The following is a 108,788-nucleotide window of genomic DNA, read 5'->3' as shown; positions in this document are numbered from 1 at the left end:
TCCTCCGCACCCGCCTCGGCGCTCCCGGGTCGCGGCCCCGCCCCGGCCACCCCTCTCGTCCACCCCCTCATCTCCCCCCGCGTGCCTTGGGCAGCGCTGGCAGCCGCCGCCTGCCCGCCGTCTGTCCGTCCGTCCGTCAGCGGGCATGGAGTGAGCGAGGCGTCGGGGGCTTTCCCGCCTGAGAGCTGAGGTGAGCGCCGCGGACGGGGGCACCTGGCTCTCGTCGGGACGGGGCTGGGCAGCGCGCTGAGGAGCGGCCCCGTCCCGGGACAGCGGGAGGTGTCCCGGATTGCCGGCTGGCTCCGTCCCCCGCCCGCGCCGCCGTGAGGGCGCAGGTGGCGGAATCCCCCGAACCGCGGCGGGAGCGGGGCCGGGGCCAGCCCCCGGCACCCCCGAACGAGGCACGGGCTGCGCTCCCCCGGAGCGGGGTCGGCTCTGGGTCCCGGCGGGGAGGAGGGCACGGTGAGAGCGGCCGACAGCGAGGCGGTACCGGGAAAGCGGCAGCAGCAGCCGGGGCTCCCAGCGCCATCCCGCCGCTGCCGGGGCGCTCCCGGGCACGGACAGGAGTTCCTTCCGCAGCGCTTTCCGCTCCCCCGAGTGTTTTCTTTATGAGACAGAGGAAATTCCCAGAGGGGACAAAATGCTGCCCCACCGCATAAATGGAAAGCAGCGAGAAATGTTTCTCCCCAGGGTTTCCTGTTAATATGATAAAAAGCTTTTGCGAACGGAATTGTGATTTGTTAAGTGTCGGCAATGCGTAATGTTTGTCACATTTATGTTATTGACAGACGTGCTGCATGCTCAAGGTAACCTTTCACCAAATAGAATGCTGTATAGAGAAGGTGCAAACTTCGAAAGCATGCTGGCCACAGCAGCCTTATCTTGTCTGTAGTGTTCATGGATGCTAATACAGGAAATCCCATGTTACAGGTTTTATTTGCACTAAAAGTTATACAGCAAAAGCAACTATATAATAGATGTATATAAATTTAGGAGTATTAATGAAATACAAAGCTAAAGGCTTTTGTGAGCAGAAAGCTAGGCGCAGAGCTTTGTAAAACAGCTTCTCTGACAGGCACAAGAGTAAAGCTGAATCTCTGCTCAGTAGACCATACTCAACCTCTTATGAAAACTGCTCTGAAAGCTGGTTAGCAGAAGCGACTTCTCCAAAAAGTTTGGTAGTGCCAGTAAGAACATGCTTCAGGATGAGGTGAGCATTATCTTCAGTACCAAAGATCTTGTACATAGGACTATGGTAAAACAACTTGACTCTAAAATATCCAAAAGCTGTGAGAGCATGCTGGTATAGACAGCAAGGTATGGAGAGAAAAGGAAAGAATTCCCCTGGTTTCAGGCCAGATTGATGGTGACCATGTAGAAGAAATAGTATCCACTGCTGGAATTTAACATGAGAAGTTCTGGCATTAGAAAGAAGGTAGTAGACACTTTTTTGTAAATAAGTGAAAACAAAAGGTGCATAAGCTATCTATGAGACAATGAGGTCAGTGCAAGTGAGACTACAGTGGAAGAGAGTGATTAGTCCTCTGAAATGAAGACAATTTCAATGCAAAATGGCATGGCTCTCACTGTAAAGACTACTCAAAAAAACTGTTGAATACTATGCCAATGAGTTATTGGAAGAAACAGACAAAAGCAGGCAGACCACCATTAGGGGCAATGAAGGAACTCATGCAGAATACTGAGTGAATGAAACACTTCTATAATAAAGAGATACTGAGTCAATTTTCAAATGATGAAAACCCTGTGTGGAAATTAAAAAAAAAAAGTCAGCAAGTTCAAAGCAAAAATGTGATAGTGCTAACAAGGGAGATGTATCAATAAGGCAAAATATTTAAAAAGAATCCACTTGCAGAACCACCTCCTTCACTGACCTTAAGCAGCTGGCTGCTAAGTGGCTCAGCTGAATGAGAGTTTTGTGTGTTTATAGTTAAGAAACAGCAAGTAATGTTGCACTCTGAGATTGTCACATAGAAGCATACATGCCTTTATGAGAGTCTCTAGGACAGATCCATGACTCCAAAGGAGCACTGAGCTGCTACACAGGTAAGATCAGCCACTGATGTTCTCCCTGCTGCTCAGCATTGCCATCATGGGCACTGTCCATCCACAGAAAGCCTGTGGAACCTTGATGCCCAGTGTTGCTGATACTGCTGTAATCCATGTTATTATCCAAGAGCTACAAACTCAGACAATCTTGTATGTCTAAACAGCTGTCCAGTTTAGCATCAGTTGTGCCAAAATGTATACCTGCAGGTGCCTGTAGAGCTACTTTACAAAAATCCAACAAAAGCACGAGTACATGAACACAGGAGATCAACCTTAATTCTAGAAAGCAATTGAAAGATGCATCTAATTAAAGTTTGTCTTTTTCTACAGTAACTGATACTTAATTACTTTAACTTTGGTTTTGTCTCCTTGGTTGTCTATGGTACAGAAAGGATAATACTATTTTCAGGAATATTTTTGTGGGAAACATTAAAGTTGTACAAATTTAGTATAAAATGCAAAGTTTTATAGAACACTGTAAATGAAAATACAGGACTTATTGGAAAGAATGGAGAGAGTACTGAATATGTCCATCACAAATGAGGCAGAAGTCCTATGGAAAACAGCATATATATTCACAGACTTCAAATGACTGTCCTCATTATATGCATAGAAGGACATTAAAACTGAGCACAAACCCCGATTTTTTATTTCACAGCTTCTGAATCCTTGACTCTGTAACTTGTGTGGTAGTGTTGCACATGATGTTGCTTCCTTTGGATGTGATGAAAAGACAGTTAGGACTGCTCTAATTCTTTTTACCTCAATAACTGTAGCTGTGTGTCTGCCTCAAACTATGGCTCATGTCCCCTGTTCTTTAACAGAGTTACTGAGAATGAAGTTGTCTTATTTCTTGATTACTGTCTAGAAAGGAAACATCTAGATTATGTTATACTGCCAGCTTTTCCCCTTCTGCTTTCTGAGGTGAGGTTTGGTGATGTCATGTGAAATCTATTCCTTTGGTGGCAGTGAGTGTGCTATCCTGGGGATATTTTATTGAGGTAACTGTTGTGATTGCTTCAAAAACAAAAAATGAGATCAATTTGACACATCAATCTAAACAAAACCTTGTATTCTTTCTGTTATTGTATTAGCTACTGAACAATTCAACTTGTTCGGAAAATTATGGGGTTTAGATAGCCATGACAAAATAACAAGCAGAGGGTTGCAAGTCTTCCACTCATGCATTAAGTATTACTTCAAACTGTGTCAATGGGTTGGATCAAAATGGATTTTAATTTGAAAATAAAAGTTTCACTGCTAATACAAAGCAAATGTACCAAATATAATTTTCTTTTTCATTTTCTTCTTAATTTTCAGAAGCTATTTGGATAATTAAATAATGAGATGGATAGTGAGCAAAAGGAACACATTTCTGCAAATTCTCAACACTTTATGACTTGGATTTTCCATTTGAGGCAATCAGTCCTAACAATATTTTATTGCCTCATAATTTTGCTTATATTGTTTATATTACTAATGTAAAAAATCAGTGAGGTAGGAATGCGGTCGGAATATTATTTTTTCTATGAGGGATGTTGTTATTTTTTTCTTTTCTTACAGATGGGGAACTGGGGCACAGCAAGACTGTAAGAATTTGACAGATGAATGGAGTACCATACAATACATATAAAGAGTGATCTTGCAGCTTGGACTGGCTGCCTTTAGGCTATTTATTCATCAGTCAGGGCACAGCAGCTTCCAAAGACTCCCCTTAGTACTGAGGGATTTGGATATGCTGATACACACAGAAGTCAATATTATTTATAGATTAATTCTGGTTAGAAAGGTGCCTCACTATCAAATAACAGAAAGCAAAACAGTAATGTTTCAGGAACTGTACCCTCACGTGTTTAACAAACACATGGCTGCTGCCTGAACAGCTATCAGAGAGCAGCCAGTTTGCTGCACTTCACATCCTTACTCCCTGCTCAGGAACTGAGTGTCTTTGCCTACTCAGGAAACTTCTCCAAAGGAAGCAAACCCCTGTCAATTCACTCTAGTCAGGGTTCAGTTTGTTTGTGCTCAAAATTGTTTCCCACATTTGGAACACTAGAGTGCTAAAAAGCAGAAGCCTCTGATAATCTGTGCTAACCTGGGAGAAGCCCAGCCCTTAAACCCTCAGTTTGAAATAACCCTCAGTGTGACTCATTTGCCAGACATGCCTTATTACAAAGGATTGCAGCTTCTTTTTTATTTGGGGCATAAGGGAGTTTGCACGTGACCTGGCCCTGTCTCTGGATTTGTGAAGCTCAAGTTTCCAAAAAGGTTGGAACAGCAAATAAAACTGTTGGACCTAAGTCAGAGGTCAGGGATGCACTATGTATGCAAATTATGTATTATGTATGCAATTTATGTATGCAAAATTTGACTGTGTGGGACTGTGGAGGCCACTTTGCAGTCCTGCACACTGAACTTCCAGCTTCCTACATCCTAGCAAAAGCTGTAGAAAAAACAGTCTAAAAAAAAAAAGGCTAAAAAATTCTAGGCAATGTCCAATTTTTGTCATCTGTCCATGCATATGGGTAGAATTCTTAGCTGAAATGCATATGTTTTATTCTGCATTTAGAGTGCTCTTCCTTTGCTCAGATGCTAGCACAGACTGGTCCAGCCCAGTTTGCAAAAGATGCTGCTGCTCAGTTTGGTCTTAAAACTATAACAAGTGCTTTCTTGAGGTTTTTTTTAAATTTCATTAGGTTTTTTACTATACATGGGTATTGCATCTTTTGTATTAGTGCCTTTAACTGAAATGGTGGCTATGAAAACTTTCTAAGAAATAATGATGCAAGATTCTCTTTGGTCATTATTTTAAACACAGAATGAGGACTATCTTTACTAGGCTGAAATCTTGTACCGCTTTTTATGTGAATCTGCAGTTTCATCATAGTCCCCTTGAAATAACTGGATTGCTGATAAAATAAAATGTGGCCTGAATAGGAAGAATATAATGTAGTGCCAACACAAAGCTGTGCAGTGTAGCACATACAAATGGTTAAGACTTATTTTTGGTTTTCCAGTAATTATTCATGCATACATTGGATGTATATTTTAATAGAAACAGGTTCAGAGGGGAAAACAACACCAGTATGGAACAGCATTTATAGACCATCCACAAACAGAAGGAAAGAGAAGACCTGCCATTTAAAGAAAAAGAAGTGCTGCATATACAAATCCTCAATCAGCAGGAATGGCATTAACAAAGGGTTCATTTGAACGGATTAAGTGGCTTATCACAGCTGCCTGGTGAGTTTTACAGATCACTACATTTTTTAACCAGATTCACTGAGATATATTCTTAGCTATTAATTTAACAGTAATAAGAAATACCTAGATATTTGCAAAGTTGAAGTAATTTTGAAATAGGCTTCACTGTAACCTGTAGACTAGTACACAGCAGTCTGTATGCTATGGCTGTACCTAATTTATCTTTTCATATAACTAGTAGACACCTTAGTTCTTAGTAAAAATAATATTAGCATTAATAATAATTTTAAAGAATGCTTACTTTCTGTATTGCTGCAGAAATTTTGGGCTAACTTTTTATTTTAGTATTTTTTTTGTAAACTTTACAAGCCATCACTAGCAATGGTTGGCATGGAGCTGGGCTTCCCTAGCAGCTGCTCTAGAATCATGTTGTAATTCTGAATGTGGCTTTCCTCTCTACTTTCTCTTGCCCTCTTTCTCTGACCAAAAGAAAACAGCACCAACTAAGTGATTTCAGGGTAGATGCAGATCATTCCCATCTCTACTCAGTCTTCACCTCATGGTGTCCATGGAGAAACCTATCTAGAGTGGGTCCCCTCTGGCCCTTCGTAATAGTGGAATTTGAAATAGGTTACAAGGGAGAGTTATAATCACTTTCACATAGTCTTGTCCATGCCTGTTTGTCCTCAGTCTCACAAGTCCAGAAAAACAAATATTCACAGCATGGGAGGCCATTTCTTGATGGTGTGCACGCCTTATAAGAACACTATATAGTCACCCCAAACAGGATTAAATCATGTGTACACTTGATCACTTCTCACTTTCTACAGGCTAAATTTTTGTAAAGGTTTGAAGTTGTGAGGGTAGTTTTAATTCAGTTTTCTTCTTTTAAATCAGGTGGCTGCTGATTGTTTTATCAACTCAAGGAATTGATGGGGTAAGTGACATTGATAGTTACTTTAGGCAGGTGAGGGATAGAACGATAGAGTTTAAACAAGTAGCACCACATGCACCAAAATGACCAATAGTTCTGTGGGAAAACTGTAATATTCCTTTCTGTATTTCTGCAGTTCTGTCTCTCCTTTCTGCTACTCAGCTTATCTAATTTGCAATCTTATGCTCTGGATTTTCCTAGATTCTAATTCTGGCTACTTGGGGTGTATTTGGAAAGCTGGATGTAGACTCGGTGAACAAAGGAGGGTTTTCTATCTCTTTCCTCATGAAGTCTCTTTAATGGTTCTGCATTATGGCACATGTCAATTCTAGCTTTCCATTCTGCTCTCTATGTTAACCTAGATCTTAAACTGGCTTCTGTGAACAGCCCCATCTCTCTGAAGCCAAATTTTCCCATATAATGTAGTTTCAATATCTACTTTGTTATCCTGTCTGTACTGGCCTTCACATTACCCTTATTTTTGCAATGCCCTTGCCTTCTTTCAAGCCCATCCTCTTTGTATTCTTTCAAATATTTACAAGCTCTTTTTTTGTAGAGTTTATTTTTTTATCCCCAAACTCATCCCTTTTCATTTGAGCTGTTGAAGATGGAAATATTTTTTAAAAATAACTGTTCAACCAGAAGAAAGGATAATAGTTCTGTTATTGGAAGCTTGTATTCTATTGACATTCCAGGAGAGGCAAGATTCTAACAACTATTTGAGAGACTAGTGCAGAGTAGATTAGTAATTTCATGGGAAATGCAGTGTGTGATAGACAAGTAGTGTGTGAGAGAGACCATCATAACATCTTGTTCTGAGGTTTGGGAATTCCAGATATTCTAAAAATGGTCTAGATAGAAAGAACAGAATTTTTCCTCCTTATCTAATATTTGTCAGAGTTTTCTCCTTGAAACATTGAAGTATGAGCCTATAGTGTTCTGTTGGGTATTAAAACCAGTAACAAAACAATCTTGACCTTGATAATAATGAAAACCCACACTGGAGAAATATTTGTTTTATCACCATTTACTTGTTTATCTACATTATTCTTAAATATTTTACCTCCTTGTTAAAATTCTTTTTAAAATATCTTTGATAATTTACACAGTTTTACTCAAAAATGCTATTTAGGAGACATTCCAATTTAGTTTATAAGTGCATATGAAGTATGTTTATTATTACACTTTGAGAAATAGAAAAGAACAGTGAAATGATGTTCATTTACCACACACAAAATCTACTGAACTTACATTTTGTTGTGTTTTCATTTCCCCTTGAATAATTTTTCTCATTGCAATTTGATGAAAAAGCAGTCATTTCTTTGCTATTAAAATAACAGAATTTTTTAATACAGGAAGTAAATTAATAGTAGGCAATGCATAATTACACCATGCATATACTTAATTTCATTTAATAGACAAGAATTAAATTCAAGGTTTTATCTCTGAGTAAATGTCTTGCTCCTTCACCTTGTTTTGTCTTTTATCATTTCATTGTAGTTGAACAATCTCCTAAAATAATGTGATGGATTACAAATTGTACATTATTGCAAATTAAATTCTGGTACTGCTAAAATCTATTTCAGATGCAGCTGGTTTCCCAAGTTATAGTTGACTGTAATATTTAGTTAAGTAACATAACTTGTAGTTAAAGTTCTTCCACCTTCTACAACAAGTAATAAGCTTTTACTTATTGCTTCTACCTCGCCAGCAGGTTTATGTTGATGAGAGATCTTTTGCCTTGAAAATCACCTAATTAGCTAACATGTCCAGCTGACAATATTTGATGATGTAATTGTTGTCTGTTGTACATTGACAAATCCACAACCTTTTCATTTTTAGGGAGGATATGCATATATTGATCCATGTGGGGGACAGGATTGTTCAGTTTGTCGGTGCTTTCCAGAAAAAGGATCAAGGGTAAGTTGTGAATAGAGATAATTATATTTACTCTTGCAAATTTTGTGTTCATTTTGTGCACAAATTTTTCTGTTCATTTTGTGCACATTGCTGTTCCTGAAAATCAACATGGTTGATAAATCAATAAATCAATATTCAGACATAAACACATCTGACAAACTGTATAATTCTGTCACTGGTATCAAGAACAGCTGTCACTGAAGAAACCTAAGATTGTAAAGACTTCTGTTTCTAATTGGATTTGTACTAATCATGGTACCTTTCTTGTATTAAGGATTCTTTGAAATCAGTCTAGGAATTAGACAGATGCAATTCCTAATACAAGTGAAGTATAGAAATCTATTCTTGTCTTCTACTAAGAGGCTGGTTGAAAGAGAATGTCCATGCCATTCTCTAGTTTTATGAGAACTTAGTTATTTCTTATTTGGGTTGGGTGACTCCAAAAGTGTTTGCAGACTTTTTATCTTACTCACTTAAGATACCAACTTTAAAAAAACCTTGAATTTTGTCTTATGAATAATTATAAAACAGCTCTAAGGCATTTTCACATTACATGCTAAAATAAGTAACTGTATATGTTGCTAATTGCTAATTGAAATATGTCCAGTGATGATTAGTTTATCTTGGCTTTTCTTTCTCAGAATACCTCTCTAGCCAATAATTTAAACATTGTGTGAGGAAAAAAACTTACATTTATACAAAATGTGTGTGTGTGTATATATATATATACACACACACATGTACTGATTGGTGGTCAACTAAAAAATTGTCAGTGATGAAAAATCTTTCTACCAAAGTACTATGTGTATGTTTAAGTTTAGGAAGGTTGAATATGGTGTATCAATTTTGGAAGAGCCCCATGCCCCATTTCTTTGTGTACAACCTGAGTTGCCAGAACAGCAAGACACACCTTTTTCTTCCTGTGCTTCTGCAGTTAGCTGCACGCTTTGCTGTGTCATGATCACTGCCCTGGTGTCCTTGGATCCTATCCTAATCCTCCAGGATTATGTCTCTGTGAAAGTCACCCATGCTGTAGGATTTTCATAATAGAGGCCTAGGATGCGTATATCTCTGTAACACTGTGCTAACAAAAGGGCATCCCAGGAAAAGTATTTTGACTGGTACCTCTGCAGTGTCTCTCAGTGCTACTGAACAGATTGTTTTGGATACCAAAAACCTGATCTGAAGTGCCATTTAAAGACAACTAACTCTCAAACGAGGGGGAATTTCCCTGATTTGGGTTTGCACTCAGTTGCCTGGAAGTTCTGAATTACATGCTCATAATCAGTCAATAAATAATAAAGATCTCCTGTAGTTGTTCTAGCTCTTTCCTAGGCTGTCCTCATCACATGTAAACTTGACCATGATTCATACATTGGCAGCTAGTTTTCTAAACAATTCCAAGGAACTAGACTTAAGTGCCAAATAGAAGTGTAATAAACATTTCAAAATTAATTCAATGTTGTTATGCAACTGTAAGTCTGAGAATTGTACCATTTTCTGAAAAAGCTCTGAAATAAGCATGTACATGTACCCTGATGGACAATGGATAAAGTATCTCCAATGTAATATTAATCTATATTTCATGCAGTCATTTATATTAATCAATATACTAGAAACAGAACTACTCTGAGACCCTACATGAAACGTGGCTTTACTAAAGGCTGCCTCACATAGATTACTGCCCATATTTTCTATCCTAATGTATGGTAATTAATAATTTCTCTAGGATTATTTAATATTTTCCTTCATACTGCAATACTTCTGGTTTTTAAACTTTGCTGTATGCTGCTTTTACACTCTGACACACTAACTTTGCTCTCCAATCTTTTGTGGAGACTACCCATTACAAAACAAAAGATTAGTTTATCTTATCGTTAGCTTTCTAGAATGCAAAACATCTGCTTTTCTGTTTGAATCCTACTCTGGGGCTGGTTCCTCAGAGTTTTGCATCTTCCTCAGTCCTGTCTTGAAATTGTACAAAATAAATGGTCATTAAAAGCCTCTGGCATGGTAAAGTACACAAGCCTAAATATTCAGAACTTTTGTTAGTAAGTCTTCTATTTGCCCATTTGTGTTACCAACTTATTTCAAAAGTTCCATACCTTCTCAGTGATTTACTCACGTGCAGCTCCTCACAGCACTGAATCCTTCTTCACAGCACAACCAACAAACTCCAACTCTCTGCTCACCCACTCTTTTGTGGCACTGGTCTTCTTATTGGACACAGCTGTGGCCTATTAAGGGCAGGCCTGTTCCTAATCTTTGGTAATTAGTACAGCTGCAACTCCTCAGGTGTGAGACTGCCTTCTGCACTATTTTCTTGCATTCTATCCCTCCACACATTTGAAAATATTTTAAATTTCAACATCAAAAGCCTTCTTTATTGTAAGTGGAAAGATAATGATAATTAAGGTTTAGCTAGAAAACAGCAGATCATGGGAATAAGAAAATAAAACTGCCATGGCCACATTTGAATGTATTGATAGTGGGCAAGTTGACAGAAAAGTAAAAGGAAATAGCTGAACTTTCATTTAAATAAAGCCATTATAGCTATGTATCAGTTGCTCTATTGGGTTTTAGAAGAGCTTGTGTACCTGTCATTTTTAATTCTCTCAACCATAACTTTGTGCAAGAAATAGATTTGTACTCCTATTCATCAGAAAGAAATCACTGAAAAAACATTTTAATCATTACTGCTGGTTGTATGTCATTACAATTGTTCACATCACAATGAAATTTTTACTTCTGTTCACTTGGGACTGCAGTCTTGTTGGAGTTAGTCTCTCAAGATACTGTTTATCTTTTAATCTTATGTCACAACTCAAAAGGACAACTCTCTCTTCCATAGTATCCATTAAAATGTGCTGCTAAGTCTCTTTGTCCACACTGTGTGCTATTATACCTGGACATTTCAGATCTGTAGAATGGCTAAATGAGGCAAAACATCATTAGTGAAAATATATATGGCAGTAAGTGTTCTACCTGACTTCTTTTTCCCCTCTTCCTTTTTGGTAAAAGGAATCACATGAAGTCTGTGATTTCAATTTTCATTAAAGACATAGTAAAACCTTTCCACCATTTCATCATCTTTTTTTACATTGGAAAGTTGTTTCCTGGAAAACTCCTGCAGTGTTGTATCACCAACTTCCAAAAATGCTGGCTGCTCTAAGAGAATTTAGATAGCTAAAACAAAGCTTGCAGTTAGCACTGACCGATTGTAAACCTGTCCTGTGCTGACCCCTGTGCTGATCAAACCAGAGTTTGATCCTATTCAATTCCCTTGGCTTTGTTTTTAGTTAAGTAGATTTGGGAAGCAAGCATCTATTCATGAGCCAACCTGATCTGGCGTCATGTGAAATGCCTGGATCAAAGTGAATAATAGATATAACTCAGCAGGACCAATGCTCGTTCTTTTGCAGATGAAGCAAGAGGTTGATTTTTTATCCTAGTGTAGGGGAGAATGCAGCAAACAGAAATCTAAGAGGAGGGTTTTATACTTTCTGACACTTAAGATGTAAGGAGTAAGCATTCACAAGAGATGCTGAGTCACTTGGGTGTCACAGGTAAGCCAGGAAGTCAGCTGGTATCAGTCACTGCAGGGCAAGAATGCACTGCCTTGGGGTAAGAATGAGCAAAGTTACCTGGGAGTAAGTCAATATTCTGGCACTGCTTCTCTTGTAACATCTCAGTAGATTTTGTGAGTTGCCAAAATTGCTTAGTGGGTTCCATGGGTTATTGAAGTTCAATTTACAGCACAGTGTAAACATATTTAAAATGCACTAACTCAGAAAATGGTGCAAATTCTGTCTCTTTTGGGAAGTAAGAGACATTTATTAAAACACACTTTTTTTGCATGTCGGTATGCAGTGGCAGTCTGTCATTCACATGGAATATCCAGCAGTTGTATTTGAATTTTCAAGTTGCACACTCAGGAAATAAATATGTAAAATCCTTCTGCTTGGTCTCAAATGCACTATCAGAGATAGTCACTAGCATCTGAGGAAATCTAGATTTCTCCCATTATTTGCCTCCTACTTGTTGATCATTATTTCCCAGTACATTAGCTGTAAGTTTTAAAGCAGTTTTAAAGCAGAAGATTCCTGAGACCAGTTACATGTTTCACTTACGTTCACTGAAAACATACTATGTTTTTCTATAAAACAGATCAAGAGAAATGAGACCCCTAAATCTATATCTGAAGCAGACCACACCTTTTTTTTTTAATAACAGGGCCGAGGAATAGGCAGTTCTCTGCCTACAGAAGTTAGGATTGAACTGGTAGGGAAGGGATCCTGCTTACCAGAATGTGGAATAGGAACAGAACCACTCCAGTCTGTAAGGAGAATCACACCAATCACTGCAAGATCTCTTTGAGGTTGTTCATCATACAGGATGCCCAGCTACAGCATCTGTAAATTAGCATTTTTCATATTAGACATTTTTCAAATTTTCAGAAGTTTTGACCTTGTTAATTATACCTCCTTTTGTTCTTGAGCATCTTTCTTTTCTTAATACTTTTGGTTCCTCTACCCTACCATACTGAAAATGGTATTTTTTTTCTCAGTTGCTGTAGATTGCCAAGCTTTTCTACATCAAGCAAGATAAAACTCTACAAACCGATTCTTTTTTACAGATTTGAATCAACCAAAAATTGTCAACAGTGACTTCAATAAAATACTACAGAGCAAAACTCAATTTTATTAGCTAAGCTGATGTTAATTATTTGTGTCTATTTCTATAATATCTATGCTCTATTTGTAGCTCTCTATTTGTACCTTTCAGCCATTAGTAGTTGAGAGTTTCAGTGCTAAATTATGATTTGCTGAGTTTGTTTAACACAATAGTGACACCCACTGGCTTACTGGATAGTTTTTCTTTTCATAGTCCGACAGGTTGAAAACACAAACCTAGAGTATACATTGTGAATGATGTTTTCAGCATTTCACTGTGATTTCTCATGCTTCTGTGAAGTATCACTGTAAATACTAAACTATTTACTAAAATACTAAATCACCAGGGATTTTGTTCTTATAGCATATTATATCATTGAAAAATATAATAAAGTTGCCAAATATGATAAGTTGCCAAATTTTCCAATAACTTAGAGCACGGTTCAGATCTTCTTTACAAGAAAGAGTACTTACAAGGGCCTGTAGTAACAGAACAAGGGGTAGTGGCTTCAAGCTGAAAGACAATTTAGATTAGATATGAGGAAGAAATTCTGCACTGTGAGGGTGGTGAGACCCTGACACAGGCTGCCCAGGGAAATTGTGGATGCCTCATCCTTGGAAGTGTTCAAGGCCAGGTTTTGAATGACCTGGTCTAGTGGAAGGTCATCCCAACCATAACAGGGGGTTTGGAACTACTTGATCTTTAAGATCCCTTCTATCCCAAACCATTCTATGATATTCTATGATTCTCAAGATCTAAGTATTATTATTGCATTTACTTGGCTAAAAATCTGTGAAAAAAATTTATCTAATTTAATCTATTAAGGACAATAGACTGTATTTAATGCCAAATTGTGTGATTTCTCAGATTCATCTCATCTTAATCAGATTTATATTTAGAAGAGGGTTTGTTCTGGGTTTTTTTGAGCCTTGACTTACAGTGAAAATTAGTTTGGTTCTAGTCTTACACAGTGAGCTGTAGAATCTTCCCAGAATGGACACCCCCCCAAACCCTGGAAGCTGTGGCTTTGCTGTGTAATTGACCAGCTCTTCCAAAAGGGGAGAGGACATGGCTGGAGCTTAGAGGAGCAGCAGATGCCCCCACCTCACTAAGCAAATTACAAAATAAAATATTTCTCCAAAAGCCTTTGTGAGCACTCCTCTCTTGCCCACAGACTGCTTTCCTTTCCTTCTTGCTCTGTCCTGCTCCTGTGAAATGAAAATGACTGGTTACAAGCCAGAGTCCAATGCACAGTGGAAAGGGCTGCTGTATTATTTGCCTACAATCTATGTGGAATTGCTGGGCATTTTCACTTTTGCTCTTATGAACAGAAGGTAAGTGCATTTCACAAATCACTGGTACATCTCCATAGCCTGTAACACAGGGTACTGTCCTCACTGAAGGTGATAACTGGGCTTCTTTTGACTTTTTTGATAATGAGAAGCAAGACAATTCACTTGAGTAGCATGACTTTTTTTATTTCCAATTAAGACTCCTTTAAAACATTGTGCTTGAGACAGCTAAGTGCTCAATGCATTCTCAAAATCAGATGCTCTTCAGTCTCATGCATAAAAAAAAAAAAAATTCCAGTTAACCTTGGCCACTGCCTTTTCCAAGCAGCATTAAATGTGTTGTTGCGTGATTCTGAAGTACTTGCAGTCTTAGTCTTAGGAGGCATAGTTAATTAAAAAAAATATAGCTTTGTTTTGCTTAAAGTCAATTTCTTACTGCAGGTCAAGCCCAGGATATTCTAAAATAACAGACCATAGTCTTGGCATGGTAGCTCCTGACCTAGACAATTAACAAGGCACTGAAAACCTAGAGGAATTTATTGGCATCAGATGGCAGAGCAGGCATAATATTCTGTTCATTTTATCTGAGCTAATTTGTCATTTCCACATGAGCATGACTACCTTCATCCTCTTTATTTTTACAGCTGTCCTGAGACTGTAATGCTGTGGTAGTCACATTGGATGGGCACAAATAATAGATGTGATAATAGATGTTATGGCATGGTATCGGTTTGGTCTTAACAAAGCTCCAGTCATTATCAGTCTTTGAGCTGAAAGAAAGAGAGAGAATCCATCAGCTTCACATGGCATGCTAAAGTTGTATCAGCTGCCAAACCCATTGTGAATTCTGAATTCAGTGACTCTGTTCTATGACTTCACTACCTTCACTGAAGACCATGAAGTCAATTAAATTCACAGTGTAGCTGCAAATTAAGACATTTTACCAACCTAAAGGACTACATGCCCTAGAAGTGTTTATTTTTTAATTATAATAACTACCATAGAATGCCTACAGTGTCTCAGCTTTTTTTTGAGTGCAATAAAAATCATGTTTCTTAACTGTCCAAAGGATACAACATATTTTGAAAATTTTCTCTTTCAACTCTTGAATTCAGAGCATATACACTATTAATTAAAAATACTGAAGTTGGTGCAGAAATCTGTTATCAACAAAATGCACAAAAAGACAAATGCAAAAATTAGTGCAAAACATCTTATGCTTTTCTTTTCCTGTTGATGAATGCTGCATTTTGCAAGGTAATAGTTTAGAGAAATAAAAAGCCATGCCGCTTCCAGTAAAGTTAATGGTTTGAAGACTTGTATTTTATTATATTATTTGTCTGATTCATTTCCCTTGTACTCAAAACGATGCTTTAATTAAAATGGTTGTCCAATAATTTTTTTCAATCAAGTATTTAAAGGGCATAATAGCTACCTTAGAAGTACTTCAATTAATTAATTCATTCTAACATAGAATGAGCAGGGCTCTGTGAGTAGACAGGCTGCAACTGCTCATGCAAGCAAACACTCAACACCCAGAATCCCAACAGTCCATTCACTGTTAACAAGGATGCAGAATCATCAACAAGGATGCAGAATCATCGGCTTTTAATACCAGTAGCACTTAATTTGCACAATATTTTACACTGCTGAAATTCTGGTATCACAAAATTGTAACTGTTAGAGAAGACAACATGCTAAGTCTGCCCTGGAATTTTTGGCAGTGCCTTCTCTGGAAGCAGGATCAAGGCTGAAGTGAGAGGAGCAAGTAAAGATAAATGGAACATGACTCATATGAGGATTCTTTTTTTCAGGTGGTCCTTATTTCTAAGTGTAGGACTTCTTTTCCAGCCTCTGGACTAAGTTCCTGTTCATAGTTTAAGGGCCACTGGTCATCCAGCCCTATTTCCACTGGGGAAGGAACCTATAATATGTTCTTGTTCAAACATGTATTAAATTAACTTCTCTGTTGTTTTGTTGATTTGATTGAAAGATGCATACCATATATTTTTTCACTTCTTTTCACTGTCAAATCACACTGATTTTAAAGACAATGAGAAAATAAATAAAAAGTAAAAGAAGCTTAAGTCCCTGGCTGCAATTCACAAGATTTTGTCCAGCTAGATTCAGCCTGCTGAAATGTTTACACTGAGAAGAACGCATTCAGTTATTTTGCTTCCTGAAGCTACATATCTTCTTACAATCGTCTTTCATTTCCATCTTTTTTTCTTCCTTCAATCCATTCATAAAAGTAAAGATATAGTCTGTTATTTCTGTGAATTCTGAAATATCTTTTACTGCCCTCAAGTGGTCCTAATGCCATATGGTTTTCTCAGGAATGTGTGGAGTTCCCTTTTCCTCTCTTTTAAAATACAGGATTATAATTAATTATAATCATAAATTCTATACTATAATAAATTATTGATTGATTATACATACTGTGTAACTAATAGAATTAATTATAGTCCTAATAATTTAGTATAATTAGTGGATGAAGTCTTGAAAGCAAAACAGTCTTCAGTTTGGAAACAGAACAAGTTATAGGTAAACAAGGATAATGATATAAAATGAAAAAGATATGTAAGCAAAATAAAGACCTGCAAATACATAGATTTTTGTACGGTGGAAGTGTAGACAGCTCACATGTGAAGCCTGATTAGAAAGCTTGCTTCATTCAGCACTTTGAATCTATGATTGCATAGTTGAACAGCACAGAACAAAAACTGCAACACATCTGAAACAACTGCACACCAGTGTTATAGACTGAAAAGTCCAGTTGGCATGGGGAGCAATTTTGCTTTAGGAGAATGTATATTATCTTGGAAAAGTTAATAGAAATCTATGGAGATTGCATGGTAGTGAAGGTACAAATGCTCAATTTAGAGCCATTTATAGATAAATTACATTCTTCAACCTCCCAAACCATTTTAACACAATCTATTAAAATGGATACTTTCTGTAAATATGTTAGCTATTATATAGCTATATGTAAACTAATTTTTTTTTCCTCCAGGAACTTCACAAGTTTAATATGAGGCACTAAGATATGAGAGTGATTATGAAAAATGTGAGCTAGAAAAACTTAATTGGCATATCATGACTCGAAAGAGGGAACTTGCGAGATTGTTCTAATTGTGTACAAAGTCCCTTTGCTTAAAAGGACTCCTCATTTTTGTGGTGGGAAATCACAATGCTCATTGAAATCCTAGGCTTGCAAAAGGTGATACTTAAATTGCTGGAGCCAGGAAGACTTGGAGGTTATCCCAAGCATCTCAGAGAGGTGGTCTTGGAGACCTGATGAAGGTGAAAAGAAATGATCACCTTCAGCAAGTTGTTAAATTTGAAGGTCTTACAGCAGCTTATTCATGAGACAGTTTTGCAGGCTGTCCAGCAGCTGTTTTGAATCATGAATATTTGTACATTGTAAGCCTTGTTTTATGCACAGGGTCATCTCTGAATTGCTGTGAGGTTTGCAACAGTATTCATTCACTTCTTTGGACTCTTTTCAGGGTCAGCCTGGTGAGCTGGGAGCTCAAGGTCCGATTGGGTCCTTGGGATCTACAGGACCAGCTGGTCTGCCAGGGGAGAAAGGACAGAGAGGTGAGAATGGGAAGCCTGGGCCAGCTGGAGAAAAAGGTGATAAGGTAGGAAACACCACAGACAGCTCTTTTAGGTATATACAGTGTGTAATGTTAAATGCTGATAAGTGAAACAGAAACTGAATGACCAAAAAGCATTTGCCAAACTACACTCTTGCTCACACAAAATTCTCACAGAAGTTAATTACAGATAATTAATTCTTGAAAAAATAAAAAATATTTCAGGAGTTTTTGTTTTTTTTTTTTGCTGTAGATTGCAGAATTGTCAGAAGATGTAAAATATGGTGGACATACTCTGATTGTCACATACCACATCATCCTCCTTAATCTCAAAGAATGTGTAGAAATGTGGAGCTGGAGGGAGCAGTATGGTGCTTTTAAAAATGCTGCACTAAACAGAATTTTATTACCACTTAGAGAGTATAAATTGCAGTTCAGATTAATATCTTTCATATCTGTACAATCCCTGGCCCTTGGTATTCATATTAGTTTTAATAGTCTAATTTAGCTGATCTCAGAGTGAAATCACTAATGTTAGTATCTAGCACACCTGAAATGTAAATGCTGTAACAAAAATGTAAATGCTGTAACAAAAATTTTATCAAAACAGGAGTAGGATTGTGAAATTATGTACAGAAATATTTTATAAGTTACAGGTAACTTCCTGTTCTGTCATTTTATAATCTTTGGAGGATGAATAGCTATTGAGTATTAGGTGTTTGTACCACCTGTAACATGGGTAACTGTTGGCACTACTCTTCTGCTAGGTCCGTAGAAGTTTTTTTCAGATACTTAATTTCTGAAAATTATGGCTTTTGATTCATATTTTAAACAAGACTGGTTTTTTGTTTCTTGCTATATAGTAGCACATATTCTTGTTTTTCATTCTTTTTAAGTGATGACCATCATCGACTTTGTTTTTTCATATCACCTGTTTTTAGGGCCCAACCGGAGTCCCAGGATTTCCAGGTTTAGATGGTGTTCCTGTACGTATCAAACAAATATTTCTTTATAAAAATTACAGATCCCATAAATTCATAGCAAGTCCTCTAACATTTCTCTCAGAGAGTTACATGTTTTGAAAAAACATAAAATAATTAGGTTAACTTCAGCTGTGTTTCCTATTGATAACAAGCACCACCAAATCCCAAAGAGGAAAGTACAGAATTTTCATGCAGGAGTGGGGCAGTGAAGGCAGAGACTACCACTAGGCTTAAAAGCAGAGTATTTCTTCTCTCAGGTTCTATAATACATTGTATTGTAGTTTGCTTGGTTCATTCTTAACATCTCTGAGAATATCTCAAACAATGCACTGTTTTTTGTTCAAACATTCTGATTTTTGCTTGTAGTCCTTTTGCAGGAAGAAACTCAACCACTGAGTCCAGTAATTTTAACCTGAATAGGGACTGAATAAGCAAAGTGGGTCCTAAATATGTCTTTATAAGCATGTGATAATGTATTTTTATTAATGTCTTTTTCAACGTGAAAATTGGTGAAATAGTATCTTAGATAATGCATTTTTCAAAATACTCTGCTAGAACTGAATTCCTGTGATGCTACCAGTTTCATGTGGATCAAACAAAGTTAAAATGTTGAATTTTGAAAGTAAAAACAGAACCAAAATCTGAGTGGGTGTTGTGGCATCTGTTTGTCAGCTGTCCACATTTGACAGTGGGACTGTTGCCAAAATGTCTGGGTAGTGCAGAGGTCACAAGCTCAAAATTTGGCACAAAAAGAGGAAGTGTTCCCAAGAAATGTATATTTTTTTTGCAAAGAATATTCATTTGAAAACAGTGTCCACAAATTAGACTGAAGCATTTACAGACAAGAAGAAGATAGAATTGACAAAAGTGTTTCAGGTAAATGACCAGGATACTCTCATAATGATTTTTCAGATTTCTCCTCCAAAGAAAAATTTTGCGTCAAAATTAATATTTTGTCATTACAAAAATCTTTAATTCTGTGCAATTTTTTTTTTTCTCCAACAGGAAGATAATTCCAAGAAAATCTCATTGTTTTATTGCCCAAGTCCTAATTTTTAGTAGAACTAATCCTTATCTGGACACTGGTTAGCTATTACTAGGTTAGAAAAACTACAATCTCTGTAATTTCTGTGTGCTTGGGTCAAGCTATGTCCTCTTTTTACTTGTTTTATCCTAACAATTAAAAAGCATGAGGCTGCTTGAAATTATTATTTTTTTCTTTTTTGTTTTTTTTTGGGGGGGTGTTTTTTGTGGGTTTTTTCAGCTTTATAGCTGTAGTGGGTCTAGTGCTGGCCAAATTGCCAGTGCACCCAGTAGAATTATTTACTCATTTTCTGCTGTGAGATATGGATTAGGAGGAGGGCAAAACAGCTCAAAACTTTTAAGGGTATAAAGAGAAGTTTATTAACAGAATTAAAAGAAAAATAAACAAAAGACTTAGCTCATTTGTTCTACCCTACAAAAAATCTATTCAGAATAGAAGACATTTCTAATGCAAAAGAATATGAAACCAGCACCACTGTGAGAGGTCATCAGCGGTCATCTCATTCACATCTGAGATATATTTGTTTCTGAACTGTTCTGTTAATTTAAAAAGTAATTTCCCATTAGTCATGGTGTATTTCTCATCAATATTAAACTGTCTTTCAGGGCCTCCCAGGAAGGGAAGGACCCCGAGGAAAGCATGGTTTGGACGGCTGCAATGGCTCGAGGGGAGACCCAGGATTCCCAGGAGAAAATGGTTATATGGGACCAAGAGGTCCTTATGTATGTGAAAGGCATTCCCACTGTGCACCTGCATTTCCCCTCCAAGCTAACAGCTCTTCAAATCACTCTTACACTGTGGCATCAGCTTTACAGCGCTGCACAGGGAATTCCCAGGAATTCTTACTCAGGTTAATGGGAGTAAGGCACTGCCTTAACAGATGAAGCTTGAAAGTGAAATAAGCTTCTGTATCCTTGAAGTACATATGGCTGCCTTGAGAGTTAAATTCTGTCTTGTTTGCCCAGAATTGCCACTCCAGCTGAAAAGGAGTAGTTTGAAACCACCTTACCATTCATTAGTACTTGAAATTTCTTAAAAGCATTACTGGTTGGGACATACATGAGATGACTTAGAAATAAGTGGAAGGTTCAACAAGGTTAAGTCCTAATTTCACTCTAAGATTTGATACCACTTTTTTACACATATGTGCTCTGTGCACTCCTAGTCTTGCCTAGATATGTATCTATATTTGCAGAGATTGTTCCACAGTTAAAATGTTTGAAATTAGTACTTTAATATTTGTTTACTTTTTTTGGTAAAATGGAAGGCACTTTAAAATTGTTTAAGTAGCTGTGTTAAGTACTCAACTACTTAAGATAAAAAGATTCTTGTCATTAAGGGAAATAAATTACTGTAGCTCCAAAGAAATTTTGCTGAACAGGTCTAGTCACCAGTCTTTGATTTATTGCAAAAACAAGTTTTAGTTCTGTATGAATAAGAGCTGATTAGTTGATCTAACAGCTTCCCTGAAATTTTTTAAGTAACACAATAAAAACAACTGCACTTTACATGAAGAATCAAATGTGTTTAGTGAGAGCTAAATAAAATGCTGAATTCAGCCATTTGAAAAATGCGGAGAGGGTGCAAGAGTGTAATGATGTTATCAAAGATAATAACAATTAGAATAAAATACAGTTTCATGCTATGAAAGACACAACATTATAAACTTAGTAATAACCTCATTTGTAATACCTCTGCAAGTAACTTGTTACTTCTGCTAAAACTCTAATTTCACCTGTATTTTCTTACGTACTATGGTCTTCAAAATAGAGTTTTACTTTTTGTAATTAGACAAGTGGCATAAAAGAAAAATGGAACATGGGACAGCATAAAATCCTACCAATTTTGGGAGCATGCTCTTTGGAAGGCCTAGAAAAGTATTTGCAACCTACAAGAACAGGAGACATAATAGGCATGTAGCCTTGGATTGCATACTAAAATTGCAGGGCAAATTCATTTGGCTACCCAGAAAAACAACACACAGTAACCATATTGCTTGTGTGCAAGAATGCTCTTCCAACCTCTCTATGCAGATTGCCTATTTTTAAATTTATTTCTTGCACCAGGTGCTAACTTGACTGTACATTACAGCCAACATTTTAATCTAATTCTTATTTATCACACTGTCCTGTACCATTGTATTTAACGCCATATACCTATACATTGGCTTCACTTCATTGACCTTGTTGGAAAATAAAGTAATTTCTATCTGTAAGGCCTTGCCTAAGTCACACAGAAGATAACAAACTGAATCTAACAAAAATGTTTTATTATACAAGAGACCACATATAACTAAAGATAAAAACAACTTTTGATTTGTTTAATGTGTTCCCTAGCAGCTGTTGTTTACACCTGCAATCTGTATCCAATCTACTGTAGCTATATCCAGCTGTAGACAGCTGTAATTCTTCCTTTTATTGTACCATTCCAGGGAGAAATACCTTCCCTGTTTCATTCTGACTGCAGGATTTGGACAGACAGTTTATGATGATATGAACACTGTACCAGTACAGTTTTAAAGTGGTTGACAGTGTCCCATTTTATTGAACTCAGTATTCAAGTGGTTAACTTAGTTAAATTATATCCACTGTATTTGGATTTCAAATGGAAAAACTTCAGAAATAACAATTCAACATTCAGAATCTTGAATACTATGCATCTAATACAGTCCATACTTTTATTTTTTTGTCTATGTGCAGTATCACTTCAAATTCTTCTGAATCACACAATGAACTTTCATGGAAGGCAGAGTGCTAGTACTTAAAACCACTGCCTCCCTGAAAGAAAAAGAAGGCATATTGATACTAAGGGCAAGATTTGTGAAGATTGTAGAATATTGAAGGACTCAAAGGCTAAGGAGCACCTAAACAGAGGAGGAGTCCAGAAGCTGTGGGAACCTGGTTTGCTCAACTGTACAGAAGGTTTTGTTAGATAAAATGATCAGTCATGATCCTAGTGGATTACCTTGTGATACAGGGGCACCAGAAAGTCACAGCCTGAGAAGTTATCATACATTCTCCATGGAAATGTAGGATATCAGTAAGTGGATCATGTTTTAAAAGACTCTTTTTCTTTAAAGGGAATTCCTGGGCAAAAAGGAGAAAAAGGAAATTCAGTGTATATTTTACATTTTGGAAAAGGACTTCCGGTAAGTATTTGATTGTGAAAAAAATCATCTATTTCTAGGGAAATATGTATGGTTAATGTAATCGTTCCATTACTCCTCACTAGTTATAAAACTTAGTGGGAAAAAAAATTAAAAACACATATACAACTCTTAACAGCTACTTTATGGTCTTAATATCTGTAAAGTTAGAAAATACCTACAAGAAAGCTTGAATTGATTCATTTGCTAAATGATTGTCATTACAGGGAGAGAGAGGTGATCCTGGACCCCCTGGCCTGCCTGTAAGTACAGTCAGTGGGTTCTATAACTGCTTTTTGTCTTGAAGACCTTCAATTTTTTCTCCTTAGTATGGTAAGAAATATTGGGGTTTCTCTCTGTCTGCCTTAAATAGCAAAATTCCAGAATAAAGTCTGAGAAACATCAAGTCTGTATAGTCTGTTCCCATGGCTAGTTCATGTTGGCTGAAAGGGAGTAGAAACAGACCATCCTCACCTGCATTAGCTGTGTGTGGAGCAGCTGTTGCCCTGGTATTTGCAGAATATTTTCTCCTGTGAAATTCAAGATGTGAAATCTTCTTCTACAATATCTGATGGGTCTTCCAAGAATAAGTAGCACTCTATGATATTCCAGCCATAAGAACATGAAAGAAGAGGAGAGAGTGTAATTTGGTTGCTGAATCACATTCTTGATGGCTTTGGGTTCCTCTTGTTATACCCTTCAAAAAGGCATTCACTGATGAATTGTATCAAGTCCCTGCACCGTAGCACAATTGCTGACAAAGTGAGCTCTCAATGCATTAATAACACAAAACTGTGCCCTGTCCAGTATTACCCAGAAGCTGGTGATGGGCTGCTCTAGTCACAGGGAGATTTCAGGCATGGTGTCAGCTTTAGGCTGTGGGTAGAATCCAGTGGCCAGTAGGCTGAGTCCAAGGTAGTTTAGAGGGGCTGGGTGTGTGTGGGAAAGGGCAAGTTCTTTCTGTGTTCACAAAAAGACCTTTTTCAATCTTTTCCAGGGACCTAGGGGCTCAAGAGGTACAACGGGCCCAACTGGATACCCAGGCCATCCAGGCTTTCCTGTAAGATCCCTACAGTTATACAGCCCTGCCTTAGGATATGCATTCATTCTTGTCTACCCATTTTAGAACTTGCCTTAATGTGAATCAAAGCCTAAAAGTAATTTTTGAGGCAGGTAATAAGATAGATTTTTGCTTTACCTTATGAGTTTGGAAGTTGAGGAATATGCTGTTCCTTCCCATGTCTGCGTGAACATATTTCATCCTGGCAGTCTGTGGTTATGGAGAAATGCTCCTAGTGCTCTCTGCTTAACCCCTTTTCCCAAGACCACCTGTGGGAGACAGGAAAGGGGGAAACCAGAGGTCAGCCAAAGCAAGTGAAGTAAATTGCACTTTGAATAGGTACACCCCAAGAGAAAATTATGCCTCTAGGTCCTAGGAGCAAGAGGAAATAATTTTCAAAACCTGTGTCTAAATCAGACATATTGACTTGTCTTCATTCTCTTTTAAAGGGTGTTCCAGGTTACCCTGGTTTGCCAGGTGAACAGGTAGGAAATAACTTCTGAAGCTGTTAGTGAAATAATAATTTATACAAGTATTTGAAATGTTCCTTTTGTTTATTTGTTAACAAGTTTTTTAAAAGAGTTACTTGATTAAACTCTAATGTTAATATTTTCTGATCATGCTGAAACTGTGTACATTCTTTATCAATTAGGGAAATCCAGGGATTGGAGTGGATGGACAAAAGGGGGAGCCGGTGAGAAAACAAATGATATTAAATATATTCTTGCTATAGAGTTAGAAGAATACTAGAGTCTTGTTGAGTTCTCTGGAACCTATTCATTTGTGGCTTTGTGTCCTGCTAATCATTTTAGAACAGAAGAAGTTACTGAATCAATTAATTCTGAGCAGAAGGAATTCCTTCAGTGAGCTGCATTCAGGAATCAAGCACATTCTGAAGATTTTGAAAAGCAACCCTCAGTGTTAGTTAGCATTTCCATACATTCTGAACAGACACTGCCTAGGTTATCACAACAGTATTTGTGATTACTTAGTGACAGGGGCTGGACCAGATCAGTCCCTGAATCTCATCTCTTGCTAAGTGCAGAACAGATGTCAAGGAAAGGGTGCAAGAAGCACATAATAATAGTTCTTTGCCAGTCTCCTCCTATATTAGCATATTCAGGATATATAGAACCAATGTGGAATATTTGATATTTCTTCTATGAATTGGTCCAATCAGTTCTTAGAATTTGTGCAAGTGTCTAACATACACAACTTTCCACAACAAATCAATAATTTCATTTCACATTCACAAAGTCTTGTGCTCAAAGGCTTTGGTCTAGAACATGAGAGACTGTATGTACACATAAGAGATTTGACAGTCCTGTAACTACTATCTGACAGCAGATTTGGAGCAGGAGCCAGGCATTCTCATTTATTTCCTTAGCTGTAACATCATTTTTAATGAGTCAGGAGAATAGGAGATTAGATTGTCAACCTTACTCATCTGGGCAGATGGTAAAGAGGCTTACAGATCTCAGTGCAAACCTTTATCTGCAGGTAATTAATACATTTTCAGTGAGTACAGAAATATGTAGTGCTATGGTACAACAGGAAAACAAGCTCAGTGTCACTGAAATGCTGCATGGAACATCTCTGCTGTTGCTTTGGCTTCCACAGGGCGACATTGGACTGCCTGGGCCACCTGGGTCACCACTGTTAGTTGGACCTCCTGGAGCTCAGCTGTTCAAAGGACAAAAGGTGTTAATTTGTCATCATATTTAACAGTGCTCAACTTTGCAAGTACAATCCTGTGATGTAATTTTTGCAAGGATGGCATAAGATATACCTGTCTTTCTGTAAGAAACCACCAGCTGCAGCAGAATCCTGTGTTCAGCACCCTCCCTACAAGCTTTCAGGAGAGAACACCCCACGTGTACTTTAGCTCACGTTCTGGAGGGAAGACTGTCTTGATGCAGAAAGGAGATACTGCCCTTGCTTTAGTGTCCTTCAGTTTTTGTCATTAGCAAATCATGTTTCAGGCATCTTGGCAAATTTGGTTACCTTGCTATTGAATCCCTTTGTGGCTCTTCACTAATACTTTACTTATTTAATACAATATAAATTTTGCATATCACCAGCAACTGTATTCCAATCTACAGTTTTAAATTAACCCTAATCCTTCTAGGGTGCTCTTTTTAATATAGAAATTAAGTGTGATTTTGTTGTCAATTTTTATTGCAAGTTTTATCACAGAATAATGGAATTATTCGGGTTGGAAGAGTCCTTAAAGATCAGCTAATCCCAACCCCCTGCCACGGGCACCTTCCACTAGACCAGATTGCTCAAAAGCCTCATCCAAACTGGCCTTGAACATTTCCAAGAATGGGGCATCCGCAACTTTCCTGAACAACTTGTACTTCTTCAAGATCACACCTACCATAGCTACAGCTGAGTGATTTGGAACATTAGATTATTTGTAACCCATGTTTTCTTTAAACAAAAACTGTGTTACAGTGCCCTATATTGCTACAGAGTCCTCTGCACCCTCAAGTCTGATTTCCTCAAATACACAAATGAAAAGGTGAAGTTGGCATTGCCAGCTCCTTGCAGCCTCAACTTAGGGAACCAGTAGAACATGTTGGACCTTGGGCTTTGATCAAGCAAACAGCTGCTATACAGGTGTATGAAGAGAGGGAAAGGACCAAAAGAACCTCCATAAACTCCCCACGTTCCTGGGAAGTGGGACATTTGCTGCTCTACAACAACACAATCATGGCTATGTAAGCAGCCATTCAGACTGGGGCTGTGCTCAAAAGTGTAGATTTATGCTTATGAGTACTTGCATCAAACCAAGAGCAGCAAATTAAAAAAAGAACTACTGTCATGCACATTTGTAGGAACAAAGCCCTGACCTGTAGATCCTTGGAACTGAAAAGATACATAAATCTCCCTCCACAGTCCTTATGCTGGTTTGACAGCATTAACAGAAATAAAGATAAGTACATAAATGTTTTTCTTCCGTCTAGGACACATAAAGAAATACACCCAGTGCTTAAAAACATACTGTTTAACACTTCTAATTCAGAGTAGGACTTTAAAAAAGTTAAGCAGCACATAGGCATATCCTGCATATTAATATACACAAAAACTTTCCTTTTCTATGTAGGGCCAAAAAGGATTACCTGGGGTAACAGGATACAGAGGGCCACGTGGACCCAAAGTAAGTAATGGGACTTTTTTTTTCATGGTGCTGGCAAAGTCCTTGTGTGGTTATTATGTTAAACTTCTAAAGCACAGCATTTTTTGCTGTGAAATTTAATCACTGCCTAAATCAGTGTGAAAGCAAAAATATTTAAAACCCTTTGGAAAATCTTTCTGAGTCTGTTTTATACATACCTATTGAGTGTTGCCTGGTAGCAAAAAATCTGTGTTGTTGCCAGTTGTTCTGTTGACATAATGGATTAGAACTGTGGAGAAAATACAAGTACAGATTATTTTTCCTCAAGAAGAGAAACAGAGCTGATCTGAATGTGTTCTTAGTGGGGAATGATGTATATTCACCACAGAAGGTTGAAGGAAGACTTTAACTTAACGTTGTGGAGAACCCCAAGGGTAGAGAAGGCAGAGTCACCTGTTTGGAGAGAGGGTTGCTTTTTACTGTCTATTCTACATTGTCTTTTCTTTCTGTCAACATGATCAATTTAAACATTGAAGTGCCAGAAGGGGAAAATCCATAGACAGGAAGCTGTCAGATCTCAGAAAAAAAGAGGAAATTGGAGACAAAAGAATGACTCTAGTTTATGTTTAAAACTTATTCAGCTTTGTAGCAGAAGAGAAGAAATGAGAAGCATAAACATCACATTTCTGAGTTGTAAGTCTGGCACTTTTTCAGAAGCTCATTTTCCATCAATAAAGGACCACTGTTACTTGGCACTGGAAAAGAGAACAAAGCTAATCTTTTTCTTTACTATTTACATTGAAAAAGATGGGCTTTATATGCATGCTCCAGTACTAGTTGTCTATGTAGATGATAATACATGCACTTGTTAGTCATAAGCAGGAGCAGAGAAATCAACTGAAGCAGCTCAACAATGCCCAAAACTTTAGGAAAAATATATAAAAATTCAACAGCTGAAATAATATGAAGCTTAGAGAAGAGACCTGAGCAGGTTCCTCAAATAACTGGAGCTACTTAGGCACTGCTGGTGATGCTGTGTGAAGTCAGCCCCAGTGACTGAGCCTCACAAGTGAAACAAGATCCATCTATGTAATGTATACATCATTTAGTAAACATGCACAAAAATTAAAATGTATGGCACACTTCACTGATCTTGGTTAAAATAACTATTTTGACTGCTCTAGGGCATACTTGGGAGAGGAGAAAAAGGTGAAAAAGGCCTTCCTGGATTCCCTGGATTGCGGGTAAGAAAGTTGCACAATAAATTATATCATAAATTCACTATAATTAGGCAGTTCAAGTTTGCAATTTCAAGAAAGACTTTAAGGATTTTTTAAACTAATCTGTCATGCTTCCTGTATAGAATATTTAGGAGACTTGCCCTGGGATTTACCCTGTCTCAGACTTAAACATAAGCTCATACAGACTTTCCTTGGAAAGAAAGTAAATCTGTAGGGTTATCCTCTAAATATTTGGACCAGCACAAAGCTGCTCTGGAACAGTACAGTACTAACACAGTAATTTTAATGTTCTCCATACGTGTCGATGGCAGTTTTTCACTGCAACTTTACTTGTGCTGGATTTGCCTAACACTGCTGAAGTGCAGCAGCATTCCACTACTGTGCTTGATGCAATACGGTAAAAAAATTAAGTGAAAACTTGACTGGTTTGCTTTGGTCTATAGTTCTAATTCTTGTCCATTTCTCACAGAAACTATTTGTAAAAGCTTTTCAAAGGTTTTGGAAGCTATCCCAAGTAATATTTAGCAATGTAACATTAACTATCAGCAGTTCTGAATAGGTTTAATTTTAAATAAGTTTTTACTGTTGTAGCTTACAGTCTACTTGCTTTTATCAGGGTCATCCTGGTTCTTATGGACCTGCAGGTTCTCCTGGAATGAAGGTATGAAGGCAGAAAGTATAAGCAGTTCCCTGAACAGTGGGATCAATGAGATTTTGTTTTCTGTGGATTTGTGCAGATTTGGAATTTCCACATACTTCACAGATCAGATTGCATTCCTTCTTTTCTGTTCTACTACCTGTTGCCACAGAAGCTGCATGAACTCTGTGTCTTTGAATTTCTACCACTCTGAAATATGGCTGAAATTTCCTAATGGAATCTGAAGTTGCAAGGAGGAGGAAAAGTCAGTGGGACACACATACAGCATAATAGAAAAGTTATGCAGCATGTTAACTTAGTTTTCTATGGTGACATGGTTTGTGTAATTTTGTGGTGCATGCATGTTTTGTTCATGTTTCTGGCTTGAGAAATTCCAGTGATGCTAAGTCTGCTAAATTTTACTTATGAACTTACAAGATCTTACTGGAATAAAGAACAATAGATGTATGTATATAGATCTGTATCTTGCTCAACTCTAGTTAAGATAGTGATCATGCTGTTCTAAATCACATTACTGTATAAATATTTGCCTCTAGAGTTATGTTCCAGGTGACTGTTTTATCTGCAAAAATACTTTTCACTTTGTTTTTCACTCCTGCCTACCTAAAGACTTTGAGTACTGGCTGGATGAGTATATTAGAAAATCATAAAAAGAGAAGAGAGCTCATGTGCAGCTGCTTTCTATGCAATAGTTTAAGAGAATCATTCAGCAAGCAGCAAACCAATTTCAGCTGTATTAAGCAGACAGTCTATCAGAGACTGCTGGTATGTATTCCAGCTAATTCTGTGCCCCAGCTTCACTGAATCTGCTGAGCACTGTCTGAATAACCTGGCAATACAGGCTGTGAATTTTCCAACACAGGAGAGTCGGTGAAACACCACCTCCTGTACAAACCCAGTGAATTCTCTGGACACAATTATAACATGACAGTACTGTATAACTGGGTTTACTGGGTTTTACTCAATTAATTATGTCTTAACAGATTAATCAAATTGTGTTTATGTATTCCTTTCCAGGGTGAAACAGGATTTGCTGGTTTTCCTGGACAACCTGGCTATCCAGGCATTCAGGTAAAAAACGAGACATATTCACACCCCAATCCCCCTCTGTGCCAGTATTTCCTCCCAAATATACCCACGTATCAGGACATTTTCCTTTATACAGTCATAGTTTCTGTAAATGCTTACTGTTTTCATGATAGTTATAGTTATTCATCACCATGGTAGTAAACAGCAATGTAAGAAAACATTCCTAGCTGGTACAGGTGAGAGTGGAAATTCTATTTTTCATACCATAGGAATTGTTGATCCCAATAGTTATCTGTAAGTATATCAGGATAGCTACCTAATCCATGAATTGTAGTACTCTGCAAGGTATTCACAGCTGAGCTGCATTTCCCAGGGAGGTATGGGAGGTAAAGGAAGCTGCTATTTAGTTAATAGCATGATCCTATAAACGAGGATGAGAACTGGCCCCAAATGAGGTGGCAAGATTACATTCAGATGGACCTGTTTGCATGATGTACCAAAATCTCTTGGCATGTTTTCAGTCTGTTCACTTAAGTAATTGTTCCAAGATGTTTACCAGAATGGTAAGGAAATGGACTCCTTCACACCAGCTGTGTTTAAACATTTCCTACTTTGGCTCACTTAGATGACACTAACTTTTATTTTACAATACCTGCTGCTTTCCACTAGGGATTAGAAGTGTAGGTGTCACAGCCCAGGGCTAAGCAGTGAAACAGAAAAATATTTAAAGTGTGGAAGAGATGCTTAAAACAATGTCAGAAGATCCAGGTGTCAGTCTAGTGGTATTTCAGGACAGAAGTTTATGAATTTTCTTCTGCAGGCTGCAGAACAAATGAAATTCTGATTACTGAATCATGTTGTAATTCTGAGTAACACCAAAGACCTGAATGAAAGGAACTATTATATTTCCTAAAGCACACTCAGAAGAAAAAAGCAGTTCTGGATGCTACCCTAGAGGGAGCAAGGCAGCAGTGAGTCTAGACAGGGAGGAAGGCCTAAGGAGTCCTGGGATAGGGTCCAAGTGGTCTACAGTGTATGACCAAGAGGAGAAGAGAAATGCTGCAATGCAGAAGGTGGGTGACAGAATCATCAGTTGAGACACCAAGGTTGAAAAAGCTCATCAAAGTTATTATTGCAGTACAGAGGACAAAAACATTATTGCAGAAATAGTGATGCTAATGAACTTGGCTTAAATATTCTGGAATACAAAAGTCAGGGAATGTTTATTTTCTTCTGAAATAATTTTTTTGAAAACTGCATAAAAGCCAGTAGATTTTCTTCAAGAGATTTTCACAAAAATCACCTCTGTTATAAACTAAAGATGAAGACTGGAACATGCTCTACATAATCTGTGGTGACACAAAGAAGTAAACTGTGGCTGGTGCAAACTTGTCATAAGTAGTATACAGCTAAAAACACAGTAGAAACCACACAAATATAAAGCAACAGACAGCTTTTCAAAGCATGTTTACAAATGAGAAATGACAAAGACATAGAGTAAATAAGTAAAAGTACAATAAAAACATCTGGCTTAGTCACAGACTTACTTTCAAAGTTAGGAGAATGCTAGACCAGCTTCTTCAGCCCAGATTTTAATTATGTGGTCATACCCTGGGAGAAAAAATTTCCCACAGGTGTTACTTTTCATCTCCTTTGGCTGTTATCAACTTCACAACACAGTGATATAATTTAGATACTAATTAAACTGAAACATTGTATATCAGATTTAAGCAGAAAATTCATTGCAGTCCAATACTCCCAAAATCTAGAATCAAATCCTAAGTGTTTTGTTGTTAAAAAGTTTTCACCCTGATATACATATTGTTTTAATTCAGGGCCTCATTAACAGACTTGAGACAAGTCATTTTATAGACAGAATAGTGCATTCCTCAGACTCCATTGATTAGCCCACAGCCTGAGTCGCCATCAGTTAACACTACAAACAGTAAACAAAAACATGATTAATTGTTGGTAGGTTATGCCAGGGAAATGGTTGAAGTCCTGTAGTAATGAATCAGAAAGATGAAATTACAATTGCTAGTGCTCAGAGCAAAAGAAATCAAATCAATTATAGACACAACTTAATAAAAAAAGGGTAACTACTACAGATATGCAAAATCCTGAGTGATTGCACAGATGCTGTAGTTTTGATTGGAAAACCATTGGAGAAATCTGATTATTCCTGAAAGGAGCAGACCTATCCAGACTGCATCAACTGTTCAGCTGCCCTCACCAGCTGTTGCTTATGATCCACTAAAATTCACATGCACCAAAGGAACAAGAATATGATTATAACTTCTCCTGGGAATAGCCTGTCCTTGTGTAGATTTTTCTGAAACAAAGATATTCATAGAAAATCTAAGAAGCATTCAGATTTAAGGTGAATGTAACTCAGAAAAATACCCCAGTTGCACTGAAAGTACATTTCTTGTTTAAAAAATGCTAACTGTTGCTAAAAGCAGAGTGGACTTCAATGAATTGTTGCCATAGCTTTTGATGCCTAAGCCTGGATGCTGGCAACACAATTTTTTTTTTTAATAAAGTGTCAGCAAGTTGAGTTTCCTGAAGTTTTTGTGGGAAGAGAAAACAATATCAATCAACAAAATAATCTAAAGAGATCTATGCCATTGTGTAGGAGTGTACCAATGGTGAAAACACAGCCAATAGTCAGCTGCCAGCCAAAGAGGGTCATTAGCCCTAACAGCCTATAACCAGATTTTCAGAGACCACAACCAGAATTTATTACTTGAGATACCAAAACCAGACATGTTTGACATTGGCTCATTACTCTTCAGTTCTTTCTTGTGTTCTGGTTGTGTCATTTTAAAATCAGCATGAAAATGATATAAGACTTGGGCCAAATACATCCATTATACAAATCTTTATTTGTCATCATTAATTAATTTTGAAGCTCAAAATCCTTTCTAAATTTATCAGAGGAGGAAAATACTAGTTTTTCTTTCCTGCTACACAGAAGGCTCTTCTGTGTCATTAGGAAAGACAAACTTATGTTCCTGTTTAAAAGAACCAAAGATGACACAAGGATATTTTTTCATTCTGCAAGATACAGTCAAAGGAAACAGGCCAGAGATCAAGAGGGCAGCAGTCAGTGACAGAACTACTGCAGAGATAGCATTAAAAAAAAAAAAAAAAAAAAAAGGCTAAGAGGCATAGAGGCCTTGTTTTCACTTGTGTAAGAATGGGTATCCAGTTGTCCTTGACTGTGTCCTAAAAGGCCCTGGAGTCCAGTCTGGGAATGCAGCCTCACTCCACAGTTCCCACATTGACATTCTTGTTTTCTTAGTTCCCATTTGCTGAAAAAGGAGAGCTGATTTCTAATCTACAAAGCAAAAGGTTTAATACAATTTGCCACACAAAAGACTTCCCTAAAGTCCACTTCACTTGCAATTCTGAGTAGCAAAATCCAAGTTAATCTAGAAAACCTCAAAGCAGAAGTGATTTTCCTCACCATTAGTAAACACTTTCATGTTTCCCTAATGCAGATGTTTTAAACTTTTTGTAAGAGCTTTGAGTATCTCTTACCATTGATAATAGCTGTTAGACAGTGAAACTTTCTTTATGCTTACCTGTCATAGAAGTAATATCCTAATCATGATATAGAATTTCTGTAATTTTTAATTACAGATTGGTTGTTAAATCAAAATTTTTCAATTAAATGGATACTGATTTACTGTAGTTGAGTCATATTTACAATAAATGAATGAAATCAAATAGAGCAGTCACATTTTCTGAAGAGTCAGATATGTGTGATGGCTATATTACTGTTCAGCCACTGGTATCCTGAAAGATAATGATTATTTCAAATTTTTTTGCTTGGTTTTAAATGCTGCAGTGTCAAAATCAAGTTTCCTGCGCCTTGTGTGTCACATCCTTACCTCTCCACTGTTGAAATATTCCATATATTTGTATATTAAAAAAAATTATTGTTGGACTCTTACAGGGGGATCCAGGAGAAAAAGGGCCCCCAGGTCCTCCTGGAGCTGTTGGAACTCCACCGCTTCCTATAAAAGGTTATATCTATTTTTGACTAGTCTTTGTGCTGTATAAAGGGCAGGACCTGTTTTGCTAAGGTGTGTGAAAGGGGTTACTAGGGGTGCAGGGGACAGAACCCTAAAATACTGCCAGTGGCCACAGGCCACCCCCCTGCTTGTGGGTTCAGCCACCTTTTGTGTTTGTTTGTCTTGCTGATCTTCCTGGAACTACATTAAACATACATATGTCACATTAAATGTCAGCTTGTGAGAAAGATCTTTGTGCATACAGTCACAACTAGATCTGAAGGATTCTCTTGTTCTTGGACCTAAGCATAGCTACAAAAAAAATCCATGAAAAATAAGCCCGTGCTGGTTAATGGACAGCAGATAAGAACACCTGCCTTCCCATTTAGGATTCCTGTTTTCAGTATTGCCACAACACACAGATTTTAGACTACACTCAAGCTTCCTATTTGCAGGGGGAAAATCCTGGGACTAGTACTCCCAACAGAATACCTGTCAATTTATTACAGGCTGGGTTTTAATGTCCCAGCTCCCTTTATACCCATATTACTCATCTAATGGGTGAAAAAATGTGTGGAAATTCTTATTTCATAGCAGGAAGCAGTGGGGAACAGACAGGTCTGCTGCCTGCAAGGTTGTACTTTTGCATCTAATACTTGAAGAGTTTGTCTTGTGAGAATATTTCAACAGAGAGCTCATCATAAATTGTATTGCTAGTACAGCACTAGAAATTTCTTGTGATCACAGAAGTAAGTTACTACAAAACCCCCGTTCAGCAGAACCTCCCCATTAGATAGGGGTCTTATCCTAAAATAAATTAAATTTTTTCCACAGACTACCATGGTTTCCAGCCCATACAACAAACAACCCCATGCTTAATATTTCAAGTAACATTCAGTTATGTACATGGTGTGTGAGTGGATACAATCTTCAGAGAAAGAGGCCTTTAGAACAATAGAGAACAGAACTACTGCCAATATTTTATTTTTCCAATTTAATGAAGCTGTGTGCATCTGATTCAGATTTTCTTTATCACTATGCAATTGCAAGTTTAAATTTTATTATTTGTAGCAATTTTGAAAATATACTTTTAAAAATCTGAATAATTTCAACTGAGGTGATCCTGCAATTATGTCCCTGTGTGTACTGCCAAAGCACATAACACAAAATCCATATTTATTTTAAATGCTACATGTGTTTATTTTAGCTGAACATTTCTCTCAGCATTTTGTAATACATAGCACAAAGATACTTCTACAAAGCGATAAAGAGTTAAAAATGTGCTTGTGAAATGGGCTGGAATCCATAGAAAACTTACCAAATCCTCCCACCTTAAAATTAAATTGTTACACATTTTAAAATGTTTCATAAGTTATTTTACTCTTGTGTAGTTTCCAAATTAAAATTTTGGTTTCAGCTTAATTTAGATTTAACCTGTCAATTCCAAGGTGTTCAACTCACATGTTTCTGTAATTCTCTGTAGGTCCACGAGGAGATCCTGGATTTCCAGGTCCTGTTGGTGAAATGGGGTCAGTTGGACCAATTGGTCCTTCAGGCCTTCTAGGAAGACCAGGATATGATGGAACAAGTAAGAGAAGTAGAGGATAAATGTGAACTGTACACCAGAAGGAAAGAAAGCAGCTGAAAGAAAACTGCTCTTTGGTCTTTCTTGATGCATCGAAGACTGTTCAGTAAAAATATTAACTCAGCCCTTAATAGCCAGAAAAAGAAACAAAATTATCAAAATTAACAAAAGTAGAACATTAGGAATGACTAGAAAAGGAACAGAAGACAAAGGAGAATACTACGATGGTAAATCCACGGTATAACTGTGTCTGGAGTGCTGTGCTTAAAATGTCTGCTCTCCATCCCAAAAAGATATAAAGGGATGTGCTGAGGATGGCTTTGCTCTGTATGAGGAGCTGGAGTCACTGGGATGTCTGCAAAAGAGATAATGGAGGGAAGGAGGAAAAGAAGCATTTGAAGGTCTACAGCAGGAACCTCTTTTCTTGTGGATCGTGAAAAACCTAAGGATTTGGATTCAAGCATTAGTTATATAGAAGCTATTCTTCAGGGCAGTCCTGAATGGTCTGGAGTTTCCTCCTTGATATCTCACATTCATGTTGTGTGGGTGTTTACCTTTCTTTTTTTTCAGGTCTTCCTGGCCTGCCAGGAGTAAGTGGGGCACCAGGACCTCAAGGCTTTCAAGGGGACCCTGGTTTGCCTGGAACAGGTGAATCAATCCCAGGAAGACCAGGATTTCCTGGACCACCCGGCCTACCAGGGCAGCCAGGAAGACAAGGCTTACCTGGACTACCCAGTAGGTTCAACAGCAATTCATATAACAAGAATAGAATTCTGCAGATTAATAGATCCATTGCTTTTGTTGGTACTACAAATACAGAGAAGTGAAAAGTGCATTTTCACAGCTATTTCAAAGTTTTCATGGGATGTTGAAACTATATTTGTCCTATTAGCTTTTGATCAGTGAGATTTCAAGATTTTCATAGTTTTCTGGGTGATTTAAACCCACAAAAGTAACACACATATTAAAATTAAACTTCAAAAGCGCTTTGGTCCAATAGACTATTTTTTAACTGTTCAAGTTAAAATACTGAGGAGGAAACCCAAATCTGCATCCTTTAGAAAAGAAAAAAGTAAAGTTTTAAGTAGAAAAAATAACAGTAGCAATGAGAAGCAATGTGTCAACATGAATTCTAGCCATACAGTCTGTTGCAGTATAATCTATAAGCAACAACCTGTAAAGCATTTAATAAATCTCTAACTTCTTATGTGAGAATAACAAGAGAAGGGAGAGGAGGACATATGACCTAAGCTGGGGAAACAGTAAACCTGACTTATACTGGCTGGAAATTTTGTTTTTTCAAAGGTGTAATCTGTACTGACAGAGGGATCCCTGGAGAACCTGGACCAAAAGGTCAGATTGGCCTTCCAGGAAGAAAAGGGGCAAAGGGAGAGAAGGGTAAGTTGGCCTGGGTAACAATTTGAGTATGAAACCTTTGCCAGGAGTGTCAAATCTAAATGTGCAAGAAGTTCATGGCAACTTGGAGGTTGAGGCCCATCAAAGTACAGAGTTACTGTTGGCATTGGGGCTTCTGAGTCAGCTGAGTCCTGTTAGTGCAGTTACTCAGCACTGTAAAGGGAGACTGATAATCCTCTCCAGGTGAGATAACATGAGATAAAATGGTCTAAATGTGCTGCACTACTCACACAGAAAAGAAAAAGCTCAGCATTATTTTTTGTGTAGTAATTTTTCAGCTGTTTTAATGTAATTTTGACACTTTCATGTAGGAAGTCAAGGCCTCTGCTCATGTGGTGCTGGTCCTCCTGGTGCCCGTGGTGTGCAAGGACCTGCAGGTACTCCAGGAAGGAAAGGACAAATGGGATCCCCTGGAAGACACGGAGAAAAGGGCGACCCAGGCTTATCTGGTGCAGTGGGATCACCAGGGCTTCCTGTGAGTGCTTCTCATGAGCTTCAGTAAACAACATCAACCTCTCAACTCAGCAGGCATTTAAGCAGAATGGTGGAGAAAGTGCCCTGAAAAATTATCTGGAACTTTTATCTACTTTAGCTTATTACACTCTAGTGAAAAAAGCCTTTACTTTTGGAGTAGACTTACTTTCTTTAATGTGCTTCATATAGTTTATCTTAGTCCCCAGAGTGAGCAGTAATTCAAAATATCACTTAATCCAACTGATTTAGGAATACCGTATATGATAATTTATTGGTCTTGCTGTGATTTTGATCTACTACTTCTGGTCTGACATATGGAATGTATATCCAGGATGCTGCCTGCCAAAATAATGCCAAATAGAAGGTTTTTTTAATACACTTTCTTGTGTGTGAGAGGTTTTTCTTTGAAAATATAGGTAGATATGCCCTGATTTATAACCGTTGCATTATGGTTGGGTTTTTGGGTTGTTTTGAGGGGCAAGTTTAGAGGGTTTTGTGCCTTTTTTTGTTTTTCTTGGTTGGTTTTTGTTTTATGAGATTTGGGTTTGTTTTAATAGCAGAACTGTTTGGTCACATAAGGAATTGATTAAAAGTTTCCAGAACATGTTCTTTCAAAAGAAAAAAAAGCAAACAAATCCATTGTGAGTCTGAGAGAAGGAGGTGGAAGGGCTCTCATTGAAGTTCCAATTGTTTCATTGGAAGATTTACATTTGCTCTCTTTTTTTTTTTTTTCTTAAAACCCTATTACCTGAGTGGTGTATGTGAGATTCTGCTGCTTTTGTTCCTTTTGAGAGTATATTTTAGCCCTTGTGGCTCTGAAGTAAGGCTTGAAGCCTTGTCCTGAATTTTGCTGTTCTTAGGTTACAAGTACAAAGTAATCACTTTGGAAGGAAATAATTCACTTCAGTACAGAACTGCTTTGGTCTAATGAACCATTTTTCTCCATTTTTCTGCTCTCTTTTCTTCCCAAATATTTCATTTTCTTTTCAGACACTAATAACTTATCACTGCCTATTGAAGATCTAGACATTGTAACAGATAGTCACTTCTAGTTTCAGATACACATTTTTCAGAAGTCTGCTGCCTGATTTAAAATTGTCAATCACATTATAAACTGGTTTTGCTCCACCTATTTTTAAGGGAAAAATTTTGAGTAGCAGAGGAAGCTGCCTAAATAATACCCCAGTTTTTGTACCTTGGTGGCCTTTTACTTCTGTGTAAATTTCACAGGGTTGTCTTGATCCATATATACTGTTGCAAGATCAGACCTTGACCAAAGATGATACTAATAGTACACCCTGCTTGGACATCTGAAAACAAAAATCAGCATAAAAATATAGAAAAGTATTTATTTTTCCCTCTAAACCTGTCAAGCCATATATCCATCTAAGAATATAATGTACCTAACTAGATGAAATTTTCTATTGTTGGCTTTGTGAGTTCTCTCTCAAAAAAAAAGCATCACTTACTTCCTGCTGTGTTCACTTCTGGGAGCACAGCCTCATCCAGCAGTCACCACCTTCCAGAGACTCCCTTCCTCAGTGGGTTATGGGTTGAAGTCTGCAGTGGAAAGAGATAATGAATCATTTGATATTACATTTGCAGTCCCTCATCTGTGCAGCTGTGGGCCCAATGCTCTGGCATTACAATTTCTTTCAGTTGTTGTAGTGGTTTTGGTTTTCCAATTTGAGATTTCTCGGGGTTTGTTCATTTTTAACATGTGTGTGCACGGAGGCATGTTCAGCTTTCTAGTGTTTTAGCAAAGTGTCAATATTCAAAATGAGTCACTGATTGGTGCTACTAGGCACGGAGGAAGCTCTCAGCAGCTCCTCTAAGAAAATCATTTTGTTGGTGGCTTCTTCCCTCCTCACCAAACATCAATTAATGCAAAAGCAGCACAGTTGTGTATTTGTGTACATGGCAGAGCCTGAAAAGACCACGTGCCATTCACACTCCTATTTCTGACCATCAAAAGAGACCAGTGCATCCTTTTGGTTACTTTAATTGGTCTTTTTTAGGGAAACCATGCAAGAGATAGATATCTAATTTTCCCTTCAATTCCCACTTTGATTCCTTGCTGGAGATAACTGACAACTCTTTTCTTTGTCAATAAGGGGACTCCTGGTTCTGCTGGACAGCATGGGGAAAAAGGAGAGAAGGGTGATCCAGGAAGAGTTAGAATAAAAGGTAAACACACATTTTACTGTTAACCTTTTTATTTTCCTATACAATATCTAGGCAATAGTGTAAGCAAAACATTAATTTACTCTTTACTAAATCCATTAGCTCAGTAAGTTACTGAAACCTAGAGGGAATATATATCCAAACTGCTCTCTTGGTACCATCTCTTCTTGCTAAACACAAGATCAACAGAGTGTTTTATGGTTTTTTTCTCTAGAGTTGAGCCATAAAACAGTTTAAGCATCATGTTATCAATGCAAACAAATGACTTCTCATGTCATGCATTTGATAATTAGGGTCTTCCAGAGGTCTGTACAAAGACTAAGCAGAATACAAATACTGTGAAATAATGAAGAAATATTATTGAACAGAAGCTACCTCCTGAACTGTCATATACCAATATCATAGCTGTTATCTCATATTAGGCCACCAACATCCTTCTTAGGAAAACCTCAGTCTCATTACTATTCAGATTCCTCTCCTATTTCTAAAAATTACTCTTGACCAGCCATTGAAGAGAAACAATAGGCCACCAGTTGCACAACTGGAATTCTTGTAATTAAATAGATCAAAACCTCTCTACAGTTATGGTTATGATTTGCAAAAGCAAAAAAAAAAAAGAGAACAATAAACTACAGCAATCTGATGGCAAAGCCTAGTTAGAAAGGCTAAAATAGTTATTCACAGAAGACTGTCCTTATTGTTTATAAAAAGTTAGCTTAGCTTTGGATGCCTGTGGGTTTTTTTACAGATGTTGGAACAGGGGAAAACATTTGCTTTTATTTGCAAAGGATTTCTTGACACAGCAGAATGAATCTTTGTGTTAGAATAGTTTTACTGTCCTTGATGCAAAAGTTACTTTCTCATAAATATTGGTGCAAGAAAATCTGTGGGGGAAAAAACCAAAAACCTTTGGGGAATATTGATGCAAATATTCTGTTGTATCATATAGCACTGCTATATCCTGACTTCACTGAAATCAAGAATAAATCTGTGATGTGTTTCAATAGTGAAATATTTTAACTCTATATATAGCACAGACAAAAGCCACATTCCTGTGGTGCCTGTGAACATCTCTTTTACAGAGAGACCAAGGTGTTCCATCAGGTATCCAACTACAAACTGCCTTCCTGAGCCTAAAATGCCTTGTTAAGGAATGTGAATTCAAGGACTGAGAATTATCATGAAGATAGAATCAACAGTTACCCAGAATTTCTTTAAGCAAAAATACCTCATCCCCCTAAAATTACGCAAATATTATTTTTTTCCCCAAAAAATATTTTAAGGATTAAAAGGTGAAAGAGGACCTACTGGGCTTCCAGGATTTCCAGGCCAAAGAGGTCCTGATGGCAGAGATGGGGAACTAGGATTGCCAGGGGAAAAAGGAGCTGAGGTATGTTTGACTTCCCCAGACTTTTTCCATTTCAAGTGACACATTATCTTATGAAAGGTTATGAAAGCTTTTATGTACTAAAAAATTAGTTTCTTGTAAGCATTACTGTTTATTTTGGTACTCCTGATGATAATCTCTGCATATACTGTGTGCCAATATTACAGGGTCAGAAAACAAAAAATACACAAACCCCTTTGTTCCTATTGTCTTTGAATATTTAAAAATACTAATTTCATCCATGTAGTCTCTCCATTATGAAAGTATTTCTCCAGATAATTCTCTAGCTTGGTTTTTCATATTCAAAGAAAGGAGAGAAATTAGCTCTTGTTACTTACTGAGAATTTATATTTCAGGGCGATTCTGGAGTAGCAATTCCGGGTGACAAAGGATCCCCTGGGCTCCCGGGACCTCCTGGGGTAAAAGGCCAGATGGGATTGCCTGGCTTGGGGCTTCCTGGGTCTCCAGGAGCCAGAGGTAGCCCTGGAGACTCTGGTGATATGGGTAATGTTGGGCCACCTGGTCCAAAAGGCCAGAAAGGTAATTTTGAATGTTTATGTTAAGAATGAAATAGCAAAATACATGTTTGGATGTTTGGTAGCATCCATCATGGTTTAATATGTATTATATATTATAGTGCTATTCATTTAGAGTGAAAATAATATTAATCTATAGGAAAATACAATTTATACTTACAGCTTGGCCTGGTTTTCTTGGTTATAAAAATGCTTGGCAAAAAAAAATCTACACTGATAGCTGTAGATAGAATTTAAAAGAAAATATTATTTCTTTCTTGCAATAGAGAGTACTGTAAAACAAATTGCCATGACAATTAAAAAAAATTAACTTTTTTTATAAAAAACCTTAAAATTTTGTATAAAAAATACAACTGTTTCAACAGCAATTTGAAATATCACCAGTGTTTCATAGGAAGTATCAAGAAAAATATATTTTAAGATTCCCCATCAAGACTTCAGTAATATGGAAATAACATGTGCAAAAACAGTCACTGCACATTTGCACATGTGGTTGGGTAGTTCCCCAGAAATATTACAGTAAGTGTTCAGACTCCAGTTAATCTAAAGTCAAATAGGCCAGTTTCTTCTCCCTCTTGCTTCAGGTGAAACTGTCTGCATTACATCACCATATCCTGGAAATCCAGGTCCCCCAGGTTTTAAAGGTGTTCAAGGTATGTTTATGCATTGAATAATTTTTGATTTATACTGAAATGGAGTTTTAAGTTGCTAATTAAACAAAAGAGGCTATCCTAAAAAGCTACACTATTCTAGTTTTTCAACAAAATATGTGTTTCAAAATGTAAAACTGCAAATACACGGGAATGTAGTCTCTAATAGAATCAAGAGCCAGACAGCTGCCATTTGCACCATCAGAAGGCAGCCTCCATGGAAATAATTAAATCAAGGTAGCTTCAAACTCTGTCCTGCCTCAAAGAAAATGCATGAGAGAGTCAGTAAAATATGGCTGGAATTGGGTAAGGCCTAGAGTATGTACATCTCCATACCAGGAGAAAGAGATGTGCAAGGCAAAGATATGCTCCAAGTCTGTAATTTCTAAAACTGTATTGCTCATGGCAACTTGCAATTGAGCCCTAAAATCTCAATACTTATCATCATTACTTCAACTTATTCAATTTAAATTCAAAGAACTCACCCAGGAACTGGCAAAGTGTTGCTCGTGATTGCCTCTGAGACATTTGAAATTTCCAAGCAAATGAGAAGAAATGGAGAGAGTGAATGTTCAAGCTGTGTAATCAGCTCCCTGACATCAGTGGGAACAAAAATTTATACAGACATGAGTGTACTGAGCTCATCTGCACCATTCCAGAAGCAGGACACAGCACAGAAGAGAATAAGAACTTGAGCTGACATCTGTCATTCACTAGGTTAATACTGTTTCATGACCACATGAAAATTTGTAGGAAATATTTTTTTCCTAATTAACACTGGTGATTTGCAGTCTGCTGTTAATGGAATAGGGAACATGTTCATTTAGAAAAACAGCAACCATGGATTTGTTTCTGACTTGGGCAGTGGCTCTTGCCCAAAGTGTTAGAAGCAGATGAAATCAGCTGGTTTTCAAAGTATATGAATTTGCATGGAATAAAGATAAAATCCTTAGATCACACATTTTAGTGCTCTGACAGCCTTTTTATGTATTTCATTTTGATTTTCAGGACAAAAAGGTTTAAAAGGACTCCCTGGGTATCCTGGACCAAATGGCTTTGATGGGCAAAAAGGCCATCAAGGAAGGCCAGGAGCAGGAATCCCTGGGCCAGAAGGTGAATTGTGCCTTCCCTAATTTGGGAGAGCTGCTGGGCAAGTTGTAATGCAGGGAGAGGTAGGGTGGGGTAAAGCAGAATTGAATTGAAATGAATAGCTCAGTGTCCAGAGAGCACTGAACCAGACAAGAATGACAGTACTCAAGACAAACGCTGCCCCAAAGAAAACTCCTGTCACTTCCCACAGGAATTACCTCCTTCAATCCTCATGTATCATTAGCTATAAATAAGAAACATGAAATTTAATTTGTGATGTTATTTTTCTTTGCAAGGTCACAATTTAAATCTGGCTAAATTTGGACTACATTATTCCACATTTGGGAGGGGTGGGGAAACAAAACAAAAAACCTTGAACAACTCTTGAATTAAGTTCTATTTGAATTTAAAAATCATATCAACAGGCTTTCGAGGCACAGCTGGTGATCCTGGTGATGAAGGTGAAAGAGGATCTACAATTGATGGCAAAAATGGCCTTCCAGGTCCACCTGGCACAGATGGTCAGAAAGGTCTTCCAGGTGACACCACATATGGCCCTCCAGGAATCCCAGGCACCAGGGGACTGCCAGGACCCCCTGGTGCACGGGGAGCAAGGGGTAATCCAGGCATTCCTGGACTTCAAGGTACGAGCCGGCTTCTGTGAAACACTTCTACATGTTCAAAGGACAATATCTGAGCAAAGGTGCTCCTGCTTCAGAGAAAACTTTCTCTCATTCAGATCCATAATGGTGACTGTTAACATTGCTCCCTGTTTTTACATTTGCATTTTGCTGTTTGCTGCAGTGGTGTCTCCACAGCACCACGTCCTTCCCACCCCATAGAGGACATCGCTGTTTCCTTTTACAGGTGTTCCTTTTGCCTGGCCCTAAGCAGATACACCCATCCTTCAGTGCAGGGAGCACCTACAGAACTGAGCCAGTGCTGTGCACCTGGTGCAGGCCAGTGAGCTAGTCCCATTCTGCTCCTACACATCAGAAACTCTCTTCTGTACCTATAGATGAGGGTTGAATTTGTATTTGCTCCATAAAGAAAGAAGTTCTCCACAACAGCCAATTCTAAATTGCAGAAAAGCATCACTTTTCACAAACTATGCAAAAACTAGAGGATAAATAAGATACTATAGTAACCTAACATGTACATTTCAAAATTAAAACTAGGAATTTTGAGGGACAGTGAGAAATGGAACTAACAATTTTTTTTTCCAGGACAACCTGGTACCCCAGGATTTCCAGGTGCCAAAGGTTTTAGAGGCCCAGAAGGTGATGTAGGAGCACCAGGCTGTCCGGGCTTCCCTGGCTCACCATGTGTCCCAGGCTTACCAGGACCACCTGGACTCAGAGGTGTCACAGGCCTGCCAGGACCTCAAGGTACACAACAGCCAGCATTTTGCCTCACAGCTCTAAGCTTTGCACATATTTTCTGCCAGATTTCATCACATGATTTTTGTGGCTGGCATGACAAATATTGCCATAGGGGCTGCTCATTACTGGGGGTGTATATTATGTTTTGCACAGCTCTTTAAACTCAGGAAACGTAGACTGTGCATCTCAGGTGTATCCCAACTTCCCTTCCCATGCTGTTCCTTAACTGGCCAAATCACAGTGAGTTCACTATTAGTAATAAACAAAGAGTTGTCTCATATCTGTTGTCCTGAGTAACTTAACTGAGCTCCTGTCACTGCTGTGATGCTTTTATCTTCCTAATTCTTCAATAGAAGTGTTATTTAGGAAGAGCTAGGAGAGACATCTATCAAAAGTATTTACCTATTAGTAGGGATTTTTCACAGTGCTCTTCTATTGTCTGTCACTAAAGAAATACGAGAAAACAAACATTCCAATTGAAAAATATAGGCAGGGCAAGAACTCCAACATAGTAAAAAAAAGGTTTCAACTTTGCCATGTTTGACGATTTTCAAATTTATAACAAATCTATCACTTTCTACTTTTTATATGCAATTGTGTAACTTTTGCCTGCCTTTACATACATAGATTGAAGTTCTCTTTCTCAGGCTTACCAGGCTTTAAAGGTCAGAGGGGAGACAGGGGCCTGGCTGGGCCCCCTGGAATCAAAGGTCTCAAAGGCTCTCTGGGCTCACGAGGTCTCCCAGGTCCTCCAGGCTCACGAGGTCCACCAGGACTTCCAGGAAATAGAGGACCTGTTGGCTTCCCAGGAGAAACAGGTATGTTACATATCCTGCAGACCACATCTCCCATAAGTTCTCTTGTAGAGGGAGCCCTTTTTACTGATGTTAAGATTAGCAAGTACTTTGCACCCACCTCCCTTTCCAACTTCAAGGATAAGACTGCAGCAGGGTAGAGTCAATCCCATAGAAGCATCCCTTGTTCTTTCTCATATGATAAAAACAAAGGGATGAATATAGTTTGATGCATCTTGGTGCATCTGGTGCTTCAGTTGTTTTACAACACTGACATACTTCTATATATTATTTCCTGACTATTTGTAATAGGTTGTAATATGCTATAAGAGGAATACATTTAGGGTTAACAAAATCCCTTGGGTGGCAGTCCTGAGGGACAAATGAGTCCAGGAAGATTGAACATTCTTCAAGAAGGAAATTTTTAAGGCATGGGAACAGGCTATCCCATGCACCAAAAGATGAGCAGCTGGGCTGAACAGAGCTTTAGCTGAACTCAGAAAAAAAGAGAGAGTGTTTGAAGTTTGGAAGAAGGGACAGGCAACTCAGGAGGATAAGGATGTATCAGGGTTATGGGGAGAGAAAATCAAGAGGCCCAAAGTGCAAGCTAGAACTCAATCTGGCTACTGCTGTAAAAGACAATAAAAATGTTTCTATAAATACATTAGCAGCAAAAGGAGGAGTAAGCAGAATCTGCATCCTTTATTGGATGGGAGGGGCAAAACAGTGACAAAGGATGAGGAAAAGTCTGAGGTACTTAATGCCTTCTTTGCCTCAGTCTTTAATGGCAAGCCCAACTGTTCTCTGGGTACCAGCCTCCAGAGCTGGAGGGCAGGCACAGGGAGCAGAACAAAGCCCCCATAATCCAGTAGCCACATGCAAGATCTGGTGGTGTGCTGGGGATAACTGCTTTAGGAGTAAGGTCAGCCTAAATCTTCAGGGGCTGACTGCAGGTAGGAGGAGGCAATTTGCCTCAGCAGAATCAGGGTTTTAAGAGAAGTTTGACCTTGGCATGAAGCCATGCTCCAACTAAGGGCTCTCTAGTTCTGATGATTTCCTAAGAAGTCCCTCTAAACATCCTGGTTTTGCTTTATGCTATTCCTCAGAATATGACAGTAGCAGTATAAGCAGACTTAACATGTAAATAAAGCATTTCATATTACCAGGAAGCAAAGGCATTCAAGGACCCCAGGGATTCCCAGGACTCCCGGGAATGCAAGGCCCAGTGGGAATCTTTGGTGTAAAAGGTGAAGAAGGAAAAATGGGTCTACCTGGGCCTAGTGGAGAATGTGGAGATATGGGAATGAAAGGTTTGTAAAAATCCACTTCACTCTGTAGTTATATTGCTGCTATATTTAATTTTGTTACTACTGTGTTAAAAATCTGTTTAATTTTTATAGGAAAGAGAATAGTCATCTGCAAGATGCAATCACAGGCAAATCAAAATTGCTGTCTTTCATAATTTCACAATCTTTCCTAATTCTTCTGATTTAATATCACCTGAGTTATGACTGAATAAACAGAAAATCAAGGAAAGGATTGCAAATTCTGTCCGCAGTGAGCCTGCTGAGAAAACCGAGAACCACATTAGTATTTGAAGACTTTCTCTATTAGGAAAGTCACCCCTCAAACTGATTTTCAGGACATGTCACTTGTGGGGGTGTATTTACATTGCATATGTTGCTTCCAAGGTGAGAGGGGGCCTCCAGGAGACAGCGGCTGCGTTAACCTCCGTCTGGAGAAGGGCCAAAGGGGGGACCCAGGGTTTCCTGGGGAGCATGGACTGAGAGGTGACACAGGTAAGTTCATGAAAGCCCTGCATACACACACATTCCTCTGACATAAACCACTGGTGCTTTTCACAGTGTGGACTCAGGGCTGCAGTAACATCCAGCCATGTTTACAGGTTCCTAAACTGGCTGTATAATTTCTTTGGGTTATCACTAAGGCAATACACCATGAGTGAAAGCATTGCCATATTGAAAATCAGTGTCAAACACTGGGGCTTGACTCGACTGGTCATTATCTTGTTCTGCAATCAACTTCAGGTGAAAAAGGCAATACTGGTTTGAGAGGCACACGAGGATTTCCAGGAAAGAATGGTGTTCCAGGACTACCAGGTGACCAAGGTGACACTGGAGTGATGGGGTTTCCAGGATCACGGGGCTTGCCTGGACCAAAGGGCCTTCAAGGAATGACAGGTTTTCAAGGAGAACCAGGTGACCAGGTAAACAGAGTGGTAGTCAAGTGTCCTGGACCTTTGCAGTTTTCTCCTGCCTCTAAGAAATATGATGAAGGGTGCTTGTACTGTACTCACCCATTAGATGTTCCCTCTGAGAAGAGACAGCCAGTGTAGTAGGAACTGTAAATTCCCTAATGAAACACTTCTGTGCCTTGGTTACATTTTAGCAGGAACTGTGCTGGGAGTTAGGAAAGGACGTCTCCTAGCTGCCTGTTCTGATGTAGTGCTTTGCCACGTGGTTGAAGTCCAGGCTCCACTACACTAAATAGGGGGGCAAAAATCAGATGCACAATCAAGTTTTTAAGATTATTCTTAAGAACACATTGACAAACCACTTATCACAGAGATCATAACATAGCAGCAGCACAATTATGCAGTTAATATCTAGCTGCTTCTTCATATCCTGCTGTGTGAAGTGACCAAGGCAACAGACAAGACAAAGCAAGTCATCTTTGCCCCAGGCAGAGCCCAGGCAAGCAGTGTTGCTCAAGAACAAATACACAAAACCACACAAACATTTCATGCAGGGTATAATTCTTCACTTCTTGTATGCTGGGTAGGTAGACAGTGATGTTACATAAAGGAAAAGGCACAGTTATTTTCTTGGTAAAGGGATGTACTTTTGCTTGGCTTGTTTAATTAAATTTCTTTGCTGATTAAAGTTCATTATTCAAAAAGAAAAATTGGGAAATCTACATTTTTATTGTGACATCACAATATTTCTAGTTAATATTTATAGTACATTTTGGGTAACATACAACAATATTGGATATATATTTTTATGGTACCTTTTAAATCAAATTATTCAAGCCATCTGTGGGGAAATTAGGCTGTTTGAGCCAAGAATGAGAATAAGCTATAAAAGCATAAATTCAAAATTATTAGCAAGTCTAACCTACAGTTTCTTGTTGTTTGCCAGTATTAGACATGTAACAAAGACAAGATTTTTTTTTGTTGAGCTTAAGATATAGCTTTGCTAAGAGAACCAAATGCTCCTGCAGATCATTCCTGCTACACATATCCTATGTCAAACATTTTTATTTTTTTTTTTTTAAATTAGGGTGATGTTGGCTTACCAGGAAACCCTGGATATCCAGGACTGACTGGCTCCAAAGGATGTAAAGGTAGTGAGTTTATATAGATACGGTGTGAACAGAGCAAGATTGTTAGGATATATGTAGAATAGATGGTGAAGACTCACTAGAAAATTATTTTCACTTCTGTTCTCTTTTCCCATAAAACATGGATGTAATTAAAAATAAGTCTTACTTACCCGAAGGCAAAAGTTGATTTCAGTATATTCTTTAACAGCGTGTTCCTTTAAAATAGGTATTGCTAATATAGAAGGTAAATTCCTGTCAAATTTCATAGAACTTAAAAATTCCATCAAAACCATGTACAAATACATTCTTATGAATATGGAAAATTTGTCAAATCAAATAAGAGAAAATGCAAACAAAGTGAACTGTCATAATTTGCATGTGCCAAAGCAATTCTTATTTTGGGTTCTCTTAGCCCCTTCTGTAGCTGTTTATATCTATTAATGACTTTCCTGATCTTACAAAAGTGTCCAGCTTTGGTGTTGTGGATGCAAATGATGCTTGTATAAAATGGAATTCATTGTACCTCAACAGGCAAGAGAGGTGACCCAACTCCTCTGCTTGGTACACACGGTCAGAAAGGGTCTCTGGGAGATCCAGGATTGCCAGGTACCTCTGTTTGATTGAAGACAAAAATTGGACTTAAAAATTAATTTTCTCTAAGTTTTGTTAGAGGGAGCTCTGCTTCCTGTGCATTTTGAGCCATTCTGTAGCAATTGCTTTTTTTTTCCTTTAAGGACTTCGTGGATTTCCAGGGCAGAAGGGTTTACCGGGTATCCAAGGACAGCCTGGAAGACCAGGCTCCAAGGGTGACCCAGGATATCCAGGGCCACCTGGATTACCAGGTAATGCCAAAGTTTAAGAAATAGTGCCATGGAATAGCTCAAAAGATATATGGAATGGGAGAAGGCACTTGAGGCATCTCTGTGAAGAGGCTGGAGCAATCAGAGCTCATACAAAGGGGGACATTGAAAGTTATTTCTGTACCTATAGCAGCAATTGTCTGCTCACTGTCAGAGAGCAGGTCCCTTCAATTCTTCCTGCATCCCCAAACACGTGCAGGGACTGCTGTTAACACAGCTGTGTGCTGCAAAGCATGGGGAAACAATCAACAGTTTAATAGAATTACATATTCACAGGGGTTTCTTTCATTCTCAGGAGCTACAGGTCCTCAAGGATTGCCAGGAGAACCTGGAGAAAAAGGGAAACCTGGAATTTTGGGACCTCCAGGATTGCAAGGGTTACCTGGATCCCAAGGCAGAAAAGGTAAGAATGTAAGAATAAGAATATAATAATAAAAGAAAAGGTAAACAGAATATACAGTGCCATTCTAGTGGCAATGGGACAGTACCAAACATAAATACTCTTTCAGTAGTGAAAATGGAAAAGGCCTAACTGTGACTGTGATTTGGACTCTGCGATCTCTTAAACTGCTTAGACTTAGGCCAGTTCCCATTACCTTTATAAGTAACAGAAATGCTACTTTGGAAAATTGGGCCACAATCTAAAATGAGTAAGGAGGAAGGTAGAAACAGAGTCTGGCTTCGCTGATGTAACCAAGAGCAGAACTTTAGGAAAGAAAAAGGAGTTTGCAGTAATTCAGTTGTTTCACTTCAGTTACACTGTGTTCTACATTTTCACCATGGAGTGCCACTGTTACTCTGTAAACCCAGCAGGCTGCTATGACAGCTTTGTTTTTCAAATTTGTTTTAGCAAATTGTGATAATCTGAGTTGCATTTTATTGTTGGTTTTCTTGTTGCTTGTCTGATTTTGAAGTATTTAGCATAGAAGTGTTTCCTCCAAATCCTAATTTACACTTCTTGCAATGATTGTTGTGTTTAGATTGAATGTCAGTTCATCTATACAATTGTTTTTGTTGGAGAACATTATTAACTTTTACTATATTTAGAATTGAAATTGTAAGTCATTAATACTCCCTAAAGAAAGTTATCAGCTCTGTATCCTGTGTCTGTTATAGTGTGCCTCATAACCAGTTCCCAAACAGGAAGATTAGTGACCCATATACAGAAGCCACAGTAAAGTAACACTTGGGGCAATAGAAAATGGTTAGAGAGGACAATAGTTCCACTTTTTCAAATTCAGCTTAAGGACAAATTGAGAAGGTTTCTTACAAGTTACTGAAAATTCAAATGAAAAAGGGAACAATTTATGATTGCTTGCAGTAAATAAGCAGTGCTGATTTAAACTGTCATGACAGATTCCCTGCTGGTACTTAATGTGCAAGAGAACATTTCAGTGTTGCAAGCAGTATTTGCTGTAACAAAGGCAGAGATCTGCAGTGGCAGGGATGTCTGAAAGGGGTCAAAAAAGAAAAAAGCGTTCTTTTGCTGCAAACTTCTTCATAATTGATAGGTTTTTTCTTTCTTGCCATAAGACACTTCTTTACTATATTGTGCAGAAGTTATCCCCAGTCCTGCACATTAACACACGTCCTGCAGAGGGAAAAGTTCAGTCCCAAATGACAATTTATTAGAGAGTGAGTTGCCTGCTAAGCTGAGGATTCTATGTATTGCCAGCATAGCTGAAAAGAAGGTTAATACCTTTGAAACTACACCCAGTAATGAAAACTGACTGGTATTTGAATTCCAATTCAACTGGATGTATAGATCTTGGTGCTGTTTTCAACAAGTGCTGGTGCAAGCATTTGAAATGAAATGGATAATTCATAGCTAAGTACATGGCCTCATTAGTCTCGTTGGTTCTCAGTTACATTAAAGGTCTTTGCCTGAAATTTTAGATTTTTAAGAAGTTCTAGATTAAAAAAAAAAACTTAAACATAATCTATTAAAGCATAACCCCATTTTCTTTATTACAGTTGTTTTACTAGTTAAGGGCTTAGCCTGGCAAGCCTTCCTTGTGTGAGTAATCCTTGATGGAGCAAGTAATACTCAGACCATCACCAGGAGGACTTGTGTGAGTAGGAGCTGAATTGGGCTGTACAACACAGAAACAGTGGTTCATGCTCAGGTCAGCCAATTCAGCTGTACCTAGAAATATGGGACCATAGCAATCCAAAAATCTAGAAGTACAAGTGCTGATATTATAATGGATTGTTGGCAAATGTGTCAGAAATTCCCTAGAAAGCAAGTAAAACCAAGCCATCAATCTTGCCAGAATGAGCCAAAGATCAAAAAAAGTTTTAAATGGTGACCTGGGGGCCAAAATTAGTTAGGAGCTCTTAGAAATTTCAAAATACCACTATTAAATTCTCCAAAAGCAACTCTTACATAAATTTTAAAATGGGAACATGTCCAAAGCACAGGAAGGCTACAGAAAGCAGGAATGAAAGTTAGAATGTCAAGAAAAGTTAAAAACCAGCTAATTAAGGTCATAGAAGATATTACAGGTCAGATTACTAGTATCCCATGTTATAAAGTGGATTCCACAGAGAGCATATTATCAATGTTTTGCAGGTTTTCAAAAAATTTTCAGGACTTAAAATTTTTCCAGACTGGTGTTTGCTACACACTGGATTTATTTTTTCACATTCATCCTTTGTTAAATTTTAACTAAAGTAATTCTACAGTTTCTGAGAACAAAGCTATATGATTACAATTTTTGATGCGCCTGCTAGAGAACTCTAGGGCTTTTTTATTTTTCATTCTCAGATGACCCATCTCTGAACTAGGGACACTTAAATTTGGCAGGTGAAGCAGTTGATGAAGGGTATTTGTGTTGCTGTTCCTACAGCAATTTGTCCTTGCCAAATTTGACCAGTTTATAAGCTTTAAAAAATATATCCATTCTTATGTGCTTAAGTAGAGCAATAAATTGCCCCAGGATGCCTGCTCTGGATACATGGCAAATGGTGAGCTGCAGGACATGCTGGGATGAGCACAGGCACCCAACAGAGAACCTACATCTTCTGTACCAGGAAGGAGCCAGAGGAAAGGAGAGACACACACAGATAATTCAGGCTTCTGGAAGAAACCCACTGCAAGTGGACTGGGAATCCTGCAGGGCAGGGAGAGGAATTGATGGGCAAGGAAGGGAGGCAGAGATGAGCAGCAGAAGTGGAACAGAGACAGGAGCAGGCACCGACAGTATCATTCAGCTCCTTGATGATCAGTGTCCCTATCTGAAACAAGAGGCATCCCAATTCTGTTCCTGTCTCTGAAACCTCTTTGAAACCTGTCACAAATGACCCATCAGTTTTGCCAGACCTGTTGCTATCACCAGGAGACAGACTGCTGTCTGCACTGAGGAAACGTTTGTTCTCACATTTGATAGTTTATCTATACAACCAAGGAACTAAAAAGCACTGATGACATGGAGATATTTTTTACCCTTGACTGCAAACAACAAACACAACCTTAGATTAGTTCAACTTTCTTAAAAATTGATTAAAAAGTGCCATCTACTGTTTTATTTATTGTGTTTTAGCAATTTTCAAAAAAGCACAAGTTATAAAGCAAAAGTTAAGTCTGACTACCACAAACACTCAGCCAGTGCTAGTAGTGAACATCACTAGTGACAGAGCTGCTCTATATACTACTATGTATCACCAGAGGTTTCAGTTATAGATTTGTTGTCTTCAAAGATTTTGTGCTGTTCAGTTCAAAGAGCCTTTCTAATAGAGCGATGCAAAAAAGCATAGTTTTCTGTGTGAAATATGCAGGACCAGAGAAAAGAAGCCAGGTGGAAATTTAGCCTCTTTTTCTGCTAGGTAAATTGCACTTCTATTTTGAACAGAAGCTGTAAAGAAGTTCCAACTTTACAGCTATCTTAGGTAGTGTCTGCACCCCCATCAGTGGCCATGAAGTAATAGCACAGTGAACTTTGGAGTAGCAACCACATGTAGCAGAGGCAGTCCAGCCACAGACAGAAGGTTCTCTATAGATTAGCCCATAATCTGCTAGCTGCAGGATGGAAGTACCTAAAGGATTAAAAGCTGTGCTTTCTGATTGCTTTGATGTGAAACTGTATTATGACTGCAATTTTTAAACTTTTCACATTTGCCTTTCCAAAAAGCCTGCACTGCAATGTGCTTTCATCTGCAGTTGCCAGCAATCGAATTCAGCAAATACCCCATCTTGATCCAGTATGTGTTGTCAGATTAAAAAAAGGCTTGATTTTTAATTGTAATGGATTGTTGGTCAGTCATACCTGTGTAACACCTCTCAGGTCTTCCTGGACTTCCTGGGCTGGATGGCTTGGATGGACTAAAAGGTCAAAAGGGTTCTGCAGGAGCTCCAGGTAAAGATGAGAAATAACTGGAACAGAAAATCTACATGACTGAATGTGCAAGGAAAGGTGCATATTATTTTGATGTTTGCCTTGCCCAGAAGATATCATTAAGGCTCAGACCAAACTTTCAAACAGAATCTAAAGTATGCTAAATGGCACACCTGCAGTTATTTGTGGGAAAAACTTTCAAACTTCCATTACTCACATAGTTTTGTTGGAATGCTTCAAGGCTGTTTATGAAATTAAAAAGTTCAGTGCAGATGATTCAAAGGAGAGCCAAGTCTCTTTTTTTCAAATATGCAAAAGATAAAACTAACAAATTAAAAGGAGACTTGTGAAATCCCAGCTCCATTTAAAGTCCATGGGAATTGTGCCTCAAACTCAAGAGGAATGTGGATTTCACTCATGCTGATGTATTCACAACTTTCAAAAGGTGCTTTTGAAGCATTGTTAAAAAACATTGCTTATAATCTATCTAAAGATTGCACATATATGCTGATAGAAAATTAAATTTCGAACCATGCAATCAATTTATATTTCAAGTTACCATAATGACACCATATAAAATAACCCCTGAAAAGAGCATTGAAGCAAAAAGATTACTTTCTTTGAAAGTGATGAATTAGGGCCAGATTCAACAAAACTCTATCCAGCTTCCAAGAGAGAACCAGAAAAACAGCACTAGGCAACCCTTGCAAGGAAGAACATCTGCAACTGGTATTTCTGTTCTGCACATCTGTATTTGTACTCGCTGTAAGCTTTATGTACATAATTGTTTTCTTATAAAGGTCAGAGTGAGACCGGGCCCCCAGGATACTCAGGAGAAATTGGACCAAAAGGAGACAGAGGTGAACCTGGATGGCCTGGTATTTCTATTCCAGGCCCCCCTGGAGAAAGGGGATTCCCAGGATTTCCAGGTAAGAAAAGGTTTTCTCCAAAGTGCTGCTCTGCAGTGTAGAAATTAAGCTCATAGTTAATTTCTTTTTCTAAAGGCCCTTACTCTGGTTAATATGAACATTACTCAGAAGATTCTTTCCCTAAAACCACTTCTGTTGTAACACGCTGATGTTTCCGGTAGAGATACAGAGACTCCAGAATTTCTGGTTTATGTTATAGGAAAGAATGAAAATAGAAAATTATGGACTTGAATGTACTCAGGGAACTTCTAGGTAGGGTTGCCACTTGGGAAGAAATTCCTGAAGAAAAAGAGTGCAGAAGGTCTGGCAGTCCCAGAACTATAGTGAATCTATCAACTGTTCTGATGCAATTGGAAGATAGAACTGCTTCACAAGATTGCAGTGGCTATTTTAGAGCTTGATGAGATAGGAACTGCACAGAAATGGGAAAAATCAAATGTTTAAGGAAGGGCCACTGAGAAAGTGAAGAGACTGGAGAGAGGGGGAGAGGGGGAATTGCTTTGTGTCCAGAACAGAAGGCCCAGGGGGAGGTTATTAATGTGTGTAAATACCTGATGGGATGGACCTAGAGACAGTTCCTTCATAGTGATATCCAGTGAGAGGACAAGAGGGAATGGGCACAAATTAACATACAGAACATCCTACTTAACTATAAGGGAAAGTTTTATTTTCCCTGTGAAGGGAATTGAACAAGTTGCCTGGAGAAGTTATGAAGTGTCTGTCATTGGAGATACTCAAACCCCAGCTGGACAGAACCTGAGGCAACCTGCTCTAACTGATCCTGCTTTGAGGGCAGGGCTGGTCTAGGAAGTCTCCAGAGGCCCACTCAAGCCTCAGCAATTCTGTGATTAGAAGTGACATCAGCTTTACGCTGCCAGACCTTGCCACAGTCACATAACACATGGAAGAAAAATAGCAGGAGGTGAAATCTGGTGAGGTGAATTATTCTAAAATGAAGACACAATCATTTTTCTTAGTTTGGTTACTAGTTTGTGGACTAGGAGAGTCAACAGAACTGTGCTGTTGAGGAAAAAAGAGCAGGTTTAATTCTGAGAAGTATTAACACTGTCTGACAGGGGATAAGCGAGGTCTTTAATAGTTGTGACCAGCTTTGACAAAAAGGAGAAAACTCGCCAGAAAGTAAATGGAAGGATGGGGTCAAAAGCAAGACTGAAGAAACTAGATTTGTTTTTTTTGTAGAAAAGAGAAGGCAACAGAATGCAACCCACATGTTAACAAGCTGCAACTGTTCAAAAGTGTTGTGCAGAGAACTCTGCCTGTCACAAGTAAGGGCATAAATGTTTTATTGTGGAAAAACACAGATTAAAGACTGGGGGAAAGAATGCATTTAAGGCTAGTAAATTCATCTTGTTCACAGAGGTTTTTAGGAATCAGTGTAACTCCCTTTTGCTAGGAACAATCTGTGAATACTTTTCCTGCCCCAGGCAGAATCATTTCATAGCCCCCACTCACCTTACATTGTTATCATTTCTCCCATTGCTGGAGTTCAGGAAAATCTGGCTGTGTGGCTCTGTGGCAATGTGCCAACATGGGACCATGTATTTCTCAGGCTACACAGATTTTATGGGAAGAATTAAAAATTCAAAAAGATAATTAATATTTTCACTTTGACAAGATGGCCTCATTAGCCTCGGGACTGGTATGTTTGGTATACAAGTGTGACCATACATTACCTCCATGACTTCTCATGTCAGCATTCTTTTACTTACTAACTTCTGTCTGTAATCTAAAAAGAAAAACCTCAGATTTTTTTTTTTTTTAATGTGATCCCTTAGGTAGAAGAGGACCTGTTGGACCCACTGGACCTATGGGAAGATCTCCTGACAGTGCCTCCCCTGGTCCTCCGGGTGATCAAGGATTGCCTGGTTTAGATGGCATCAGAGGTAGTAAAACTAAAAATACCCATTTTTATCATGTAAAAACCCCCTGTGAATACTAGGAATAACAGGGTTACTCTGTGAAACAATGTATAGAAGTGCACAGGGAATAAAGAAACCCATCACTACCTCAGTGAACACCAGGTGGATAACCAACCAAGGACAAAATGCAGATCTCCAGATTAAACAACACAGTAATAAAGCTTTAAAATATAAATGTAGAGAAACAGTGTTTCAATGAATGTACCAGTAACTTGCTGCTTGCATAGAAGTTATTTAACTTTGGGAACTATTCCTGTCATTGTCTTCCTTGGACAAAGGCTAACACTAGTATTTCCAGAAATATGCAAGGGCTGTCCTACATCCTAGACAAAATCCCTCCAAAAAAACAAAACCAAAACACTCTAGAGTAAAATAAAAATAAAAAAGCCACCAGCAGAACGTGGCTATTTTTAAATGTTTGTACTTTGTGCATGCATTAAGAATAAAGTTCTTTTCCATAGGTGATCCTGGGAATCCTGGTCCTCCTGGAGAGACGATCTTTGTGCGAGGAGATCCAGGTGATAGTGGCGTTCAAGGGGCACCAGGTAATCCTGGGCCACGAGGACAGCAGGGAGCCAGAGGCCCTCCAGGGAGCCAAGGAAGAGAAGGCCCAAAGGGTATGGTCAGAGATGTTTTTAAGTTCTGTGTGCACTAATTCCCAGCCCCTGTGACTGAGCCTTGTGCCCAGGGGTGCCCACTGGAGATGGAGCTGGGCAGAAGGGGTGGAGGCTGGACATTCCACAGCTCTTCCTGCTTACCTACAGACACAATGGGGTTGGGGTAGAAGATGAGATTAGAGACAGATTCACATGCACTGCTTCACAACAGCTTGTTGGAAGACACTTCTGCCACTCTGAGAATAAGGCAGTAAAACATTTGAGTTTGCCAGAAAAGCAAACCGTGACCCCCTCTTCAGCGGTCTTGAGAAACTATGGAAAATGCAGATGAGTTTGAACTAACAGTCTCACATCTGCCCCACAGCAATAGCTTGGAACTTTCAACAGATTCTTTAGTTTGAAAACAGAAATCTACACTATGACTTCTTAGATAATCTGCTTCTTTCACACCCTGCAGAGAAATCCCATCTACACCAATCACTTCCAATCTCTACAAAAAGAAAAGTCATAAGTCAGATCCAGAACAGAGAAAGAAGAAGAAGAAATGTGTATTTTTTTCTTTGCCATAACAGAGTTGAGGATTCCCAAGCATCCAGACTGCATTTTATTTTTGTTTGTTTTATTTCCAGGTCCTATGGGGGTCCATGGCCCACAGGGTCCACCTGGTGCTTTAGGACAACCAGGAGACCAAGGTTTTCCAGGAAGACCTGGTCCCAGAGGTCCCACAGGTATTTATGAACCTGTTGCTTAGTATCATTCAACTGTAACTGTGATCCTTCAATTCATATATAATCATACTAATGTTAACTTGCATGCAAATAATTTAAACAATCTCAGAAAAAAAGACCCCTGCAGTTGCCAACTTAAATGATTTCTCATTTGATTAAAAATTTCTGAACTATTTGTTTCTAATGTCACCTCATGTAAGTGATTTCAGTTCTCATTCCATTCTTTACTCTAATTTACATGCCTGAAACTTGCTTCCACCTGCACCTCAATGGCCACAATCTGCTTTCCATTTTTCAAATCCTTCAGGTTTCATAGGTAAGTTCATGACTTTTGATTATTGTTCTCTTCATGGGAGCTCCCTCCTTTATATATAGAAGCATTCAGCTCTTATTAGAAGGTATCCTTAGTGTGGTTTCTAGGAATAGTAGGTAATGCTAGCAGGACATAGCTCTAATATATATTTCACATAAACAGCACCAACATCATGAGAATGACATCCTAGCATGAGAGCTCTCAGCAGAGCAATTAGACTTGTGAATCATTTGTTTCTAGTTCTTAATTTGGTTTTTTTTGGTTTTCACACAAAATGCTTTCTAACCAAAATTGTAGCAAAAGCTTGAATCCTAACTATGGATTACTACAAACACTGAACTTTCCATCTGACTAAATGTTGATCCAAAATACAAACAGGCAAAAGCTGCCAGTAACTTTCAATATATAAAATGTTGAAAGTTACTGGCAAATGTTTTTATTATTATTATTATTATAATTATTATAAATGTTTTTATAATTATGTATTATAACTACTTCAAATGGCTGTTATGTGCTAGCCTTTTTGGCCTGCCTATTGATGGTTTTGCAAAAACAAAATAGGCAAAATACTGCAAAATTTTCCATGTGCTAAGGTGTTTGCAGTGAAGCTGGGTAGGTAGACTTTAGGCTTTAACTCATATCAGTTTGGGGCACATTAAGACTGAAGCTGTATACCAAATATGTGAAATGTAGAATCATTGAATTGTTTAAGTTGGAAAAAACCTTCAACATATCAAATCCCACCATTAACCCAGCACTGCCAAGGCCACCCCTACACCATGTCCCCAAGTGCCACATCTACACATCTTTTCAATACCTCCAGGGTTGGTGACACCATCACTTCCCTGGGCAGACTGTTCCAGGGCTTGACAGCCCTTCCCATGAAGAAATATTTCCTAATATCCAATATAAGTCTCCCTTGATGAAACTTAAGGCCATTTCCTCCTATTACTTGGGAGAAAAGACTCTCTACAGGCTGCTTTCAAGTAACTGTAATAGAGCAGTAAGGTCTCTCCTGACCCTCCTCCAGACTAAACACCCCCAGTTCCCTCAGCTGCTCCTCACCAGATTTGTGCTTCAGACTCTTCCCAGTTCCACTGCCTCTCTCTGAACACACTCAATGTTTTTCTTGTAGTGAGAAGCCCAAACTTGAATACAGGATTCAAGGTGCAGCCTCACTAGTGCTGAGCACAGGGAACAGTCACTGCCCGGTCCTGCTGGCCACAGGCCAGGATGTCACTGACCACTGCCCACCTGGGCAAAGATCACAGACCAGCTAATATACACTTGCTAACACTGGCTTGCCATACTGTTAATGCTGTGCTAAAAGACTAAGAGTAAAATTAAAACAGTAGGACTCAGTTATTCAAGATTTTAAAATACTTAAAGAGCACTCTTGAAAACCCAAATCAGCTAACATTTATGTTGATTTTTTGCATGGGAACTATTATCCAGTCTTGCAATTCACTTTCCCACTACACATTCCAGGTGACCCTGGTGAACCAGGGAAAGTGGATGATTCATGCCCTACAATCCCAGGGCCTCCTGGGGAAGCAGGCCAAAGAGGAGAGGATGGCTCTGCAGGATTACCAGGGCCAATAGGCCACCCTGGACCCCAAGGTAAGCTCATGTTCTGAAAGGCTGGATGTTCTCAGCCATTTAGGCAACAAGTTGAAAAGGGTCAGAGTGTCAGAGTTATTTCTCTGTGTTTTACCCTCTCTCTTCTCCTTAAACACTTACTAACAGTCTCCAGAAACACATAGTGGGCTGGTTAATGCTGAGGGTGATGGATAAATGTAGCTGAACCAGGCTGTTTGAGCCTGCCTGAACTACATTCCCATTTTCTAGGCCAGGCAGGACAAAAGCATAAGACACTGTTGAGAAAAACTTCTTTAAGTAGTATCTTTCCTTTTTCCCCACTAAGTTTTAAAGCAATGCCTCAAACCAGCCCTGTGGTTTAGACCTATTTGGAGGATGTTTAAAATCTAGCAATAATGAATCCCAAAGCTCTGCTAACCAAAGTCCTAAGAGGACACTGCAGTCAGAGGAGTGGCTACAATAGAGGTCTTTATCTGTTAGAACATGAAAAAGTTACCACCAAAGCAAACTGACCAAAGAGATCTTAAAAGAAAGTGATGAAAGACTGAAATGTTCTTCTGACAGATGAAAAGAAAACAAGGATGATGCTGGTCCTGGTGATCCCAAAAGAGAGGCCACCTTCACAGAAACACAGCATAGGCTGTATTGCAATGTCTTCAGTTTAATGGTGGAATCCCTTGTGTGGTTTTAGGCATTTCCTACTTGGGAAACCAAAGTTCGTTGTGTTGGCTGCTCTGGGTCCAGAGAAAAAGCCCCATGATTGTCTCCCAGGAGATTCCCTGCAGCAGTCATTCCCATCATGAAAGGAAACAATGCAGTTTTCAGTTAACTCTCTAGTTTTAGCTATCTTAGTTGATTAGCCAGCTAAAAGGGGTTTCTGGGGTTACACAGCTGTGTTTCCATTATATACATCATTAAGGGTTTTTGTAAAACCAGGTGATACAGTGATACACATATTTGCACTGGCTTTATGAAAGAAATAAAGAAACAGTAATGCTTTTTCCTTCATTAAGATGGGAGAATCCAATTTTTTCCTGGCTTGGAAGGCAAACTCTGAGTTTTACTGGCAAAAGCAATGGATTTTATTAAAATCCCTCAATGTGCTTAAGCTTTGGAAGAATAACTCTGCAACCAACATAGAAAAGCTGCTTTTTTTTTTTTTACTAGTTCAGATTTTCTTAGTAAAAAGTAATAAGGGGAAGTTTGAATGCTGTGAGACAACCTTGAATTACTCAGTCTGCAGGTTAAATAGCAAAGTCCACAAGGAATGAAACACCATTACTGAGAAACAACTGTGGTAGGTGCTAGAGAAATACCCTCATCTGAAAAGGGGAAAACCACTTCTAAGTGCAACAATACCTGATAAGTGTTACTTTGTTCAATTCAGATTGTTTAAGGTAGCCAGTGAACAGGCCCATCATTATCTGCACACTACATGAGATGTATCTTTTACTGTCACGGCCACACCTTCCTCCCTAATGTATAAAGTGCATGGACATGGGAGAAATACAAAAAAGTGAGGCCATCAGGAGCCTAAAAATGTCCAGTTCTGCAGTCCCTCTCTGTTCTCTAAGTACTCCAATACATCCATTACTTCAAAAGGAGTTCACTATGCGTTCTAAGACTTTGCTGAATGCGGTTCTCAAAGCTGACAGCTTGGCTTGCCTCAGGAGGAGTTACAGCTCCTTCCATGGTGCAGATCCTCATGGCAGTTCTGCACGAGGCTTGCATGATAATGTTTGTTGGGGAGTGCTTTGATTTCTACTGTAAATCACACAAGATCTTTAGAGAGGATGGAAAACCTTATCAGGAGCTGGTGTTCCTAAGTCATACCTCTGAGCAACTGCTGTGGTCACAGGGTGAATAAGTGGTGAAGAGAATTCCCAGCAGAAGTAGTTCTGCACCTCCCTGTCCTGGTGTCCATTTTGCTGACTTCCCCTTTGTGTTCAGACAATGCAGAACCTTAAATGCAGCCCTATGAAGGAAAAGCACATACTTTGTGTTTATCTAGGCATAAAAGGTGAAGAAGGATCATATGGCTTGCCAGGTCAAGATGGGTTACCTGGGGCACCTGGACCACCAGGTGACCAAGGGAGCCAAGGAGAGCAAGGATATGCTGGGCCACAAGGTAAGAATGAGCATGACTTCGGGGGGTATGTGTGTGAGATGATGCATGGACTCTGTTTTCTCTCTGCTCCCCCAGTTCCCACATGGACACATCCACCTCTAGCCTGAGATTCCATGACACCTCTTGCCCCTTCTCAGTTCAAGCATTGACAGTGACACTTGTGAATGATTTCATAACAAGACCCATTGGAAGAAAATTTATCTCAGCATCCATTGCTAAGCAGAAGGGCAATTAAGCACCCATGCTCACACAGAATATATCAATAGCATGCACCTCTGAGCCAGGGCTAATGGGGCAACTGTCTGGCAGTAATTAAAGCTGTATTTTACCTGTGACTGCTCTCAAATAAATTAAGGGTTTAACACATATGTGAGCAAGGGGCATCAACTGGTATTGCAAGGATTCAAATTCAGTCCAAACCTTCTGTTCATCCTAGTGAGTAAGTCTGGGAAATCATCGCCCACTTCAGTTCATTTCCTAATCTATACAGCACAAGACAGAGGCACAATAGAAAAGCCAAGTGCCATGCATTCAGTGGCAATCTAGTTAATTTCTCTCCTAGAAGAAGGATTACAGAGGTCTGCTTGTATCTTTATTGCCTATGACAGCCTTGAAGTTGTATTATATTCAGTTGGGAACTTCTTATTGAACATTTACACACAGCAGGTGGGAACTTTGTATTTTATACAAGTAAATTTCTTTTACCTTTCTCCAAGGTCCACCTGGCCAGACTGGTGTCCCAGGACAACCAGGCCCCCAAATTAGATCTGCAAGTGGATTCTTGCTCGTCCTTCACAGTCAGTCAGACAGAGAACCACTCTGCCCACAAGGGATGCCCAAGTTATGGACTGGCTATAGTCTGCTGTACCTGGAGGGACAAGAAAAAGCCCATAATCAAGATCTTGGTATGTGTTGTACATAATTGCTTTCCAGCTAAGGGATAATATGGTGTTATCTACACAAGGAAAGACAAGTCACATGAAGCAAGCTATAAAACTGTCAGCTACTTATTTTCTACACTAATTTACACTGATTATAATGAATTTGGTTATCCTGCCCTATTGTCACGCATTTAAAACAGCTTTCTGCTTCTCTGCAATTGAATGCAAAAGTATTTCTAAATAATTTTGACTTGAAGTTGGAGAGATGAGGGGTTTATTTCACTTATCCCAGCTCATTTTAGGCTGTCTTTGAAGTCACTGGAGAGATTTTCCTAGGTCAGAAATCTTATTTGGCCGCTCTGAAATAACTCCCTGGAGGATCTGCTCCTTTTTTACTGTAGACACAGCTTGAGAAAGAGCTGGTTAAGTTGGGTAAGTACAGTTGGGCAGTATAAGTAAGCTTTACAAGTAAATTATGCATCATGTGTACAGCAGAATCCTGTGCTTTTCAGAGTCAGAAGCTAATATTTTTTGGAAAAGCCAAAGCCAAATTCCTTCTAGAGACAGCTCCTTTTGGTGCCTTGGGTCACTTCTTCCCTATCTTATACAATTCTGACTAAAATTAGATGTATAAATTAGCTGCCTGACTTGCAGCCTGAGGAACTGATTGGTGGCAATTTGCACAGAAAAAGTTTCCTGAATTCTTGTTGACTTGTTATACAAGAGTCAGAGAAGTCTCTGAGGAGAAAAGATCAAGGACCTAATAAGCTGAACAAAAAATGAAGTGTTTAAAAGAGCAATAAAAAGAGCTATTTTTAGAATAGCAGTGATGTTTTAGAATGTTTTCACTATTGTGTGTTTGGCATTTCCCAGGAGAGCCAGTTGCTAACAGAATGCCTCATAACAGCAGTGAAAATAAGATTCAAAGAAAATCCTGTGTGATTTTGCAGGCATTTTTCCTACTCAGGCTGTTCCAGATCCTTCATTAGTACTGGAATGGAATATTATCAGTGATAAACAAAACTTCTGTACAGAAATATCACGTCTTGAATGAAGGTGTTTAGGTTTGGAGGCATTACAGAAATAACACTTCACACACCAAGTTCAAGGCAGAACTTTGTGCAGTGATTATTGCTAACTGAACAGGCCATCATGAAACTATTCTAAATTCAGTTCTGGAAGAAGTTCACCACAGAAGTATGCACTGGTCACTTCTTGGTTCCCACTGATGTCTGCCTGATGAGAATTTTGCAGGATTGGCTCTGCAAAATCCGTCAATCCTTTTATTTCACTTTGGGAGTCTGTGAAACCTTTCTGGAAGGCAGTACCATAGCTGCTGGGATTTCAGCTTAATGGACTGTTAGCAACGGCTTGTCATACTTCACAAAAATGTTTCTATTTATGAGCATTGTCACTTGGTTTCTCACTGCTCCTAATGAGTTTGTAAATAGCTGATCTCCTTTTAAACCAGCCACCACCTCTTGCCTAATTTATTTTTCAGTGTTGGCACAGCTAAGAAATTTGTTATCATAACTGTTTCTCATGGTGACAAACTACATCATGTTTAAATATCAGATTGACACAATTAAATATTACTGGTCAAAGGAAGATGCTTACTGGTATTAGATCTCTGTTTTTCACGTACACATTTTGGTAAAGGTCTTGGGATGTTTAACATCTGTGCATTACCTAAGTCCTGCTAAAATACCTAGTTCTGTAGCAACATTGGCCAGAATACCATTTTCAACTGACCTAGGAAGTGAAATAATTGGCATCCCTCGCTGTTATTTTCAGGTCTGGCAGGGTCCTGCCTGCCTGTGTTTAGTACCATGCCCTTTGCCTACTGCAACATCAACCAGGTGTGTTACTATGCCAGCCGCAATGACAAGTCCTACTGGCTGGCCAGCGCGGCCCCGCTGCCCACGGCGCCGCTGTCCGAGGAGGAGGTCCAGCCCTACATCAGCAGATGTGCTGTGTGTGAGGCCCCCGCACAGGCCGTGGCACTGCACAGCCAGGACCAGTCCATTCCCCCCTGCCCACCCAGCTGGAGGAGCCTTTGGATAGGATACTCGTTTTTGATGGTAAGAAAGTGGGTGCATCATTATATAGATATGTTTCTTTCATCCAGCTTTTGTATTCTAAAGGTTCAAGGATTTTTATCTCTGAAAAGTAAATTATTCAGTGTCTAGCAAACATTAAAGAGGAAAATTCACAAGAAACAAGACAAAGGTCAGTTCCAAATTGCAGAACCTGGCTGTAGCTACATATACTGTACTCAGAGACTTAAGATATGCATTTCTTAAAATAACAAAGGTTTTGCCTCCTTGTTTATAATAAACAGTGGGATTTTCATGTACAAAGACACAATTTTCAGAAATAGCGCTCCAGTCTTTTTAATGCCATCCTCAAGTTACATTTGCAGCAGTTTGGATGACGGCATCAGTCTGAACCAACACAGACTACTCCTTCCTTCAGTTTGATAAAATATCTGAAAGTTAAGTGAGCTGGATCTAGACTTTGAGATTAACTCATTACAGACCAAATTAAAATTTTTCTCCAGCAAGAGAATCTTACTCCAATAAAAGATTACAAAAACCAGCATAGTTAAAAGCAAGTAGGGAAAAAGACAGATGAACATCGTTTACCTATTTTTCATGCACAGTTACCAAGTTGTCTCTTTGTTCTTTCCAGCACACTGGATCTGGTGACCAGGGTGGTGGACAGTCCCTTATGTCACCCGGAAGCTGCCTGGAAGACTTCAGATCAGCACCATTCATCGAGTGCCAGGGCCAGCGGGGAACGTGTCAGTTCTTTGCTAATGAATACAGTTTCTGGCTGACCACCGTGATGCCTGAGCTGCAGTTTGCATCAGCCCCCCTGTCAGGGACTCTTAAAGAAGGACAAGAGCAGAGGAAAAAAATCAGTAGATGCCAGGTATGCCTGAAGCATGGCTAAGAAGCAAAGCAAAAGCAGGCAGCTACAGAGAGAGGCTCAGGGGAGGATGAGCGACGTGCTAAAGGTTTAAACAGCAGCTGGTGTTTGAATCTGTGTCAAAGTGTCCAGCACTGTTCTTTGTTGGAATGGAAAAATGAGACACAGATGAGGGATGTGCTGAGCCTCATCCACCTATGTACACCCATCTACAGGCAGTAAAATCTCGTGTAAAATAATTAAGAAAAGACAAAACTCTGTCCCATTGGAGTCCACTGCTGTAAAGTACAGGGAACAAGGTGAGCTTGGAGGATTTAGTCAAGCTGGGAAGACTAAGGACACCATACCTGTTGTGCAAGAGAATAGATCTCCTGTCAGAAATGGCATTTACAGCAGCAAGAATATGTACATTTACATGGCATATTATAAATATTTATCCATACTGATAGAAATGTGTGAACATATAAATGTCAAAGCCCTGTAGCTGAATTTCCCAAGCTAAAGAAACTTTGCACTTGCTGTTTCTGAGGGAAAGGAAAAATGTAATTGTTGAAAAATAATCTAATAATAAAAACAATGAAGATCAAAGTCTTTTACCACTGCAGTACTGAACCAGACTGAAAGAACTGTTAATTGGGCTTTCATAAGCAACAAAAAGCTGTAAATCCATTTAACAGGAGATTATGTGAGAAAATAAAATTAGCTGTGATAACAAATCCAAAAACCCATATTTATATTTACAATTAATTTCTAAGAGCAATTACATTAAATTATTAAACTCTAATCCAAGTTTCCAAAGAAACAAAGCAATTTCTAATATTAATTGAAAAGAAAAAGTGACATGGTGATAAAATGGGTGAACTTATCTGAGTGATGAATATAAGAAGTGTTAGGACAATAAATTGCATTCTTTCTTTGCTTCTTTGTTTGTAAATACACCAGGAAAAAAAAGAACCATCACCATTAGGATCCTTATGGAATGACAGCTCTGAAGATCCTTTTTATTTTTTAAAGCACTGATGGTAAAAATGTTCATATCCTAAAGCACTAATCACCTTTTGAAAAAATGAAAACACATTTGTACCTCCTTCATTCATCTGTAAAACCAGAACTATTAAATGGTTCTATATCGTGGGGAAACATGTGAAAACACAGATTGCAAGTAGAGAATCCATCATGTGCAGAAGGGCCACAAATGCCCCTTTTACCACTTAAATAAGCTACATTTTATTAGAATGGAATCATATGCTTTTTCCAGCCCTTTTCATTTCAATTTGTGTTCACTGAGGTGCCCCCCGCAAAAGAAGTTTCAAGGAAACTGAATCCTCATCCAAGGGTCCTAATTCAAAGCAAACTCCCTCTGAAGCCATCACGAGTACAACAGGCTGATCAGCCAATTGAAAAGCTGGATACACAAACTCAAAGAGCAGGAAAGACAGACATTCCAAACTCAGCCAGAGGAAAATAAAACAGTCAGAGGATAAGTCCAGTCGAGTGTAGATACATCTGACTGTGCAACTTCCTCCTGACACAACCAACCAAACCTCTCCAATGTGCTGTGCTTACATGGTGGTCAACTGACTCTGCCCTTTCACCTGGGTAAGGGCCAGAAGCCCTCCTGGGGCATGTGCCATTCCCACTGTGCCAGGGAACATTTCCCTCTGGTCCTGTGCCCGCTGGGACAGGGCACACCTTGGATCATTCCTGGGTGATCCCAACTGCACCTGGCAGATCTGACACTGGAGTAGTCAATCCCTGCCACTGACCTGTAGGAATTCCATCTCCTGATTCAGGCAGCATCCTACAAGCAGGGCAGAGCAGCTCTCCAGTCTGACATAAACCCCCAAGTCTGGGCTCTGTGAGGTGCTGAGCAGCTCAGGAGCTTCCTGCAGGAAGAAAGCAGTGGGTGGAGAGGAGCACCAGTGCTTAGGCCATCCCTTCTCCAAGGTGTGCAAGCTGTGCTTCCAAAAAGGCCTCAGCTAAAGCCCCACGGGGCAGGGAGCTGCAGCTGCTGCTCACAGGCATAGGAGCAAACACCAGTGGCTCAGGTGATGGCCCCACTTCCTGAGTGGATTCAGCTGATTCCACAATGAGATCTGGTTTATGAGCTTCACCTGGCAGTGCTCACCAGCTCCTGTCACTCATCTGCAGCCTCTTTTCAGGTGAGAAACTCTGGAGAGGGGCTGGGGCTTTCCTGGAAAGCAAAGTGGGGCTTTTGGTATAAACTGCGCTGAAGTAAGCAACAATCAAAATCTTATATACCTTGTTAGTGCAAACTGGGTCATAGGGACAAGGTGAAAACAAAGGAATAAAAAGGGTTTTTAGAATTGCATCTGTGTTCACCTAACTTGAACAAATGCACCAAAAAATCTTTAAAACATCAGCATAAAGCCTCACCAATAATTTAAATAGGCTATTTCACAGCACTTTACCATGTTTCTTTTTTGTTTGCTTTAAAAACATCACACAACCCCCCCCCCCCATATTTGTGTATCATTTTTATGTAGAGTTTTTGCAACTGTGCCAGTTCCATTTACCATGGTCTGTAAGAACATATTTAGGAAATGTATTTTAAGCTACTATTGATAGGTCAGATATTTCATAAGTGTGCAAATTCCTGTTCCATGCTCAGCTAACTCCATAAGGCATTTGTCAGAAATATTGTACTAATTCAAAATTAAATTGCAGATAAATTGCTTAATATTACACAGCACGTAAAACAGATCAGAGTATAAAGCAGCAGATGCTTTAACTCTGCAATCATTTGTCCTGTGACTAAAAGCAGAAAAATAATTGGTAAATTATTCATAGGGATCCTATTTATGAAATTAAGTGTGAAAAGGCATAGCTGAAACTGTTAAGAGTAAAAACACTCCAAAAAGCAATGGCCTTCTGCTGGCCCTTGAAGTCCAAATTACCCTTACTATGGCATTTCAGAGTTTGGATCTTGTGCAGGCCCAGTCAAGAAGTGAATTTTATCCTCAGCAGCAGGTAGGATATTAAGAGCAACACAGAAAGTGATGCTGGCTGCTCTTGGAGGTCACTGAAATTGGAGCCATTTGGGGTAAACTGCCCTGGAATTAAATTCAGATCCAGTGATTTCTAATGAAATTTGCTTGCCTATCACCCTGGCAAACCACAGCCAGGACATAGGAAGGTCCTAGTTCTAACTCAAGGCAAATCCTCAGAGCAGGTGGCAGATTCTTGTCCCTCACATCCATGTGCATCAGGATTTCTAGAGGATAACAAATGGAAGGAAAACACTGCACAGCCTGAAACCTGATCTGCTCACAAGAAATGTGGCCATTTTTGCTTCATTTGATGTTTTTCGTTACAAGGAAGGAGATGCACAAGCCAATACTGAAAACATCTCTTGAATGTCATCTTTTGGTGTATACAGAGCGTGTCAAAAGGGAGAGACTAAAGCAAAACTTTAGAGTCCACAATCCACATGCATAGAACAGGTACCAGAATGAGAGGACAGCAGACAGCTGCAAGACAGAGGTGGTGTTTGGCTGGGGCCTGGGAGCTGACACAGCCTCCTACAGGAGCAGTGCAGGGGCCATGGCCAGGCCTTGCTGCCCCAGGTCCCTGCTTGTCATGTGGTGTGAGCTGCCAGGGTGGGGAGCTGGCCCTGGCTGGCAGCCACACACCTGCCCAGCTACTTCACCCCCCAGCAGGACAGGAAAGAAAACAGGAGGAGAAAGAGCAAGAAAACTCATTGGTGGGCATACAGATGGGGAAATCACTTACCAAGCACTGTTGGGGGCTAAATAGACTCAGCTCAGAGAATTCAATTTGTTATTTTGGGGGAAAAGTTGACAAACCTTAACATACCTTTCCTCCAAGTTTCCCAGGGCCAACTCACTCCAGACTCTGCTCCCCTTGTTACCACAGCAAGTGCCATCAGACCCTTCAGTGAGGCAGAGAGCAGCCAGAAGCATCTTGGACAGGTTGTTCCAGGTACAAAGTCGCTTCTCTGTGCTGCACTTTCCTTCTCACTCTCTTCCTGTGCTGACACTGTTCCTCTGTAGGCTGCAGCCCGTTTGTGGCTGTACCTGCACTGGCACGGTCATTCCCAGAATCACATTATTATGTGCAACAAGTTTAAGCAAAACTGGTCTAGGGATTCTTTCAGGGTAAACTCTTAACCAAAAAAAACCTCTTTCTGAGCTTGGCTTGTTCATGAGCACCAGAGGAAAACAAAAGTAATATCACAAGAGTGAAACCCCAGAATTCCTACAGTCCATAGACTTTTTTGCCTGTATTTAAGGCAAATTAGGCAAACCTTTTATCCATTAACCATTTAAGCAAAGCATTTATCCATTAACCCAGGCAGCTCACTTGTTTGGAAAGGATCCCCCTTAAAGCTTTAAAGGACACTCTGGAGCAGACTGAATGTGCTCTGCACCACACCTGCTCTGGGCACACAGGGCCAGCCTGCAGGGATTGTGCCAGAGCTCCAGCACAGTGTGTGGGGCCACACCAGCAGCCCTCAGCAATGCTCTGGCCTGTACCTTCATCCAGATTCAGGACACAAACCACAGCCATCTGGGAGTTTGTTTCTGTTATTCCACATGGCCACCTCACACTGACATCCCAGACTGACTCCCAGTCAGTCTGATTACAAATAATCCTTAAGTAACTTGTAACTCCACTCAGTGGCCATCCACAGACAAATGCTGCGCAGATGAAGACTTCTGTTCTAAGGCTTGACTTGCATTAGAACTGTCTGAGCAAGACAGAAAACAACCATCCAAGGCCATGGGGAGGAGCTGTAATGGGGAACAATTGTTTGCAAGAAAAAGGATCTCTTCAAAGCCAGCTGTGAGAAGCAGCAGTCAAGCAAGGACAGAGCCCATCAGTCTTCAAAACAATAAAAAAATTCAGTCAGCTCTGGTGAGAACTTTCCAGCAGGTGAAGCAATTGCTTCATCAAACTGGGGATCTATTTCATTACTGGATCTGATTTCAGAAATCAGCATTTTAAACTGACCAAACAACAAAAACAGCTGCTGAAATTCTGCCCACCTGAACCATCTGGAAAACTAGCCAGGTGGAGAAAAAAATCCCCATCAGCACTCCAACAGATGCTGCTCCATATTCATATTTAACAGCTTTCCCCTTTCCTAGTCACTTCATCCAGATGTTCCAGAAGGTACTGGAAATTCAATTAGAGGTGACATTTTATAAGTGCAAAGTAAAAACAACTCCATATTTATCATTCTGGAGTGAACCTGTCCAACAAAGACAGTTTCTCCATGTAAGGCAGCTCACACGCCTCACAGCACAGCTCACCTTGTGCTTGACCACACACTGCCCCACTGCTTCACAAAAGAAGACAAGCTTGAGCTTTGTGGGATTTGAAATTCCACATATTTAAATGTTTTTTCGCAGATTCACTGAATTAGAAATGCAGAACATGCGAGACAAAATCCAACCAAGTCCTAATGGAAGACCCACAGTAAGGTACCACCCTAGAGACTCTCTGCTGTGTCCCTGTGTGTTACTCCTGATTGTTTCTAGCAAGATTTGGAATGAAGCACTCAAGTCCAAAACTGACATTAGGTTCAGCTTGGCAAAACAAGGTTTCAGTACCCAGGAAAACAAGAACTTTTCCAGAATTTAGTCTTCCATGTACATGGCAAACACCACTACAAAGGGGTATTTTCATTGAAGTGGAGAGTAAACTTTCTCACGGGCAGAAATCAAATTCTGATGGGAAGTAAAAAAATTAAAAATGGCTACTCTGAGGCAGTTGTAGCTGTAGTCTGCTTGACTCTGCACATCTGCATTTTAAAAAAGCAAAACTGTTGGCCTAAAGTGGCCAGTCCCTTCACTATCTCCTACTACACCTGATATGCCTATATAAATACTGTTTTCTTGGTATTTTAAGGGGCATTTTTTTCCCTTTAGGAGAGGTGGTGCTGCGAGGGAAATCAGCACACTGACACAAAACCACAGAATTTGCCTGTGCTTAAAGACAAGATGGAAGAGGGAAAAGAATTTTAAAAGCTAAACACAGTTCTTTCATCACATCTTAATTCTGGGCTGTGAGAAACCCTTACTTATTAACAGCAATATGTTAGGTCATTCAGCCATTAAATTTCAAGAATGTGCCCATTAACAAGTCTGCTGATTAGGATTAATTAGGGAGCAGAATTTCTTACATGGTACCTGATCACAGAGTTTAGAGGAAGTAAAAAAACAACTCACAAGAAATCACAGCTCCTACAACAAAGGAATCAAACTGCAAATGCTGAAATATTTTATACAAAGCTATGTTTGCTCCAAGAGCCCTTGAGGCAGTCAGGCAGTGACGAGGGCCAGAGAAGAAGCAAGGTCCAACACTTACCTGGGTAACTGCCCTTAATTTTTGTCCCTGAAGAGACCAAGTGCAACAGAGCACACTGGGGATTCATCTGCCACCTCTGCTCTCAGCACTGCTCTGAAAACTGACTGATGGGGGCTTTCATGGCAAAAATCCTGCTGAGGACTCACAGAACAGTTTGGGTTGGATGGGGCCTTTAAAGGCCATCCAGGCCAACCCACCTGCAATGAGCAGGTGTTGATAAACCTTCTAAATACTGTACGTACCAGAACTTTTCTGTAATCTAACTCCAAAGCTTTCCCTAAATTAAAAAGAAACAAAGTTAGTCCCAATCCAATCAATCTACCCCCTTGGTATCACAAGTCTTATTTCTAACAACATAGCAGCAGCTCTGTCATTTAAAACATACACATTATTAATTACTATAATTAAAACCAAACAGCTTTAAATGTTAAAAAAATATTTATTTCAATTCTGTATACAAAAAAATGTCAAAACAACAGAATATTTATTAGTACTGAATTTTTTTGTGAGTATTTCATGGCATGTATGTCTAAGTTCACTTTACAAAACCAAGTGCTTATAGAATTGTAATTGGGTTTTTGATTTTCCTTAAGTATCTTTTTTACCTGACTAGCAGCACATCCTGTGCTTTTAAATAAGAAAAATATCAGAGTTCAGCACACACAGTATGTTGCACTGCAACTTTTGACCAGAGCATGAAAGGATTTCTGAGGAACCAATGCTACATCCTTTTCATTTACATCTGATTATTACCTGCTGAGAAAAGTATACAAGTTTTTGAGACTTATTTTCAGTGAACATAAAAAAGCTGGCCTTCTATAAAAGTGTCTACTGCTTTATTCTACAGCTATTGCATATATACAAAATCAACCAAGCCCAAGAGCACACCAGAAATCAGCATTCTGTCTGTACCTGGATTCCCACTGCAGCTGTGCCTGTTGTGTCCCAAAACCTTGAGCCCAAAGTCTGCATCCTGATATTGTGCTTTTCCCAGCAAACAAGAGCTTCCCTTACATACATTAGCTACAAACAGAAAGGGCCGGTACTACTTATTTAAAAAAACACAGTAAAAAATTTCCTTTCAGGATATTTTTTCTGTAGGAAATATACAGCACTGGTCTTTATATTAAAAAAATAACCTCATAGAAAAGTAGACTTCATAAAGCACAGGTTGGTGAAACACTTAAACTGCTAATCCTAATCCTCACTCCATCAGTGCTGATGAGGAGAATCCAACAGGTCTGTGTCAAAAGCCAATAACCAAATTATTCTTCTGCAATCACACCGCTCTGCAATAGATTTACAGGAATATCCCCAAGTTCTTTCATTCTGAGGATAAAATGCCTGGACAAGGAGTGATTTTCATGGTGATACTGGAACCAAAGCCCTCGAGGTTCATCAGTTAACATTAAGAGGCAGCAGTGCCATGGAAAGGACAGATTTATGTGGAGGGTGTGCCCATGGGACAACTGAGCTCTCAGATCTCCTGTCAACTCCTCTGGTTGGGTAAGGAAATGCTCAAAAATGAAAAATTCAAGGTAGCCTGTGTTTAGGTATGTTCTCCACAAGTCTAGAAACTCTCAGCTCTGAGATTGGTCTTCAAACAAGATAAATATTGAGAAATAGGGGAATTTTTAAAGCTGCATGAACAGCATATACAAAAGAAAATTTCCAAGCCTTCTTAGAAAGGGAAACAGACACTTTAAAAATATTAGTAAATAAATATATGCTTTGTATGGCATAGCCACCTACCTTTGCACAAAACTCCTAATAAATTATTTCAGCTCTGTAAAGGGCAGCAGTTTTTGATTTAAAACATAAATATTAAGAAAGGCTTTAGGAACACATAAGTAGTAACAACTCAGTTTTATCTCATCCAAGTTCTAGATAATATGGTGTGAGGAAGACTGCAACACTGAAGTTTGTATTAAATAATTCCTTGGTAAGGATAGCAGGGGAAGGATAGCTGCAACTATTTGTCTGCTCAAGAGCTTAAGCCTAGATTCACATAACCCAGCTACTGTCATCAAACCAATCTTTTCAAGTGTAATTTCATATGGTAATCCCAAAAAAAGGAGCTGGTCATCACAGATAACTGAGAAAGGTTTGTAAGGAAAAATGGCATAGTTTTAAAGTTACATAGAAAACGTAACATTTCAGTTGCAATGGATGAAGAAAACCTGTTGTCTGAGATCATCAGCAGTCAAGAAGCCAAGGAATTCTTAAAGCTATACAAAATAATTTAAGGAAAAAAAGACAGTTTGGAAAAACCATCATTCTTCTTCCATTTAAGGTGCATTAAGACGGAGATGGCCAAAGATCACATATTTATTCTTATCTCACATTTTTTAATTCAAGTTCCAACTTTGAGTCTGAACTCACAAATCCTATGCAGTTTTGCAACAAGTAGTAAAAATAATGGAAAAATATTACAAATCATTCTGTAAATTACAGGTTACAAATAAATCTGTAAATATTTTGGTAAGCCTGAATAGCACTTTACATCAACACCTGCCAACTTCATCATCTGTCAAACCTACGAAGCCTTCGCCTTCTCACGTCCTCTTCTGAGTTCTCAGGTGGAAACCAAAACCCATAAGGTCGCTGCCCATAATTGTGTGTTCCTCCACCAGAATCTACAATACACAATGAAAAACAACTGCTATTTTGGTCTGTAATAAGAGAAAAATGCACATATATCCTGTAAGCCAAAGCATCACAACACAAAGGAGACAGGGAATTGAATGTTTTCAATACTGATGGTTTCAGGGCAATTACAACATCCAGAAACTGCTCTGAAAAACAGTCAAATAAAAAGAAAAACCAAAACCAGAAAACTCCCCCAAACAATAAAGCTACCACCACCCAAAAAACCACCCCCAACCCAAGAACAAAACCAAACCAAACAACAAACCACAACAAAAAGAACATGTAACAAGTATTAACCCGTTAAGAATAACAAGTATTAACAAGTATTCACATTTTTCACGATCCCTGCTTTACACAGTAAACTCCAGAATGTTAAACTATTTCAGTGTCCTCAGCAGTTGTTTCTGGTAAAAGCAGCTTTTGTGTTTGCTTTTAGTACCGTCCAACATGTGCAGCCCCACAGCAGATGCACACATGGCTCCCACCCCCAGCTGGCAGCAGTTTCACAAGGAAAGGACACGTGGCAGCCCAACCATTCCAAGTGTAAGCAAAATCATCTGAGCACCAAGAGCACACCCAGCCCCACAGCTCTGGGCCCTGGCACCCCGAGGAGCCAGGAGTGGCCCTTCCAGCAGCTCTCCAGAATTCACATCAAGGCGCCCGGCAAAGGAACAACGCAGGGCTTGGTTACACACAGCAGCTCAGCTGAGGGGCTCTGGGAAACAAAATCACAGCCTGCCTTCTGAGCACAATTACAGTGTTAAGGACAAGCAGATTTGCTTTAAAGGTAATAAAACCTTTGTAACATTCAGCATTTCTTAAGCTTTCACCTGGCCACATAGGGTTAAAACTGCGTCATAATGCTGTAGTTTAATAATTGATTTTTAAATAATCATAATTAAACTACTTGCATTTTTAAAAAAATTCTTTCCAGTAGTGAAATTGTCAACTAAATAACAAAGTTTCTTATAAAAACATTTATTTTTCTATACAGCATCCCAGGTTAACTTTTACTTAAGAAAATAGATACCACTCACAGAGTTAAGACAATTCTTTGCATAGTCCCCATAAAATATGCTCAACACTTCAAATACACATGTGCTTTAATAAACACTAGTAATAGAATGAGGTGCTATAAAAAAAGATGAAAAATGCTCTTTTATATATTGACCCAAAAATAGAAGGCTACACAATATATTTTGACAAGCTTTAGGTTGAAGAAAAGATCTTTTTTTACATCAAACAATATGGTGAACAGCAAAGTCTGGATGTTTTAAAGAAATGTATTTGTATCTGCATGTAGATATTTAAATTATCCTGTTACCTAAAATAGTTCCCTGACACCTTTTTTCTTTTAATTACTGCAGAAATATTAATGAAATCACACCTTCATCTTATCAAAATATTTATAAGCCACAGTATTCAGAAATGGTAATTAGGCCACCGCTACTACTGAAACACCACCTGACATCTGTGCAAGAAACCAACACAGGCTTTTCAACACATCAGCAAAAACAAATTAAAGACTAATGGAATCTAAGACTGCATTCAAAGGACATGGAAACCTGCAACAACACTGGGTGACAGACAAAACCAAAGGATATAGTACAACAAACTTAGAACAAAACATTAACCCTTCCATGGCGTATTTTACAAATTTATTGTGAACTAGAACCACATTCTGTGAATATAGAAGACTGAGACCTCCATCCCTACCCTGTCACTGTGTGTAGGAGTTTCTTTTGTTACTTAAGTTCACAATTAAAGCACTTTGGAGCAGAAGAAAATCACTGTAATTGCAACAGATGTAACTACACCTGTATTAATGCAATGCCACAGAAGTGTTACATTAAACATTCTCACTTGATTTTTCCTCTTCTGAAGTTATGACCTTATTTTTAGGTTAGATAACATGATTTGCAAGACAGTCTCTATAAGAGTCAGGAGGAATATATGAAGCTACCAAACTGTTAAAGTCTCACTAGTAGAAATATGCAATTAGGTCTGATAAGAGGAGTGTAGCAAATAAATAGCAGAGGTATCACAAAGCAGTATGCCTGTATTTTTTTTTTCATGCCAGCTTAGTTGTTAAAGAACAATCTAGAACATTGCAGTTGAACAGCTTACCATTTTCAGTATCACCATCTGTCCTGGCACTACTGAATGTGGTATCCATACAAGAACCAAACTATACAAACACAAACACCCATACAAAGACCAGACACTTCCCATTTCTACAAATCTGTTACTTCTGGAGAGGCTTTGCTGTAGAAGATAATGAGGTAATTTCTTTTGAACCCAGCAAGGACCACACAGCTAACCAAAACAGAGAACTCTGATCTGGATATTTGATCAAATGTCATAACAACTTCCAACACTTGCTTGGGTTTCATTTTTACCAGTTTTATATAAATTGTCTCTTCCATAAATAGTATAGCCCTGCTAAATATATTATAACCACAAAATATTATTAAAGTTTACCAACCAGCACTTGGGTGTGCTACAGATCACATACAGTGCAATATATTGAAAACCTGACTTGCCTTGCTTTTTAATGCAAAAATACCAATGTTTAAAGTGCTCTATTTAAGAAAATGGGAGTTCTCTTAGTTTATAAACATCCAAGGGTTTTTTTTCCACAGAAGCAGTGATGTTGGAAAAGACCTTTGAGATCATGGAGTCCAGCCTACGACCCAACAGCCCTTGTCAGGCAGACTCTGGCACTGACACCACATCCAGCCTTTACTTAAACACCTCCAGGGACAGGGACTCCACAGCCTCCCTGCACAGCTCATTGCAAGGTATTTTTGATGCATTTGGAGGTAAAAGCAGCAAACTGGAAAGCAGCAAGAAGCCAGAGTCAAAAGCCCAGTGTTGCTTTACTCATTTCATCTCTTCCAGCCAATGAACAGTCAAGTCTTTAGGTCTAATCAAACTCACTTATGATTTACTGAGTTGTACAGAGAATTTTAAGGAAAGGCAGTGCAGGCATTTTTCCTCCTTTCATACTTTAACAGGACTAGAAGGCTTCCAGAAAGAGCTGAGACACACAAAACATAGCAACCTTTTCACTGTTTTGTGTTTCACTAGAAGTCAGACAGAAACTACAACTGAATATAAAATATAAAATGGCAAAACTGCTTTTATTCTTTCCTGTCCTTCCCTCTGCAAAACGCAGACATGCTATACAGTCTGAGAGCTTTGGCTTTTGGTACTTATCACTGCCCAGTTTTCCTGCTCAGCTCCAAGTAGACCACACTCATTAGCCTTTGCTATTGTTTCTAGCACAGCCCTTTCAGCTTCTGTCAATGTACGAAAATTTTGTCATGCTATGAAGCAAACTATTCTTCCTGGGGCTGATGTCAATATGCCTCATCTACAGACTTGAACTTAAACTGGTGAAGAAGACTGATGGAATTAACTACTGTTTCTGTGCTATGCTTTGGAACAGCTGACAAATGAAAAATCAAATTAGCAGGGAAGTAGCTGAGGGTAATGAGTTTAGAAGGAAAGTAACATACAATGAATCCAGACATAGCTGGATTGTTACAGAGCAAGCCAGAACAATCTTGAACAGTCTTTGTCTCTCTCTTGTATTTAAAAGAAGATGGTAAAATTGAGAAATACACAAAACCATTCCCTCCCCAAAAGTCTGATAATTTGTTTTGGTTAGGAGAGGAGATGGCTAAAGACTAAATCTTTAATCCATTCATACTTAAGGATTTTTATATTTATTTTCATCATGCTTCAAAATCTCATCTGTCAATATCAGTATCACCAAAATAAACTCTTTTTGAAGTAACAATTTGTTAAAAGCACACTGGTAACATTTTCAGAACCCTAACCCAAACCCTAACCCTGGGGATGCCTTTTGCAGCTGCAGTGTGCCTGGAACTCTGGGCTTTGTGGTTTTCAAAACCCTAACCCTAGGCACTAAATTCAGGCTAAGGCTGCTTGCAAGGAAAAAGCTTTGCAGCCTCCAGCTTCTCGGTGTCACCCTCCAGCTGCCCCTGTCACCCTCAGCGTCTCTGAGTGTCACCCACTGTGCCCTCTCCCTGCTCCTCCCTCAGCTCCCAGCCTCTGCCACCCTCAAGCCCCCAACAGTGCCCCTCAGCCTCTGTCATGCCCTGAAAGGACCCTAAAAAAACCCTGAAAAAAGCACTAGTTTTCAAAGTGTCCTAAACACCCCACAAAAACCTAAAAATACCCTTCTTTTAAAAGAAGTCCCTAAAACACCCCTAAAAATCCCCAAAGAACCTTTAAAAAATCCCTAAATAGTCTTAAAAGACCTCTAAGAATACCCCAAATAGCTTTAAAATGCCCTGATAAAAAAGCCTAAAAAATTCCCTCAAAAACCCTAGAAATACCCTAGTCCCAAAAAAGTTCTCCACAGACTCTCAATACTCCTCAAAAAGCCCAAAAAACTTTTAGTCCTAAAAAAGCCCCAAGAATACCCAAAAACACTCCTAAGAACTCCAATTAGTAATAAGACAGCCCTTAAAACACCCTAAAATAATTTTTAAAACTCTGAAAAAACCTTAAAGGTATCCTAAACAGTCCCAGAGAATTCCTAAAAAAACTCCTGCAAAAAAAACCCCCTAAAATATCCTAAAAATCCCTGAAAAAATATATATAATAAGAGAGCCCTAAATTAATTGTGGTACCTGCTATTACAACCTATTTCAAATCATTTTATGTAATTTTTTGTCATGTTAAGTACCTGTTTCATCATCTTTGTAATTGCAAGAATCCCTGAATGTTCACGCTTTAGGGAAAACATATTGTGTTCAAAGGATAGTGCTCATTCAAGCTAATTATTTTTCAAACTAACTGACAGGAAAGAGTATCCTAATTGCCCATTAGTACAGTAAATTTAATCTCTTCCTTTGTGTCTCTGAAACAGGTGTGATCAGTGACATGCTCTGTATTATGTTCTTTGTGAAAGAAGACATCTGCCTATAGGCAAACTGAACCTTTACACAGCTTTTTTAAGGAAGTATTTTAAGAGCTCAAATCTTAGGTCTCGCTTGTCCAAACTGAAGTGTTCCAGCAGGCAGGAGAAAGAAGTGCAAAATAAAGCAAGATCCCTACCTATGTGATTACACCAAATTCTACTGGAAACAATATATGATGGTACCTTGTCATGCTTCACTTGCCTGTGAGGCTTGAAAACTGCAACCAGCACTGAAACCAGGCACTGGCAGAGTGTTAAGAAATGCTGCTTTTGGCAGGGAAGCTTAAGTGAAATTCGGTTTGCCACAGCAATCTACTAGTGAGGTACTAGTGAAATTCATTGTTGTGTTTCATCAAAGGACATTCTCCAACAAAACACATTCCCTCTGATAGCACAAAACTTACCTTGTTCAAAAACACAAGGAGATAAAAAAATACATCTTACCTGGAGTGTTGGCGATTATTTAAGGCTACAAATGAAAGTTGCAGATGTTTCAAAGTCATACGTGTAAGCTTTTAAAGTGCATACTGTCTACTTATTTATATTATAATTTTATCACTTATTCATATTCTGTTTTCTTGATAGTTTAAAAAAACTCCACAAAAATGGCTCATTCTTTCAAGTAACATCTCAAAATGCTTAATACTAAAAGGAAGGATTTTTTTCTCAAACTCAATGTTCAAACTTATGCAAAACATCATCTTAAAAAGACAGTAAAGTAGACAATACCCCTTACAATAAAGCTCATTTTATATCAATTCCTTCCCAAAATTACAATATATGTCCAAAAATAAGTCATGAGGAATACATCTTATTTCCCTCCTAAGTCCCTTTCAGTATGAATCATAACTTAAGAGATAAAAATGCAATAAAATTCCTACCTCTTTCATTAAGACTGTTCAGCACTGCCCTTTCAAGCTGTTCTTCTTCAGTGAGCCCACCTGTATAATCAAAGTAGCTCCTTGGAGCTCTGTATTGATAATCTGGATAATAGCCATAATACTCTGTAAAATGAATCAAAAACAAAATAAATTGCTGCTACTCAGCAAGTGTGAAATCAGATATTATCTTCTTGCTATCTTTCTTCAACAAATCGTTTTAATTTGGGAAAGAAAAAAATTCTTAGGGTTCAATTACTTATACAATATATGCCATAAATTAACTTCTAATTTACAAAGCCACAGCATAGTAACAGGAGGAAAAAAAAACAAGAGAAAAAAGATGGACCAAACATCTCAATTTTTTATAACTGTTACAAGTAAGTGTCATAGAATTGCTATTACTAAGAAGTTTCAGACAAAAATTGAAAGACAGTTTTCCTCATCTCCTTGTAACATTTAGTTGTCAATATTTGGAGACCTTACTGCTATCACCAGAACACAAACCAGGTACTGTTCAGGCTTTTTCTCCCCACCTCTCTTCCCCTTTCCCCCAAAGCCCATAAAACAATGTCATCATAAATTCCAGTCATCTTTGGACCCAGAGAAGCCACAGGAAAAGATTCCTGCAAATTCCTGCAGTGCTGTACAGAGCTCATGTTGTGCTCTGGCACAGCTAAACCTGCCCTGCCAAAAGCCAGCACAGCACAGATCTCATCAGTGTCCCTCTCACTGCTGCTGCTGCACTGCTGACAAACCTTCCTGGCCTTTGCACAGCTGGCCAAAACCAAGCACAGGCCATCACCCACCCAAACACATGGGATTCAAAAGGAAAAAATTCCTTGGCTAGAGAATTGAGCAACACTCTCTTCCTGCTAACAACACAATCTGATCTTGACTGAGCACAGAAAACCTAAGCTGAGAAAAATTATGGAAAAAAGTCACACTTTTCAACTGAGGAAAACTATGGAGAAAAGTTCAGTTTTTCTATTCCATTTCTGTATTTTCAAAATACAAAGCTTTTGTGATGTGTTCATTTCCAGAGAGCTGAACAAGGGATTTTGAAGAACCAAAGTACACAAAGGTTGCCAGCTTCTTCCAGCTGAGAGAAAATTATACAAAGGTTTTTCAAAATGAGAAAAATGGAAATATTTTTGTATTAAACAAGTACAGCAGGCCATTTCCTTTTCCTTCAGATAATTAGCATCAATGATAGTCTTATGATCTTTCATTGGTTCTATCAATTCCAGGTGAAATTTGTGAAGTTTCTGTTGGTAATAAAAAATACAGGTGACAAAGTGAGGACAAATAAATAATTTCTATTTAAAAATTATTTTGCTAAAGAAAAATATCCCAAGCTCTAGAATCTTTAGTCAAATAAAACCAGCAATACTCTGTCTTGAAAGTTATACAGAAAAAGCAGGAAAAACTGAACAGAGTAACCGCACAAACTTCTACATTGAATTATATATTTTCCTCTGTATTTGCAAATATCCCTACATTGACTTTATATACACATGTACACATACACAGTAAACACACACATTCTGTCTTTTTCCAATTCTTTCTTGTCTTGGAACACAACTGACATTGGAAGATTTTTCCTACACCTGCAGTGAAATCTGACTGAGGGAAAGCATTGAGCTGTTATGTCTGTACACTCTCCTCATTCTCCTCTGCTTTATGTTAATCTGAATGAATATTTTCTCAGCTATAAATTTATTTTCTGAAGGCTTCAAAGCTACATGCATGAAGAGGGTAAAAATCCTGCTACTAAAAGCATTAAATTATCTGATGAAAGCAAAAGGATGCTGCATTTTAGGTTTGTTCTATTGCTGTAGTTTTTTCTATGTCTTATGTTTCACACTGCCAGCAAGTTGTAAGTGCTCAGAAAGCTGTAATCTTTTATTTTAAAATGAGACACAGTTTGGTAACACTGACATGTTCAAGGTGTTCCTATTAATCAAAATGAATGTCCTAATACTTTATTCATGAACTGCACTTAGAGAAAACCTAATTCAGCTGCTAAATACTAAATGTGCTAAAATTACACTTAAAACCTTTTTTCTTTCAAAGCTGTTTCCTTGTGCTGTTTCATAAAATCTGCTCTGACCATAGCTTCATCTATTTTTCTACTTAAATTGGTATTTAAAGGCATATAGTCAGCAATGCCAGAAAGTGAAAAACTAATCATGATATGCATCATTAGCCTATGACACTAGAGAGAGTTTTCTTCATTCACAGATGGCCAAATTTATTCCATATATCATACACCAAGCAAAAGGTTAAATCTTCCATTAAGACTTCTGCAAATAGGATGAAAGACAATTACAAAGTATATGAACAGGGAATGAACACAACAAATATATATTTTCTGAACTGCAGCTGTAAGTCATTTTTGACAAATGAATTTAGTACAAAGAAAAAATTAAATGGTTATATCTAAAGGCAAATTTGGAGGACAGGATAATTCAGGTTAACTCTCTCCATCTCCCCTTTGTCCAAAAGAACTCAAAGTAACAGCATTTGAGGACTGCTCAAAACACACCAAAAAAATCCCAGACCTCCTTGTTGTCAGCATAAAACAGCCTTTTTTTTCCCTCCCCATCATGGCAGATCTACTACATGAAATCTCTTCCATTTTCCCTACTTGAAAAGAATTGGAAAAGCAAACAGAAAGGGCTGTTGAGAAGCTCTCTGCTGCTCCTCCACAAGGGTGGTCTCATGCACCCACCCAAGCTCCCAGCAGCTGGGGTTTGTACAGGGGCTGTAACAGATCACAGAGTTTAAATGTCGAGTACAAATTCTTATCTTCATTAGCTATTAAAGGACTTTTTCCAATGTAAATCTTTTGAGTTTCCACCCACCCTGCTGTTCTGGGATACTGGAGGAAGGTTCAGTGTCTGTGAGCAGCTGGGCTGAGCAGCACCTGTACCTGGATGAGCCCCTTCCCCTGGGTGGGACTGCCAGCCATGGGAACAGGTCACTTGTGCTTGCTGCACACGCTGCCTTCACCTCTCATTTCACTTCTCAGTAGTAAAATTGTTTTATTTCTTTACTGGCCTTTAGATCAAATGTTCTGTGACCTGACAGTAAATGAGAGTAATGAAAATCCTGGGTAAATATACTTTTAAGTTGGAACAATCCCTGTTGCTGTTGCTGAAGAAAGCAGACTAAGATCTTTTGTTTAGGAATTACAAAACAGATGTTTCAAAAATACTTAAGGGCCCAGAATCCTACTTGTGGGAACTATTTAATGTAATAATAAAACTGGAGATAGTTCATGGAAGACAAAGTCCATCAGGGAGAATAAATGTAGCTATAAACTTGGCTCAAAGTAAGCACATCTCAATTATAAAAGACTACACAAAATAAAAACCCCTGCCTGACAAAACATCAGAGAACAGTAAGAATGATCAAACGTGTGAAATAGTTTCTTTATAAGCAACTAGACAGACTCCAACTTTCTGAAAGGAGGGAAAAGATAGCCATTGTGAGTACAGGACTGAAGTCTAAAAAGCCACTAAGGAAAGAAGTACATAAAGAATGAAGGTTTGGTCTCCCTCCCCAAAGAAGAATTAATATGCATCAAATGAAATTAGCAGTTAGCAGGTTTAAGCCAAACCAAAAAATGACAGATTCTAAAGCAGGAAGCACACTGTGAGTCTCTTCTGATGATGTAGGTGTTAAAAGTGTTCATGTTCATTCAAAGAGCTTGTGACAAATTGATGGAAGAAGGATCTACCACGGGCTATTAAAGACAAAATCCTCCCATAAAACTTTCTGCTGAGAACATCTTTAAGCCACAAGCCACTGCACACTGGCAGATATTTGAGAGAGTTATCACTATGCATTTATCCTGCTCTTCCAGGAGATGCCTAGGAAAGAGCATAAATCACTGCAGGAGGTAAGAGATGCCAGGACATGCATCCCTTAGCTCAGATCCAACACCCAGAGCCCTTCTCCCAGCCTCTCCTGGCCCCCACAGACAAAGACTCCACCTATTATTTCTGTACACTCCACAGGCAATGATTCAACGCTCTGCAGGAGAGGTGAACCAAATGAGCTCCACTCGGTGCCACCATTCCAACCATCCAGCTATAAACTGCAGATGGCCTAAATTCAGTCTGCTGAGGAGGGGCTTTCTGCACATAAATTACTTCATTTACAGAGAGGGCTCAAAGGAAGAAGATCCTTGTTAGACAGGGAAAACCACCCTAGAATGGAACAGATAAATTTGCCAGATGAAGGCATATTTACCAAGGTCCAAAAGGCTGCTTTCAGTAGACACAATTTCCCTACTGCTACACCTTGTGCAAAAGAGATGCTATTTTCCCTGAGGTAGCATTTTAGGAAGTCATGACCTTAATTTGAGGCTTAAGCCTCCTGTACAAAATCCATCCACACACTTGCCTGAAGAGGAAAGGTGAGACATGCCCAGAGAAGTAATATAAGTTTAGCAAGTATATGTGTGCAGAATATTTTGTATACTCTGTATGTTTCCATTTACATAGCTAACATGATTAGAAAACCCTATAGGTTTTCTAATCATTAGCAGAAACTGTTTTTAAAGCTGGAGTAAGTTTTTGGTTAAGTGGACAAGAGTACTTACCTGAATAGTAGTCCCTTGGCCTGTCAGGCTCAGTGAAGAAAGAAATGCCAGCTAAATAAAAGAATAATGCATATATTGTTAGAATAATCATATTTTCCTTATAGAATACGAAATTTAAATTTAAAGTACCCTTTATTTAAGAGTTTGTTTCTTAAGATACAGGCAGGAAATAAGTCATGGGTATCTGTTGATTGTTTTGGCAACAGTGAGAGAATATACTATTGCAAGCTTGTATGTTCCAGATTTTATAGTAGAGTGCCATGTTCAAGCAACAGATCCATGTAGACTAGAAAAAAAGCAAACCAACCTACTATGTTCTCCCAGAACACATAATGAACCATTTCTTTATTGAGAGTATTCATTAGTAACAACGTTTAATGCACAGAAAACTGAGGACTGGAGCAACACTGCATTATTCCTGCTTTGCCACATAGGAGAAAAAAAAAATGCCTGTGTGCTCAACACTGCTTCCTGCAGCTGTCAGTCACACAGAACCTGCACAGCAGCCAGGGCAGGTTCACCGACAGTACTGTGGGGTTATCCCTGAATCCCAGCATCGTCATCTTATTGCAGGGTTCCATACTGCTGTCTCCTTATCACAAAGGTTTCACACCTTCTTGGTATTTCTCGTGAGCAGCTCCTCAGAGCACTGACTCTTTCTTCTTCACAAAGCAGCCAACTGACTCCAGTTCCCTTCTTGAGCAGCCACCCCACTCTTTTATAGCATCTTCTCATTGGTTGCAGCTGTGGCCTGGTAAAGTCAGGTCTGTTCCTAATCTTTGATAATTGGCCCAGCTGCAACTCCTTAGGGGTAAGATTACTTTCTACACTATCTTTATTTTCTTATATTCTATCCCCCCTACATCCCAGAGAAATTGATTGGAAGGGACCTCAGCAGGTCCCCAGTCCAACTCCAAGCAGAGCAGGGTTAGTGAGGAGATCAGAGAGGTTACTCAGGTAGGGCTGCATCTTGCCATGTCCAAGGTGGAGCCCCTGAAGCTGCCCTGGCAGCTGAGCTGATGCCTGTTCCATAGTGATCAGGCAGTTCCCTGTGGCACAGCATCATGCAAGGTTAACCTTTAACTAACAAGACACCTGACGCCTGTTCCTCCAGCAAGGCAGGAAAGCTGATGCTCTGGTGTCATTTCCCTTCCAGCTGCTGAACATGCATGACCTACAGACTATCCCCAAGCTGTGGTCAAAGCCCCAGTGAGAGCACACACATCTGAACAATTAATTCCCCACTGTACAAACACCGTATCCATGTTCAATTGGATGGAACAGTCATGAATAAAGTACTCAACCTATCAAGTAGTCAGACAAAAAAAAGCCAAATATTCTGCCAACCAACCCCAGCACAGCTGCTGTGTGGGGGCTTAGACTTCCAGTTAAAACACTGACATCTATGGGACTGTTCATTTAAAAGTTTGCAGGGCTGTCTGCATTTAAAACAATTTTTAAGACTAAAGATATCTAAAGCTATAATCTTTTTTAGAAAATAATTATTACTGCAATATGAAAATCTGTAATAACACATTGAGAAATCCAGCAACCATTTCTTAAGCATCCCACCTCCTTTTTCATACCATACAAACTTCCATTAGAATGAACATAACAGCAGAAATCAAGATGGAAACACTTGGCTCTGACGTATGTTATGGCTTCACCACATTTCACTTGAAGTGCCACTTTCATTGAAAGATTGTACTCTAAATAAATACTTGAAAAGAAGAGTAAAAGTTACTCCTCTAAGTAAAAATATCTGAAAGTCACATTTATTCTTAATTGTTCTTCTCCATATTTAAGAAAAAAAAAGAATTTTTTCTTCTGCACCTGCTTGAATAAAATGAGCACATCTTTAATTGTCTAAAAACTTGCTGGAATGGGCTGAATTTCTATATGCAAGGCTTACTGAATTTTAAAAATAAAAGTGTTCCTTATGCAGATTTTGTAAATTCAACAAAATTATATACCTGCACAGGCTTGCATGATCTTTTTCAGAGGTCCCATAGTGTACATCAATCCAACAAGAATCCCTGACAAATGCCCAGCGAAAGAAGTCCTAGAAAATAAAAAAATCCTGTGAGGAGACTTTTTTTGGTAGGGATACAAAAGGGAGAGTGTAGAACTAGTTGTAAAGATAAAGTCTCTGAGACTTCCAGAGAAAGTCCCTGAGTGAGACCAAGCACAGAGACATTACTTGCCTGCAAGGTTGTAATGCCAAGTCTTCTTTCTAAAATTGGGAGTTACACAGTTACAGGAAAGTATTTAACAAGTATCCTGAGAAAGCTAATTGGAGAGATTTCTTTAAATTTCTTTAAAAATATCATTACCATTTCTTTAAATTTCTTTTAAAATATCATTACCATTTGTATACAGAAGGAAAAGGCTCTGGGGTCTTTTGAGAAATCAAACCAGAAGAACATATTTACTGTAAACAAGCTTTGCTCAAGTCACTGACATGACTATGGGGTACTCTATAAATTAAGAAATCAATTTTCAGAATTCAAGTTAAGAGTTAAACTCTTTTGTGTTTAAACATAGAGTAAGAGAAAATCTTCTGAATTCAAGCAGGTGTAAACACTAGTTGCAAATTTTTCACCTTTCTTACCAAGTTACAGGAGCCAATACACTAAACATTTAAATTTCCTCATATGTGCAATTAGAAATAACTCATTTATACTGATTGTCAAAAAATTAAATAATACAAGCTAAAATGAGCTTTTTCTTCCTTTATAAAGTAGAAATGAAACCTCTGTTTAATGCACCAAGTGTAATGTTGGCATCAATTTTTACATTCAGGTCAGTGATCTACAGGAGTTTTACAGAGGATGGCACAAGCACTCAAGCCAAGCCACCTTCCAGGCATCAGTGGTAAAGGAGACAGGAAAATGCACGTGTCACTAGAGGGAGGTAAAGATCACATCTAAATTCACTCTTTTGCCACCTACTTAACCTCAAACTCTCTAGTGCCATGGGGAGCTGCAGTTCTCTCTTGTTAAAAACCAACAACTCTCTAGAGAGTAACACATAAATGCTGATGTGAAAATTTATAGATAAAAGGTAGTTACCAAAATAAAGTATCTATAAGGAACTAATTTTCCAAACAGCTTTTCTGGAACAGATTTTCCAAATTTATGAAAAATGCATGCCTGACTTGGAAAATGTCTGACCTCAGAAAATAAAAAATACGTAGAAATCACCTACTCTAGGAATCACCAACATGATTGGTTCACCTAAGACTTAAGATATCTGCTCAGTTCTGGAGGAGGCACAGATGAAACAGAACGTAACTTTGCCCACGTCTGTTCTTCCATTAAACAAACAATCCCAAAGACTGCTAAGCAAAGCCTACATCTCAATATCCTTTATGGAAGGTGAAGATTAGAAAGATACTGAACGCACTTGAAAATTTTTCCAAAACAAAAACATTAATGAGAAAGAAAATAATAAGATGTCAGTAAACTTCTAAATCCTCTCTCAGCACAGCAGGCCCAAATTTATTGCATAAACTTTCTAACTGGGCAGAATTCTGCCCCAATTACTGACCTCTTATCTATTCAAAATTAAATTATGCAATTCAGTTTACAAAAGGAACCAGTTAAACATAGACTTCAAATACTATAACCTGCCCTGAGCACACAGATGAGCATGTAAGAGCAATGCTGTGAGAGATAGAATTGCTATGGTTCATGGAAAGGCAGTAGGCAGTTACTAATTAAACATATGTTCTAGCATATGAATTTCTGGAGATCACTACTTGTTTTCTGTAGCCTCTATTATCATTTAAGTGCTGTGAAATTGCCCTCTGTAGAGGTCACTGTAGAGGTTTAGATGAGGCAGCAATCTAAACTTCCATGAAATTATGAAAAAAATTTTTATATTATTTTTGGACTTTCTATCCACTCTCAATCCAAAGACATTTCTACAATAAAGCAACTGAAAAAGAACAGCACACAATGTCTGAATTCATGTTTTTACTCTACCATAAACAGTAGGATATGGTTTTACTTCATACACAACGCCCTTCCACTATTCCTTAATTAAAAACAGTATTGTTAAACATATCACCAAATAAAACCTAGGTACAGCTAAAACAACAGTTAATGTATTTCACAAAAATGTTTTTAATGCACTGAAAGCTTTACTTTTACATCTGTAGCAATGCCATGCAGCTCACAAACAAAACTGCATTTGGGCAGAGCACTCTTCTGGTCTTTAATCCTCACTGCAGTTAATTGAGCAGCCAGGATAAAGCCATAAAACCAGTGCTCAACCTAAGCAATATCTGAATTCTCCTTCTGCACTAGGAAATGTTCTATCAGCTATATCATAGTGTCTGACAAGGAATATCTCAGTATTGCTGAGATATTTATCTTTCTGAAAAAGGGAAATTGTACTGTGATTAATAAATAATATTAATCTGTGTAATAAACAATCTGATTTGAGAGTTCATAGGTTTTGTGTCTGTACTTTGCATATATTCAGCAATGTGATTCACAGTTACAAAATATTACACAGGAAAATTACTCATTTGCAAACAGGACTTAAAGAAATCAACTGCAACGAAGAGCAAGGTTCTCCCAGAGGTAGGGGCAGATGAACTGTGCTGGCACAGAGCACCCTGGGAAACTGAGGGAGGTGACCAGCAGCACTGCAGGACAGTGACACTGACAGTGACAAAACTGGCAGAATACTGGATGATATTCTGATCATAAATCAGAGGAGTGACTAAGCCAGAGTGGTCTAGAACAGCAATGGCAAGCAGACAGTGGAACGCTGCTCAGCTCATGAAGCCCTTGGCACTAGGGTGGAATAGTTGAGCCACCTTGTTGAACAGGCTCAGCCCTTTCCTTGCCCATCAACTTTTGTTATCTTCCCTCAAATACTCAATTACACCTGCTGAGAACAGTATTTCAGGTTTTTAATTTGAGATGTACTCAAAAAAATGTTTTTTGGTTTTAAGGAAAAAGCAGACTGCAGGCCCAACACTGCACTGGGATACCAGCTAACACTACTCACAATTCAAGAGACATTTCAAACTACTCCAGACAGCCCCAATCTCTTCTCCTTTCCTTGAAATATCAAATGCATTTACCCTGGGGAGATGAAATGAATAGCCACCAGCTCCACCCAACAAGCATATTTACTGGATATGGGCAATCCAAAGACACTGCTCACTCTTCCTGGGTTATAATGGTTGTTCAGAACTTTCAAAGCAAACAAGACTCCTGCAAACAAGAAGAAATCACATGAAGAGAGAAATACTTGTGACCAAATAATAAAGAAATGCAAACAATTTGAAGTACCATGCAGTTTCAAAGCACCATGAAGCATATTGCTGCATGCCAGAACAATTCTGTTCTTTCAGTGATACTTTTCAGTGACTTAAAAAAAAGATACAAAAACTGTATATTTGTATAACAGCCAAATCTAAGCTGCTTTTTAATGTGCCTTCTCACTGTAGCTATTTAGGTATTCAAAACAATACAAACATAATTTAAAATGGGAGTTCTAGTTGATATAATTGACAAAATTAATGAACTCAAAAAAATGTTCTGTGACTGAGAAAAGCCACTACTGAAAACAAGGCAAACAATATGTGTAAAGCTCAACAGTAGGTTCAAATTCTGAATTAATGGAAAATCATCTTACACATACTCCAGAATCACTTGTTTCTGAAAAAAAAAGTAGATAAATCACCTTTAATCACAGTAAATAGTATTAATTTCTAACTGACTGCAATTGTTTTATCATGCAACTGCCAGCCAATATGATAGAATGAATTCAGAGAACTTATTGGAAGTGTTTATGAAAAAGTCCCTCTCAAGAGAAAGCTCACAGTGGTCTAACAACTTTCTTAAAGGCTGAAAAAGAAAGCTTGCCTTCTAAGGTTAGGTCCCAAGGACAGCAAGGAAATCCCCTACTTATGTAGAAATGCAGGGCTACTTTTCTACTTGACTGCAGATTTTTTAAAGAGAAGAAATTTATTGACTTTAAAATGATCTGCTAAAGGAGGAGACAAGACCATTACTGGAAGGAAGATGACCAAAATCAGGTGTTTAGATGTTGCTAGCAGAAGGAAATCTAGGGGAGTGTCTCCAAAGACAGGCATGAGTAATTTTAAACTGACAGGCTTTTCTAGAAGCCACCTAAGGAGCATTATTGAAATGTTTATACAACATCTGAAAATTAAGAGTTCAGACTTTAATTAACCAGCAATATGAAACAGAAAACACAATTCTCCAAGGATGATGACATTTTCATGTTCTCATGTAAAGTCCCTGCTGGTCATAAGAACATGAACTGAATTACTTTATGTTCATGTCCATAGTACATGTTTCAATTTAAAAATAGGAGAAGCATACTGATGTGACACTCATATACAGATGTACACCTATGCTCTTTCTGCAATTAACAGTTATTGTTATATAGCAAATATACAGATGAATTGTACATAAGTAAATTGGACCAACCCTGTGTCTTACCTGAAAAACCCACGCCACAATTTATTTCATAGGAAGGATCATCCAGAATTATCACAAGCAGGACTTCCAGCACCAGGTAAACTACTCCAATCAGTATTGAAAATACTGCAATTATGTAGGCAAACCATAGGCTCTTCAGCTTTCTTTCCAGCATTATGCCCTTCCAAAGCATGGAAATCATGTTATAATACAAATGCCAATCATCTGCATGGTGGAAAGGAGCAAGCAGCAAACGTTGCCAGTTCTTTCTGTGGACAGCTTCATTCACACTGAGACACGCTTCAGACAGTGGCCTCAAAGGATTCAGAAAGAGAAAAATATTCAGTACCAGCACCCCAAGGGTAACAGAAGGAATGTTCTGGAGCCCAACTTGAGAAATTTGATAAAGCAGCAAAAGCAGTCCAGCACTGACTCCTCTTTGCCTTCGTTCCATAGTTAGTTCTTCATTCAAAGAAATGTGAAGATTATTTCAATTTCCAGTCCTTTGTTCAATTTCAAAACCATACAAGTTTTGGAAATTCTGAAAGAAAAAAGATAACTTGTTATATACATATTACAGTGTTTTGAAGCTCATCACTGTTTTCATGAGTTTTTAAACACAAAAAAAAATTCATCAAGGTAATCAGCTGAGACCTTTTATATATCAAAACAAAAATTCAAGTGAGGAAAAGAAATCAGAATTTGTAAACTGATACAAAACACAAATAAAAGAGATTTATACAGGCAATCCAGACAAACATTGAGAGAAAAAGCAGTCTGCAACCTCTGTTTCACATCCTTCCACATGCTGTACTTAATCCATTAAAATACTTGGGTATTCTGGACATGTTTTCATTAATTCTCATTCAGTCAGAATACTTAAGATTACAGGAAGGAAAACAGTTCAAAATTCTTCTCTAGAGTCTCAGTTTCCAGGATTCCTATTTTTGCTACATATTTAATTTTTTTTAATGACCACTTTTTCAACTTTTACAAATATTCCAAACAAGCTAAGCTTGAAAACTAAAAGTCACAATTTAGACAAAAGGAACAGAGACACAGCTAAGCACTCCTAGATGCAATTTGAAAATTGTTACTGCTTTCCTAAGGATGAAAATAAAGAGTTTAGTTTAGAAGTAAGCGATGAAGAAAACTCTAGGGGGAAATCATATACAAAACCAGCATAAAAAAATTTTAATTAAGAGTTGTAACAAAATTTTCATCTTTGCCTTATTTATGCCAGAAAAACCCAGGAGATTGAAGAGGGCTACAGACAGAGATCTGGCAAGAAACAGATTGACTCTGACGGGGACTGACAAGAGAGGAGGGAGGAAGCTGCACTGGGTAATAGAGCACAGGGGCTGTGAGCGTGGAGCCACCTGTGGAAGACAGGAAGAGACCCAGGATTCGGAACCAGAGCCAGCTTGGCCAGCCCTGCTTCACCTCTGAGAGCTCTGCAGGGTGGCCCAACCACAGCACAGCCTCTCCTCCCCTCCAGGGTGTCCCTCCTTTGCAGAACTACTGGAGACACCCAACACGTTATTCCATGTCTAAGTATCAGTTATGTAGAACCAGCAAAACACAATTCCTCTTCAAAACTCTGCCACCAGGTTTCAAATGAAACCACCTGAAAGAATCAGATATATACAAAATTCTCATTTCAACACCCCATTAACCTTCTTTTTTAGTAAACATACTTAAAGTTAATATACTAATTTTTTATTTAAATGCCTTTCCAATTAATACAAAATTATTCCTCTTCAACATTTTCATTAGATAAACAATCTAGTTCTTCTAGAGGACAGCTCAAGTTGCAAAATTGAACCTTCCCCATTATGTCTGTTAGGATTTACTAATTTCACATTTCTACAGACCATTGCCATGCCTGCAAACACTTTACTAAATATGTTTATTCAGGTATTCAGAGTATTCTTAATAATTTGAATGGGTTGCATTCCCCAAAGTGAGTGAGCAGATGTAAAATAAAAAGCATCTCTGGATGGTGTTATCCTGCACCAGCAAAAGGACCTGGGAGACCTGCACAGGGTGGAACATCAAGGACAACCAGCTAGGGGCCAGGCTACCTTCTCTGCTCATCCTGAAGTGAGGGAAGCACACAGTTCCATGCTAGTTCACACACAGAATTAATTAATGCCACTTCTTATAATTAAGTATTTTTTTAGTCTCTGTATTTCTGGCTAAATCACCTTTATGCTTATTATAGCAATTTAAGAGAAGAAAAAGCCAAATTGGTTGTGGTTTTTTATTCTGAAAACGACTGCAGTAAACCAGAATGCATGTAAAATGTATTTGCTACATTACAATGAAACTGACTACGTTTTCCCCACTTTATTATATTGGAAATGCTACATAATGCCTGAGCCTTGTCCAAAACAGAGTGAAAACAACAGAAACATACCAGGCCTCTGGAACATGTAACTTCCTACACCGGTGCCGGTGCCGTCTAAAACCAGTGGTAAATGATCACAATTGAACTGCAGATACCACAGCTGTAGCCCTCACAAAGCTCAAATGAACCAACCTGTTAAGCTGCAAATTGGCCATTGCAGATAATTACGTTGTCAGTCTTTGACTTTAACATTACCAAAAAAAATATAGTTAAAGCAAAGTTTAATCAATGTCAATGTCATTCTCTTTTTCCACACTAGCTCTGATATCAGGTACACCAACACCCCCCAATATTCTTATAATCTTCTATGCAGACCTCTGGCTTTTCTTGTACTACATGCACAGTTCCATCTTTTTCACCACAAAACAGTCGACACAAAAACTGTTAGAATTTCAAAGTGAACATCCTTTAAATGCAAGTTACGAGGAAACATCAAAATCTTGCCATACCATGTTGTTCAAATTGTCAAATATCTTATGTTTTAAAGTTCCCATCTCTGCTTCTGATACCCTTAAATTCCCAATTTAAGTGCTTTCAACACCCATACACCTAAGAAAAGAAACCCTCATGCAGCACACAGCCAGACAATAATCATGGAACAGGATTGGGAATGTTTTCCATCATGATTTCAGCAGTGCTAGTTATCATAAACCATTCCCATTACTGGGAGCAACCAAAATGTCAGCCAAAACACATTGTGTGTTTGAGTCAAAGGGAAAAAGACCCCAGCAAGAGAACAGAAGTTATTTGAGAGCCTCTTTAATGCAACTCCCTTAAAACATACACAGCTTTCAGCTGTTTGAACATTCTTCCTCAGCCTCTACACTGTTCATTAAAAGTCTAATGAGGCCTGAAACAATGAAGCACTTTTTTCTTCTTTTTTTTTCTGAAAACATGCCACCTACTTCAAAATGTACAAATTTCCAGAACAGACTTGAAACAGACCTTTGTCTTGCATCCAGGCTGCCACGTGTCTGCATTTTTTGTCACCTACTCAAGATAAATGTCTGAACTAAATATTCTTGGAATTTGTTGTTTCATACTAAACAAGTAAAAGCATTTAAACTTATTTTTGCTGTGACAAACCCCCTCACTCAATTGGCAACCATAAAATATTATGTCTTGACATTACTAAAAAAATAATGTCATAAAGTAATTATTTTAGTAAATATCAGTTAAAATGAAATGTTCTACCATCTTTTCCTATAGCTGTAATTTGAATTTAGAGGAAAAGAATCCCCCTGTGCCCTTGCTCCCCCTAAAATAGACATAACTATCCTGAAATTTTATGTTTATACAAAACCAAGTACACTCTGGAAAAAAAAAATTGTGCATTCAGCCTACATCTTGAGATTAGAGCTAGACCAATGTGAAAACCACTTGAAACACGAAGGGTGAGTGTCAGATGGCAAGCACAAAGCATTCCACACTGGAGATAAGCCTCAACAGGCCCACAGCACTTGTCTGTGAAGGCCTCTCCAGGTAGAGCAGAATCAGTGCTTTTAGGGAAAAGAGGAGGGCAAAGGAAGCAGGAGTCAACTGTAAACACTTTCACTGTGGCCCTCAAACCTTGGAAAGAGGTGGGGAAAATGCCTAAGAGAAAAAACAACCAATGCAAGGAAAAATAAACTAAAAAACTGAAACACAATGAATCATCCTGTTTATATTGAATAAGTATGCAAGGAGAAGGTCAGCCACAAGCTGTCAGCTACAATCAGCTTTCAAATGTCCAATCAACTACATAGTTCATAGCAAAGACAAGGTCCCGACTTAATTATAAAATTAATTACTTCATAAAGAACAACTTCTGGATTCATCAGATTTGCCTTTAAAGGGCTTTCCTTCACAAAGGAAAACTGAATGGTGAACTCAAAAGACACAGCATTTCAGAATTTGGTAAGAGAAGTCCCACATATGTAATAAAAATGTTTTAAAACAATTTAAACTCCTTTACTGAGACAATTCAAAGTTAAATATCAACGTTCAATGACTTCATAAATGGCTATATCCCAGTCTTTTTTTTATTATGGAACATTTTAAATTTCATTCAAAGTTTTCTGTGAGAATAAAGAAGTTCTTTTGCCTCTTATATCTGTTTCAGCATGAAAATGGAAAATCTTTTATAGCTTTTTTAATCCTCTTAGGTACCACTAAAGGAGGAAGTTCTTAACAAAATAAGCTTTTTAACTAAAAACTTCACCTTAAAACTGCAAATTGTGTTCTGAAGGGTGCAACAATTACTGTTCACAAGAAAATGTACACATGTTAAACAATACATGCCAAGAATCATTTTAGCCACCTTACCCCAAAATAAATGAGACATCTTTCACAGGAGAGAACCCAAGGGACTAGGTCAAATCTCTCTCCTAACAGACAGTAATTAGTAACTGCCTTTCAAAACACCAGGATACATCTACACTAATCGAAGTTGGAGAAGTGAAATAGTCATAAATATTTAATATCACTGTACTTATAAAGATAAGAGGATGTCACAGCTTAAAATAAAAATAGATCAAAACAACAGTGAACTTCAGATTAGGCCACAGCTGAGTTTTAACTTCACAGATGTTTAACTCAGGGTCAGGGATTTGGGGTTTGTTGGGGTTTTTTTCCCCACTCGATTGCAGTTGCTACACGTGTACAATGTTTTAACTGGGTAATCGAACTAGAAGAGCATCCTCCTTTACCTGAAGAACTTTTTAATATTATGAAAAATTAAACTCTCAAGATTGCCTGACTCCACTACAGAAGTGTGAAGCACAACAGCTCTCACAATTTTGGCATTCCTTGGTAGCTTTGAAGGACAATTTGCCTGCAGTGCGTAAGAGAAAGGAAGAACAGGAAAGGTAGGAAAGGAAGAACAGGAACTTTTTGAAGAAATCCACTTTAAAATAATACTGGTTAAATAATCAATTCAGAAACACACGCGTTCTAGTATTAGCTTTATACTACTGTTGTCAACACTTCCAATCTATGTCAATAAAAACCAGTTCCAGGAAGAACATCACTGTGCTATTTCAGGAAATCAAACCAGCTCAGGTATTGTTCATTACATTTCACAGACACCTGAGTTACTCAGACTCGGTGTTTAACAACTGGAAGAAGGCTTACCAAATGCAGACAAGATATACTTGCCTTTGCCTCTTCTTCGCTACAGCTGCAAGTTGTTTGCAGTTTTGGGAGGCAGGATTTTTTGTTTTGTAGCATTAACCAAGAAAGTACATAGTTGTGGCGAGTTACTGATTTTTTTAAGAAGTTGTTTCTGGAATTTATAAAAAAAGACCACTGCCGAAAACGGGGCAAACGAAAGCAGTAAGGCCAGAATGGAGCGGTGTGAGGAGCACCAACCATCACGCGCAGCTGTGGCTGCGGATAAGCCCCGCTGCTCCCGACACCCGGCTCCTCCCGCCACCACAGCGCTCCCAGGAACCGAGTCCACGGGCACGACGCTGGGGGTGTGTATAAAGATAATGGCTGCGAAACCGTGAAATATCGGCGATTCGACTTCCCAGGCCGCTTCAGCTCCGTCATTCCCACCACCACTCCTTGCAGCGGCGGGAAGGAGCGAAGCGCGACGGAGGGAAACCTCCTACAGAGCGCAGCTTGAGGGCAGCTTACCCAGCCCAGGCCCCGCTTGTCGGGGCTTGCACCGGGCTCCCCCCCTCAGCGGGGCGGAGCTCCCCGGGTGTGGGCCGCGCCCCTCACGGCCGGGGGGCCGCTCTCCGCCGGGAGGCGGCGGCAAAGGCAAGACAGGAGGAGGGCAGGAGAGCAGAATAAGAGAGCACGGCAGGAGGAGCCGCGCAGGGACGGGGAGGAGGTGGCGACGGCGGCTCCAGCATCCCCCCGCCCCTGCACTCACGTTCTCCGGCGGCGGCAGACCGGGAACCTCGCACCGCCCCGCGTGACTCGCGGCCGCCACTCCGCGGCGAGGGGCGCGGCCCCGCCCGGGGAACGCACCGCGCATGCGCCGAGGCCGCCGTGCCGCCAGGGGCACTGTGCGGGCGGCTGAGGGCGGGGCGCGGAGGCGGGAAAGCTGAGGCGGCCGCTCGGGGCGGCTGTTGGCCGCTGGCACTGCCCACTATTAAAATACACAGTCGGCTTGCCTTTGAGGGCGTTTTACTGCAGATGCAAAACAGTAACTAGTTCTGTAAGTTTAATAGTTCGAGGACTTTTTTTTTTTTTCAAGCGTTAAAAGCAATTAGGTGAAGACATTGTAGAATCACAGGATCAGCAAGGTTGGAAAAGACCTCTGAGATCATTAAATCCAACTACGACTAAATACTGCCGTAAGACCATGGCAGTCAGTGCCACGTCCAGTCTTTTCTTAAACACCTCCAGGGGCGATGACTCCACCTGGGCAGCCCATTCCACTGTCTAATCACCCTTTCTGTGAAGAATTTCATCCTAATGTCTAACCTAACCCCCCCTGGTGCAGCTAAAGACTGCATTAGTTTCACTTTTGTATAGTACTAGTCACTGCTGTCACTGTAATATTCCCCAGATTTGACACAGACATCCAGACTGTGAGCTTTTTTATTAATATTCAGTAGGGAATACACTGGGCAAATTATAAGTGCCTGAAATAATAGGTTCTCATATAAATGTTGGCGAGCTGATGGTGCAAATATGTGACTAGAAATGAATCATACAAAACCCATAGCCAAAGCTACATGTAAATGGCCTGATTTTGCTGTCAATTATGTGGCACTCAGGTTTCATAGAACATTTTGGCAACTCGTACAAGTATGTCATACAATTTATAAGAAAATTGCATTCTGCCCTTCCAAAAACAGCACACAGCTCAGCAGACTGGCAGGCATGAAAGGGGCTGAATTCCTAGAAACAGGGTGGAGATCAAGTTAAAGGAGCAGGCTTTGCCAAAACAAGCAACTTCAGCATAGTCCTCGCTTCCAAGAACGAACAGAAGCCAAAAGAGGCGGGCAAGGCTCAGTGTGTGCCACCATTTAGACATATTACCTTAAGCTCCTTACTTTTGGCACATTTAGATCTGTTACTTCAATTAATGGTAATCATAATAATTCATAGAAATCACAGGATGTGGGAGTTAAAAGTGCCTGAACTGATAGATTTTTTTTATCATACACCAGGTTTTCTACAACTGGCACCATTTCCTGGAACAGCATACTTCATTTTCAGGCAACAATAATTGCAGTCCATAATTCTTAAAGATACCATATTTCTTGCCTCAATACAGGCCCAGATCTTATTACTGGATGTGCAAGTCCTGAGGTTGTGGTTCCTTTCTGAGACCTAGAAGATTGTAGTTGCCTTCGTGGGTCAATCTGAGCAATTGTATATTACTGTTCTCTCTTTTCAGATCCTTAATGATATAGCAGGGATAACAAAAGTCACAGAAACAATGGGAGGCTAAGGAAATGAATAATGTGTTCTAATGCTATAATTAATGGGCCACATATGTAGCTAGGTTTTAAAAAAACCCCACCATTGTTCTTATACTCTTTACCCACATGTGGGACTTTATACCCATTAAGATCTTAAAAGTTGGCATTTTTTTCCTTGTTCTACACAAATTTTACTAATATCCCGCCAGATCTTCTGGGTTAGTTTATACTTACATAAATAGCTGGTTAGAAGAAAAAAAACACCTTCTGCTCTTTTTCTTTAATCTCACACCACTATTCACCTCATGGATTTCTTTTAATTTTTGGCTGAATGATAATTTTTTTCTTACCAATAAAATTGAATGAAATGAGAAACACTATTCACATATTACAATTTTCTTTTTTTTACCACATTCTACATTTGATATACTTGTGCCATACAAGCTGTAACTCAGCTTTCCTCAACATGAATAATGTTATTGAGTAAGAATAACTGAAGGGCTTACACATAAAAGGTTGGTTGAATTAATTTAAGACAATATCCCTTTCCATTTAAGCAACTATTAACAGTATAGGTTCTGTTTCCTGGTTATGTCTGGCCTGATTAGGAAGAGAATTCAACTCTTGGAAGGAAAATAAAGAAGAAAAAACCAAAAGCATCATTTTCCTAATGCGTGTACTCCTGGTACAGGAGTGACGCATACGGTCAGCACTGCTTACGCCTTACTGCTAACTATATAATCCATGTAAATATTTATCATCCAGCTATTATCAGTGTAAACACACAGCTTAGTCATATGTTGACCCCTAAGGAAAAAGTGACATTGAGATCTTTGCTTAATAGCAGAAAGTTTAAACATGTTTTAGAAGCGATAGAGCAGATCTCAGAATACTCACTTTTTCGGAGGGTTATAGGGAGGCTTTTCAACAGCTAACAATTGCAAAGAAACATCCTGCTATGAATGCATGGATGCAAATTAAATCCATATCTGAAGGTTATTTTTCTAATTAATGCTGGGAATCTGATAGCAGCACATTTGAAACACTGTTTATGTTAATCTTGAAGGAACTAGTTAGGACTAGCCTGCAAATGTAAGAAGAATGCTGGAGTGCAGTTATGGTAAAGGAACTGTGGCTTTCCCAGACTGTCAGTACGTGACAGAGTTTACAAAAAGCAGAAGAAGAGAAAAGCAGTAACCCAGAATTTGATACACCGAACATTATGAGTCTGTCAGAAAATTAACAAAATACAGATGATCAAAGGATCAGTTTAAACATGTTATTAGTTTATATACACTGCTACTATTCTCGTTTTGAAAACAACGTAATACCTTGGAAACTGTGGAGACAAGCCCTTCTGAGAGACAGATGGAAATAAGATCTGATAGTGAATGTTTTGTATGAATTCAGTGCTTACTCTTCCAGAATCTTTGATCTAACATTAACTCCGCTTTTACTACATAGCTCACCTTTACTAACTTCTTCCTTGCTGGCAGGTTCCTTTCTCCAGTTCAACTGCCAGCATCACTATGCAGTAACTTTATAATACAGTATGGACAAATGGAGGGAAAAATAGAGGTACTTTCTCTCCAGCTTACAGAGATAGAATATATCCTAGAGGTTCTTGATTTGTTCATATACACTCCCAGGAGACATAGATGAAACAACAGCTGGAAACTAAAGGAGTGCCCTGGTCTTAATGTGGGCTGGAAGAAAGGGAACAACCTCAGAAAGGTTTCCCAACACTTACAGCCAAAGGCATCTGATCAGATGATCAGTCATCTCCTGCTTATCTGGATACTTCCATGCTGCAGTGAGACACTTCAGTTAAGCCAAAGCATTTTGAAAAAGCTCAAAAGCCTGAGCTGCTGTATGTAACCAGAAGAGAAGGGAGTAGACCAAAAGGTAGTGTTAAGGAAATGAATGTGGATTGAATTATGCCAAGAAGATAGTACCAGGCAATCCAGTGCAACTGAAGAGCTTTCTAAAAAAGGTGTCAAAAGCAAAGAGAATAGGATGTGACATCACTAATGACAACAAACTGTAATGTAAAAAGTTATTTGGTATGAAGTAACAAAAGAGTAACCTGCTGCTATCTAAAACCGATTTTAAAAGCTGCATATGCGAACATTTATCTTCCTTTTGCTTGACCCCAGGAATAACGGTCAAGAAGTTGTTACTTGTAATAATACTGTAGGCAGAAAATATTCTGTTGAATATAGTTGTTCGGGTTTTTTCTCAGTGGCAGAACAATTTACATCTCATCATTCACAGTTTATAAAAATCATGAAGTTAAAGTATATTCTGCTGCTGGCAGGGAATTTTTCTTAATACTCTAGCTGCAAAAAATTTGTGATTATTTCCCATTTCTATAAAGCACTCATGTAATGTTTTCTGTTACGGAAACATGGGTTTTGATCCAATTTTTCATTAAATTTGAACTACAAAGATGTGTCAGTATTCTGGTGACATTTGTGTGCTTCACTGGCCTGCAGGATGCCAGCACAGTGGAAGCAATGGCCTTCCCAAGGGAGATGAAATGTCGATTTGCTGTTCTCCCAGGTTCCCAGCTCTCAAAGTTGGGCTAATCCAAAGGCAATACCAGAGGGCTTTATCTTATCTAGCACTCCTTATAAAGAAGGATTTGTCAAAGATAGTACAGTAATTTCACCAGAAATTACATTTAAGCTCCTTCTTGGAAGTCTTTTCTTGCTCTGTATTTTCTTCTGGCTATATGAGCATGTTTTTTTGTCTTTTATGCTAACCTTGGTCCTACATCGTATATGGTCACTGGCCTGACTCCTGTTCCCTGCAGAGAGGCTGAGAGGCAGAGGCAGGGGTGAGGAAGCACTTGGGAGAGGGGCTGAAGACCGCTTCAAAAATTTGGTCCTTTTATTTCTGTTTCTATTCACAGAGGGAAGCTTTATTTCCCTCGGAAGTTTGAATCCTAGAAGTTGTGAGGAGACATAGTATGCCATAATAATCATAATATCCATAAATTGAAATGGGCATTATTATTTGTTTGGGGGTTTTGTTTGTTGATTTGTTGGTTTCAATGTTCTAAAGCTATCTTTAACATACTTTTATTTAACAAAACTAAGCCTAATGAAGGCATCTGTCACAGCTCAGAGTGCATTGGTCTGCCTTAATTAGGCCTTAATAGTGGCTGACCAGCCTCATCTGGGTCCCCCAGCCACACCCCCTGCTCGTGGGCTCAGAGCCCCATTTAAGATCAGCCTGAGACCTGCAGTTCTTCCCTAAGCAGGCCTGGCCTAGCATTGGTCTCCAGCTGCCCCCAGCCTTGCCCTGGCCCTTGGTTGAGGTTCTGTCTCCAAGCAGCTCCATCCAGGGGCAATGTCTGCTTTAATTTCCTGCCCTTGTCTTTGCCCTGCCTTGTCCTTGTGGGCTGCCCTGTGTTTTGGGTTCTTGACTGAACCAGCTGCTGTCCCTGGACCTTTCCTGCCCATTACTCAGGTACCTTGGAGCTGAGTCCCCTTCACAGAGGTTGTTCCAGAGTAAGGAAGGGGTGAGTACAATGTTCAAGGCTGTGAATCTCAAAGTGACAATTTCAAGCTCTATTGAAGTATTGTTTTCACAGTTTTCATTATTGGTTTTTACAATATTCAGCAGAAATTATAAGACTGCTGTAAAAACAGTAAATGAAGATTAAATTGGGGTTTTGAAGCACTTAAGTATTTTTTAGCATAGAAAGTAATGTTTGAGTTATAATCAAACTACATAAAACTATTGAATATCACCAAACCTGAGAGCTTATATTTTGTACCTGAATGTTACTCAGGTTCAGCTCAGGAGAAATTGTACTCTAACCTGATAAAGTAGAATTGTCTGGCAAATGCAATATATTGTATTTGGTTAGCTAGTATAGATGGGAAAAGCAGACAAGTTTTCAGGAGCACAATGCTTTATTCAGATCTGAAATAGAAGCAATGGTCTTCAAAGCTCAATAAAAATTGAAGTGTATTTTTTTTAAACTGCCTTTAGCACACCGGAGACTACTGATAGCAGCTGGTGGAAATAAGCGTGAGCCTGCTGGGGATGATGCTTTTTGCTGTGTATGTAGAGCAAATAAGCCTCAGTCTTCACCTTGGTTTCAAATAGCAGCTTTCACCCTCATTTTTGTGGTAGCGCTGCTGTGGCCACAGTGATTGCCTAAGGACAAAGACAGATGTGCTGTTTCTTGGCAGACCAAGAAAAGCAGGTGGAAGCCTTCCTTCAGACCTGGGGCGGCAGCAGGAGGTGGCTCCGTGCTGTCCTCCGGTGACTGCTTGTCGCGACACGCAGCAAAGCAATGCTCTGATGCGGGGCACTCGCTGAGCAAACAGCTGCAACAGGTTGCTGTCTTACTACTCCAGTTTATTTTTCACTCTGCTGAAGATGATTGCCTGTTAGTCCTCTGCTGATAGTGCTCTCTAATCTTCTTTAAACAAAAATCAACGAGGTGCCTGGGATGGGCTTGAGGCTGTATCCAGGGCTTGGGTGGGGCTGGAGCGGGCAGGGTTCACATCGTGCTCTGCATGTGCTGAGAGCCAGCACAGCTCCCAGCTAGGGCAAGTCACAGCCCCGGGCTGTCCTGTCCCACAGGCCATCTCCAGTGTGGGAGTCACCCACTTCAAAGGCCACCCCTGGAAACAGAGCAGAGGTCAGGGCAGAGGGCTTGCGATTGGCAAGGAATGAGCACCAGCAAGGGCATAAAGACAGTGCTCAGCCATCTGCAGGGCTGTTTATGCAAACTTTCTAGGACTTCTTCAGGTTTCTGGGAATCTTACAGCTTTCTAGGTAGAAGGGCAAGTTTTTCAACCATTGGCTAGATGAACCCTCCCACTTCCCAGAGTGAAAGAATTCCCATGGGGATTGCCCTGGGGACCTCTTCCTCCTCTTCTAAAAACTTGTGAGAGTCTATTTGAAGCTTTTTCTTTCAGCAGCTCACTAATGTGTATTTCTGCTACCTGTAATTTTTATTTCAATTATTCATACTGTGTTTGAATTTTGGTCCATGTCCAATGAGCTTGAGAAATATATTTTTTAATTACTTTCCTTGTTCTCTTTACTGGCTTTCCATCTGTAATATAATGGTCCCTGGCAGCTTTCTGGCTTTTGGCACTGCAGAGTACCTAGATCAGTTACAACAAGGTGACTTGGCGTTCTGCACAGCCGCCTGTGAGGATTTCAGCCAGGCCTTTGCTTGATTAATGAGCACTGGCCTATTCTTGAGATAAATTCATGCTGGATTTTGCCCAAGGGCTACAGAGTGGGCACTCCAGGGAGTTTAGTAGAAGAAATCTGTACTTGAAATGACTTTTCTTTGAGATCTGTTTACTTAATGATTGCTTGCATGAAGGTAATACCACTGATAAGGAGGAAAAGGCAGTCAAAATTGTCAAGAGAAGTACATTCATTAGATTTTTTTTTTCCTTCTACTTGTGTATTACAGCCAGTTCTCTCTTGGAAGAAAGATTATATGGCACACCCTCTGCTGGGCCAAGTCCCTGAGGTAGGTGGGAGCTCACAGGGTGTTTGCTTGCATCTGCATGGTGCCTGTCAGCAGTGCCATTTGTTCATCAGGGGCTTGGCACTGAGAAGCAATCCCCCTCCTGCCCCTCCCAGACCTACTTTCCTTCATCATGACTGGCATATCCCTGTTGATATCAATCACCAATCAGGTGTATTAGTATGTTTTAGTTGATTTCCTAAAAATCAACATATGACAATTTTACCTGCATGCTGCTCTCCCAGTAACTTCAGAATCACCTGACCAGTTGCAGTCTCCTCTGGCAGAAGCACGTGTTGCTGGTGGGCTGCAGCCCCACACCTCCTGCAGCTGCCATGCATGGTCCCCCTGCCTGGTGATGGCAGCTGCTCTGTGCCACTGATGGCAATGGCCAGGCTGGGCTTGCCAGTCCCAGGGCTGAGCCCCAGTTCTGGAGACATGGCAGGATGCCAATTTGTTCTAAAGGGCCTGGCCAGCACTGCACATCTGTAGCTGGGCCTGTGCAGTGAGTTTGTGAGGAAACTCATGAGCTTTACCTGCCCCTACCATGTGCTGGCTCTTTTCAAAATAGCAGATCAAATAGGGCTGGGTGGGAGACTTGAAACCCTTGGGTTGAAAGTGGGAAGCAGGGAACCGGAGGGGTAAACAAGCAGTGTGTAGGGAATGTGCCAGGCAGCTGACAGTACTGTGATTAAACCTGACATTCAGACCAGGCAATCAGGATTAATTTTTCTGCTCTTCATGACTTCTACATCTATAAGGAGTTGGACAACTGTTTGGATGCACCATTGGGGGATGGGTGTTGAAATACTTAGCAAAAAAATTTACTGAGAGTATAAATGATGCAATATTTGAGTGCTTCTGTGGCTGTATCAAAGAAGTGTTCCTCTGAAGGAATCATATGTGATTCTGCAAATCCCAGGTTCATTTAAAGAAGGAGAAGAAATAAATGGATATGTGCACAAAAAGTCAATGTACTGAAATGAAAAAGCAACAGAAGGCAAAACACAATATGTGTGTTTTTAGAGTATCTGTCAATCTAAAATAATAAATAAGTAAACAGAACCTTTTTAATTTGTTCAAGTGAATCCCTTTCAGGGCTGAATTAACTAAAGCATATTCCTATGAAATAACCCTCATTATATAAATCAGTGTGCTGATGGATTACTGATTTTGCAGCCAAAAAACCTCACCACCATAGGTGTTAAGTTTCCTGATCATCTAATAAATTGATAACTTTGAAGCCTAGTTGTGACAATTTAAATGTCATCACTATTAAACAAGTTGCCAAAATGCAAACAACCATCCTAAGTCATTAAAATGTAATTATAAAGGACAGCTGGGTCTACTATCAATCTGGGCTGTGGGGACTCATAATGGGGAAAAATATGAAACTTTCACACAAACAGAATGAGATTGCTGCATGTGCCAACCCCAGCCTGCTCGGGAAGCAGGGGAAATGTGTATTCAGTGCATGCACAGTTACTGGTGCTCATGGAGGGCTTGCATTGCTGAGATGGACACAGGAGTCAGAGGCAGTGTGACATCCATCAGATGTCTTCCCTGTCTCTTTGCACATATAAGGAGTCCTTTTGCTTATTACCAGGGTCTGCCTTGCTAATGAGAGGCAGATAGACTGGGTGGCAGCTATGGCCTAGCAGAAATGCCAGTGAAGTGGGAATAAATTTGCTCCAGAGTGGAATGGCAGTGCAGGTGGTGTAATTGCTGTTTGGAAAACCAGGTGGACTCTAAGTGATAATGAAGGTTTGCTTTTTGGCTGAGAGGAATAAAGGAAAAAGTGACTATAAGGCTGTGCAGGCATAGACCTGATATGTTTATGAAAGCTGTGTTTAGTTATACTGATAACAAAGTTATTGAACTTTATTTTTTATGTTTATTATTTTCTTGATACTTTGATAAGGCCATGATGTGGGCAATGAGCCCAGTCCCTGCTACGTGTGGTGTAGCTCTAAATTCCCATTGGTTTCAGCCCCATCCCAGTAGGTTCTATCTTTAATTCAGCAATGCAGCGTGCAGTCAGTGAGATTTACTGCTGATATGCACCCTGGAAAGGGTGGAACGAGCTAGAACTGTGATACTGCTTCATTAAAATAGTAACCCCAAAAGGAGGCTCTGCAGTCTTTTGGTGTTTTATTTATATGCATTATGGAGCTACAACAGCTGCTGGTTTCCATAATTAAGCCCCATTTTCCCTAAATATGGTGGAAAGGGTAAAATAAGTGAGAAATGCTGATCACTGGTAAAATTCTAAAAGAAATCTTTTATGTTATATGTCTTGATGCATGTAACAACTCAAGTATTGGATAGCTTCTTTTTTTGAAGCTTTTATAAACCTGAGTAGATTAAAAACTACTTGTGCATCATTTGAAGTAGTGGAATTCTTTTTTCCTAAATGTCAGCCTATAGCACATTCTTTTCAAAATGAAGTTACAAATAATTGCAAGGTGTGTTTTTAACTGATTGGTGTTCCTAAAATATTTAGGTATAAAATTAATGTATCTTTTTTACACCTATCAAGTAAATTCATGTGGTGCCTTGGGGCATTCATGGTACTGAAAAACTTTTCCTTTATTCTCACTGAGAAATGTCTGCTATTGCATATGGGTGTTCACAAACCATTCATTTCCTTCCTTTTGTGTACTTGGAAATGATCTAATAACTGAGTGTTCTGCTGTAATTATCTACCTTTCACTTTTGTAAATTGTAATTTTTGTTTGTTTTGAAATGAGAATCAGTTGGTATGGAGCTTAGAAAAACATTTAAGATTATGAACTGTTTCTAATGAACAGATTGTTTTCTGCTGCAAATGGAAAGCCAAGTTGAGAGAGATTTCTCTTTTTTATGCAGAAGGATGCAGCCTCTCAACAGGCTTTGTCCTTAATTTTTGGCAGAACTGGACTGCCCTACCCAAAAGCATAAACAAGCCTCAGCCTATCAACAACAGAAATGGGACACCAACCTGCCAAATATAGGGGAATGAATAAATGGAAGAACAATACAAGTCAGTAAAGTAGGAAATCCTATATGGTGTGAATGATTTCCTATGTAGTGTAAGCAAGTTTTTTCTGCTGTTTGTTTCACACCGCTACACTAAGGATGAATAAATTTTTGTCACCAATGCTGTTATGAAAAGCATGCAAATTTGAGAGATCACACGGGCTAATACAGAGAATGGTTATTTTGGAAGGAAAAATAAGCTTTCCTACAATTTTCATTCACTATCTCCCCATGTGAGATACAATTTACTGCAGGTTTAGGAAATAAAATGTTAGTTTTCCATGTGTACTGAAGAGGTTTGGAAATTAACTTAGCAAAGGTGAAGATACATGGTATTTCTCAGTGCACAGTGAGAGCTGGCAAGATGACATTGTAAAATATCCTTAGTAATAGGCAGTTAGAAAGTCTGTGGGGGATGAGGTCGAAGAAGGGTTAGCAGCTGACATCAAATCAGAAGCCAGATGTGCTGACCCTTAATCAT

At 39.0% G+C, this 108,788-nt stretch overlaps 2 protein-coding genes and 1 long non-coding RNA gene across 3 annotated transcripts; 1 reads left to right on the top strand and 2 right to left on the bottom strand.

Moving 5' to 3' along the window:
* Nucleotides 1-2,002: 2,002 nt before the first annotated feature.
* COL4A4 (collagen type IV alpha 4 chain) lies at nt 2,003-67,010 on the top strand. The gene is made up of 47 exons (XM_054515974.1): nt 2,003-2,064; nt 5,123-5,310; nt 6,169-6,208; nt 8,048-8,125; nt 17,601-17,735; nt 18,632-18,676; nt 20,324-20,440; nt 22,798-22,866; nt 23,091-23,126; nt 23,861-23,923; nt 24,373-24,408; nt 24,576-24,617; nt 25,544-25,624; nt 27,033-27,086; nt 28,229-28,288; nt 28,902-28,946; nt 29,961-30,014; nt 33,934-34,003; nt 35,475-35,579; nt 36,147-36,311; nt 36,882-36,974; nt 37,304-37,467; nt 39,581-39,653; nt 40,934-41,040; nt 41,394-41,577; nt 42,158-42,226; nt 43,232-43,336; nt 43,738-43,956; nt 44,539-44,700; nt 45,342-45,512; nt 46,655-46,798; nt 47,180-47,287; nt 47,537-47,715; nt 48,791-48,854; nt 49,365-49,439; nt 49,568-49,675; nt 49,989-50,096; nt 53,977-54,048; nt 54,828-54,956; nt 56,753-56,860; nt 57,358-57,513; nt 58,143-58,241; nt 60,043-60,174; nt 62,165-62,281; nt 62,998-63,186; nt 64,957-65,243; nt 65,854-67,010. The coding sequence occupies exons 2-47, from the start codon at nt 5,255-5,257 to the stop codon at nt 66,115-66,117; spliced, it is 5,037 nt and encodes a 1,678-aa protein (XP_054371949.1). The 5' UTR covers nt 2,003-2,064; nt 5,123-5,254; the 3' UTR covers nt 66,118-67,010.
* LOC118690089 (uncharacterized) lies at nt 24,106-38,996 on the bottom strand. Its single transcript, XR_004980738.1, has 3 exons — nt 38,936-38,996; nt 27,263-27,333; nt 24,106-24,192 (listed from the first exon to the last, which is right to left on the bottom strand). It is a non-coding gene; the product is annotated as an uncharacterized LOC118690089 (long non-coding RNA).
* Nucleotides 67,011-72,866: 5,856 nt separating the features above from the next.
* On the bottom strand, nt 72,867-98,339 carry RHBDD1 (rhomboid domain containing 1). The gene is made up of 7 exons (XM_036389221.1): nt 98,277-98,339; nt 92,029-92,548; nt 90,639-90,771; nt 87,514-87,602; nt 85,541-85,591; nt 80,932-81,054; nt 72,867-75,083 (listed from the first exon to the last, which is right to left on the bottom strand). The coding sequence occupies exons 2-7, from the start codon at nt 92,459-92,461 to the stop codon at nt 74,971-74,973; spliced, it is 942 nt and encodes a 313-aa protein (XP_036245114.1). The 5' UTR covers nt 92,462-92,548; nt 98,277-98,339; the 3' UTR covers nt 72,867-74,970.
* Nucleotides 98,340-108,788: the final 10,449 nt, after the last annotated feature.

Source organism: Molothrus ater, chromosome 10, assembly GCF_012460135.2.
Source record: "Molothrus ater isolate BHLD 08-10-18 breed brown headed cowbird chromosome 10, BPBGC_Mater_1.1, whole genome shotgun sequence".
NCBI classification, from domain to species: Eukaryota; Metazoa; Chordata; class Aves; order Passeriformes; family Icteridae; genus Molothrus; species Molothrus ater.
Note: the sequence above shows the minus strand (reverse complement) of the source record. Positions and strands in the feature narration are given on the sequence as shown.

Bases quoted from the DNA above. Each gene is read 5' to 3' on its own strand.
- COL4A4 (XM_054515974.1), top strand. From the start codon at position 5,255: ATGGCATTAACAAAGGGTTCATTTGAACGGATTAAGTGGCTTATCACA. The intron at 35,580-36,146 runs GTAAGAGAAGTA...CTTTTTTTTCAG, and splicing joins ACCAGGATATGATGGAACAA to GTCTTCCTGGCCTGCCAGGA. The intron at 49,440-49,567 runs GTACCTCTGTTT...TTTTCCTTTAAG, and splicing joins GGGAGATCCAGGATTGCCAG to GACTTCGTGGATTTCCAGGG.
- RHBDD1 (XM_036389221.1), bottom strand. From the start codon at position 92,461: ATGGAACGAAGGCAAAGAGGAGTCAGTGCTGGACTGCTTTTGCTGCTT. The intron at 87,603-90,638 runs GTAAATGCATTT...TTTATTTTCTAG, and splicing joins ATTCATTTCATCTCCCCAGG to GACTTCTTTCGCTGGGCATT. The intron at 85,592-87,513 runs GTATATAATTTT...TCTTTTATTTAG, and splicing joins GATCATGCAAGCCTGTGCAG to CTGGCATTTCTTTCTTCACT.